Consider the following 144179-nt stretch of genomic DNA (forward strand, 5'->3'; position numbering starts at 1 on the left):
AAATAAACTAGTTTTTGGTGTAGGTATTAGATATATTAAGCTTTTAGTCTATAGTTTCACTCATATAGTAGCAAATACTTATCATTAATCACTTATTTTATTGACCTTTTAATACCACGTAAGTCTCCATCAACTTCATAGCCATCAGGAAATAATCATCCCAAGAAATATACAGTATTAACTTTCCGACCGCGGCTCCGCCCACGTTTTCAAAGAAAAACCTGCATAGTTCTCCCGTGGGATTTCCGGGATAAGACATATCCTATGTGTTAATCCATGTTTCCCTCTATATCTGTGCTAAATTTCATTGTAATCGGTTCAGTAGTATTTGCGTAACAAACATACAAAGTACATACATATACATCCTCAAAAACTTTCGCATTTATAATATTAGTAGGACACATACCACAAATCGAAGTGTAAACATGAAATTCATCATTTCTATACAATTCCATTGTTCGACAGAATATCACATAAATCCTATTATAATCGTTTTATCTGCACGTTAGCAGATTTCGCTGTGAAATATCGACGCTGTGCGTTGAATGTAAAAGACGTCTATTAGCATATCGGGGTGACGTTTGCACCACAATTTTATTGCTTTTAACGTTAATGCGGACGTGGGATTTTATTAAGTGGCGTTTTGTCATTTTCACTCATTAAAAAAGTGAAAAATACCGCCAAAATATCAATAATTATCTAATTTTCTGAAGTTCAATTTCCGTGAAAGGAACACAATTTATTGAAGTGAAACTTCTTTAGATGGTAAGTACTCTTGTACCATACTGGAAATTATACTACTTTAAGAATCTTTGAATATAGCTTAGTAACCCTGAAAAAGATTCTACAATTTTGGTATACTAAATAAATAAATCAAATATTAAATGGCTTTTATATGCTTTGTGTTGTGAAAAGCAACTTGTTTATTCATTGAATATACAGGGTGTCCCCCTATTGGTATACTAAGCGCGAAGGGACTTGTAGTTTTACATACACTGAACACGTAAAAAATACTTAATAAAATACCTACGTCAAAATTTTTTTGCTCAATTTTTCCTGTAAATCCATGTTTTCTTCTCTAGCTTCGCATAGCCAGCATATATCGCTTCGCTAAAGTGAGCATTTCGTCTATGAAAACATAATCTTAAACTATAACGTGCGGATGGCAAAGTTGGGCGGGTTGCTTGTTATGGGTGTAAACATAGAGTTTAAGAATTCATCTATTTGAAAAAAAATGCGACTGGAATTTTATAAGTATTTTTAACAAACTCAGCGTATGCAAAACAATAAACTCCTTTGAGCTTAGTATACCAACAGTGGGACACTCCGTATTCGTTGTGTGCGCGATGACAGCGCCCCTAGTGGCCGCAACTATTCAGGACTTGTCATCTGTAAAATAATTTCAACTGATGTCAACTAGATGATAAGATATTTTTGTGATATTGATTTTCGACTAGTTTTTCAAAGAAATTGAAAAAAATAGTGTAAAAAGTGAGTGTGTATATTACACCTAGCGATTTTCTTCCTGGTGAAAAATAATTTTTTCTCTACACAGCAGCTATCCATTTTTGTCTTTGCTGTAATGTCCACTTCGATGTTGGAAACGAATTAAACTTGCAGGAACTGTTTTTCCCATTGTTTTTACAATTTACGACACAGCATGTACTATGACCCATATTGCTAATTTTTATGTTTTTACTTAAAATTATAAAGGAAGTTATGAAAATAAAGCAATTTGACACATGACAGCCAAGAATTAAGTCACATTTCTGCCACGTCGTGCGCTACGGTCGATTTGCCGTTCCCTACCACCCACTTCGCACATAGCCAATAGCTTGATCGTATAATTTTCTTACTGACTTATTTATAACTGCTTTCTGAATCAATCATTGATTGCTATTTACTTTATTGCCTAATTGTTACAATACAATATAAATTCAAGGGCTCTTGAAAATCATCTTGAATACAAATGCTTTTTGTTTGATCTGTATATCTTATTTAAATTAAAATCAAAATCAATAGAGCTGTATAAAGTTCTAGTTTTACTTCCAATTTTATATGGGGACGTTATGGTAATGTTATCGGGGGTTTGGTACTGAAATTTCGAATCTAGGTCACTTTTTACAGTAGCCATTGTAGTTTTTATCGAAATACGTTTTACGGATCTGGTTTCAATGCTTTTGTATTAGAAGTTTCGTTATTTACATGGGTAATTTTAATAACTGTCCTATTACTTTGGATTATTGGTTCATAATCCGGCAACTCTCTGCTTGAGTATTGTACATATTTAGATATTTACACATCGAATTTCTCAGTTGCAGTGAAAACCATAATTCAAAAAATCTAATCCTACTATTATGGGATGGATGTGTGTTATTCTTTCACGTAAAAACTACTGAACCGATTACAGTGAAATTTAGTATGTAGGTAGCTGATGACACGGAAATTCCAAGGGAACGGGAAATATGCGGGTTTTTCTTTGAAAACGCAGGCGAAGCCCCGATCGGAAATCGTGTGTATTAAATATTATTTTTTTCAAACAGCTTTATTTTTTTTTTACATTTATAAAATACCAACTATGAAGACCATCATTCTGCTTCTCGAAATTCATGATTACTGGCTAATCATATAATACCTCCATTTTAAACCCAGTTGAAGATTCAAATCACCATTACAGTCACATAGTTTTAAACTCACACGGATTGCTATCATTAGTACAACTAATCGCACCCCAGACGTTTGACCCACTTTCCCTTAAAGAGATTTGTTTAGTTAGTGTAAAGTTTAAGTTAATTCGTTTGAGTCAATCTGTTTTAAATAAACACAATTTGTATTATATTTGACTAGCAGTTTTTCCTGATTCATCCTGGTTTGAGTACCTAAATAAATAAACCTACATCTTATTGAACTCTTTCTCTCTCCACTCCTTTCTCTGATTTGTTTTGGAGCAGTTGGATTATCCATCACTATATACTTACATAGTATAAAACAAAGTCGCTTTCTCTGTCCCTATGTCCCTTTGTATGCTTACATCTGTAAAACTACGCAACGGATTTTGATGCGGTTTTTTTAATTGATAGAGTGATTCTAGAGAAAGGTTTTAGTATATAATGTATTAGGTTTTAGAAAAAGCGGGCGAAGCCGCGGGCGGTAAGCTAGTAACCGTAAAAAGTAAGTAAGTATGTTTAACAAATCGATTTTCTTTACTGACAAGCATTTTGTGGCCAACCAGACTGCGAATTTTATTTCTTTTACCACCACTAGGAATCTAACAACCCACTACGTAAGTTTCACCAAGATGACGCTTTTAATTTTTAAGTAGCAAGTTACCAGTTTTCCAGAAATGAATAATTGAACAACAATAAAAATCATAATTATGACGTTCTGTACTACGCCATCGACGACACACGTGCAGTATGACAGGATGGCATACGAAAGATTGAGAAATTAGAAAAAGGACATGACATGGTTCATTAATAATTTTCACCTGCACCTATAAACTGAAAGTAACATAAATTTTAAAACCACCACAAAATAAAAACAAATTTCTTCACTACACTAAAAATAAATCACGATTTAAACCCGCCAAATAACAACATGGCGTCATAAATCGAATATCATAGTTTCAGTTCAGGTGAGTGACATCGCTCATTACTTGAATTATGTACGGGATGAGACACGGGCCACGACAGCCTGATTAAAACATGGGACAGCGAGGGGCGAAGTTTGGAGGCGCTAAAAGATCGAAAAAAGTAATAAATAAAACAAAGCGAAATTCATGGTACTTAGATGGTATTCGCCCACAATGCGTCCTGAAAAAATGGCAAAAATTCGATCAATAATAGGGTTTCGATCTCGCGTCTATCGCGAACTCTTCTATTGTTTAAAAAAATAAGTTTACAAAGCATTTAAATGTTATAAAAAGCTAATTATATCAAGCTTAATTTCTATTGTTTATTACTTTCGATTTAGCATTCATCAAAATATCCTTATTTTTTATTTAAATATATTTTTTGCAGGGAGTTGGTCGCGGAAGAATTCTAATCAATACCCGCGGCCCCATCATTAAAGCGGCTCGACGGAACACAGTGGGGTTTTAGTCGGTAAGAATCCGACATAACCCACGGCTCCTCACCCGGGGGCCGTGGGTATCTTTAGAAGATTTCCCCAGTATAAAAAAGGGAGCAAAACGACGAGCGTGCAATGTTTACTCTGAACCACTGTGAAAGCCGAGTAAGCAAGTAGAGTGTGTTGCAGCAGAAGCCGCGCCAGCAGCGGCTTTAAAAAAAATAGTGTGTGCTGAGCACACGTGTCTGAAGTCTAACGTCTTTGGCAAGATTCAAAGATACCTTACTCCATGACGTGATTGTACTGCCATGACGCTACCTTGAAATTTTACTCTCAAAATGCTTAAAGTATCACTTCAAAAATTGTTTCAAGTAACAGAAGCCTGTCGTGGAATTATTAATAACATACGATAACGTACCTAAGTACGTTATCGTATGTTATTTCTTTTGTTGAAAAATCTAAATTGGCACACCCAATCGATGGGTAGAATGTATTAGCTACATAATATTATAATTAAAACATCTATAATTCGTAACTACATTCTTGCAAATAAATATAATTTGAATTTGAATTTGAATAAATATACACCACATCCAAACATACATCATCCAGGTGATTTTGAACGTGCTCTCACGCGGTCTATATTAATTTATTCTTGGCGCGATCTCTGCACAGTTTGAGTTTAACTTCCATACATTTTGCACAATATCCTCGTTATCTTTGGATTTTGCTTTGTTTAAAATATCTGATTTTTCACACTTTAAATGCAGTGTGAATTTTAAATGATCGATTTTTGTCGAGAAAATGGGTCATAAAAATGTGATGAGTTTTTTCAGCGTAGCAATGCTTTTAGTGCAATAATTATGAAACATAATATTATAATTATGTATTGTAGAGAGAAAATGTTCTTAATAAGTTGTTGTTTAATGAAAAAAATATATTATTACGAACAAAAAATACATACAATATTAAACTTTTATCTTTGTGAATTTCCATTCAATATTATATGTAGCTGTTTGTACAGCTACGATCAGATACACTGTAAATGGTCGTAAAAATTTAATCGAATTTTTATTAAAAGGAACAAGAACAATGAAACATAGCGTGTGTGTGTATATTTTTTTTTTAGAAAATAGTATCTTTCGCAGCATTTCAATGGTTAAAGAAAATGATAAAAAAATCAAACTTTGATTATTAAAATCCTGATTTAACACAAGAAAATTTAATAATTATTTGTTTACCAATTTTTAAAGTCTTTTAATTTTCTGAATACATATTATGTATTTAATTTCTTCACTCCTTCAAAATGTAGCAATATCATAATCAATAATATAATCAATTCTCTAATTCATATTGTAGCAATATCATAAAACAACACAAAAACAGAGGATTAAATAAAACATTATTCAATAGTACTAACAAGCTAGCTAATACCGTACAGAGATCATACAATATTCCTGAACCAAAGAGAATACTAAATGTGATGTATGAAGGGTGTATATTAACTATTCTGACTGTGGAATCACTAATTTTTCGGAGTACTTGTCTTTGAGTGTATGTGACTGACATGGTATAAAGAATACCTAATATTGCACTGGCAAGATAAAAATGCAGGGACACCTAAAATTGCTTTGAGATTTCTAGTAAATTACTACCATGTTTTTGTGTATTATAAATTATGACGAATGGCAGAATCGACAAATGTGTTGTTAAGTGCACAACTCGAAAACGGCTGTACTTGTATACGTAGTATATTATTATTAGTCTGTGGCTGTACCTACATTTTGCACAATATCCTCGTCATCTTTGGATTTTGCTTTGTTTAAAATATCTGATTTTTTCATACTTTTAATATTTAATTCTTTGAAGTACGGATGATTCTTATGGAGAGAAAACATAAAAATGTATCACGGCGAAGCTGTTAATCAATTCTTATCATACTTATTATGATAACTCAAATCATTCAAAGGTGTACTCAAAGGACCTTTCAAAAACTAAATAAAATGCCTCCTAAGCATTAGCATAGATATTAGATATACAAAACCTTTCAAGAATCTAAAATTAACGCAGCTTCCAAACCAGCTTATTTGCATAGTAATTATTTTCTAAATAGAGTACGAACGCTTTTAATTTCTTATATTATAAGACATGCGAGTCAAATTCTTAATTCTAAATTTTAAATATATTTTATGTGCGGCTTACATTCTGAATCAAAAGACTGCTTGCTTAGATAGGAGATTAATAGGTTTTTAAGTTTTAGAGCAGGTTTTTTAGAGATTAATAGCGTTATTAGAAGCTTTATCTATGGTCTGGTCTCAAATTTTGAGTGCCATAATCATCATTTGATATCAGAAGTACTTTTTACTTTGTAGACAATGTTGTCTTGGTACCAAGACAACATTCGATGTTTAACCCTAGAAAGATAATCATATTGAGTAATACGGGAAAGATAGTTATGCGTCAAATTTACGCATGTTTTTTAGAAGGGCGGCCGTACACGGACCGCTTCAAGCAGTTGAGACCGACCGCTTGAAGCCGCGACCGCGCGGTGAACTATAGGCATTCATGCACCGCCGTACACCGACCGCTTCAAGCCGTCAACTGCATGACGAAATTCGACTGTGCCGTTGACGGCTCGCGAGCGGTCGTGAGGCATACACTGACTGCTCGAGCCGTTGACTGCGCTAGAGCCGTCGACGGCTCCCTATACCCCTGAAAATCAATGACTTGACTAGTCAAAGAAATCAACGGCTCGAGCGGTTGGTAGCGACGGCTCGAGCGGTCAACAACCGACGGCTCGAGCAGTTGACGCCGACCGCTCGAGCCGTCCGTGTACGTCGCTCAGCCGTTAACTGCTCGAGCGGTCCGTGTACGGCCGCCCTTAGCTCTAAGTCGCGGTATATTGTTTTTTTTCTAAAAATTGTAAGTTATTATATATTTACAGTTATGTTAGAATAATTAATATTACAAATAATTTATTTTTAATTATTTTTATACATATAAAAAAACGAAAACATTAAACGTCTGCTTTAAATCTACAATTCTTGTAACACGTATTATTTCTAATAAAAACTTATTTTTGGCCACAATTATCAGACTTTTTTATATCTTATATATATGTTGTACATATACTTATATAAAAAATAGTGAGAAACAAGCTTAGCACATATCAACGTATGCTCACGACATAATATAACGATGTTACATTTTTTGCAGGAGGAATTTGCCTTTCGTCATATTTCAGAAGGACAAATCGTATAGTAAATACGTTTTTTTTTACGGAAGGCCTCCTCAGTACTTTCTTACGATGTACCAGATACTTCATTTGGCAACAACTTGGAGATATTATCACGCAAATATCTTATCAAAGCTGGAGATTCTAAACACCCACGCATAAACAAAGAAGACGGTTCCATGCTTCTATATTTCATGTTTTTTTGACTCGGATGTTTTTGTGCTTTGGTGTTAACATTGTGGCTATAAATTTAATATGCAATATCCAAGCAATTTTATTGATTCCATAAAATAAAGCCATTGGCCATCTCATTGTCTTACTACTATTGAACATCAGGGAACACATTCGGTCTAATGCATCTACTTCGCCTTTTGCTTGAATGTAATATATCATCTTTGCTTTGTACCTCATCGGGAAAAGCTTCTTCTGTGTCACTTTGCTCGTCATTTTCAATTTCGTGGTCCTCCTACTTCCCTATCGGTTTCTTCACAGGGACCCTCATCGCTTTGCATAAGAGCGGCTAGTATACAATATTCTTCCAATTTTCTATCCCCAATTGTTTTCTATATTTGCTTCAATATGTATAAAAATAAATTTTTAACATAAGTCACAATATACAGTAAAAATAAGCTAAAAAATATTCAAACTACCATAGAAGTCAAAATCTTAAAAGTCACGGTAAAGATAATCATGCGTAATTTTGACTCACGTAGTCATTATATTTCAAAATTGGTTACTCTAACTTTATTGAGACGTATACCATAGGGTAGCTCTTAGTGACTTATGAAATGTCCTATAAGCACAGTTATGGATTCGCGACATTTAAAAAGATAAAGCTATATTTCGAAAACGCAGGAGTCATTTTGACGCAGACTATCTTTCTAGGGTTAAAGACGGTACACTAAAGGTGCTTTTCCAGCAGAGACAGGTATTGCTGTGGATGCGTATGTTATCCACCAATCAATTATATTCATTAATGCACATTGCACATACCTTAGCACTGGGGCACCGTAGCACAAAGATATGTTTTTTTTTATATGGAAAAATGCGTGCTTTGAATGTGTGCTACGTATGTGTGCAATGGATATGCGTGCTATGGATACGTGCTATGGATGCGTGCTATGGATACGTGATATGGATACGTACTATGGATACGTGCTACGTAGAGTGCCTACTATCGATACATCGCATAGCTCGAGCTACGCATCTTCATAGCACATCTTAAGTACTCGCACCGCTACATAGCTTAGTAAGAGTGGAAACGGTCACATAGTTTCATAACATGGCTATTAGATTTTCGTAGCAGTATGTTTATGTTATCAATCATAAAAATATTGCAGATACATAAAAAAAGGTTGACAATTTCTGTAGATAATTTCGCGATCCTTAAAAGCACTCTTACTAGAATTAAAATGAATAAAAGTATACGATCACTAAAATAATCGACAATCATAGCAGGCTTGCATTGAAACAAATATATGCTTACGACAATGCTTATAATATTATGGCACAATAAATCCCCAAGCTACTAAAACATGCAATTTGTATGTTCGTCTGTTAAATTAATAAGTACCATCAGTTGTTTAATGACGTCATTGAAACTCTAATTTGCGACGCGTCTCCTATTACGATCCCTAATTATAAACAATGTTACAGCGTATGTGTTTTATGATTAAATTAAATTTATGGAAGAATTAGTATAGTGTTATGCAAAATGTTGAATTATAATTTTGAACGCTATTATATCACGATAACGATGCATTTACATCAAAGGAGCGAATGCTCATTCTAACCCCACTGTGTCAAATTATTTTAGTGTAAACACGCGTAGAGCATTCTTTCGTTGTTCTTATTGCATTCGAATACTAAAAGCACTGAATACGAGTATTGGTTTACACTAAAAGATCTCGAAAGAATGTTCTTGCTCTAGCTTTATCCTACGTTCGTTTGATGTAAATACACCGTAAAACTTTAACACATTATAATTAATTATAATTATGACAATCGATTTAATTTTATTTACATTTCGTTAAAAATTATTTGTCTATTTTCTTTTATTAATATTATTAGAGAACCGAACTCTACCTGTGCCTGACTTGTTTTCAAATGATTTCTCCAATAGTAATTTATGACTTTAAATTAGTATTGGAGGAATTACTTCAAGCACTTATTTACTTTCACACACACACACGCACACATACAAAACCCATGAGAGCAATGACTTCAAAACTATAGTTTCATTCTACTCATTTTTACAATTTCCATTATATCTACACATTAAAATTATTATGTTTTTCTAGTACATTCCTCTTTACATTTCTATAAAAAAAGTTAATCCAATTACATATTTCAAACACTCATCTATATTCATACACACACACACACACACACACATGCAAAACCTAACATGGGAGCAATGACATCAAAACTAAAGTTCCATTCTATACATTTTTACAATATTATCCTTTATAGGTACCCATTAAAATCGACGTATTATGTTTTTACAGTACATTCCTCTTTACATTTTTATCTAAAAATGTTTCTAATAGCATACAGTACAATACAGTTCATTATTCTAATGCTTCGTATAGAAATTTCGAAATAGCCAGCTGGCCATACAAATCCAAAAGTTTTATGTTATCTCTGAATTCATGTGCTATCATATTCTTTTGACAATGTATGAAAAGCGCTTTTGCACGACTTTCATATGTTTTTTGTATGAATAGTTCATTTAAATTAAAACCTGTATGCTGAATGAAATATGTATAACAGTGTGTTTTACAGGCGCGAATATTTTACGATTGTACAATTTTAATAGTATTTTGCTTTGGTAGTGAATTAAAATCGATTTTTATATGGAATCAATTATTTTTTTAATGGCGAATGATTGAGAATTATGTCTTAATAGCTTGGATGGAACCTGTCTAAATATATTATAATTAATTAGTTTCTTAGTTAATCCTAACTTCCTAAGTTACTAATATTATAAAGAGAAAAGTAACTCTGTCCGTCTGTCTGTCTTTCACGCCTGAACTACTGAACCGAGATAGCTTCACACCAGAGAAAGGACATAGGATAGATTTAATTCCCGAAATCCCACTTGAACAGCAATTATGTATTTCTTTGTCTACGTGAGCGGAGCCGCGGGCGGAAAGCTAGTTACGAATAGGTTTAACTCATAGCGTATTTATTCTAAATTTCATTAAAAATCGTCGAAATGACTTCAAAAACACAAACTCAAATAATATAAATTCATTAATCAATACTTCATGTTATAATTATTTTGAAATGTTTTTTTTCAAAGGTTTTACTCACATTTAATAATCTATATTAAAATACTGTGCTAATAATATAATATTATAAAGCTGAAGAGTTTGTTTGTTTGAACGCGCTAATCTCGGGAACTACTGGTCCGATTTGAAAAAATTCTTTCGGTGTTAGATAGCTCATTTATCGAGGAAGGTTATAGGGTATATATCATCCCGCTACGACCAACAGGGGTGGAGCCACGGGGGTGAAAACGCGCGGAGCAGCTAGTGTTATAATAGTAATGAACCTTACATGATTCGACTGATATTATTCAGACATTTGATATTATACTTTATTACTTTTCAATGACTAAGCCAAAAAACCTGGGTCGGTGTTATTAATGAAATAAAACCACAGTATGCTTGACTCACCAAATTTAATTTATATTATTTCATAATATCAAAAACATTTCTTAAAAGATAATTTCATGATTTTCATTATCTACTATAATAGGTAGTTACCACAATATTAGGTAGCTAACTCCAAATTCTGTTCATCCGTTTGCATTAGAACATCATTCCTACTCAAGCTAAACATACACGTAAGAATATAATCCTTATCTAAAAAACATATTTACCTCTAAAATATTTTTTTCACACCTAAATCCTTACCTTAATATATTATTAAATTGTTTGTGGTACAGTAACACATAAAATTGCTACATAACTTTAGGTAAATAATCGTTAATCTTCTAGAAGTTAAACCTTATTTGCAACAACCTACAAAACTATCCAGTATCCAATCTAAACCAAATACAGAAGAAACAAATGATCCTGACATCCATTTCATTATAACACTAATAACATCACGCGTTCCCTTTGGGAAATAACTCGTATTTTCACGCGAAAAAATACGAAATCCCCTGATTGCGTTCGTCGTTAGTGAAGGAACTTGCTTGCTTGCGAAACGCGAAAATATTCCGCTTTCTCACCTGAATATATGAATCAAATGTCGTATTGCTGGATTTTTATATACTTTTATAGATTGTCGCTTTGGTGACGATAAAAGCAGAATGTCTTTTAAGGTTTATTGATAAAAATCATTTCTGTTCATCTTAATTTTGAAATAAAGTTACATATTTCTTACAAAATGTTATTTTTAGAGTACTTATAACTGTATTGTTTGTTTGTTTATCTCAGGAAGTAAAAGACCGACTTCAATTAATATTCTTTCACTGTTGGATAGTACCTACGTGATCGATAAGTGGCCAGGCCATCATAATATACTATTATTATAATATGTACCACGGGCGTTTTAATTTAACTGTGAAAGCGTAATATCCCAGTTAAATTAATTGTAGAGCAACATAAAGTTACAATCGCATCATACTTATACTATTAGATTAAAAGTTTGTAGTTATTATGGATGAATTGATGTATGACATACGTGCAGGAATATTAGTCCAGTCTGTGGGGAAATGTAAAAGCCTCTGCTCTACAAAAGGTGGCGTAGAAAATGTTTTGAAACAATATTGTTTAGGTATGAAAGGTTAATAAAAATCCAAGTTTTCGACCTTGACGGACCCAGGCGCTAGCCGCCATCTTGAATTAAAGGTGCTAAAATTAGGTATATTTTAAATAACTTCTCAATTGTTTACTAAATCACAAAAGTGTCTATGAAGGGTTCAAAGAAGACAAATTTACCTATATTTTTTGCATACATGATTATTCTGTAAGTCTTAAAGGTAAAAAGTTACAAGCGACGGAAATAATAATATTTACAGAAATCATATAATTTTAATTTTGTTTAAAAATTGTGCAGCTATCATTTTTTAATTCTTTTTGATGGCCCGGGCTGGTTAATGGTGGCTTCTTCATTATCGTCGCTGAAATTTTCTGTTTCATTGTCTGTATTTTTAGATTCCAACCATGAAATTTCGTCGTCATCACAGTCTTCGTTATCTATCTGAATCTCTACTGCATTTTCACACAGCTGACCACTACAGAATCCACAAACAATAGAGCATTTTAATCCAGCTTTTCTGCAACTAAATGCTTTGCTGCATCCTTTTTTACAGTGGCAAGAAATTACACTTAAAAGCATCTGAGGTGCTGCTTTCTCTGTCGTTGTTATTGGATTGAGCCTATTGGTGACATATCTACAGCCCCACTCTTCTGGATTTTTTTCAATTCCATACCATTTTTGGACTTGGTGGTATATCCTAAACGCATGATACCATGCAGCGTCCTTTGTTGGCGGCTAAGAAGCAAGTTTAAATTTACTTTTTATTGATAACTAAGGATTCCTTATCCATGTCCCCTCTGTACAAAGTTACTAGAAAGCGTGCTCCAGCGTCTTCGATTTCTTCTGGTCTGTGGTCATGACGACGAAATTTCATGGTTGGAAACTAAAAATACAGACAATGAAACAGAAAATTTCAGCGAAGATAATGAAGAAGCCACCATTAACCAGCCCGGGCCATCAAAGAGAATTAAAAAATTATAGCTGTACAATTTTTAAACAAAATTAAAATTATATGATTTCTGTAAATATTATTATTTCCGTCGCTTGTAACTTTTTACCTTTAAGACTTACAGAATAATCATGTATGCAAAAAATGTTAGTAATTTTGTCTTCTTTGAACCCCTCATAGACACTTTTGTGATTTAGTAAACAATTGAGAAGTTATTTAAAATATGCCTAATTTTAGCACCTTTAATAATTCAAGATGGCGGCTAGCGCCTGGGTCCGTCAAGGTCGAAAACTTGGATTTTTATTAACCTTTCATACCTAAACAATATTGTTTCAAAACATTTTCTACGCTACCTTTTGTAGAGCATAAATACCTACAGACTGGATTATATATAGTTATAAGATAATCACCAGAATAACACATGAGCTATAGAAATACATGATTTTACACGCGGTAAGGTATTGTCGCGGGCGAAACCGCGTGCATATCTAGTTTATAATACTATTATGGATAGTCTTAGAGATTGGATTTAAATTTATCGATAATATTAAAGGTCGTTTATATCTGTTTTCCTAATAGATTTTCTTTACGAGGTCATAAAAACAGGGTTTTATTTTTCTCTCTCGATTGTAGCGCTATGTAGCGCTTTGAAGGAATTTAATAGCAATTTTTTTTAAACTCAAGCGTTTATAAGCTCTTTTAATTCATAAGGCAGGAAAAGTAAAATCATTGGGAAGAAAAAATATTTAAATAATTATTTAAATAAGTAATTATTTATTTATTTCAAGGTCGTAATTTATCGTTTATTAATACGTACCTAGTTCATAGTTTTAAATAATGAATTTCATATTTCTGCAAACATTATAATCTCTTAATAAATTAAATAAAACTGGATACCATTTTTTTAATAACTTTATTAAGTCAGCCGCCTCCTTGGTACAGTGGTTGACGCGTGAGCGTAGCACCGAGGGGTCTTGGGTTCGATTCCCGGTGGAGACGAAGAAAAAAAAAATGTCTCGGTCTGGTAGGATACAGAAGGCTGATCACCTACTTGTCCTTAAAGAAAATCGATCAGTGATACAGATGTATAATGCATCTGCCCCTTACCCCATTAAGGGACATGGGACTTCACTTTTTTATTAAGGCACATCTGCATCACGAATTTTATCTTTCCTTTTAATTATTATCTGAACTTTTATACCCTATTCTATCCTACTAATATAAATGCGAAAGTTATTGAGGATGGATGTATGTGTATGTATGTTTGTTACTCTTTCACGCAAATATTTCTGAACCGATTACAATGAAATTTAGCACACATATAGAGGGTTACTTGGATTTACATATAGGATAGAATGGGAACTATCCAGGTTTTTTTTAGAAAACGTGGGCGAAGCCGCGGGCGGAAAGCTTTTTTTTAAATAATTCAAAATTAATACCACATACAGACATCAATATCATTAAAAAGCTTGTTTGCATCGAAAATAAATTCATTTCCTTAAATGAACAATTCATCGGAATTTGGAAACAGGATGAGGCGGCGATGTGTAAAATTGGATGTTCCAGATTGTTGAAATCGATGGCCCAATTTTAACTTTTACGATGTTTTGTGCCGTTTTTTGTTTGTAAATGAAAAGGTTTCAAGAAACTTACTATTTCGCGTAATGGAGTTTTGTATTAAGTTTAAATAGTTGCACAAAATTGGGGTTTGTTTTTGTTTAATATGTTCGACGCTCGTATTGATTTTGTACCCGTCCGATTAGGGCCCTTCTGGCCTCCTCCACTCAAGCGACAGCTCAAGCCGAGGTTCGTGGTCCCCGTCAAGGGGGGACGCCCTTGTGCATGTCGCTACCAGGGTGAACCTTCAGTTCACCCCCGCGTCCGCGTTAAAATGTAGAAGCCCTTCTGGCTAACATTGAGAAACACCACACAAAAAAAAAAAAAAAAAAAAAAAATGATTTTGTAACAAAAGGGTTTAATTGAAATGTAAATAAGATATAATATTTATAATAAAATAACATTAGATATTATATTTCATGGAATTGGTAGGTACCTATTCTAAATAGATATTTTCTAATTTCTAATAGTGTACGTTTCCTCAAATTACTTCACCTTGTTCTGGCTTAGCCCGGTTCAGCCGGGGATAAAAAAAGTCTTATGTGAATCGGTAAAGAGCTTCCGAATAGTAAAATAATTATTTAAAATCAGTCTATCTTAATATATATAAATCTCGTGTCACAATGTTTGTCCTCAATGGACTTCTAAACCACTTAACCGATTATAATAAAATTCGCACACCATGTGCATTGTGCAGTTCGATCCAACTTGAGAGATAGGATAGTTTAAATTTCAAATCGTTTTAGAGAAAGCAGGCGAAGCCGCGGGCGGTAAGCTAGTTAGTTTATAAATTAGTTGTAATAAAAAAGTAAATATTTCCTCTTCTAAAGAGACACGTATAGTCATCGTATAGCCTTAGTTATACAAAATCCTACAAATGTTTCCTCTCCCTTATTAGGGACTTTAAGATAGATGTATTCATCTATCTTAAAGTTGGATTAACACAAATCGTACGTATAAAATAGATCTAATTATAGCCCCCGTATCATGCCTTAAAGCAGTATTATATCCAGTGTGGAAGAGAGACAGAGCTATACAAGGCGTCTAGCGCCATCTCTTTCCCACGCTTCAAATAAAACTGCTATAAGACATGGAAACAGATGCTACCTGAATCCATTTCACATGGGATTAACTACGAACCCAATTTTACGCTCGACTAGTGAAAAGCAAAATCGTAGTTTAAAATAGTTTTATGGGAAAACTTTGTTGGATTATTAAGTTTTATCAAGTTTTCATTCGAGTATGTAAGTTTGGTGATAAATTTATTTGGTGTATCTAAGGGATTGAATGAGATGTAACGATTGAAGCTATTTTTATGTAGATAGGTAGTAGTATTTGATGAGTTTCGTTTTTCTAATATCTAAATATTCATAGTTAAGTATTCATATTAAAGTGTATAAGAACATGTATAATTTAGATTATACTATACTATACAGTTAAGTTAACATTTTATCAATTGTTATGCTTCCGAACTATGTAATGACTGCTTTTGTGTTAAAGAAATTGTGGGGAATTTGAAAATATTAGATACTAATTTAACTTTTAATGTTTAAGTGCTTAGCATACCTATCAGATTTAACCAATCATTTATGTATTGTGTATCTATATATTGTGTATAATTTATGTAACGTATCTATGTACTTTCCATTGATAAATATTATAAAACGAAAATATAGAGATCGATAGAGACTAATGTTAATCTAAAAAAATAAAATAAAATGGCCATTCATAAATTAATACTGATTTAATAATGTTTGCTAAAGATTATATTTGTCAAGAATTTAATTAAAAAGGAGTTTACACACTTTTCTTAAAATATAAAGAAAGGTAAAATAAAACAACACAATAAATTCTAACGTATATTTCGAAATTTCATTTCTATTAAATTAAAAATTACAATTGAATTACAAAACAATGTAAACAAACAATCAGTCTTTTGGAAGATAAATATTATTATACTACATTTGATATGGAAGCGATACATTATGAGAAACTAATTTTATTTAAAACTAGCGGTCCAAGAAATGTAATAAAAAAAGAATTAACGAAATCGGTTCAGTTGTTCTCGAGTTATGCGCTTACCAACACATTTTGCGATTCATTTTTATATTATAGATAAGAGAGATACTTACACAATTTTTTCAAACAAAAAAAGCATTATCAATCGTTATAATATGTATTATTTAAAAAGTACGAGCAAAAAAATTCAGTCAGCAGCTAGAATTATATAAAATCACGAAAAAATTATTAATTTACAAAGTAATTTGATATCGCTTCCATTTCAAAAATATAATATAATAAGTTAAAATTGTAACTACATTAAAATACAGTTTAAAATCTTTGATAAAAACCTTATATTATACAATTATTTGGCATTAAGTATTTTAACATATATAAAAGAGAAAGAATTCGCTAAGGTATGCTTAAACTCAATTTTACAATAGCATTTACTACATACATAAATTATATATAAAAAAAAACAAATAAAAATATATATTCTACTTAATAGTAGAATATATATTTTTATTTGTTTTTTTTTTTTACCAGTTAGTACTTACTTACTTAATAGTAAGTAAGTACTAACTGGTTCAAAAATATAAAAAATATATTTCAAAATTAATAATGACTAGAAATTACTAGAATGAAATAGTATAAATAAAATGCAATATAACTTTGAAAATAACACTTATTTTTGTAAAGTATGCAAAAAATAATGACAAAATAATATATATTATCATATAAAATTTTTAATAGAAATTCACCATATTATATAACTTGCAAAAAACTATTTGTCAAAGAATGTATTTTAACAATAAATTATGTATTTGACTATTTACAATAAAAAAACACAACCCATGGAAATAAAAAGTCTTATTATATTATTTATAAATTAATCTAATTTTTTGATTCCTTCCTTCCTTTCAGCTACCTGTGATGAGGTATTCTGCAGGCTTCTGTAAAGAAAATAAATATTTATAAGACTTATTACTTAACTACGAGAAAATGCATTTTTAAAACTCACTTATTAACAAAAACTTCAAAAAATTTTCTTAAATTAAACACATCAAAGGTGGAGAAAATAAGTCAATTTTATTGGCTACTAGTGGTCCGCCCCGGCTTCGCCCGTGGTACTTTCATGTTTCGCAATAAAAGGTAGCTTATCCTTTCTCGGGTATCAAAATATCTCCATACCAAATTTCGTGCAAATTGGTTCAGTAGTTTAGGCATGATTGAGTAACAGACAGACAGACAGAGTTACTTTCGCATTTATAATATTAGTATGGATATGCAATATTCAAAAGATTATATTTTAAAAATCAATACAAAATAACTTGAATTATAATAAAATAGTAAGGCAATTAAATATAAAAATCCTGCTTAGCTAAGCAGGATTTTTTTTACATTTAATCCATAATGTTAGATTTATTGATTTACAACAATAAAAAGATAATTAAATTTATTCAAAATAAACTTACTTCTCGGCGCACTTTTCAAAGTAGTCGTTCGAGACACGCAATCACTATCTTCGGATTCAGACCTCATCTGAAAACTGGTTTCTGGAAAAAATAAAACAATAATATTAAATCAATGCTTAATAAAATACAACATAACATAGCTACGGATATTTTTTAATTTATTTTGCAACAATAAAATTGTTACAAAATAATGTTTTTTTTTAATTTTTATTTAATAGCTCAAAATATTAAAAACTTTATTAAAATAAATTACATTTATCAAGAGGAAGTTGGCCCAGGCGGTCTTTTTTGTACCTACGTTTAAAAAAATAATGAAACAAACCAAAAATTTTGAAAATTCGTCCAGTAGGTACCTAACAAATAAATAAATACAAAAAGAAAAAAAATTCTCACCACTATCATATCTCGCCTTACTGTTCCCGGGGAGATGTCTCCCGGGAATCTCTTGATTATCCACGTGCCCGAACGTTCGGAAACCGATCGCGAATTGTGCGTATGGACTTATTTCGTATAGTTCTGTAATAATAATAATTAATTAATATAAAATATACTATTAGGTGTATTGTCGTCACACACATCAACAAAGTGTAGAGATATTATGTATTTTACGAATATATTTTAGATATTCGTACAATACAAAATATCCCTAGATTTTGTTGATGTGTGTAAACAGAGTATACAAGTATGAATGCCCAATACCCATATTTATAGACGTGCTAGCTTTGCGCCCGCAGTTAACCTGCGTAGTCACAGAAAAACCCGCATAGTTCCCGTTCCCGTAAAATTTCCGGGATAAAAACTATTATATGTGATAAATCTAGTTATCCTCCATGTGTGTGCCAAATTTCATGAAAATCGGTTCAGCAGTTTTTGCAAGGAGTAAGGAACAAGCAATCATACAAACTTTTGCATTTATATTAAATAGGATTTTAGTGGGATGTTCACCATGTTTATTATCAGCAGTTAGATGTACAGGTGTGCTGTACACTCTAGTGTCGTTGGGCGGAGTGTTAGCAGCGGGCTCTGATTTACACTCGGTGGTCAGAGAATTGCGGTAGGAGGTAAGTCTGTCGTGGCTGGAAAGAGGAAATTGATTAGAATTTGGGTAAAAATTATATTATTAAAAAATATGTATTATATATTATTTTTTGGTGAACATAAAAATTTTGAAGTGAAACATCTTTAGGCGCGTTTAGAGTAAAATTTCAAGTCGCGTCATGGCAATACCGTCACGTCATGGAGTAAGGCGACGATTTTGGTATTTTTGAATCTCGCCAAAGAAGTATCACTTCTGACACGTGTACTTGTTGTTACAAAGTTGTAACAAAGGAATTGAAAAAGTATAAGGTAAGTTAACAGGAGATTTGATTTATAAATATAAAATTAATAATTTAAGTTGTATTGACGAAAAATGTCCTTGTATAATTATTTATGAGGATACGACATTATTAGTTAGCAATAATTATTAATGATTGAACTACTATTAATCCCTTAAGAGATTATCATAATTGGATTATATTCTATTTTCTTAATAAATACATTTTATTTCATACTCACTTATGCCTCTTAATAAATATATACAAACACGTGAACAAACAGATGGTTAGAAGAATCGAACTGCATATAATCACTAGCATATTCAAATCCATGAATTCAGAAGGAGGTCCGATTGATTCTGAAAAAAAGCATTATTTGATATAGAGTTAAAACTAGATGTTGACTTGATCTGTTCTAAAACAAAATAAGAAATAAAATAATATTAGCGGATTTAAAACGGTCAAAATCTTGGGATAAATAATAATATTATCTTGACGGTGACAATAAAAGGTCATTGGTTAATATGATTATAATAAATCGATATTACGCAAATAAAACACCTTATACTGGATTCCATAATGAGAAAATCTCTTGCACAACAATAACAACAGGTCACCATGAAATTTGACTTTGATTGCATTGCAAGCATTAAATTTCGGTATTTAGGTCGTATTTTAGACGGAAAAAAAATATATGGCATGAATATTGCTTTTGTGCTTAGAAGACTGATTGAACGAAATTTTTAAAATCTCGGATTTTAATTATTTTTGATTGAAAATAAAACTATTGAAATAAAAATGTTTATTATTTTTATTAAGTTTTACTATCAAATTAGCTTACAGAAAAGTGGAAAATAACTTAAAAGTGCACACTTTTACTATTCTCTTTCACTTTTCTTTTATGTTCATAGCTACTTTCTCTCAATAAACGCCCATCATGTTTTCATTGTATTGGCCTTGATAGCGTTGTTCAAAATTCATGATGTCCTGATGGAATCGTTCTCCTTGCTCATCGGAACAGGCTCCCATATTGTTTTTAAATTTATCCAAATGAGCATGCAGCATAATATTATGTACTTTTAATGACATCCTGCAGCCCATGGCCTTAAAATTTGTAAGCATATCCTCAACCAACTTTTCGTAGTTTCCAGCTTTATTATTTCCTAAAAATCCAGAAACTGCTGCTTTAAAACTGTTCCAACTTGCTTTTTGAGTACGATTTAGCAACCTTAGAAATTTTTCATCGGCGAAAATCTGTCTTATTTGCGGACCAACAAAAACCCCAGCTTTAACCTTTGCTTCCGATAACTTCGGAAAAAAAATTTAAGTATCACAAAAGCAAACTTTATACCGAAAAAAAAGTATTTTCTTTTCGTTTTTGTGCATAACTAACTGGAAAATAATAGTATAAACTTTAGGACAAAAAACGAAAATTTTTTTGTCGAGTCGTGATAATTCACGTTAAAATCCGTTAAAAACGCACTTCCACTTGTAAAATAGGTACTCTTTTACAATTCCATGAAAGAACATCCAAAAAAAATTACAAAATATTTTTAGTTATTTTTTTCACACCATTTTTTAATTTTAACAAAAAAAAATACTCACCTCCCAATTCAGTAGTAGTAGCATACATATACATCGCCGTGGATACTCCCGCGGAGTTCTCCGCAAGGACTCGAACCTGGTACCAGCGCGCTGGTTGCAGGTCGGAGAGAATTATGTTTTGGCTCACTAGCGGGTAGGTATTCCAGGAATCTAGGTGTGGCTGGAAATATAGAAATAATCAACAAGTTAGCAGAATATGTAAAATATCAAGCATTAATAAAAATAAATAAATAAAAAATAAATGTTTCAGGACATTTTTCACACACGGCATAATCTGATCATACTAAGCTTTTCACTTGTGTTATGGAAAGCAAATGTCTGATAAAGATACATATTATACATAATTATGCTGCTGCTAGTGGTGTAGCCTTTTAAGAAGAAATACTGACTGTCTTACCACAAAAAAACTGGGCTTGTCGTATTTCACATAGACAACTATTAAAGTGACAAATCCCTGGTTTAAAGTTAGACCATAGACTGTGTTTGTGGTAGGACCATTAATCTTCTATATAAAAATAAGTCGGGTTTTCCTTCCTGACGCTATAACTCCAGAACGCACGAACCGATTTCCACGGTTTTTTGGAAGGTCATTCGTTGGAAAGGTCTCGGGCTCCGTGAGGTTTATAGCAAAGAAAAGGTGTCTCTGGTGGCGAAACGGAGTTCGCCCGGTTTGCTAGTTTTTTATACTTTTTCGATACCACAGTTAATTTATAATAAATTCTTACCAATCTATTCTCAGCCCGTTTCCACACTTTACTCCCATACTCTCGATAGTCCACTTCCCACCTCGTGATCTCACACCCATTATCATCCCATCCACTAAGTTGTATGTATATATGTGTCGAATTACTCCAGAACCATTCGGTTGTAGTTGGTGATATCGGTACTGTAAGATTATTATACCATGTAAGTTATTCTAAAAATTTTACAATAAATGTTTTCTACAACAAGTGATAACTGCGTTAAAAACAACCGACTTCAACCTTGCACTTGCAACATTTACAAATACAGACAAAAATGCTCATAAAATAAAAACTACTGGGCCTATCCGAATAAAATTTTTATAGGACCAATTCGACACCATCCCGCATCGAAAAAAAAGGATCACGTAAATTGGTTCAGAAACCTCGGAGTAATCGGTGTACATACATAAAAAAAAAGAAACATACCGGCCGAATTGATAACCCCCTCCTTTTTTTGAAGTCGGTTAAAAAAAAAAACTGGGAAATGGATCAAATAACAATCGATTCCTATCAAAACACATTTTTATTCATTCATTTATTGCTACTACTACTGGTACAATAATATTATATGACTACTTTTGAAGTGAAACTTCTTTATCGGGGTTGTAAAAAAATTTAGTGTAACATTTTTTCGTTACGCGTGACATTTTTCCGTTACGCGCCATCTTTTTCTTATCCCTACCACGCGTGATTCGACGTATTTCTGTGAAGTTGCATATAGTAAATTATTGTTTTTTAAATAAGGTCATAAAGAAGTTTCACTTCTTACGTGTGTACACTAGTACACGCACACATTTTTGTGTTATTTTCTCTGTAATAGATAAATAAAGCCCACCTCCCCCCAAAGTCCTGGCCTCCACGTACGCGGGCTGCGAAGTGCCGACCGCGTTGGTGGCGGTCACGCGCAGCGCGTACTGCGTGCCGCAGCGCAGCCCGCGCAATATCCCACTGTCTGACACTTGCCAAGTGCCACCCGCTTCTTTCCATGTTACGTTGTAACCTGCAAGATATAGTGGTCTAAGATCCGAATATAAGTTGAAATGCAACGGCGTGATAATAGAATGAGACCAATTTTATAATAAATTTAGTGTATTTAGTGTAGTACAATATCCCACTGTCTGACACTTGCCAAGTGCCGCCCGCTTCTTTCCATGTTACGTTATAACCTGCAAGATATAGTGGTCTAAGATCCGAATATAAGTTGAAATGCAACGGCGTGATAATAGAATGAGACCAATTTTATAATAAACTAGCTTTCCGCCTGCGGCTTCGCCCGCGGTTTCAAATAAAAACTCGCATAGTTCCCGTTCCCGTGGGATTTCCGGGATAAAACCTATCCTATGTTACTCGTGGATAATGTAGCTTTCGAATGGTAAAAGAATTTTTAAAATCGGTCCAGTAGTTTATGAGCCTATTCATTACAATCAAACAAACAAACAAACAAAGTTTTCCTCTGTATACTATTAGTGTAGATGTTTGAATAAAATCAAGTCGTTTAAAATGAGTCACGATCGAGAAAAGAGTCAATTACACGCAATAATACAAACATACGAGTGAAGCTAACGAAAGCGTGTAAAAAAGAGAAAAATGTAATATAGCATTAAATTAAAGTTAAAAGTGAGTAAAATTTGAAACGAATTGAAGAAAATCGGTATTATATTAATGAGCTCACCTTGCTTCGCCTGGATAAACATTTTTTGTGATTTTTTCAAATTTTTAACAATTATTTTCCTAATCCACACTGAGACGAAACCAACAAAATGAAAATCGTTAAAATCGGTTCAGTCATTTTAAAGTTATAAATGGCGGAACACAAATTACCTACTTTTACATAAAAAATTTCTATCATTCTAAATTTTGTAAGCAAAAATGCTTTCTTAAATTAAAAATACTTACTTATCTTCTGCGGTTTCCCATTAACTTTCTTCGGGTTGTCCCACTGCAAGTACAAAGCATTCTTATGTGACGTCACACGCACTATGGGCGGGTCTGGTGTTGGCAACACTGTCACTTCGTAAGACACGGAATCAGAGCCGTAGAGGTTTTTGGCTAGGCAAGTGTAATTGCCGCTGAGCGATTGGTCTATATCTGAAAGAGAAGTATGAAGGAGTTATATGTGATGTTTTCTTAGAAACCAATATACATATAATTTAATTTTGTTGTGTATGAGGTGTGTGTGTGCTTGTGTGTATTTTGACTTGTCGCTGTTTTATTTTTATAGTTGTCGAATATCTATCTTTGTTTGTAAGTATAGATATTTGGAAGTGTATGTCACAGTGAATACATGTGTGTGAGTTTGAACGTGTGGAAATGTGAGTTGAAATGTGTTTAAATAGGAATGCTTGCTTGTAGTGTGAAAACTATTAATCAGGAAATTATTATCGTGGTTCCTGGTGAAGTGCGTGTGATGAGTGATATGCATGAGTTCAAATGTGTGAAGGTGTGGAAGTGTGAGTTGGAATATGTGTGAATTTGATTACGTGTGAGTATGCGTATATGTGAATGTAGATGTGTGTAGTGTGTACGAGTGTGTGTGTAAGGTTACTCACTATTAATGAGCAGGCTATCGTCATGGTTCCTGGTGAACCTGGGATGGTGCGTGATGATGTTGTGGTTGTGGTACCACACGGTGCGCGCGGCGGGCGAGCCCACACACGCGCACGCGAGCAGTAGAGACGAACCCACTCCCACTGATATGGACCCGCCGAGTGATGATACTCCAGCTACCACTGGAAGAGATAGTTTGGAAATGATAGGTAAGTATTATCACTACATAGTATAAAACAAAGTCGCTTTCTCTGTCCCTATGTCCCTTTGTATGCTTAAATCTTGAAAACTACGCAATGGAATGGATTGTGATGCGGTTTTTTAATAGATAGAGTGATTCTCGGCAAATGTTTTAGTATGTAATTTATTAGGTTATAGACAAAGCGGACGAAGCCGCGAGCGGAAATCTAGTGATTTATATTATGTGAACTACATTTTATAGTTAAGACTAGCTGTGCCTCGCGGTTTTACCCGCGTGGCTTCTGTTAACCATAGCGGTGATATATAGCCTATAGCCTTCCTCGTTAAATGGGCTATCCAACACCTTCAAATCGGACCAGTAGTTATTGAGATTAGCGCGTTCAAACAAACAAACTCTTCAGCTTTATAAAATTATTAGTATGAGTATTATTATAGATATAAATATACATCTATCTATCGTCCTATCTCCATACACAAATATCAAACCATAAAATAGCTCCTTTCCAAGTAAAAAGAAGGATACAAAACAAACTAACACAACTTTGTATTTTATAATATCATAGTAAAGAAAGATTGGTTTTACAAAGTTAAAATAACTTGAATACTTCAAAAATTATATGATTGGTTAAATGAAATATTCAAAATGATATTGAAATGTACGAAAATGCTATAATAACAAAATAAACCTTACCTTTAGAACTAAGTTCAGCATGCACTCTATCACTAGGCGCCCCTTCCCCCGCGATAGTTATTGCTCGCACGAACACTTCGTATTGTGAGTTTTGCACTAAGTTGTTTATGGTGAAACTGTGTTGTCGTAGTAGATTCCACTCTTGGGCTTCTACTCGGTGAGTTTGTGGGGCTGATGTACTGAAATTATGTTTTAAAAAGAGATTTAGTATATATACTCTATCTTTGTTATATTATGTATTTATGTATTTTCAATGCAATAAAGAATAATAAATAAATAAAGAAAATACTTTAGTGTTAGAGATAGATGTATTTCATATTATATTACTATTATTCTTTACTACCCATCAAAACATTTCTTAGTGACAAATAGTCGTCGAATGCATAGTCGTCAGTCATAATTTGGCTTTCTATATCACAATAAAATAGTTTTTTTGCCTTTAGAGAGCATGATGTAGATCAATATAGAAAATAATATGCTAGAAACTAAAATAATATGCAATTATTTTGCATATATATCCGCTCTGCCTCTACCACAACTGTTGTTGAATTAATGTTGAAAATTAAAACAATTTTTATTTTTCTGAACATGTTATATCTCACTACTACTCGATCGAGTAAAAGAAAACATTATGATGGAACCGAATATCTTAGAAACACACATAAATTATCAAAACTTATTTAGCTATGTTGCACATTTTCTGAATAATAGTAATATTTCACCAATATCAATAATTTTACACTTACACAGAGATCTAAAACCAACTCACCTAGATACAGGTTTCACATATACATTATAATGCGTAATTTCTCCATTGGGATGATCCGGTCGCTTCCAGCTGACAATGATCGATGTTGGTGATGATACCACTACTTTGATTGCTGATGGTGGACCTGGTACTGGAATAGAAGTTATTTTTGGTTTATATTATGTAGTTGAAAAATTATTGAATTTAGTAGATATTATGGACAGAGATTTGAGAATGAAGGCTTAATTTCAAAATATTCATAGACAATTTGTTTTTGGCTTACATTAGTTCCATTCGTTTTTTGATTGAAGATTCGCTACGATAAAATTTTTAGCCAATATCAATCGAGCAGAAGGAAAGACATTTTTATTTGTAAGGCTTATTTGGACCACAACAACTCACATATTTGCGTACAGATTTTGTCAATTGGTAACTACCTATAGAAGACTGGATTATCAGAAGGATATAGTTATAAAATGTTTTTTTATTTAAATATTAATTTTATTTCCTTTAAGAACAAGTTTCAAAACTTTAAGGCTGGTTTCACAGCTTGACCGACCGTCAGTGCGTACCGTCGGTCCTGACGATACGCATCAACAATTGTATGACTATGACACTAATGCGCATGACAATACGCGTGCGTATGGTCGGTCTAGCTATGAACGGTTTTATGAATTTCCATACATATGACAAGCGCGACTGACGTACGCACTGATGGTCGGCCAAGCTCTGCAACCAGCGTAAACGTTGTAACGCATTATATAAAATCTATTAAAAACATCTAGCAAAACTATTTCAAAATTCTACTTACCATCTTGCAAAGTGGTACAAAGTACAGCATACGAGAAAGGCCCCATACCAAAGTTTGAGAACCCAGCCACTTTTACTGTATAATTTGTGTATTTCAACAAATTCTGTAAGTACATCTCTGTGTGTGGTGACGTCACGTTAAGCCAGGGACCATCTGTAATAAGGAGAAGATCGAGTTTTTTAATTCATTAAAAAAAATAATAAAAATAATACGTGACAACGCATTGGATACTTTTTTGAGTGCAGAAGTTCAGCTTTTATCTGTTTAATATTTCTTTTAGCAGCGAAAATACAAAATAAATATAGCTTTAATTTACAAAAATAAAAAATACCTAATACAAAAATTACATTAGTACACTCACACTCACTCACTCACTTACATGCAAACTCACACACACGCTCATTTTTTCAGTCACTTATTAAAATATTTCTTATTTCACAAAATATATTTCGATAACTTATAAAAAATATTAAACACTCACCATCAGTACTATAATGTACTGTATATCCGAGTAGTGATGCGCCCTGGCTAGTGATGGGCTGCCACGCGATGCGTATCGATGTCGATGAAACGCCACGACATTCGACACTAGAAGGAGGGGTTTCTGGTGCTGGAAATAGGCGATGAAAAATTAATTTAATTCCATTTTCTGGACCATCCATCTTATATTAATAAAAATTTTCACATATTTCATATTTTTAAAACATTCAGAACACATTTTTATGAAATTCAATGGAATGGAGTCGGATAGTAGGATTAGTTTCGTAAGAAAGACCATAGATAGGCAGGATCCACTTCTACAACAGTAAGATGGATCCATATTGAAAAGCTAATAAGTATAATTTTATATTGTTTGTTACTGTTACAAATAAAGTGTTCATTCATTCATTCATTCATTCATTGTATATCTACTATATAAAAATAATTCGGGTTTTTCTTCCTGACGCTATAACTCCAGAACGCACGAACCGATTTCCACGGGTTTGCATTCGTTGGAAAGGCCTCGGGCTCCGTGAGGTTTTATTTTATTTTATTTTATTTTAAACACTTTATTGTGCTGCCAACATAACAAAAGTAGGTACAATAGAACTTAAACTAGTACAAACAACACAGAGGGCGGCCTTATTACTAATAAGTAATCTCTTCCAGGCAACCAACAGATTGTGTGAAAAACAATATTACTACAGCGGAGGTAGGTAAAAAAATAAACATAAATAGATGATATTAAAAATACATAAAATACACACTAAAATAAGATATAATATACCATACCAAAAGATATATACAATATATACATAATAATAATTATAATGCTATAAATAAAATAAATATAATAATATATTAATACATCATAAAAATATAAACATAATATACTATAAAATATACTACAATTATACAAAAAAACTATATCGATTCAAACGCAAGATTTAAAAAGTGGTCACGTATGAGGCTCTTAAATTTAGACAGAGTTTGAGCTTGCCTTATGGGTATGGGTAAGGAATTCCATAGGTTAATGGCCGTAATAGTAAAAGAATCACCATAAAAGCGCGTGCGATGGAAAGGTGTGCACAGGACAAGCCTATCCACTGAACGAAGGGAATAGCTTTCACAGTGCAGGAAGTCAAATTTATTTTTAAGGTATGAAGGAGTCTTAGGGTCAAACAGGACACGATAAAGTAACTGCAAGTAATGCACATTCCGGCGAAAGCGGACTGGGAGCCACTTGAGCTTCATGCGGAAGGAAGAGACATGGTCGTATTTGCGAAGACCAAATACAAACCGGATACCATAGTTCTGGAGGCGCTCAAGTTTTTCTATCTGCTCGACTGATAAATCAGGAAAGCAAGCATCAGCGTAGTCAATAATAGGAAGGAGAAGGGACTGTGCTAGCATAACTTTGGTCGATATGGGTAAGAAATTACGAAGACGCCGCAATGAACTGGAAGCAGCATAAAATTTCCGACTCAGTTCCTGAATGTGATGCGACCAAGATAGTGTCTGATCCAGGTAGACACCTAAATTTTTGACGTGCTCGCTATATGGTATGATTTCTCCCCGAATCTGTACAGAAGGCAGTATACCCCAATCAACCTCCGATATTTGGTAGGGACTACCGATAACGATGACCTGACTTTTCGACGGATTGATTTTTAGGCCAAATTGATCACACCATGTTACTATGTTGGTTAGTTCGTTGTTGATGGAATGAACTGCGTTAGGTAGGTTATCAGGGGTTGATTGCGTGTAGATCTGTAAATCGTCGGCAAACATATGGTAGGGAGAAGTTAATTGAGATGTGAGATTGTTAATAAATATGGCAAATAGGAGAGGTGACAAGACGCCACCCTGTGGCACACCGGCGGGTACTGCACACCAAGATGAATGTTTATCATCCATCAGGATACGCTGCCGCCGGTCGCCCAGGTAACTTTGAAACCAGTTAAGAACTGTCGAAGAAAAGTTAAGAAGTCGTAGCAAACTCAGAAGGATGTTGTGATTTACTGTGTTAAAAGCATTGCTAAAATCTAAGAGAGTGAGAACAGTGAGTTGCTTGTTGTCCATACCATAGCGAATGTCATCGGTAACTTTAACCAGGGCTGTCGTCGTACTATGACCGGGACGAAAGCCTGACTGATAAGGACTAAGGATGTTATTAGTGTTAAGGAAACTACTAAGCTGGGAGTGGATAAGACGCTCGAGTACTTTAGAAAGGAATGGTAAGATGGAGATAGGACGAAAATCAGGTAAACTTAAAGGATTCGATTTTTTGGGCATGGGAATGACATGAGCGTCCTTCCAGGAGCTAGGAAAAGAACCGGAGGTGACTGAAAAATTAAGGATATGTGTTATGACGGGAATAATGATATCAAGGATAGGGATGATCATATTACGACTGATATGGTCAGTACCAATGGCATTCGATGATATGGACAGGATTGTCTTCTTAACTTCATCTACAGAACTTTTCTTGAAAATAAACGGGGGAAAATCAGGAGTAGAAATGGTAGAAAGATTTTTAACAGTAGAGGCAAGTTGTACATTATGATTAAGAATAGACGAAGAAGCAAAGTGTGAATTTAAATTATCGATATTAATGTTACAAGAAGAAAAGGTGTGGGAGGCTTTACCAACTCCTAGAGATTTTAAAAATTTCCAAATTTTAACAGGGTCGCCGTTCTCGACCGACTTATGGATATGGCGTCTTTGTGCATCCCTACACAATACGTTGCAACGGTTACGGATATTTTTATATTTGACCTGTACCTCAGCAGTTTTAGCAGTCTTCAATTTAGACTTGGCACGATGTTTTTTATTTAGAAGCGATTTAAGTTCTGGAGAAAGCCAGGGTGCGGGTGTGTGCTTTTTCTTCACAGGTCTTAATGGTGCGTGTTTATCATATAAAGCAAGCATGACATCGTTAAATACGCTCACTTTTAAGTCCATGGTGTCTGCATCATAAACTGCCTGCCAATCACACTCAGAAGCATCCAGTCGAAGTTGATCGTAATCCATACCGGCAAAATTACGCAGCAGGATAGAGGAAGGTTTGAACTTAGGTGGGCGGAGTTTGTAGGATAAGTAGATCAGGTCGTGATAGGAAAAAGCATCAGCAGAACACTGCCCATGCTTGGATACGGAAAGAGGGGAGGAGACAATGATAAGATCAAGAAGGGATGGGCAGCAGCCAGGAGAGAAATGAGTAGGATTAAGTGGGAGTAATTGGAGGTTGTGTGAACAAAGGAGAGAGCATAATTTTTTACTACGGTGGTCATCTTTGAGTAGACATGTATTGAAGTCACCCATAAAAATTATGTGATCATATTCAGGAGTTAGGTCATCGAGGAGATTCTCAAAGGAAGGGAAGTAATTATTGGTCAGGGAAGGGCTATAGAAAACACCAAGGAGAATTTTGGAGTTAGGTAGTAGGACTTCGATGAGGAGATGTTCAGTGGTGTTATTAGGAGGGGGCTGAGAGGAAGATCGAATCAACTTAAACGGGATGTAAGACCGAAGATAAATCGCGACTCCACCACCGCCTTTGCCAATACGATCATTGCGGATAAGGTTAAATCCAGGAAGGGAATAATTGGCTGAAGGAAGGGAAGGCTTTAGCCATGATTCGGAGATCAGGATAGCATGGATATTATTTTCTACGAATGATGCAAGCATGTCAGGAAAGTGGGCCGGAATACTCTGTGCATTAATGTGAGTCACGTTAAAATTTTTATGGGCATCATTAAACAAGGAAGAGAGGACAAGGTCGAGAGGAGAGGAAGCACTATGAAAGCTATTCTCATCGCTGTTTAAAGGATCAGAACTAAAATCGTGATACTCAGAACTTACGTTTGACATTATATATAAAAGTAATAATAAATTACTTATAAATATTAATAATATACAAATAATATATATAAAGTAAAACAAATATACCGATAATGATAATAATAAATGAATAAGTTAGTACTATATACCTAGTACCGTCCGGAATTTAACTATAGAAAATAAAAGTATAGTTTTACACAAAACATCAAAAGCAATTATTACAATTTAAAACTACTTAAAAAATAAAAGATTATACAACACATTTAATTAGGAATTTAAACATGGCAAGTAAATGCTTCATTAATTAGACATTTGACACAGAGACATTTGACATCTATTGACATTTGACATTTACAACTGACAGACCGGTGACAACCGAGAGATTTGTAAACAAAATAATTAAAACTGTAAGAAGGTAGCTGTGGAAGGTAGCTATAATAATTTAAAAGATAGGAGGTAAACTGTAAAAGAGTAGAAAGTTATACAAATTACAAAAGCAAGATGTAATATGACAACGAATAATGAATACGACGATAAATACACTATAATAGCTGCAGAGCGAATTACAAACGAACAAATTTAACAACGTGAACATATCATTCCGAAACTATTTTGCTTTAACATTAAGCCTCCTAGAACGGGCTACCTTATTGTCCTTGGAGGAAATACTGGATCCGGCAGAGGTACCTGGGTTTGGTTTGTCCGGCGCAACCGCAGAGAGAGCTTTAATATCAGCGATACTCTCAACACGATGACGAACGCCCCCGGGTCCGATGACAAATATGTGCCCATTTCTTGTCCAGCACTTAGTTACTCCAAATAGTTCACGAGCAGCCATAAAAACATCATGTTTATTCTTGGTGAGGAATTCAGAGAGAGTGATTCCTGTACCCTTTAGATTTGTTTTCGACGACCAAATGAGCTCCTTGTCGGACAAATCACGAAGTTTGATGAGGATTGGACGTGGTTTATTGTCCTTGGGGTTACCGAGCCTGTGACAGCGACTCACTCCATTAATAGACAAATTAGGCAGCTTCATGTTGGTGGATAATATATTTAAGGTTTGAGAGGTAACATTTTCATCATTATTCTCCGGAACACCATGCAGCAATAGAATCTTCCTTCTACTTCTCATCTCCTGGCTTTCATATAATTTATAAAGACAGTCAATCTGAGTCTGTAGACATTGCAGTGAGGTGATAACAAAGGAGCGGAAAGCCGTAAAGTCAGATGCCAGCCTAGACGGAGGACTTGCCAAGGAAGTGGTAGTGGATGTTTTTTTAAGATCTTCATGAAATTCAATCATTCTTTTATTAAACATTTCGGACATCTGTGCCATAGATTCCTTGATGCCTTGTAAATCCATGTTGTCATTCATTCTTAGGATTATAAAAAGTGAAGTCAAGTGAGGTTATGAGTGACAAAGTGAAAAACAGTGAAGAATTGATGTTGAGTAGGAGTTTTAGTGATATTTCAGTGGGAGAATGATCCGGCAAGTACGTAGGTGATTTAACACATAATTTATTGTAGTTTTAAAAATAAATACCAATTAAATAGCATGGAGCAAATTAATCGCGTGTGTACTTTTTTACGCCTACCGCCCAAAAAAAGCAAAGTGGTTTATAGCAAAGAAAAGGTGTTTCTGGTGACGAAACGGAGTTCGCCCGGTTTGCTAGTGCTTACTATATCAGTCAATGAAAAATGTGATAAATTAGATAAAACTCACCTCCTTCTCTAGTTGTTTGGTATTGGGGCAATGAAAATGGTCCGTTACCGGCTGAATTGAATGCACTTACGGATACAGCATATCTGAAAATGTAATAATTGATACATAATATGAATAAATAAATAAAATGAAATGTCGGTAGATAAGTTATTTATAACATAATACTGAAACTAAAAATGTAACCAAAATTAACTATTTTGCTAAATCAGAAAAGTGCCCAGAAAGTCTTGTTTTTGCATTTAGGAAAAAAGCAGAAAAAGAGAGCGTGTATGCCGGGCACACGTGTCAGAAGTAAAACTTGAAAGATACCAAAATTCTCTTTCTCCATGACGTGACGGTATTGCCATAACGCGACCTTGAAATTTTACTCTCAACGCGCTTAAACTTCACTTCAAAAATTAACTTTTTCTCAAATAACGCGTACTTAAATACAATAAAAATTACCTGGTATTCTTTAGAAGACCACTCAATACTGTTTCCTGTTTTCCATTCCGTGAGGCCACCTTCACCATTTTTGTTTGGGTGTCGTTTGGGCCTGAACAGTAATATTTTTACATAAGTCTTCTAAAATTTTTCAATTAGTCATCATAACTACGTTAGCTAATAAAATATTATAACGATTTTCCTAATTTTTCCGATTAATTTTTTTTTATCTTATCATATTATAATAGACGCAGTAGAATTTTTGTTTTAAAAAATGATCATTTAACTTGATTTTAAATTAATAAAAACAGTTTTCTATGAATAACAATATAAATTATAATATTATTCTACTCAAATACGTGATATCCCAAAGTGGTACTTAATTTAAAAAATCTTAATACTTACTTAAATTAATATTTATAACACTTCAATGTCAACAACAATGTCAAAAATCATCATCATCAAGGTGATGACCTTCATCATAATCATCACCATCATCATCATAAATACCTGAATCCCCAGCAATCCTCGGCACAGCTTTAACATGGTATCCCTGTAGGGCTCCATTATGTGTATCTCTATTAGGAGGTAGCCAGGATACTAATAATTCTCCCGGATTGTCTGTTTGTTGCACTTGTATACTTAGCGGACTTGATGATGGAGCTGAAATGGTTATAAATATAAAAAAGAATGTGTGTACTTAAGTATGTACACTCGTTAGAAGTTATACTTCTTTGGCGTATGGAAAAAAATAGAGTATACAACTTGAACATAGTTATCAATTTTCATACCACCTAGAACTAACTTCATGCTGTTAAATTTAGGTGTCGGTGTGCGCGCGCATTGTAAAAATTCACTCTCATCATTTTTCTCCATCGCGCCAAAAGAAGTATAACTTCAAAAACAATTATTAAAAAATTCAACAAGAAAGACTGAAAATCCTCAAAACCATTACCTTCATGATAATTTCTACATTAAACGTTCTATAGCTCAAAAAGAGTGTGTCGAGCACACGTGTCAGAAGCGAAACTTCTTTGACATGATTCAAAGATACCAAAATCGTCGCCTTAGTCCATGACGTGATAATATTGCAATGACGCGACCTTTAAATTTTACTCTCAACGTGCCTAAAGAAGTTTCACTTCAACAAATAATTATTAAAAATAGAAGAACACAAGGAAGCCTAAAAAGCCTCGAAGCCTTTACCTTCATGATAATTTCTACATTAAACGTACTATAGGTAAGTCAAAATGTATGGACATTAGAAAAAAACATATTCAAACAAAAGTTGTAATAAAGGTATCTTATACAGGCAGATATTAGGGTGCTTTTGCACTAATAATGTGCGAGGCTGTATAGCGAGGAATGTGTTTGTAAATAACCAATCATATAACTTCAAACGCTAAACGCTTCAAACTTCATACTTAATGAAGCGATACTATTTGTTATTTACACATTCCTTGCTACACATCTTCGCACATTATTAGTGCAAAAGCACCCTAATAAATATACCCTGTTCAACTTTTCTACTCACCCTCTTGTAAAGTAGTAAAATGTACAGGTATAGTATAAGGGCTGAGATCCACCATGTTACCCGAAGCGACTCGTACGCGATACTCGCTTGCGGGTTGTAAGTCCCGTAGTTCTACGCTTTGACGAATGTCTGTGTCTTGTCTGTAATTATAAAATTAATTTTAAATCTAAATAAATTATGTGAAAATTAAAAAAAAAATTAAAATATGTATGACCCAAACCATAAAATTTCTCCACATTAAATTGACTTCAACATAACTTGAAAAAGGCAAAATCATTTAATTACTTTACCAATTTACTTGCTAATAGAAGGTTGCATTTTATTAATTATAAATTAATTTCATCAGATCAACTGAAATAGAAATACAACACTAAAAATATTTTGTAAAACATTACTTTTTTAATGGTAATAAATTATTATTGCTTTTCTCCTACCTTAACTATGAACAAAGTCTTTTTTACCAAGATAAAGTTCTATGAGTATTTTTACCTAGCACAATACAGCTATCTCTCTCTCTCATGCTATTAATTTTTTGTTCCAAAGTTTTCACTATTATTATGACAGTTTTTCTAATATTATGATCTTACCTACTAATATTAATACTCTTAGCAGCATCCCATACAGCATATTGATTACTAGTGTACTGTATATTATAATACTGTACATGAGTCACAATTGTATCGCGCCATGACAGTTTCGCGGAGGAACTTGTCACTGAGTCCACTTGGAGGTCTAGAGGGGGGGTGGGGGGCTCTGGAATTGTGTAAAAATATGTTAAAATATGTATTAATATAACTAACTAATATTAAAATTACTACTTTTTACTTAATGCATATTAATGAATAACATTTTTACAATTTTCGTCTGTCAGTCAAGAGACTATTTGATCCGGCTAGGAACTAGTAATAACCACAGGGCAAGTACCAAAAATAATAGACATAAACTACATCTCTAATTAATAATAGTGAAGGTTTTCTTAGAAAGAGGATTCTCTAGATCGGTTAAATAGTGTCCGATTAAACAACAAAAACAAAATTATAAAGTTACTACCGGTCCGCCCCGGCTTCGCCCGTGGTACATATTTCGCAATAAAAGGTAGCCTATGTTATTTTTCCTAATATTTAGACCCTGATCTAAAGATTGTCTGTGCCGAATTTCATCAAAATCGGTTGAGAGGTTTAAGCGGGAAAGCGTAACAGACAGACAGACAGAGTTAATTTCGCATTTATAATATTAGTAGGGATATACAGATTTTTGACGGTTGTTTGTAATTTAATGTTGTTGTACCCAACACCACAGAATACATAATAGTAGCTAAACGCTACAGAACGGACACTCTCCGCCTCCCGCCAAAATTAAACACTTACCTCACCCCGCACGATCAGCCTAAAAATGGTCCGCATTTTTCTGCAAGGACGATACGCAACGAAGATTGACAGTGATTATCGTTTTTCGTAGAAAATGGTTAAATATTGTGCCATTACGGACGTATTTCATCAGAAAAACGCGATTTTTTTTACGCCAGTCACAAAATATGTGCCAACCATAAAGCGTTAACACACACATTTGCAGTCTCTACAGTGTGACTGTCAAAACAATAATTTTGTATGGAGTGTCCGGGGTGTGCCAACACTTTAAAACGCAAAAACGCGGCTTTTGAGGCGTGCCATAGAAATATACATACATTCTAAAAACATAACCCTCCTTCTTTCACAGTCGGGTAAAAAGTGCTTGCTATTATTAATTATTCTACATATTTTGATACTTCCTATTTATTTAATTTTAAATCTTATTTATCATTTAACCATCAGTTATATCATAAAATATTAATTCAATGCAACTTACCAAGAATTTTAACATAAACAGCATAAGTGGCGACTCCGTACGGGTTGCTAGCTCTACACTCGTACTGCCCCCCGTCTCTGCTTTCCACGTAATTAATATTTATCGTGCTTTTTAAACCGTTGTTTGTAGTGCCTTCTGATATTGTTATTCTGAAAATAATTTGAACAATTTCAAGGTTTGATAATACAAAAGTGATAAAGTAAGGAATGAAAATTTAAATATGTATATTGTATAAGTAAGTAACTTTTGAGCTAACGCGAAAGAGCAACTTATGTCTCCGCAACTATTTTGTCTCTCCCATCATTCATCAACTCTTTGGGAAGTTGCGTCGCACTTTCTTACTAGCCCATAGAGTTGATGGGAGAGACTAAATAGTTGCGAAGACAAAAGTTGCTCTTGCGCGCTAGCTCTTAAAATTCGTTTTTTCCAATTATTATTATTAAATGTATGATGTATGATAAATTTCTTAGAGCTCCACGTAAAGTAGTAAATTAAACAGAAAATACTAATCAGGCTGAACAACTTTTGCAACCTCTGATAATAATCCTACATGACGATAATATTATAAGTAATTACTAATTATATATAATTATATTTTATGTTTGGTACGATGAACTTCCTCGAATGGGTCTTGGCAGAATATCAGCGTTATGGTTCGCTTAGAACCATGACAATGTGCTGAGCCAAGACCTTTTCAGGAAACAATCTTTTTATAAATTTTTCTTTAATGTTATTTCAGATTGTAAATGTTTTTTGTTTTATTTTATTGTTTAGTATTTAAAAATTGTACTTACTTAAATGTTTTCCTGAATAAATGTATAAATAAATAAATAAATAAAATAAATAAATAATTAGGCAAAAAACCTTATAGGTAATAGGATCGTCAATTTTAAACGTGCAGCCCAAGTGCAGCCTCCACACCAGCCAGAATTGACTTGAATTTTCAGTATATTTATGACATTTTATTTCAGCGCCATCTACAGATTTATACAGAAACTTATACAGCAACTGAATGCATACGTATAAGAATGGTCTAGAATAGTACCTTTCTTTGTCTAACAAAAAGTTTGTTCAAGTAATGATAGATGGCGTTATCGTATGAAAAGTACTTAATGGTTACTTACAAAATCCAAATATTATGTTTTTGGTAGGTAGAGATGGTTTCGAGCTCTTTGTAAAATTAATTCTATGTTACCTACATTTAATTTTATTTTTTTTTTATTTCAAATCGAATAAATCAAATGAACTTTTGCGGGTACAATCAAGAGCATATCAATAAATTAAAACATTGCAGTCATTGTATTTAAATTATGTAACGTTCATAACACATACCTTGATGAAATAAATTCGATAGGGTTGCCATTTAAAGTCCACTTTATTCTGATAGGGCTGTCGCCCAGAGGTTTGCAGCTAAGTTCGAGAGGCATCCCCACTTTAGTTGTAAGATTTGTTCCCATCGACTCGAAATGTACAGGTTCTGAAAATATATTTTATTAGCTTTACATACATACAACATACCGTTTTGTGTTAAATTAAATCTATACTAATACTAGATTTCCGCCCGCGGCTTCGCCCGCGTTTGCAAAGGAAAACCCGCGTAGTTCCCGTTCCCGTGGGATTTCCTGGATAAAAACTATCCTATGTGTTAATCCAAATTACCCTCTATATGTGTGCTAAATTTCATTGTAATCGGTTCAGTAGTTTTTACGTGAAAGAGTAACAAACATCCATACAAACTTTCGCATTTATAATATTAGTAGGATTATAAAGCTGAAGAGTTTGTTTGTTTGAACGCGCTAATCTCAGGAACTACTGGTCCGATTTGAAAAATTATTTCAGTGTTAGATAGCCCATTCATCGAGGAAGGCCATAGGCTCTATATTATCACGCTAAGACCAACAGGAACGGAGCCACACGGGTGAAACCGCGGAGCGCAGCTAGTATTATGATAATGTTCCTTCGTCTTCAGTATCTTATCCCTTATTGTCAGTGTACAATCATTTACATTAAATTAACTAAATTATTTACTATTAACACTAATCCACAGGTTCCTAGCAAGTGCAACCCCCACGCCATTATCAGCGTGACAAGCGTATAGTCCTTCATCAGCAAGTGACACGACTTCAATGAGCAATGTGCCGTTGGGAGCACTGCTGACCCCACCACCGGCCAGGTCTAATACTGGCCGCCAGATGCCTAATGCAGCTGAAATAATAAGACAAAAAATCATATTAAAAGACACACACACAATGAGAGATTCAAAGCGTAGAGTGAACAGGTACCTTCTAGGGAAGCGCGTACCATCTTAGACCACATCTCAGCTTAACATCAGGCGAGATTGTGGTCAAGCTCTTCCCTATCGTCAATAAAAAAAAAAGATGCTAAAAAACAAAAAAAATGTGTGCGTGTACCTACTAGTGTACACACGTAGGAAGTGAAACTTCTTTATGACTTTATTTTTCAAGAAAATATTTACTATATACAACTTTACAGAAATACGTCGAATCACGCGTGGTAGGGATAAGAAAAAGATGGCGCGTAACGGAAAAATGTCACGCGTAACGAAAAAATGTTACACTAAATTTTTTTCCAACCCCGATATAGAAGTTTCACTTCAAAAACAGCAGATACACAAACTGACACGCGAAATAGAAAATAATGCACACATAAGAATAAAATGCTCGTTGCTCCACCGTAAGATGCCTTATGCTGGTGAAATGAAGGACGTATGTCATGTTAATCTAGACAAAGAACTAAAAATGACCCACGATAGACAAAGAGCTAGTAAGAAAGTGCGCGCACGTAGCGACGCAACTCCCCATAGAGTTGATGGGCGAGACAAAATAGTTGCGGAGACAAAAGTTGCTCTTGCGCTCTCTCTGCTCGTTCAAATTGATGACGTTGATTGAAAAACGCATATTTCAAACAGACACTATACATGTAGATAACAAATACATTGTGTATGATATCTAATTTACATAATCAACTGGGAAAACAAACTTATTTTAAGCAAACACACATAAAATAGAAACATAGGTACCAGAAATCAATGCATAACCATAATCTCTTTACCACAGTAGGATAACTCACCGTCCCGCTTCATCCAATGTATTTGTGGTACTGGGTAGCCATTCGCGTTACAATATACGACACCACGCTGACCCAGTAATAGCGATGTATTCGCAGGCTCTTCTATCCATTTTGGGGCGACTGAAAATTGATAATTTGGGTTAGAGCTAATCATACCGACTCGTACTTGGCCAATGTTTAGATTATAGTCTCACGCTACATCAAACGAGCGAATGCTCATTCTAACCCCACTATGATAGGTAATTTTTTTTTAGTGTAAACTGGCGTAGAGTGGTTCGTTGTTCTTAGTGCGTTCGAATGTTGTGTGTGTAATAATATTATGATAATAAATAATGCCAAATCGCACTTGATGAAAGTTTGGATTATAATCAACTAGCTTACCGCCCGCGGCTTCGCCCGCTTTGTTTTAACCGTACCTAATAAATTATATACTAAAACCTTCCTCTTGAATCACTTTCTATTAAACCACATCAAAATCCGTTGCGTAGTTTTAAAGATTTAAGCATACAAAGGGACGTAGGGACAGAGAAAGCGACTTTGTTTTATACTATGTTGATGAAAAAATGATTTTTTTTTTGAAATAGTGACATTACCTATTAGGCTAGAATTTTAACTTTCTGTTCCATGATTATTTATTACAAAAACATTCCAATTAATACTCATGCAGAGAAAGAGACACAAATGTTTCATGTTAATCCAAAAATAGTTTCAGCTATAAAATTATAATCTTCATTTTCAAATCTATTTGTACCTATTCATTCAATTGTATGTTCTTATATTTGATTTTACGCAAGAACACATTCGGATATTAATTCAATCAGGCCCTGACCACTTTCGCTCTAAGTATTCATATAATCCGTTTTAGGGGATTCATTTTTGACTTAATTTCGTCTAAAATGTTATTCTTATTCAGACAATACTAAAATATAAAAGTAGAAAAAGAGCGCGTATGCCGAGCACACGTGTCAGAAGTGAAACTTCATTGGCAAGATTCTAAGATACCAAAATCGTCGCCTTACTCTATGACGGTATTGCCATGACGCGATCTTACAATTAAAAAAACATTCGATTAAAAACTTCTAAACATGTTACAATCGACAAAATAATCATGATAATTAATGATGAAATTTAAATAAAGTAGGTAACATTCACAAAGGATTAAAATATTACATAGGTATATCTGGAAATGGATTAAAATATCTGCTGTGTGGTTGGTTCTTCGTATTATGCGGTTGCATCATTACAAATTTCGAAGTGAATTCATTCAATAATGTTTAACATAATATTATACCTAGCTAATAGCTCACATGTAGTTACATAATATATTGTGTTTGAATAAACAACAATAAAAGTCATTATTTCTGTATATTTTTATGTAAATTATTTATTTCTAAGTGAATTCATTTCATAAAAAAAGTATGTGCCGAGCACGCGCTCCATGACGTGACGCAATCTTGAAATTTTACTCTCTACACCTAAAGTCACTTCATTTTTTAGTTTTTATATTTCTCTTATTTCTAAAACTTAGGTCCTAAACTATATATAGTAGAGCGAGTAGAGCCATTTTAATAGGCAACATTTGACAGTTCAACAAAATTCAACAACGTAACCTAGTAACGACGACATAGAATAACATGATATTTCGTTTTGTTAGAACTGCACATTTGCTTAACTTTTTTCAATTACGATTACATATTTATAATAATAATGACCGATAGAAGTTATTTTAAGATTTCATTTTACTGATAAACCATCCTAAACATAATAAACAATTTCTGAATTGAAGAACTGACGTCGCTACAATTTTGTGTCAATAAACCTTTTTTCTTTTTAAATACTAGAGACGTTACTCTAAAAATCGAAATCTGACATCTAGAATCGAATGCATTGATTACTTGTGAATAAAAATCATCATAAATTAATAAATTCGATTGACAAATGTTTCAAATCCGTATCGATTAATACACTTTAATCGATGTTTTTAAGCAGGTTACCTCTCTTCGAAGATAAAATTGATAGACGTCAAATGTTGCCTATTAAATTGGCTCGACTATAAAAGTTACTTACCATTTATATACAAATCAGTTGTCTGATTGACTTTTCCAACGTGATTCGTCGCTATACAAGTGTACCGACCACAATGTTCAAGGGACACCCGCTTTATTATCAACACACTGAATAACTCTGAACTCCTCTCTGTTATCTGTAAGGGAATTATTTTATTAGCTACAAGCTTATTATCACTCGGCGACGAGTCCGCGAGCAAAAGCAAGTATAATTTTAATTTTTAGTTATAGAGGATTCAAATTCAAATGAGTAATTTTTAAAGTTCACAAGAAAAATTTAATGTAGGTCCCAGGAGTTCCCGAGATAAAAAGCAAAAAAAATCTTGAACTTAATAATATTAGATTTCTTGGTAATGTATTATTAAACCTGGTGATGTATTTCCAAATACCTAGAATAGAGCTCTGATGAAACGTTTCCAATGTAGGCTATGAATACATTATTTTCGATTATTAATCGAAGTGAAAATTACAGTTTACAGGAAACCTTCAATAAGTTTGAAAAGTGAATAAGAACTGTATTTAAATGGAGATATTAATCTATTATTGAGTTAATTAATTTAGTTTCTCATTTATAATTTTACTAGCGGTCCGTCCCGGCTTCGCCCGTGGTACATATTTCGCAATAAAGGTTGCCTATGTTCTTTCTCAGGGTCTAAAGATTGTCTGTGCCAAATTTCATCCAAATCGGTTGAGAGGTTTAAGCAGGAAAGCGTAACAGAAAGACAGACGCATAGTTACTTTCGCATTTATAATATTATTAGTAGGGATAAAGCTGAAGAGTTTGTTTATTTGTTTCAACGCGCTGATCTCGGTAACTACTGGTCCGATTTGAAAATTATTTCGGTGTTAGATAGCCCATTTATCGAGGAAGGCTATAGAGTATAGGCTATATTGGTTGAACGCGCTAATCTCAGGAACTACGGGTCCAATTTGAAAAAATCTTCCCGTGTTGACAGCCCATTTTTCGAGAAAGACTGCTATATAATATTATAATCACGTTAATAGATAATAATACCAACAGGATTCGAGCAATGCGGGTTAAACCATTGGACAAAGCTAGTATTGTATTTGAAGAAAATTTTAATAAGTCTTGCAGATTTAGTTATTTGTGGCACTATTGATGATCATCTAATTTTTCCCTATACCCTAATATTAACTTCTACTAATAATTATATCAACTAACTAATGCTTACCTTCAAACTTGGTGGTATTTTCATACCATCCTTAAGCCAAGAGAAGAAAATAGGCGGATCTCCGCTTATAATGTTGCAAGTAATTTGGACAATTTGTCCTTCTTTGAGTCCAGAACCAACTCGTAATTCGTCTAACTCAGGCGCTTCTACTACTTGGATTTCGAAGGATCTAAATATAATAAGATTATAAATCAAATGTTCTTAAAACAAACAACACATACTATTACAAATCATGGAAATGTTCTCGAAGTTCTTAAAATATACGTATAGGTGTCTAATTTACGTCAAAGTTAATTAAAAATCAAAATCTGATACAATTTATGAATGCTTCATTGAAAACATACAAAATTATCCTATAATTATCCTTCATCAAGTTAATAAACATCTCAAAGGTAGAAGATATTAAAATTATTCTCCTTTAAAGATTCATAGGAGATTCTTTCTTAAAACTTGTCAGTCACAAATATAGATCAACTATAAATATAACAGTATTTACATTACTTTCTGTATGTTCTTACCTTCTAGCCATTTCTCCAGAAGGACTATAAACTATACAGGTATACATATCTCCATTCTCTTCTTTAATAATACGAGGTATATTCAATACCCCGTCTTCGCTCGTTTCTAATATTTGTCGTTTTCTCCGTCTCTTCTTTACAATATGATCATTATTGTTGTATGTTCGTTTGTATCTGCTATGTTGAGGTAATAATGTGCTAACGATTTTCTTGCCTTTGTATTCCCATTCCAATTTACTGTAATGAGTTATTTATGATTATGACCAGTTTCTTATCAGTTATACTCATCTCTTTTGATGCTAAAAGAATGCTTCTTCAAGACTTACTACTTCTATATAAATCTAACGTGTAAATCTTAGTATAGGATTAGAAAATAGATATCGTACACCAAATTAATAAAACTTATTTATTCTGATCCCTGATAATTATTTAAAAACATCGCATTTCAAATTATAGGTCGCTGAAATGTCAAAGGGTCAGGTATCATTTGGTGGAAACGAGTATTGGCAAAGTCCCTTTTGCTTTGTAGACTTTTTAATGAATATGATCTCCTTTTTTACCGATTTCAAAAGAGGAGTAGGTTCTATTGTAGATAGTGTTTTTTTTGGCTTTTTTACCTCAAAATTTTAACCGGGTGAACCGATTTTAAGAATTGGCCCCATGAAAATTTGTTTTAGTTCTATTTGAAGATGATTTTTAGTTTTTTATTTAAAAATAATTATTTATATGTTAGATCTGCGTTTAACATCATCAACAATTTTTTTTAAACTATCAAGTAATTACGTATTGTAGTCTTATTAACAATATAATAACAATATATTGACATTAATTATTAAATTGTTTAATTAATTATCTTGCAAATACATGTTTCTTCTTATTTTTTCTACATTACATAGAACCTTGCTGTACACTACTGCATTATGCCCACTAATATCAATATTTTCATCTAGATAGACTCGAAATGCAGTTCCCAGATAGACCCAGCAATGGAGCCAAATAGGTCGGACAATAACTATAAATTCACAGGCCAGGTATGTCAGGTACGGCTTGCCAAATGATTTCCTAAACCGTTCACATTTTAGCTAAATTTTGTTTGCTTATTGTGGTGGTTTTAAAATTAAGCCTGTTAATTGGAGTTGGTGAATATAATTACAGGTTATTTTAAGCGTAGTTTTTTGCTTTGTTTCAATCACTATTTTTATTGATTGATTATTTCATGTTTCTTATAAGATCTGATTTTCGAAATTGAGATATAAAATAATCTGTAAGGATTGGTTATACAGTTATCTTAGCAAAAAAAAATTATTTATAAGTAAGAAGTGTCGCCAGAAAACATGTCTTTTGAACCGTTTTATTTTTATGTTAAATATCTTAAAAATCCTTTTAAACCATACTGTGATCCGTGAAGTAATTATAAAAAATAAGACGTTTTACCTGATAGGATATCCATAGTAAGGACATCTTAGTTTTAATCCATCTCCGCTCTGTACTTTTATTGGTGGCAACGTTCTTATATACGGTGGTCCTATAAAATAAAAATATTTCTTAAAACTTAAATGTCAAATTATAACGAATTAAAACAACAGTTAGACTATTTTTTATTTTTTTTTTACTCTAGACTTAGCCAAGTTTTAAATAAAATTCAATTATAGTACAAGTAAATGAAGAAAAAAAGCCAAATATAAACTTTAGAAATTCAGAAAACTGAAGCTTGAATAGAAGATTGGATTAGGTAATAAGTGTGGGAGTGATTAAAACAAAACATTGTTCTTTTACTTATAATTAATAATCCATCTATTCTTTCTTTTGTTTTCAATAACATGATAATGAATAATCGAATCTTTGTATGTCTGCTCGAATTGATCTGAATTGTTAATTTAATCGAATATGGTCGTTGTAGCGATATTTATCTTAAAATAATCATAATTATAATTTTATGTCATGTTTATCTTCAATAAAAATTATATTTTTGGGTACTGGGAAAGTATTGGTTTAGTTTGTAACTAAATTAACTACCTACCTACATTAAGAAATTGTAGTACCTACACTGTTAGAGGTAACCTATAACTTGCTCTAATCTCATGTCTTCAGACACAAAAAAAAAATATTTTCTTTCAACTTGAAAGACGAACAAACACACACATTTATAATAGTTATGATAAATAGTAAATACCATAAACGTCAATCCTCGCTGTATGTCGCAAACTGGAGTCGCTCTCAAAAGCAACACAAGAAAAGAGACCACCATCTTCCACTCTCGATCGCGTTATGTTGAGATGGGATATAACACCCACGCCTGATGGGGACATCATTTGGCCTAGGATGTATCTGGAAGATATTTTGAGACTAGATTTTCTAATGTAACTTATAAAAGAAACAATACAAAAATAATAGTATCTTTACTGCCAAAGCTTGACTGATTTTTAAAGTATGTACCTTAATTTCGTAGGGAAATATTTTCTGGGTTTTATTTTATAGATTGAAGATGAACTAGAAGATCGTTAAAATTGAAAAAAAATAACACAATATTATAAAAATTCCAACGCTATATCGATATAAAAAATACACGCTTATAATCATAAATAATGCTTATAATTAATATAAACTAAGATATAGACTTATTATTATTTATTATTTTTTCCCAATATAAAGAGTCAGTATTTAATCTTAACTGAAATATATTAGCTTTCTGTAACAATAGTTTAATAAATACCTTGAATCTGTATTAGAAGATATAACTACTCCATCTCTCTCCCAAATGAAACGAGGTGGTCTATCCCCTGTTGCGCTGCAGTGTAAACTTATCTAAAATATAAATATGTATTTGAAGTATTAGTTAAAAGTGTTAACAATAGCTTTTATTCATATTATCTTATCTATACAGCTATACTTCTATACTAATATTATAAAGCTGAAGAGTTTGTTTGTTTGTTTGGACGCGCTAATCTCGGAAACTACTGGTCCGATTTAAAAAATTATTTAGGTGTTAGATAGCTCATTTATCGAGGAAGGCTAGGCTATAAATCATCACGCAATGACTAACAGGAGTGGAGCCACGGGAGTGAAACCGCGCGGAGCAGCTAGTTCTATTATACAAAGAGATTCGACTTTTTGTTACATTTATGCGTGCAATAATGAAATAATGCAATAATAAACATAACATAGATGTAATTAATCAGCAGTGTTGCATTTTCATTACACATACATTGAAGTGAAACTTCTTTTGGCGCGTTGAGAGTAAAATTTCATGATCGCGTCATGACAATATCGCCATGTCATGGAGTCAGAGCTAGCGCGCAAGAGCAACTTTTGCCTCCGCAACTATTCTGTCTCTCGCATCACCTCTATGGGCTAGTAAGAAAGTGCGCGCACGTAGCGACGCAACTTCCTATAGAGTTGATGCGAGAGACAAAAGTTGCTCTTGTATGGTTATAGTACCTATCTTTGAAACCAAAGAAGTTTCACTTCTGACACGTGTGCTCAGCACACACTCTTTTTTGTAATTAAGCACCATTCAACCAAGCTTAAACTATAAAATGAACTTACATCTTCTCCCGGTGTTACAATTTTATCTCCAAAGTGCTGAGTAATCATGATGTTTCCAGAACCTAGTTCCCTTTTTATTCTTACACCTGGAAAGATAAATATAAGTTCTGGATATGTACCGTTTAGTTTAACTGTCAGTTAAAATTGTGTATAATATAATGTTCAAATTAGGTATGTGAACAATAAAGTAGAGGAATTTCATATCTAATAAACTTTTTGCACGCGGCTTCGCCCGCTTTGTAGAAAAGTTCACATATTATATACCTCTACTAAAATCTTGAATCACTCCACCTATTGAAACAAAATCCATTGCGAAGTTTTTAATATAAAGCATACATAAGGACGGACAGACAACGACAGCGACTTTGTTTTATGTAATGAATTTCTTATTTAGATTTTTTTATTTTTCACAATGCACATGATAAATAGAATATAAGCTACTTTATCAGCAAGTCGCAATACTAATCTTTAGACTTAGATGTTAATAATTGACCTATTTAAAGAGTCGAATTCAATAAGTTTTCAAATGCTAATTAATTCGAATATTATGATGAAAATTTGAGTTATTAGATCCATTAATATGAGTAATTAGGAATTTAATTAACGAGAAGATATTTAATTGATAGTATATTTTAGAATTTCATATCACGATAGAAATTATACCTATTATGATAATATTAAAGTTTTTTTAGTCTTGCTATTTTAGTAGATACGTTTATAAATGTTCTATTTCTAACTGCAAGCTTGGCTTCACTTAGTTATAGATGCTGAATGTCTACAAATATATTTATATTGCGTTATTTTAACAAATAAGTGGGGAGTTTGTTTGTTTGATTGATTGAACGCGCTAATCTCGGAAACTACTGGTCCGATTTGAAAAAATTTTCGGTGTTATCTAACAGCTAATGGGCTATCTAGCCCATTTATCGAGGAAGGCTATAGGCTATATTATAATATCATCACGCTAAGACCAACAGGAGCGGAGCAATGCGGGTGAAACCGCGGAGCTCAGCTAGTAATTTGTATTATACACACCATTGTTCCATTTTCTAGTATTTCTGGATATTATGCTTTCTTTTCTTCTTGTTTTCTTGTAGATGTGTGATCTGAAATATTTAAATTATTTTAGTAAAAAATAACTATAAAGTTAAAAAAACAGCTTGCGATGAAACATGCATACATGCCTATATCTATTTTGGCTTATAAAAGTTATTACCAAATACCAGATATTCTTAATAATTTAAACCAAATCAAATTATGTAGTTGCTGAATATAACTACAAAAAAAACTATATACTGACTATATTACCTATATCATTATTTGTATGTAATAACTGTTATATTAAAATCTATTGTAGTAGGTACCTATCGTTGTCTATATAAAAAAAAATAAAAAAGGTAACTACCTATCGTTATCGATAAATAAAAATGTTTTAACAAATGCTGATTCTAATTTATAAATCATTTTATTCAACCTTGATATAACATTCCCTTAAAACATCGAATACACGATATTGTTACGAAATGGAAACCTCTAAAAAAGGCAAAACAATGAATGGAACATTTTACAGTTATAGGTTTAAGAAATGTTAAAGTTATTTATTTTTTAGCCATCTTGATGTTTATATGGCTTTAAAATCTATCAAAAACTCAAAGGTGACTGATATAGTGATCTATCAACGCACATCCCAAACCACTGGACGTATCGGGCTGAAATTTGGCATGCAGGTAGATGTTAGGACGTAGGCATCCGCTAAGAAAGGATTTCCCGAAATTCTTGCGGGAACGGGGAAAAACGGGGATGCACGTACAAAGTCGTGGGCGGAAGCTAGTATTCTAATACAATTTACAATTAATACTTTCAAATCCAATCAAATAGTTTTCAATCGAGATGATTTAAGAGACAACGACTAAATTTCTTTTACCATTGAGCCTGTAGGTATTGAAATGATTAACTTCAACAATAACAATCGATTGGTTATAGAAAAATCCAGAAACTGCAAAGTTAAACTGCATTTCCGTCTCGTTAATTACACAGAGCAATACATCAGCAGAGGCAGCGTGAAGTCATAAATTTAAATCGGGCGTACATTATGCGCGACCACGCACCACGGTAATTTCATTAATCTACCCCGATTTATGCATAGTTAAACTAAATGTTTGTTCGTGTAATTACATTGTTTTATTTTAGTTTAGGCTTGGAAGGACGCCAAAGTACCTACTGTTTTGATTGGGTTGTTGTAAAACTGCTGAAATTTTATGAACTGCGCAGTTACTAGATTTGGTAAACAACTTTACTCGGCTCTGTTTCAAACATCAATTTAATTGAATTGGAAATATAAATGGAATAAGTTTTGAGTACTTTAGTTTTTCTGTTTTAGTAGCTATACAAAGCTTGTATTAAAGTTTTTGTTCAGATAATAACACAGATCATAAGGTTGATTTAACTGTCAGGCATATTTAGGCTCAGTTTATGAAAGATTAAATATCCAGAGTTTTAATTAAGGTAAATAGTTGATTAAAATCCCTTCGCTATTTATGTGCGATTATGTTACCATTTTTCATAATATTATACCTACACATTAGCGTTTAATGTTTTAACTAAAAATGTTTAAAAAATTAGAAAATTAAAAGACATAGGTACGATCACAAAAAAATACAACAAAAAAGCTACATAATTGAGTATTTGAATAAAAAAAAATTATTGATTTTTTTATGTATTTTAAAACCTTATTATTAATAATATTGATATTTAATGCAATAAACTCCAAAAAATTTTTTTTTCAATTAATTATAAGCAATTAAAAATTGATGAAATTTAAATTAAATCACGTGACTATAAACGCGCCATGACTGGTCACCATAGATGTGACGTCAAAATGTTTTAGTTGTATACGTTATCAACTGCAATGTGTGAAAACTAACATTATGACGTCACACGCGTCCGGGTGACGCTTCGGGAGTTGTCGGTGTGTTTTCGGTTCGGTCAAAGACTAATTTTTATTTTGAAATAACTTTTGAATTATTGCAAAAAAAAAATTTAAAAAATAGTTTTGTTATAAAACTAATATATAATCTTTCCATTTAGCACAAAAAATTTTTTTATTCAAATACTCAATTCTAACAATCTTATGTATTCAGATATTTTAAATATTAAAAGCCAATACCATTTAGTATATAACCTTGATAAAAAATCTACTGCAACGTAAAATCGTTTCGCATTGCATTATAAATTTAAACTAAAAACAATTACTTACGCCGCCGAATCCAGTCGATGTCCAAACAGGGCTGAAACCAAGGAACTCATGAATTTGTTATCATTCATTAACAGATTTTCACGAAGCCTTTGACAAGGTTTCAATAATAAATGACAACTGTATTAGCCTAGTATGATAATATAGTGTACTAGCGGTCCGCCTGTTGTGTTTACGTATTCTCAGCATAACAACCATCCTCGTACTTCAAGGAAGGAGTAAAGAGAGAATAAACAAAGTCGGATTTTGCGCTTAGCAATACATTTGGCGATTCATTTTTAGTATTTTGATTATCTGTGATACCTGGTATAATATAATCTGTGATGTAGTTATGTTAAGTACCTATAGAATATACTTATCTATGTATGCATTATATTTTTTTTTATGTATTCTGTAGGCCAAAGAATATCGCAGACTTTTTTATACCCTCAATTGATAAATAACTGACAGAAAAACGTTTGCCGGGTCAGCTAGTAACATTATGTATATATAATTATGTATATGTTAGTAGGAAGCTACCTTCCTGTATTAAACTACCGTAGGTATATTAAATAACAATAGGTAGGTAGAACATAATATTATCATAAACTTTGTATTATTATGAAGTCTTTAAGTGGGCTTATGTTTATTAAGTTTCAACTCCATTCGATTCAAGGCGTTATTGATAGATAGGCATAATAATTAATTATTTAAAATTCAGCTGATATTAAAACAAAATATACTGATATTAAATAAAGTTATTTTTAACTCATGTTTATCGTATCAAGGCGAAAGAATCCTACATAACAACATGCTTATAATAAATAAAAAATAGTGTACGATTGAAGTTTACATACAAGAGTTTCATGAATAATAATTATCCTACTAATATTATAAATGCTAAAGTTTGTGAGGATATGTGTGTGTGTTTGTTACTCTTCCACGCAAATACTACTGAACCGATTACAATGAAAATTAGGACACGTATAGATGGTAACTTGGATTAACACATAGGATAGGTTTTATCCCAGAAATCCCACGGGAACGGGAACTATGCGGGTTTTCCTTTGAAAACCCGCATTAACCCGAAGCCGCGGGCGGAAATCTAGTTGATAATAATGATTACTGCACAAGCCTTGATTCAATCATACTTCTTCTGTAGATATTTCCTGAATCAAGATATAAATTTTTGATAGTTATAAAGAGCTCTTAAGGATACCTAACTCAGTAGAGCGTATATTAAAAACTAAAATCCGCCAAACACTCGAGCAAACGAAAAAAACAATACAAAAACTTTTTCAATCAAGCCATTCCAGAATGATTTCCATAAGCAGCAGTTTAAAACTCCGAAGAACGAAATACCGTTTTGGAATTGAAAAATAAAAACGCCCAAATCCAAGTGCACTTAATTAAACTTTATTGTTAGGTGGATAAAGTTGGAATTAGCTTGCCAGCGAGGATTACAGGGTTAGCCAAAGTTGGGGAACTTTGGAGTGCATTGCAGAGTTGGTACTATAGTAAGTCGGTTGGAAATTGCAGTAGAGTTTTTCGTAGTTGCGGTTTCCGTAGAGTACATATGGGTACGCTATGATGGGGAATTTAACTTTATTGTTAACTAGCTTACCGCCCGCGGTTTCGCCCGCTTTGTCTAAAACCTAATAAATTATATATCTACTAAAACCTTCCTCTTGAATCACTCTATCTATTAAAAAACCGTATCAAAATTCGTTGTGTAGTTTTAAAGATTTAAGCGTACAAAGGGATATAGGTACGTACAGAGAAAGCGACTTTGTTTTATACTAGGTAGTGAAGCCATATACCCACATCATATTAGAACTTTGGTCTATATCACTCATATTCCAATGTAGATATTGAGATGAATAGTCGCTTGAAAGCCTCATTTTGTATTAATCAGACTGGCTTATTATTATCTAATGTGTCTGCAGAGTTAATGACTAGATTATCAAATATTAATCAAGATGTCTTCTCATACATATTTTAGAGTGTTCTCTTTACATATTTTTAGGCACATAATGGTATATTATTTTCATAATATGATACAAAATGTTTTTATAATATGTTTTATAACGAAATTTTTTCTTTATGAGGAAATTTTTGTAGGTAATTTTGTTTTAAAACGTGTTTTAATGCCTCAATAAACTCCTATGTAATCATAGGAGCTTATTTGTAAGAATTATAAGTCACTTCAAGTCTTTGACTACATCATTGAAATATTAAATAGCTGTCGTATACCTATTTTCTGAGCCAGCACGAGCAACTTTGTCTCCGCAACTATTTGTGTCTCCCATCAATTTGTATGGGGAGTTGCGTCGCTACGTGCGCGCACTTTCATACTAACCCATGGGTGGGAGAGATAAAATAGTTGCGGAGACAAAATAGTTGCGGAGACAATGTTGCTCGTGCGCGCTGGCTCTAACTCATATTATGCTCATATAACGGTAAAATAAAACTAATTTCCGTCTTCTTTAAAGAAACATAACAAAAAATACACAAACAAATACTTATTTGTAAACTATGTTCGAAAAAAGCTTTTCTTTTCCCAACATTTAGGCTGTATTTGATAAAAAGCAGTAAAACAAAAGAACAATAGATACCATTAATTAACTTGGAAAGAAAACCAATTGTTTCTAGCTGAGCGGTGAACGGAATCTCGCAAATACTTTCTTAAATACGGCTATATATAATGGACAAAAATGTATGGAGTCGCCGTACGTTTTTAAGGCGTTCAAGTCTCCTAGGTTTTCGTTGTTTTTCATGCTTAAATCTTACAATATTACTAGTATTGTATTCTATTATCTCTGATTACAATACAAACAAAAAAGAAACTGATTTAATATTATGTTTGTTGTAGAAATGGATAAACTCAAAAACCACTACTTAAACCAATTTTTTAAATTCCTTAACTATTGGAAAGGTCTATAAATAATTTCTAAGTGACATCTACCTTTTTTACCTTTCAAGCGACACCGGAGCAAGCAAGCTACTAAATAAACAAAACAGTATTTCCAAATGCTAACTATATAAACCAGCGCTAGTTAAAAAGTGCATACATTTAAAAGTACAAGGCCGAAGTTTTAACAAAAATATTAATTAAGCATTGTTCAAACAATGAATTGTTTAAAACAGAACTACGGGAGACGGGGCATTTTAAACAATACAGGTGTTGTATTTTGTCTCGACCTCGTAAAAAAAATTGGTACTAGTTCTTAATGTTTATATGTTACGGATAATGTGGGTAATGTGGACATTTTATATAATGCCCGTGTATAGATTACATGGTAATGGAGCCTATTTATATGTAATTAACACGCTTTTATTAGCTTCTTGCATGTTTGTACATAATAGACTCTTTTTGACTCGTTTTTGATATTTGTACACTTATCAAGGATCGGTGACAATAAATAATATTATGAATTTTAGCCCAATTTTTCCTATCCAGTGACAGGTTTTAAACAATAAGAAATGTAACTTTTATGAAACATAAGAGGAAAAATTTACTTCAAACAATACTAATAAGGAAAATATTAAAAAAATAAATAAGAAAGATAATGTCTTAACTCTAACGAATTGTAAATTACAATATTTTTTGTTCATTGTTTATAAAATGAAGCAAAGGAAAATTGTACTTTGTGATCGAAGTTTGAGATTATTTTTATTATATTTGCTTATAGTAATCAGAGGTTTTATGAAACTGGGTTACTAGGTTACAAGAAAAAGTATGAAAATATATAGTTATCAATGTGGGCTTTGGAAGATATCCTTGCCCCATAAATTATAGAAAAAAGCTATCGCTATCTAGAGACAATTATAGCTTCAGATTTTTGCACAAATTTTTACGCAGTTTTTTTAATACCTATGCAGTAATAAATAAAAATCAAAGTGTTACCAGCTCAGGCGCTCTTTACCGTATTAAAATATTTTTTTAGTTCAATGTCTAAATAAAAAAATGTAGTCTATAATGACATTATAATATACTAGCTGTGCCCCGCGGTTTTACCCGCAGTGCTCCGCTCCTGTTAGTCTTAGTGTATTGATATATGGCCTATAAATATTCCTCGATAAATGGGCTATCTAACACCGAAATAATTTTTCAAACCGGACCAGTAGTTCCTGAGATTAGCGCGATCAAACAAACAAACAAACTCTTAAGCTTTATAATATTAGTCTAGATTCTCTGAATATTAAAATAAAACTATTTCATACCTAAACCATTCTACTAAACTGCGGAATACGCAGTTCCTAGAAAATTCCAATAGCACTAGAACTTCATCCCCTGTAAGTGTCAATTTATGTCACACGTCACGTTCCATGACGCTTTCACTGTAACATATGACGTCTTTTTAATCTATCCTATAGCGTCGTGTTTCTCGGAATTTTGAAACGTGTTAGAAAGATATAATACTAAAGTATTATTTTTAATAATTGTTAGTTTAATTTTATATAAGCAACATAAATTATCATTCGGCTGTAACGTATTTAATCATAGTAGTCCAGGGGCCTTAGACAAAGTAACAATTACAAAACAATAACGAAGTTAGAAATCGCAAAAATGTATGGGATTGACATTAGATAGACCACGTGATCTAACGCGGCGTATGTCAATCCCATACATTTTTGCGATTTCTAACTTCGTTATCGTTTTGTAATTGTTACTTTGTCGAAGACCCCAGGCTCTTCATTTGGCGATACTATATAATTAATTACCTATCGTGTATTATTCAAAGAGGTCAATTTAACAGCGTCATTTAAAAAAGAAGGTAGGTTTTTATTGAAACGGCTGATTTAACTAGTTGTCTGCAACATACCTATATGGTATAAATTACCCCCGTGGTTAAAATTTGTATTTGATGGAATCTCACTTGTGTTCCTCTGCTCGAATCGCGATGAAATGTAGCATAAAAACAGACAATAATTTATGCCAAAAATTCAAATCATTACAATGCCAATTATTGTAGATGTAGTAGTTCTGAGATTTTGTTAAGGTTAAAACTAGTGCACTTTATATGTACCTGTGTCCTGTACTGGGAACAAAATACATATATGGGCTGATGATAATGATATTTGTTCATCATCATCATCATCAGCAGCCAATATACGTTCCCACTGCTGGGATACGGGCCTCCTATGAGGGTACAGGCCACAATCCACCACGATGGCCAAGTGCGTATTGGCGGATGACACATGTCGTCGAACTTTTTAATTCTTTGACATGTCGGTTTCCTCACGATGTTTTCGTGTGATATTTGTTAATAAATTAAAATTAAGGAAAGATGTAACTTGACTTCTAATACAGCTTATATAAAAGAAAAGAAACGATTATGCCCACACGACAAACTTCCCTTGGGGTTTTTTAAAAACCATTTTATCTGGAAACTTTATACTTTTCAAACAAGAAAATGAACTAAGTTTTTGCTTCGTTTAATACAACTTGAAGTTGGTTACGAAATACTTAAGGGTGGTTTTGTGTAAGAAATAAAATGTTGAATTATTCTGATATTTTTGACGTCGTAAATAGAAACTTTGTATAATTTTTCTAACTTTTATTTTTATAAGTTTTGCCCAGTAGGTATTGTAAACATTTTTTCGGCTTTTCACAATATTTAGCAGAAATCATAACATAAATAATTGTAAATTGTGTTTAACAAAATACTATTAATATGCTATTGGGTAGAGAATTCCAATTAGAAACAATTTTTATTCTTTTATTGCATAAAAAGTTAATTAATATATCAGATTTGCCGACCCGACAGGCGACAAACGTTTTTCTTTCGCACACACTGTCAAAATGGTCACTAATTAAAAGCTTATTTTTCTTTTTAAATCATCCTATTTACAAAATATTAGAAACATTAAAAATTATGAACTAAATTCATTCATAGGCATACGTTTTCCTTGAACTATAAATCTGATATTCCATAGTATTTTACCTGTTCCTATGATTCGATATGATTAATGATTATTGATTTCATTTCTAATTTCGATAACAGACAATATTGCCTTTAATAATGCCATTCTTCAATAATACGAACAAATAAAAATACCTCAATCCCACATATTATTGCCGTGTATATAGTTTTGTACTTACCATTATTCCTGTGGCCGGGTAAATCTCGCGTAATCCCGGGCGAGGTTTGTGCGGTATTCCTGGAAAAGATAAGATTATATGGGTTTATCTTTTTGCTTCTTATGGAACTTATAATTGGAATCGTATTGACGTGTAATTGGAAAAGTTTCGATTGATTTGATTCGTATGTTTGATTTGTTTGATGTCTAATCCTTAGGTCTAATCTTTATAAATAAAATTCGCCAAATGTGTTGCTAAGTAAACTTGAAAACGGCTCGACTTTTTAACGTTTTTGTTAAGACACAACACGTTCTTGTAGAGAGAAAATACGTAAAAGGGGCGATAGGGCAGAACAATGTCAGTCGGGGCAGCTAGTGCATAATAAAAAAGAGCGTCTGTGACGAGCAGACGTCTCAGAAGTGAAACTTCTTTGGCAAGATTCAAAGTTACCAAAAACGTCGCCCTACTTCGGTATTTCCATGTAGCGACCTTGAAATTTTACTCTCAACGCGCCTAAAGAAGTTTCACTTCAAAAAGAAGCCCTAATTTGTAAGATTGTAAGATAATATGCTTTCTTATAAGATTACATAATATTGCACGTAAAATTGATATAATCACAAACAAAGTTCAAGTATAATGGGTTCATAATTGATTGTAATCTAATATAACAATTCAAAGGCTTGATTAAATCTAACTCAATTAATGTTTAACTTTGTAATAACTTTGTTCTTGTAGTGTCAGAAAACAGATAATTTCCATTATATATTAATAATGTTGCAAAAGACTATTTATCTACCGCGGCTTTAGCCTTATAAAAGTTATAAACTAAAAATTGTTTAGTTGTATCAGAAAACAGAAATTTTCCACTATACATCTAAGAATATGGTATAAGAAAAAAAAGCGTGTTTGCCGAGCATACGTGTCAAAAGTGAAACTTCTTTAGCAAGATTCAAATTTACCAAAATCGTCGTCTTAGTCCATGACCAATCCGTGACGCAACGGTATTGCCATGACGCGATCTTGAAATTTCACTCTCACCCTTATAGAAGTTTCACTTCAAAAATATTGAAAGGAGTTTTCTGCTTAAGCTTCTGTTTTATGAAATTTCTACACCAAAAATGTGAGAAAATGACGTCATAGAAACGTGGCCGTTACAAATTTTCTTCTTATCTCTACCCTTTATTTAAAACGAGCAGTACATTAATGTACAAAAGGACAGAATCGCTTTGAAGCACTTTAATGTTGGACAGTGAAATAAAAAGCGCTTATCAGCTGTTCCGCTGGAAAGTCGTTGTTTTATTGCCTTTAAAGTTTTATGGACGCGACTGTACCGATTAAGGATGGTGGTGCAATGAGACTTTACCTTCTCTAGTGTAAAAGTTGCGTAAACGAAATAAAAATAAACTAGTTTTGATGTTTAAAAAAAATGTAGAGATATTGCGAGCGATGTTGTTCTACTTAATGGTTATTTATTTAAATATTTTGTTATAATATTCTTTTATTGTATTGTAATAATATTCTATTTTTGCAATAAAGACTGCTTCACAAAATGATTTCTTACATTCTCATTTTACATCATTACAAATTAATTAAATTAAAATTTACATCATTGCAAAATGATTTCTCACACTTATTTACTTAGTTTTTATTACGATGTTTAAATTTAAAATAATTAACGTCAATACTTTTGTTCATTTCTCCTTTTAACTTAAAATTTACATACGGTGTATTATTTTGTCTTTTCATCTCTGGTGAAACAGTCTCAGACGCGATTCACATAAAAAAAACTCAAATTAGTATATAAATAAGGCTCATTGTGCCACTGCCCTGCCAATTTATGAGTTAAAGAGTGTCAAAGTCACTACATAGCTGCTAGCTAGAGGGTTTATTGCGGTCTGGGATATTAAAACCTGAGTTAAATTTGATTGTTGTTCATTAAACGATGCCTAGGCCTGAATGATTACGGCAAATATTTGAGGGTAGAGACAATTCATTTTGTAAATAACATTACCTACTTACAATTTAGTTATATTTGAATTATAGTCAGTAAAGTTAAAAGAAAATAACCATCGCTTTCACTTGATTACCTACTTGTTAGGTACCTACATTAAAACATACAGTTGAAGCTAATATAAGCGTGTTGAAACGGCACTTTTGTTACGTTTTTTTAAATTATAATAGCTGAAAAAATATTGCATAAAAAATTTAATATACTGAATTTTATACATTATAATTAAAAGTTATTTCGATGTCCAACACAATAATATGTATGATAAGACAATATAACCCTGGCGAAATAATTCATCCTATTTACATTATTACCAAAAGCTCTTACATAAAAAATTAACAAACATTTTATTATCAACACAATCTCACATCTCATAAACCTCATATCATTACCACAGATAAATAATGTACTACTAGTCATTACTAAACCATAAACTACAGAACTATACAGAACAATTGCCATAGACTATAGAACAATAGAGCTGGCATTAGAAAATTATGTCAATGGCTTTACAGAAGGAAACATGCTCCAATGCGTTACTCTCTCAAATAGAGTGCAATCGTTTGGAATAGCCATCTCTGTTTCCTCTTTAGTCTATGTTCTATACTTGAAATTGATAAATGCATGTACGTTTTAAAATTGGTTTGTATTATGATTTTAAACGTTATAAAATTGTTTGTATATTTATCTGTGTTAGTTGTTACGTTAATTTGGAAAATTTTCATTCGTATACATTATGTAATAAGCAATTTATTTATTTGTAGAGTGTTCTTTACACGTAGTAGCTCAATGGATATTGTCGTTTAGTTGTTGAAATAATGTATGCAGTTTTATATTGTACTAGCGGTCCGTCCCGGCTTCGCCCGTGGTACATATTCACGTTTTCTCTACATAAGAACCATCCTCGAACTTCAAGGAATATTATAAAAAAAGAATTAACGAAATCGGTTAAGCCGTTCTCAAGTTATGCGCTTACCAACACATTTTGGGATTCATTTTTATATTATAGAATATAGATGTACTTTTTTCACTTGCAGTTAATACTAAATAGTATATTGTTACCTTGTTCTATTTGTTACCTGCTAGGTACTATCAAATATTTTTTTCTACAAAAAAGTATTTTAATTCTACAAATAATTTTAATTATTTTGCAGAAATTGTGAAAGTAATCAAGAAGTATGATAGCTAACATAACATGTTTCATTCATTTGCAGGTTATATACTTAAAAAGTTTACATATCACATCTTTTCTAATATATATAAATCTTGTGTCACAATGTTTGTCCTCAATGGACTCCTAAACCACTTAACCGATTATAATAAAATTCGCAAACCATGTGCAGTTCGATCCAACTTGAGAGATAGGATAGTTTAAATCTCAAATCGTTTTAGAGAAAGCGGGCGAAGCCGCGGGCGGTAAGCTAGTATTTTATATTTTTCTCTTTTTCGTAAACAACCTTGGTTGTGTATAAATTTCGTTAATTTGGCTATTGACTGACTATTATAACTGATGGGCACTTCACAATGGGCAGCGTTAGGCGAGTATAGGCAATCACGATAGTGTAGAGGGCCTAAATGTCTATCATCGGCTGTCATTGTAGATGTTTATTCATAATCGCCGTAATGGTGGCAAAGTGCAAACATCGACGATTTGTTGGGCCAAAGCTGCCCATTGTGAAGAAGACCCATAAGAAGCTAATCTTTATATTATGATGAGCTAAAATGTAGTATAATCTACCTCTGTACCAAATTTCATCCATATCTATAAAGTTATCTTGTATGAAATAGTAACAATCAAACGCCAATCAATCATTTCACTTCTGTCAATAATTAGAAGATCCAAATACATTTGTTTTCGCTATAATCTCTTGCCCAAACTTAGTTTTATATTATCAGTGTTATAAATGTTTGAAAATGGCATTTTATAGAGCTGCAGAATCGCTTACAAAACTTTGTAATAGTGAACGATTTTACGATACGGCTCCTACTTTTATGCTTACACTAGCTGTATCCCACGGTTTCGCGTGAATGAGTTTATAATTTAATCCTAATGTTGCTTTGGGAATATGCAGTTTAAAGACTAACAGCTAATCCTTATTACGTCAGTTATCTGTGAGTGAAAGGCGCGTCGAAATCGGTCAAGCCATAGGTACCTACTAAAGTTTCGTCGGAATAAACAGACATACAAAAATGTAAATTCTGTACTGTGTTAACATTAATAATAGGAAAAAGCGGTTATATTACAAACATATACTCCAATTTGATACTATAAATTTACTCATACACATACATCAACTCATAGGACTATGGACTATGAGTGTTGAGAAATATATTATAGCGTTCTCTATGCAGCAATTTCCTCTGTTTATGTTGGGTAAGTTTAGATTACGGATTGTTATTATATCATTAACTACGCAGTACGTGACCAATTCAAATTTGTTTATCTAAAATGATCTAGAGGTATAAGAGACGTGGTTATAATAGCATTGGATTTTGTATTATTTGATGTAATTCCTCATTCTAACACTTCGACTTCTTTTAACTCGATATTTACCCACTTTAAACGGGCAGTTTTGATAATACATTAATTTCATGAGTTTAATTGTGACTTTTCCAATTTTAATTATTACCAGCCTTTGTTGAGTTCTTAGTACAGTTGTTTATGAGAAAGAATTACAAACATACAAACATACATTTTTAAGCTATTGCATAGCTTCTATCGCGGGCCTTGAGCGCGGGGACCGAATCGAGAAATTCCGTAACAAAAAAACCTCACGCTCCCCACTCCGACGGGCTCGGAGGTGTGGCTTGAAAGCATGCTATGCAATAGCTTTACCGCGGCAGTCCCCGAGTGCCACACGTCTTTTTTTTAAATATTATGTTAAAATAATTACCTATATTGTTTGAAGAGCAGTCTGTGAGTATCCTTATCTTCTTCTCGAATGTTCACTGTGATTGCGAGAACTGTAACAAAGATTATTTTATAAGCTAAAATGACATAAGTAGCATGAATAATTAACAATTCAATTCTAGTTCTGATAATTCTGATAATGACCTAAAAAATTAACCTAAACTGATACCTTTATTAACAATGTATGTATATTTATTATTAAAATAGTAATTGCCTAGATTACATTGACAAAAATAAAATCGACAATACTAATATTATAAAGCTGAAGAATTTGTTTGTTTGAACGCGCTAATCTCAGAAACTTCACTTTCGTTGTTAGATAGCCCATTTATCGAGGAAGGCATTATCATCACGCTAAGACCAACAGGAGCAGAGCAATGCGGGTAAAACCGCGGGGCAGAGCTAGTAATTATTTCTTTTTTATCCCGGGCCAACCTAGACAGAACCGGGGCCTGCAGCTAGTGTTAAATAATTGGGAAATATGGCTTTCCAGCATACCACATTATGATTAATAATTTTACATAATTAAAATAAATAGCATACCAAAATTATATCAGTTCAACCCGTTTTTATTCCTGAAAGCTCGCAAGCGAAATAATGCGGTTAGCGTACATCCATTAATAATTAAATAAAGCAAACAACCGGTTATAATTTATGGCTGAATTATTATCGATATACAGAAATGCAGTTCAACGAACCGATTATTTTGATGTTCCTGTTATATTTCATACTAGCTTTCCGCCCGCGGTTTCGCCCGCGTAGTTACCGTTTCCATGGGATTTCCGGGATAAAACCTATCCTATGTGTTAATCCAAGTTACTCTCTATATGTGTGCTAAATTTCATTGTAATCGGATCAGTAGTCATTGCGTGAAAGAGTAACAAACACACAGACACAGCCTCACAAACTTTCGCATTCATAATATGAGTAGGATTGGTAGAGGAATTGCAAACCTTTTTTTAATAAAATAAATTAATAAATGTCCTTCTTTATAACACAGTTTTATTATCAACTAATCCCGATTACAATTTGGATGTTTGTGCTGTATACGTTATATTTTTAAATAAATCATTTTATTAAAAATATAAAGTCTTGTAGGTAATATATGTTTACCTACAAGACGAGAGAGGATAAGCGCAATATTTTTAAGCCCTCAATTAGCTAATTACAAACAAAATAATTTGGATTCAATACTTGAGGAAGTTGCAATTTATTCGATGGAATTGTCAATAAATCCGAGCGAGTTTTCAATTCGCTTAGCGGAGATAGAGAATTTATTTCCACTCGCAAAAAATCGTGGTAAAGCTGTGGCCACATTGTTGATAACTTTCGTCTAAGAAATATATTTAAATAATAAAAAATAATTAGTCAAAGACATAAGAAACAAACGTGCCATCTATATTGAAATGTAAACTTAACTAGTCTAACTAACACTATAAATGAAAGTATTTCTATTTTTATGTTCGTGTGTCTGTCACTTCTTTACACCTAAACCAGTGAACTGATTTTGGTAAAATTGTATACAAATATAGTTCCTTTGAATAAACGGGTGAAGCTGCGGAAGGATAGGACGGATACGGATATAACAATTATCATGCATAAAATACTTTTATTCTCGTGGGATACGAGACGGAGTATTTAAAAGGTACCGACAACATGTCGTGAAAGTGGGCATCCACAAAGAGTTTTGTTAATACACTAAATATAGAAGATATTGTAGTGCATACAAATACGGTAAATAAATTCAAAACTCAATACTAATTAATCGAGGTTATTGAAGTTTTCTGGGAATCTGTTTTCGAGAATTGCATTGTTTTATTCAGAACGTTCGTTCGCGATCTACAATATTCTCTCGAATGTTCTACAATGTGGACGCACCCTAAGACTCGGTATAAGACGTTTTTATCACTTCAAGGTTTTAAGGTAATATTTTAGAGTACTTTAGTGCGGCTTCAAGAGAAAATTTTTGCTTACTAGGATGGCAAAACTTACAAGCGGAATATGTTCTGAATAGTACCTACTTGAACGTTCCGGTTTGTTATTTCTTATATCTGTGTTAAAATGGGAAAGAATATAACTTACATTATGAGCTAAGTTTTAATTTATCTTCGTTTTATGTTTCATCAAAATCAATACGTTTTTGTCTACTTGAACGACAAACTTAAAAAAACCGTACTTTTCTCAATCTTTCAGTCAGATCAATTTTAGAAGGAAATAATAAATAACTTGCCTGCATATAAACACAAAGAATTAGACAATTTAGTATATCTAAATTTTGATTTTGTCAACAATTACTTTTTAATATACGGCCTACTAACGAACCGTCCTAATTACAATAAAACATTAAACCAAACGAATAAAAACCTTTAGGAAATGCCAATCAAAGTGGAATTGATTGGCATTTATTGGCAATAAAATACCATAATACCTGTACTTCTCACAGATAAAGTAATCAAACCCTATAATAATTAAATATAAGTAAAATAAAATCATTTAAAACACTGCGAAACAAATTTAACATTTATGGGAACTCGTAAAACGGGGCATGAAAATTTAAACGAATCTCCGTATAAATTAGATTTGAGGTCGACTCTATGTCATTTGCGATTTAAACACTTTTCTGGCTTATGAAAATATAATTGATATTGAAATCCTACTAATATTATAGACGCGAAAGTTTGTGATTCAGGATGGATGTTTATTATTCTTTCACGCAAAAACTAATGAACCGATTACAATGAAATTTGGCAAGTAGGTAGCTAAAGAGACACAAGCTACTTTTTATTCGAGAAATCCCATAGGAACTGCAACTATCCAGGTTTTTCTTTGTAAAAGCGGGCAAAGCCGCGGGCGGATATCTAGTGATTACATATTAGTTCGTGGGTATCCTTTGGGAGATAGGTCATATTATGACATCAACTGCTTTAATGTAGAAGAAAAAAGTGCGTTAAGTTTGAATGTGCTTGTATTTTTAAATTTGTCTGTCTGTTAGCTGCGGATGTTATAGCTAACAAATGCATTTAACGGATTACTCAATATAATGATATAATGTTCGTTTAAAAGTAATTTGTATTATATGTATTATTAAATACAGTTACACAAAAAATCAAACAACTATTGATATATTACGCCTTTAGTACACCGACGCGTTCGCGTGCGGCAGCGAATCTCTGCGAAACTACAGCGTAGCGAAATATTCTGCGAAACGTTAGTACACAGCAATGTTTCGCAACTTTTTCGCATTGATATGCCATTGTCATTTTTGACGACTGCAGGTGCAGACATAATTTCAGAATGTCATCTCAGTCAATGTCATTTTTAGCAACTGGTGACACATACATAACAATATATTTTTCTTATCGTTTGGGTGAATGCACCGTTTCAAAGATAGTAACTCAAGTATGCGAACAAATTTGGAAAATACTACAGCCAGAGTACATCCCGGTTCCTTCTACTAAAACATGATTGGAAATAGCTGAAGCATTTCAAACAATATGGGGTTTTCCTAATTGCCTCGGGAGTATTGACGGCAAGCATATTGTTATTAAATGTCCACCTAACAGCGGCTCACTGTTCTATTGCTATAAAAAACGATTTTCTACTGTGTTATTGGCAATAGTTGATCCACATTACAAATTTACTTACATAGATGTAGGATCATAATTATGGTAAAGATTCCGATACTACAATATTTGAGAACGCATCATTTTATCAGCTTTTAAAAAGTGGACGGTATCTGAATTTGCCAGCTCCAAAACCTTTGCCAGGTTTCAAACAGACTACACCACATGTATTCATTGAAGATTTAAATTAGAAACCTTTCTAATGAGACAAGAGACGCAGCAATGAATGATAATGATAAAAAAAAGATTTAATAAATCATTAAGTAGGTAGGGCACGAGTAGTAGTAAAATGTGCGTTTGGCATTTGGCAATAACCAATTTTCGGACACTTTAGGAGCATTCGTACCAATGCATGCCAATAGACATAGGGCAGACTTAGCAGCGCTTAATGTTCGATCACAATTTGTAAATTATTTCAAAGAAAATTAAAAACATAAAATGTATGAAATATAAACAATAAATTTTTTACCATCTATCAGAGTCTGTTCTTGAAGTTTTCTCCATGCTACCTCTTTTTTGTACGTATTTTTATAATCTGCGTGTCCAATTGCGTATAATACGGGATAATCTCGAATAGAATGCAAAAATAATTCAGTATTTTCGGCATCCAATGATATTTTATGTATAGATACGTTATTATAATACTCACAATATAGTATATAAATAAACAAATAGTTGCCATGGCAATTGGCATTTTGGTACGTTGGTGGCGTATGGTGGCGTATCTACCTCTTGTTTCTATATAAATATAAATATATTATTATCTGTACATATAATAAATCTGTAGAAGGGTCAATTCTATACATTGAAAATATTGAAAAAGTAAATAGCAGAGGGTGTTACTGGATCGATACCAAACCCAAATATGTGATTAAAAAAATTTTTGTCTGCTGTCTGTCTGTATCTGAAGACATCACGTGACTAACTAACGGTTCGATTTCGATGAAACTTGGTATAATTATACCTTATTATCCTGGGCGTAAAATAGGATACTTTTTATCCTGGAAAAATACGTAGAAAAACATTTATCTTAATTTTTCAGTTTTATCCATAGACGTTATTCTGTAGAACCGCGAACACACGTTGCTTATTAGTATAGGCTTAGCCGTATTTGGGTCCAATAGATATTTATAATATGTCATTGTCAGAGTTACTCAAAATGGAGAAATAAACCATCCACTCGAAGACCGACATCCGCGCGGACGGAGTCGCGGGCGGAAGCTAGTTTCTATATAATATAGTATATAAATAAACAAATAGTTGCCATGGCAATTTGCATTTTGGCACGTTGGTGGCGTACTTGGTGGCGTATCTAGGTACCTCTTGTCTATATCTATACATATAATAAATCTGTAGAAGGGTCAATTCTATACATTGAAAATATTGAAAAAATAAATAGCAGGGGGTGTTACTGGATCGATACCAAACCCAAATATGTGATAAAAAAAAATTTTGTCTGTCTGTCTGTCTGTCTGTCTGTCTGTCTGTATGTGAAGGCATCACGTGAAAACTAGCGGTTCGATTTCGATGAAACTTGGTATAATTATACCTTATTATCCTGGGCGTAAAATAGGATACTTTTTATCCTGGAAAAATACGTAGAAAAAAATAATCTTAATTTTTCAGTTTTATCCATAGACGTTGTTCCGTAGAACCGCGAACACACGTTGCGTATTATTATAGGCCTAGCCGTATTTGGGAATTGGGTCCAATAGATATTTATAAGATGTTATTGTCAGAGGTATTCAAAATGGATAAATAAACCATCCACGCGAAGACCGACATCCGCGCGGATGGAGTCGCGGGCGGAAGCTAGTATATATTATTTCTATATCACTTCTATATAATATCATTGTCCATGGAAGCGAAAATCTGTCCTCACCGACAGAATGCGAGCGGACGCTATGCGATGCGAAACTTCACTAGCGAAACTTATGCGTCTGTGTAATGGCCATTTCGCAGTTCCTTGCGAAACAATACTGACAAGGACGCAACTATTTCATCTATCTATGTGCTAGAGTGAGACATATCATATGCGAAAACCTTCCATACTACTGACAGATTTTTCGTTTTTTCGCTGCCGCTCGCGAATGCGTCGGTGTACTAAAAAGGCGTAGTACACAGCAATGTTTTCGCAACTGTTTCGCAATGCGTCTGTGTAATGGCCATTTCGCAGTTCCTTGCGAAACTATACTGACAAGGACGCAACTATTTCATCTATCTATGTGCTAGAGTGAGACATATCATATGCGAAATCCTGCCATAGTACTGACAGATTTTTTGATGTTTCGCTGCCGCACGGGAACGCGTCGGTGTACTAAAGGCGTTAAGAAGAGCTGGAACGTCAACACATTTACACATTGCACATGTTAGGCCGGGAGATACTGACACAAAATTTCGGGTCATTTGTAACAGGATAGCGGTCTAGAAGGGTCTTAGTACGCAATGACAAAAAGAAAAATGATGGTCAGAACGCTGGTACCGGCGGACTACATCTTTTTTATGGGCTATCGGTAAATTCTAAAATTTTTGTGTTACAAATCGTTTGACTTTCGCTATTTATACGACGAGTTCGACTAACGCCCACGCGACTAGACCGCCGGTACCAGCGTTCTGACCATCATTTTTCTTTTAGTCATTGCGTAATAAGACCTCTGTAGAACCGCCATTCTGTTACAAATGACCCGAAATTTTGTGTCAGTATCTCCCGGCCTACGTATGTGTCATATTTTGCAATTGTTTATAAATACAGGGTGATGTAATTGGTGTAGTACGAATATCTAAAAATCTATGAAGAATTTTGTGATACAGTAAATGGAAGAATTATAGACTATTTTACAGTATTTAATAAAATCATTTAATTTTTTGTTCATTTTCATTAGAAATGTCAATTTTTCTCACCAAGGTGGAAATTTTGATGATAAGGATCTTGTTAGAAAAATATAAATTTTGACTAAAATAGGCATTTTTTTTTTCAAAAATCAAATTACTAATTAATAATCAGAGTTATCACATTATTAAAAAAAATAAGCCAAACTATACACAATTTTTACTTGATGATCCTCAAAGATCATGGACATAGTGTATTGCGCCTTCCACCATACCATCCAGAACTCAACCCAATAGAGTTACTATGGGGCATAATTAAAGGGAAAGTAGCATCACAAAATGTGAACTTTAACTTGAAAACTGTGGAAGAATTATTTAGAAAGGAAGCAAATGCCATATTAGTCTGGATATGTTTAGTGACGTTTGGAGAAAGACGCGAGAACATGAGGAAAAATATATTCAATTAGAACCAAAAGTAGATAATTACACTGACTCATTTACTGACGGCGAGTTCTTCGAGCGATGAAAGTTTCAGTGAAGTAGAAGATTACGATTAGGTATGATTAAATAGATTCTTCTTCTTCTCTATAGATACTGCTCTCTGAATTGGTGGTAAATGTTAAAACTGTTAAACTGCTAAGACGATTCAAAAGTGCTTCTAGAAGAAGTCTAATTGTATAAATGTTTGAGTTTGAGTTTAAAACCAATAGTGTGAAAATTATACAATAAACATGTAACACATATTTGTTAGCGCGTATTGGTAGGTATTACGTACTTACTACAAATATAATATTTCTTAGATATCTTTACTCGACTAAAGTCAGGACAAGACTGCTCCGCAACTGCAGAAGACGTCCGTTATTTAAATCATTATCAAAACAACCATCCGTGTGTTGGGAGTGAGCGCACGTGTTATTTGTATTGTTTTTATGACCTGAAATTTAATTATTATTTGATAATTGAATGATTATTAATACTTTTATCCAGTTGATTATTATTAGAATAAATAATTAACTTCATCAATTGATTTACTTTTAAAGTATAATTTTACAGGTAAATTATGAGAGCTTTCATAATTATATTTGCATAATATATTTATCTACAACGCACCCATTTTACAATTCAAGTCTAAAATGAAACTAGAGTCGCATTTATTTTTGAACATACTGTAAGTGAAATTGCATAAGTGTGAGTACTGTGAACATGCCAGCTTTCCTTAATTGACCGATACATACAAAATACATAGGTACCATAAAGACGATAAATTATAAAACTAAATATTAAACATGTACAATATGAGAAAACCCAATTAGTGTAATATTTCTTGTTTCATTCAGTATCACTTATATTATGTTAAAAAATAATAAATATTATGTGTACTAAGTATTGACTTGTAAATAAATCTTCGTCTTTTCCACAGCTCGACTGAGAGTCTGTCTTAATGAATGAGAGTTGAATCTCTCAGGATTATACCTCTTAGCACTTAGTGTTTATGTACATATACCTAGGTAGTAAAGATAGAAGCATTGGTGAATAGATAATATATATAGTCGCAATTTGTTGAAATATTTTTGTAACTAGCTTTACGCGCGTGACTTCGCCCGCTTTGTAGCTTAATAAATTATATGCTAAAACGTTTTTAGAGAACCAATTTATCTATTAAAAAAACCTCATCAAATTCCTTTGCGCAGATTCAAAAACAGTGACTTTGTTTTTTATTACGTACTGATAATAATTTAATTAGTATGTTACCTACCTTAGATAGGCAGGTACCTTTTTTTGTCTTGTTTTATGCATGAGTTTTACAATGCAGTTGATATTACATGCTGTTAATAGGAAATATATGTTTGCTTAAATTTTTATCACTTTTCCAAAAAGCGACTCAACCGTTCTTTTAATAGAGGAAGTTACCTTATATTTCACATACTCAAGTTTAAAATTATTTAAGACATACATTTAAAAAATATGTTAACAACAATTACACGTTTATGGACATCATTAATTAGTTGCCATGGTAACGAGTTCTTTCATTAGCATTTAATTCTTTTATTTCTATTTCTAAAAACCCACAACATATTAGTCTTTGTGTAGTTTAACGCAAAAACCTCTTTGAATTTAATTTAAGAATAGATTTCCGCCCGCGGCTTCGCCCGCGTTTTCAAAGGGAAAAACCCGCATAGTTTCCGTTCCCGTAGAATTTCCGGGATAAAACTTAACCTATGTGTTAATCCAAGTTACCCTCTATATGTGTGCTAAATTTCATTGTAATCGGTTCAGTAGTATTTGCGTGAAAGAGTAACAAACACACACGCATCCTCACAAACTTTGCAATTATAATATTAGTAGGATAGGATAGTAGGATAAGATAGTAGGATAGATTATTAGGATTGTGTTAATTGTCGCAAATTCTATTGAAAGAAAAACTTAATTATAAACCCAACAGTACATTTACAAGCAAATAAAAAGTGTAGTGAATGCTTTCTCTTGCTCATTAACTAATTGCGGAATACATTAGCTATTCAACAGATATAAATGGTTTAAAGAATTATTTCAATGCTCTTTTAATATTGTTTTGAACGTTTAACCTATATCTATTATGTGTTTAAATATATATATCATGTTAAAGTTGTATAAAGACTAATTATTGAAATTACGTATTTCATACATAAAGCCAACATTATTATGTATGTTATTTCAGTAAAATTGTTTGTAATACCAAAATTTAAGCTTTTAAATATTTAATGCGTCATTTTATACAGTCGTGTATAAACACTGTATAACAGATAATATAATACTACTAGCTTACCGCCCGCGGCTTCGCCCGCTTAGTCTAAAACCTAATAAATTATATACTAAAACCTTCCTCTTGAATCACTCTATCTATTAAACAAACCGCATCAAAATGCGTTGCGTAGTTGTAAAGATTTAAGCATACAAAGGGACATGGGGACAGAGAAAGCGACTTTGTTTTATACTATGTAGTGATGTAGTGATAGTGATATTATATAACTGTATTGCAATTGCTATCTTTGTCTATATGTGTGTTTATTTAAATCCAGACCAATAATTGTATCAATTTTGAATACTCTTACCAGATTTTATGAGACGAAAGTTTTACTATGCGTATATTATCTTGTATGTAATTGGCAATTCTCAATTGACATTCACCGATAGGTCCAAATTAAGGCAGTAGGACTAACATGGTGCTATAAACATATAGTTCGGGCACATGATACCGAAATATTAGAAAAAAAATGGTTGTCTGTAAAGTTGGTTTACTGACGATAGTTGAACGTGACAACTGCAACGTCTTAAGGCCGATTGTGCTTCTTTGTCGTTCGTTCCGCGCTCTCGCTTGCACTTCAAGCCTTACATGGAACGCCTCAGAGCGAGGTAACTCCGCATGAGTCATGTTTTTTAACCGACTTCAAAAAAAAGGAGGAGGTTATCAATTCGGCCGGTATATTTTTTTTTTTTTTTTTTTTTTTTATGTATGTACACCGATTACTCCGAGGTTTCTGAACCGATTTACGTGATTCTTTTTTTGTTCGATGCGGGATAGTGTCGAATTGGTCCCATAAAAATTTTATTCGGCTAGGCCTAGTAGTTTTTATTTTATGAGCATTTTTGTCTGTACTCGATGACTTAATTTCAATGTAGCAAGTAACTTTGATTCACTTCCCGGTAACCGATTGAGCTGAAATTTTGTATACGAATGTAAATTGGATAGCGATGAAATATTATCATGACATGGAGCTGATCTGATGATGGAATCGGAAGGTGGCCATAGGAACTCAGTAATATATTGACTCAACTTTATCGAGTTTGGGCTCGTTTGATTCGTGTTGAAAAATACACTAAAAAGTATTAAATAAAAATAACTGCGTTAAAAACAACCGACTTCAAAAACGGAAAAGTAAGAAATAAAAAGATTTGATATTATTAATTACTACATATTATTTTTATGTGCTATTTATTAAATAGGTTTGAAGTCGGTGCCAAACACTAAGCACTTAGTATTAAGCCCATGCACCGACATCAAACCTTTTTAGTAAATAGCACATAAAAATAATATGTAGTAATTAATAATATCAAATCTTTTTATTTCTTACTTTTCCGTTTTTGAAGTCGGTTGTTTTTAACGCAGTTATTTCGTGCATGCAACCGGCTCTATCGAATTATAAGACGTTGTCACATCAAAAATTGATTGTCTGTAAAGTCGGTTTACTGACGATAATTGAACGTGACAACGTCCGATTGTGCTTCTGTGTCGCTCGTTCCGCGCTCTCGCTCGCTCTTCAAGCCTTACATGGAACGCCTCAGATGAGTCAGAGCGAGGTAACGCCGCATGAGTCATGTTTTTTCGTGCGTGCAGCCGGCTTTATCGAATTGGTGCGTGTACTAGTGTACACACGTAAGAAGTGAAACTTACTTACTACTACTACTTACTTTATGACCTTATTTTTCAAAAAAATAATTTACTATATGCAACTTTACAGAAATACCTATTCACGCGTGGTAGGGATAAGAAAAACATGGCGCGTTACGGAAAAATGTCACGCGTAACGAAAAAATGTTACACTAATTTTTTTTCCAACCCCGATAAAGAAAATTTTCGAAACGTTTCACTTCAAAAACCGGTGGGATTATGGCCTTGCCTAGTCGAATCAAGGTTCATGGTCCAGTATCTTTAACATGTTTCAAATATTTAAAAATTGCATTGAATGCTATAAAATTTAAAATTATAAACGCAATGCAAAATGCAAGACCGACAGATACTTTCCTCTGTATAATATAAGCGAAGACAGTCGCACACGGTTATGAAGTGACGTCAGTTCATTTTAATATATGTGACTAGAACAAAAGAACACCCTGTACCTATTTCAGAACGAATATTAAGACACAATGTACTATAAAAATACATGCAAAGTTAGCGGTAGTTTTATTTAAAAGTTGCACGTTTGTTTCACTGTTTTTCGAATCCGTGTGCGCGTAGTTTTCAAAGTAGGATTAGCATATTTTTAGGTTTAGGTGGAAAAATGTGAAAAATGTAAGTATAGGATTTCATTTAAATGAGTTAAGTCAAAGGAAGTGTCTCACCGTTTTGCAATGAAAAAATACTGTTAGTTACATCTTTATTAATATTAAAACAAAAGATGTGTATATTATAGATACACATGCTTACAGCTTACAGCAAGAGTGAAGCGGTTACTCGGTCTAATATCAAACGTGAATTTTTGTAGATCAAACAAACAGTATTAAATCCTGTATAAGATTTAATACTTAGTGAAATCATAGGCCGAATATGCTCCTAGCCGGTGCAATTAATGAAACCGTAGAATGTAGGAATTAATAAATTAAGAAAAAAAAACATGTCCTGCAAACCCCACGACCATGGTCACCGCACACTCACTGAAGCTGAATACAACTTGTTACCGGGTGCCACGAAAATTGAAATTTTCAGTGTTGAATTTCAACCGCGTCTGAATGAAGCCTCATTAAACGCGATGGCTGCGCAAATTGCGATTTATTGTCGGCGAAACTGTCGAGCCGCTGGAAGTTTTATTTATGAATGAATTACCGCTAAATTATGGTCACCCGCCTTTAGGTTTTGTGTTCCAAGCTTGCTTGTTGCGTTGTATAGAATGAATAGCTATCTTTGGTAGTTGTGTTTATTTCTTTTATTCAAAAGTGGAAAGACACATTGTATATGGGTATAATTTGGTAATTATGGAGGACAAAAGAGTACTGAATTGTATACAGAATATATTAATTAAGCATTTCTATTATGAATAATATGTAGTATTTGATGAATAGATGTGCATTAAATGTAGGAATAGCTTATTATAAAATATTTTATTATGATAACATTTTAAATTATAAGAAATACAATCATTAATCACAAGTGATATAAGGTTTAAAGACATTTATTCCCATTAAGACATAAAGTCACTTACATGAGAAACTTAAATTTTAAACATAGGTATTTATAAAAAAATATCATTCGTTAGATAAAAATTTAGAGTAAGTTACATACTATAAACATAAGTTTAGGTTAGGTACTCATAGAGATATATATATACTCATATTATAAATCAATAGTTTGTTTGTTTGAACGCGCTTATCTCAGGAACTTAAGTTCCGATTTGAAAAATTCTTTCGGTGTTATATAGCCCATTTATTGAGGAAGGTTATAGGCTATGTAATATTATCATGACCCTTAGACCAACAGGAGCGTAGCCACGCAGGTGAAACCACGGAGCGCAGTTGTATCAGATAAAAATTGCAGTAAATCTCGATGAATATTATGCTCGTAGCATATCTACAGAGATATATGCTACGATTCGTAGCACATTCTACGAAACACAATAACATAATCTAAATTTGCTTCTCTATCAATAAAATCCATTTATGTTATTATTATTTAACATCTTATTTTATCCCATCCATAACTTGCATATTTTCATTTCTATTGTCTTTTCTAATTTTGTTCAATGCACACATATACCTATTTTGATACTAGTGGTCCGCCCCGGCTTCGCCCGTGGTACATATTTCGCAATAAAAGGTAGCCTATATCCTTTCTCGGGTATCAAAATATCTCCATACCAAATTTCATGCAAATTTGTTCAGTAGGCGTGATTGAGTAACAGACAGCAGACAGAGTTACTTTCGCATTTATAATATTAGTATGGAAGTATGGATTCCATATTACATACTATTTAAATAGCGACCTATAACCATAACCAAGAAGTAGTAAAATGCAAAAAAAGTATAAACAGTTACACCAACGAACGTTTCACTAATTGCTTTCTAATGAAGCTGAGTTTTTGGAGTGCAAACGAAATTACATTAGTAATTAGAGCTGTGCCGTTCCACGATACGTTTCGGCTTAATGGTCCAAATGTAGACCGCATTTGACGTAATATTATGTTGGTGTATTGTGCTAGTTTTTATCACTACATAGTACAAAACTAAGTCGCTTTCTCCGTCCCTATGCGTATGCTTAAATCTTTAAAACTACGCAACGGATTTTGATGCGGTTTTTTTAATAGATAGTCACTCTATCTATTCATTCAAGAGGAAGGGTTTATTATATAATTTATTAGGTTTTAGACAAAGCGGGCGAAGCTGCGGGCGGTAAGCTAGTTTATGTATAATGAATTAATCTCGTTTTTTTCTTTACGCTTCAAAACAAGTTTGACTAGATTAGCCTGCGAACGAATCCGTGTGCAAAAACAAGTATTTTATAGCCTACGTGCTACATCATATCATTGCCAAGTGACATCAAAATCGGTTCAGTAGTTTTCGGGAATTAATGTACGCATTCACACAAATTTAGTCAAGTCAAATAAGATTTTCTTACGATGTCGGTTAAAATATTATAAAACGATTTTAATGTTTAATATTCCTTCTTAAATTTAATTAAATGAAATTTAAACCGATCCCATTATAACGCTTGTGGAATTTAATTAGAGTGAAAAAGAAGTAAATTTGATAATTGAAACGTAACTGAATATTGTACAGTGTCTATGAATTACAAGGATTGCGAAATTTGGACATTCTCGAATTTACATTATATTAATTCATTGAGTTAATCACAAGAATGATTACTAACCCAAAACTACATACATCAATTATATTTGAAATAAATAAGAACGATATTTCCATGTTCTTAAAGTTTTCAGATAAGATAAATATGTGTATAATATAATATTTTATTCAAAAGACCATTCGATATTTTAAGAATGAACCATAGGATAATATTATAGAAAGAAATATCATCAATAATCACAATAATCATATTATAGAAAGAAAGAAGATTGCCAATAGCTAGAGGCTTATCTTTAATTTAAATCAATCATACTAAACAATTTTCTTAATAGCTATGCAATGATTTTACAACTAAACAGACCACATAACGTGTATTACGTAACATACACTACATAAACCACATACCGCATCCAAAATATAGCGCATCCACACCGTCTCAAATTGCAAGGAAGAGCGAAACAGTAATTTTGCTTACAGCGTTGTATCCGGTTAATTTTAACTACAACGCCGGCAATAATTTGTAAATTCAACCGCGAAACATGAACGTTTGTATTATATTACTTTATTGTGTGTTTGTGTTGAAATACTAGCTTTGTAGTGTGATTTTGTACGCCATATTAGGATTATCTATACTTAATATTATAAAGCTGAAGAGTTTGTTTGTTTGAACGCGCTAATCTCAGAAACTACTGGTTCGATTTGAAACATTCTTTCGGTGTCAGATAGCCTTTGATGAGCATTGCGGGCCACACCTAGTTATATTATGAACGTGAAAGTATGTGAAAATGGATGTTAGTAATTACTCTTCCACGTAATACTGCACTGTACGGATTTTGATGATACTTGGCAGTGATGTAGCTTAAATGTAGTAGAATATCATAAAGGCCACTCGCTTTCGCCCATGTCTTCGTCTATTGTAACACAGCTAGTTATATATTTCAGCTGTTTTCAATAGAAATACTCGCTTTCGCCCATGTCTTCGTCTATTGTAACACAGCTAGTTATATATTTCAGCTGTTTTCAATTGAGTTATCAAGTCTCAATTACTATTTAGAGTCGTATAAATATAACGTGTTAAATATAATAGAAAGCAACCTACTAAAGTTGAGTTACTCAAACTCAAACTCAAACATTTATTTATTCAATTAGACTTCTTTTAGAAGCACTTTTGAAACGTCATTACATATTTTAACATTTACCACCGATTCGGAAAGCAGTATCTACGGAGAAGAATCGGCAAGAAACTCCATAGTTGCTCTTTTAAAAATCATGTCAGTTTTACAATTTAATTTTACAAAATACATTATATGTGTTATATGTACATTATAATCATAATATGCCAAAGAACTGTCCTGTGGTTTTTACGCGACAACCCTCCATAGGTTTTTATCGTCCATATATTCCTTAATACTGTAATAGGCTCTCTGAATAAGTACATTTTTTATATAAGTTTTAAATTTAGAACTACTGAACTCTTTAATATTATGAGGAATTCTGTTGTAAAAGCGTATACCTTGACCCATAAATGAATTTTTAACTTTAGCTAGCCGGAAAAATGGAATTTCAATTTTATTTCTGTTTCTTGTGTCATAACAATGTCTATCTCCTACTTTTGTGTGTAAATAAGCGTTATTGTGTACATATAAAATATTATTAAATATATACTGCGACGGTACAGTAAGGATACCAGTATTCTTAAAGAGATCTCTTAGTGAGTCTCGAGCACGCAAATTATATATAGAGCGTATGGCTCTTTTCTGTAGTATAAATATAGTTTCTATATCTGCACCCCTGCCCCATAGTAGAATTCCATAGGACATAATGCTATGAAAGTAGCTAAAGTAAACCAATCTAGCCGTCTCTTCATCGGTGAGATGCCTTATTCTTCTCACTGCATATGCAGCTGAGCTGAGCTTAGCAGCTGTGGTGGTAATATGGGCCCCCCATTGTAGCTTCTCATCTAGTGTCAAACCAAGAAAAACAGTAGATTCCACAGGGTATAATACCTCCCCGTTTAAAATAATATTCCTTTTCACCTTTTTTACATTTGGGAGGATAAATTCTACACAATTTGTTTTTTTTGCATTTAGTAGTAAATTATTAGCATTAAACCACTTACTTACTCTTACTTACTCTTCTATGATTCGACATCAATTACTTCCCAATTACATTTAAACTCCTTTACCATACCAGTATCATCAACGATATAAACATAGTTTGTAACTCAAACTCAAACTCAAACATTCATTTATTCAATTAGACTACTATTTAGTAGCACTTTCGAATCGTCATTACATAAGTATTTTTAACATTTACCAACAACCGCCATAGTATCATAATATACCATAGCTATGATAAAACACATCTCTGAGGTAGCTATAATATCCTACGTCTAACAAACTACGCGACCCAAAAACCTTTTGAACATCCCTCCAAGACGATGTAAAGAAAACATTTTTTTCAACACTTCCGCTTATAAGATAAGTATGTATAGTGTGATGGCATTCCTTTGGAGTGTATATTATACAAGCTATAAAACACCGTTCCTTGATATTTTTATATAAATTTTTCAGTTGAAGTTTGTAGCTATTGGATTAAAAATTGTACATTTAAAACAAAATACAGTGTAAAGAAGTTATTAATTTAATGGGTGATCATTGCTTTTTGTTTCGGATTATTATAATTAATCGAGTCATGTAAAATCTGATATTAAAAAAATACAATCTTCTTTCATTAAGGGCCGATTTTTTTAACCCTTGGTTAAAACTTATTCGTTGAATAGCGTATTAAACTACCATTTCAAAAATGTATTCTAATTACCTGTATTGGACAGCGTACAGGTGAAATTTTAATATTATCGTGTAATATGTAAAATTTATTCTTTACTGAAAAATTGCCTCTAAAAACCCTCATCTTAGGTTAATCAAAAACATCAAAACTCTATGTAAAGGGAATAAAATTGATAAGCGAAACTGGAAACATAACGTGGGGATATAATCATTTTCTTAAACAAATAGCTGCAGAGTTATCTAAAGAAAAGTACATTAGAACAAAAAGGTGGTACGAAATGAGCCGAAACGAACGGACGAATGGATTGGGGCTCGTTCACTGTGATTACATTTGTAAGAAATAATACTTATTTCAGATACTATTGCTATTCGGTTATAACTTTAACGTTATATTTTTGACGTGACAACGTCTTATAATTCGATAAAGCCGGCTGCACGCACGAAAAAACATGACTCATGCGGCGTTACCTCGCTCTGACTCATCTGAGGCGTTCCATGTAAGGCTTGAAGTGCGAGCGAGAGCGCGGAACGAGCGACAAAGAAGCACAATCGGACGTTGTCACGTTCAACTATCGTCAGTAAACCGACTTTACAGACAACCAATTTTTTCGAATGAACGACTTTTCGATCGTTGTAACTTGTAATCACTGTCACAGAAAAGAAGTTTTTACAACATAAAATTCACTCAATTGAATTCTATTTTAATCATAAAATAGATGGTGACTAAACGATTTGTAGGTACATATTATATCTGCATGAATAAACTTAGCAAACATCGTCTTCCTCACACTAAATTTAAGCATTTATACAAGAACCACGCACCATCTAAATAATATATTAATAAATATATAATTCACAAGCACTTATAACTACGCCTTACGAAACGATGTTGCGGTTTCCCGCGTTTCATTAATGAAGAGTTTCCATTAGAAAAGGGAGCTGAGATTTTCTTTTACTTTTGGTTGTTTGGCACTGACCTTACTGATATATTAAATACAAGACGCTTGGTTTGGCTTTGCCCGGGCTAGTATTGATTTATTTAATATATAATTATTAATTAAATATATAATATATCCAACATAATTTAGGAAAAATTAGCTTTCTACTGGTGAAAGAAATTAAAATATTGGATTAATTAGTTTTTCACTTAATCAATTAAAAATATACAAACGCATACGTTTCGTATTTCTTACTTTTAACCTCAGCATAAATTCCAAAAACTATGACATTAATAAAACATTTTCTTTTATTTATACACATTTCTTTATTATTTTAACTTACGAATAATAGAATCATATTGTGTTGTCCCTCAAGTGAAAGGTATATACGATTCTAAAACAATGACACAAGAATGACACTATAAAATCACTATCTTGTGTGTGTTAAGAAATAATCTATACTAATAATATTATAAAGCTGGAGAGTTTATTTGTTTGTTTGTTTGAACGCGCTAATCTCAAGAACTACTGGTCCGATTTGAAAAATTCTTTAGGTGTTGGATAGCCCATTTATCGAAGAAGTCTATAGGTTATAATATATCATCACGCTAAGACCAACAGGAGCGGAGCTCTGCGGGTAAAACCACGGGGAACAGCTAGTTAAGAATAAAGTTTCTTATTTTACGAACATTCATAAAGAGATTTCTTTTTTAACACACATGTCTTGGTAGAATTATAAAGAAATAATAAGTTTCAGTAAGTCAATAGCTTCTGGGAGGAACGGATATTGAAAATTCTCTTCCAGTTGAAAGACACATTATTCCCAAGTGACAGGTTATATTTTTTAGATATTTTCTCTGGATAACTCGAGCTAAAAATCATTTATAAAAAAGCAAGACTCTTTTACATTTTATTGTAGTGAAACTTCTTTAGGGGCGTTGAGAACTTGAGAGTAAAATTTCAAGATCGCGTCATGGCAATACCGTCACGTCATGGAGTAAGGCGACGATTTTGGTATCTTAGAATCTTGACAAAGAAGTTCACTTTTGACACGTGTGCTCGGCACACACGCTGTTTTTTTATTGAATTAAGTTTATTTTTTCTTTTATAAGAGCAGAGGTGTGATTCGAAATAATTTCTATTCATTTTTAGTTTTATAGCATTCAAATTACTTAGAAATTTTTCAAAGAACAGAAAAAGCTGCGAATACGAATCTTTACTATTTCTACTATTATTTAAAAATATTGTATGATACTTTCTTTTATTTAACTACATCTTGAAGTCAGGGCTATGTAGTTTAGTTTCTTGTTTTAGTAATAGCACAACCCTAGCCCATAAATACATTTTCGCGGTTAGTTTGTTCCGGCTATGATTAAATTCCTCTTTATATTACATGCTTTGTTAGATCAAATACAGCGTACCTAGAAACAAGATATATGAAATAATTAGGTAATTAGCTTTTATTACGTACTATGCGTATATTTTAGTTGTATTTTAGCTCCTAGGCAATAATTTATAATACTAGGAAATATTATGTAATGCTGATTTTGATGTATTAAAAACCAGTCGTAAATTTTATTATTAAATGTTAAACCAGGTTTCAGTTTTTTGTCAAACATTTACCTGATTGAATGATTTATGTAACAAATGGCAGATATATTTCACACCCTGTTCTCTGATTACAGAAGTCATCATTTACAATAATCCATACTAATATTATAAATGCGAAAGTAACTCTGTATGTCTGTCTGTTACTCAATCACGCCTAAACTACTGAACCAATTTGCATGAAATTTGGTATAGAGATATTTTGATGCCCGAGAAAGGACGTCGGCTACCTTTTATTGCGAAATATGTACCATGGGCGAGGCGGACCACTAGTCAATTTATAACTGACTAGTTTTCTGCCCGCGGCTTCGCCCGCATTTTCAAAGAAAAAACCAGCATAGTTCCCGTTCCTGTGGGTTTACCGAGATGAAAAGTAGCCTATGTCTTATTCTGGATCTTCAGCTACCTACATAGCAAATTTTAGTGTAATCGGTTCAGTAGTACTTGCGTGAAAGAGTAACAAACATCCATCCACACAATCTTTCGCATTTATATTATTAGTAGGATGTCAATACGAAAAATACTGAAAATCCTTCTAGAACGGAACGGACCATAAAACTCTTCAATCTGCCGAGCTACCAACGAATTTACATTTCTCATTTTCTCATTAAACGCTTTATTACGCTTGAGTGTAATTTGGCATTATTTAAACGCTCAAGATCTGGATAATAGACCATTTTATTGTTGAGACCACTTAAGTGGGAATTTTCTTGAGTTAAGGTTTTGTGGAATTCCTGAATATTAAATCCAGTAGGTACATAATAATATGTAGTATGGTAATTTAGGAAATTTTTGATTTCCACTGTAGATATTGGTAGTGACAAAATGTGAAGTTCCGTGTAGTGGGGTAAGGGGCAGATGCATTATGCATACCTACTTCTGTTTCACTGATCCATTTCCTTTAGGGACAAGTAGGTGATCACTGATCAGCCTTCTGTGTCCTGCCAGACCGAGACATTTTTTTTTCTTCGTCATTAATCGAATCGAATCCAGGACCCCTCGGTTCTACGCTCCGCGTCAACTACCAAGGAGGCGGTCAAAGGCGGTAGTGATAAATATCATGTAAATTTGAATGAAATAGTGGTTCAGAATCGGGTCTAAAGAAGTCGTTTTCATACAAACATTGCAATCAGGTGAAACTAACAAAAGTGTGCTAAAACGAGACATCAACTAGTGATAAATATTGCATATTATTTCGATGCTATCCAGTTAAATTAGCCGTTTCGTAAACAGCCTAGGCTCTTTATTAAACGGTGAAATTTAAATAACTATTCTCATACGATACGCCGCTATACAAGACTAGCTGTGCCGCGCGGTTTCACCCGCATTGTTCCGCCCCTGATTTTAGCGTGATGATATATAGCCTATGCCTTCCTCAATAAAGGGGCTATCTAACATCGAAATAATTTTTCAAATCGGACCAGTAGTTCCTGATATAAGCGCATTTAAACAAACAAACTTTTCAGCTTTATAATATTAGTTTAGATATTAGATATATCTTAAAGTAACTCATGTGGTTATTTAAAAATATTTCGGAGCGGGTCACTAGTATATACAAAATGGAATAAATAAAATAATTTCATACTAAACAGTTCGACACAGTTGTGTCCGAGCAAATGAGTTTTCGATAATGAAATATCAATACTACATTATCATTAGCAAAACCTCTATATCGAATGGTTGATTGTTTTATATCGAAAATTGTGTATTGTATAATTATAATTTGTTATTGTTATCAAAGCTGTTTTATGTTTATTTGCACAATGTGATAGAATTAATGTTTAAAATTATTTAATTAAAACATAATTTACAAACAAAGGCATCACAAGTTGTTTTAAAAACTGACTGATATCTGAATTAATAATTTATTATCAATCCATATTCTAAACTTGTATTATCTAGCAGAAGAGTTTGTTTGTTTGCTTGAACGCGCTTATCTCTGGAACCACGGGTCCGATTTGAAGAATTATTTCACTGTTAGATAGTCAATTTATCAAAGAAGGCGTATCATCACACTGAGACCAATAGAAGAGGTGCAATGCAGGTAAAACCGTGTGGCACAGCTAGTAAATAATAACTAAGTTATCATAGTCCCGTAGGTAATTATAGTTTCAAAATAAACTACACGATATTAATTTTTGATTCACAATAAGAAACAACTCTATTCTACGTTAATTATCAACCTACAAAAATTGTACACAGTAAGGTATAGATCCTACTAATATTATAAATGCGAAAGCTTGTGAGGATATGGATGTGTGTTTGTTACTGTTTCACACAAATACTACTGAACTAATATATATGTAGTTATCATAATTATCATTGTATAAAATGAAATTAAGCACACATATAGAGGGTAGCTTGGATTAACACATAGGATAGATTTTATCCCGGAAATCCCACGGGAACGGAAACTATGCGGGTTTTTGAAAACGCGGGCGAAGCCGCGGCCGGAAAGCTAGTACAGTACAAAGATGACTGTTTTAGACTGTATTTATACTTTTTTTTTTATTTTTTTAATTTCTTCATTAATTCTGATGATCATAGAGTTTTCGTACTTATAAATGAATGGACAAAACCGTGTCACCGCTTCGTCAAATCCAAGTCAAATCACTTAAAAATTGGGTTAGCGACTCGGGTCAGGAACAATACAGTAATTTAATATATTTAACTTTATTGCGTTTTAATTACCGCAAAATGAATGTTTCTTTGAAATTTAAACTCTATTGCGTCGAGATTGGATTCATTTTACCGTGTTTGAATAATTTATGAACGGTGACCGCGTTTGATAAATTACTTTGGTACTTGTACCGTGTAGGTAAATTGCAGTGTGTAAGGTTTGTACAAATTTCCAGTTTATAATGATTACACTTTTATATTTTTTTATTCGTGTATAGTATAGGTAAGTAACGAGTATAAAAGTGGTTTAAAAATGTACTACTGAAACCTTAGAAACAATGTTGAAGCTTTTTTAAATATGCACTATATTTAAAATTAAATTAAATACAAATTGAGTTTGAGCCCTAAAACTTCTTAGTAAACTTGAGTTGACAGAAGTAGGAAAACTATAGTTGTCTTAATAATAGGTATATTTTCACTAAACTTTAAAAATCAGGTTATATTAAAAAGCTACATAGGTACCTAAATGTCACAGAGCAAATTAAATATTACAACTTCCTAAATAGTCATTTAAACGTACTATTAGGTACAATATTATATTATAGGTAATAATATTTAAAACCCGTTAACTGGTAAATACTTCTTACGTAATAAATCAAAAATGTTCACTGCAAAAATATTTCGTGCGCAGCTTTCGCAAACCGCACGATGCACTAGTTTTGAATTTTCTTAATTTCTGCATACATTTTGTACATTTATTTAATAAAGGTATGTAAGTGAAGCGTGATATTTATGATTCTTGAGGCCTTCCGAAATATGAACCACGATTAATCATTTAGTTTTTAAAAGTAATGTGTAAAACGAAGGTAGTAGTAGGTACAGTTTAAAAAACTATATAAAATTAGTATGTCTGTAGGTTTTCGATATGAGCTGTTTCTGAAATGGATGGGTTATTATGATATTAAATTAAGGTTTTCAAAAATTAAATATTTACTACTAATAAAAAAAAAATATTAAAAGTAGACAAAGCTTTATCTAGTAAAGACATTAATTAATTACAATTTTAATTAAAAATTCAACTTAATAACATTAAAAGATAATTTAACAAATATGACACGCAATAACCCGACCAAATTGAAATTACAATCCGGACAAATAATGTTGTTAATTACACGCATTCTAATTGACGTCATCAAACAAAGAACTATGGAACAATGTATTTCCGAAGCCAAAATTTTAATTACTTTCACAAATGGGACATTAATTATGCAGCTATAGCCACAGACTCGGCTCCCAAATTAATGCCATTTTCAATTTTAACTTGCGTCTAACTAGAGATGATTTGGTAATAATTAAGCAGGCTTCGCGTGATTGTGAAAATCGTGTTTTATTTCCTTGTTAATAATTTTATTTGCTTCTTATTGTAGATAAGGATTCGTATTTCGCTTCTGAATGCTTATTAATTTAAATTAAACTTGATTAAAACGTAACAAAGGAAAATAGTACAAGGATTCGATGACGAAATAAAAAGTTGTTTGGTAAATGACTGCTGATAATGCTGTCAATTGTTTTACGTATACTGTAGACATTTATCATCTCTTTTAAGACATGCTATGTTAATAAAGTTCATAAGCTGTATAAGATGATATTTTACATTATATTCGAGATATACATTTTTATTTTTCACTTGATTGTAACTAAAGATTAATAATTATTTAATCAAATTGAACTCTCGTAAAAACGATAAAAATGTAATTAAATATAATTTTCTACCTATAAAGTTCATATCGCCATCATTCTGAAATTTGTAAAGAATTTAATTAACGTTAAGACTATAGCAAATTTCATATTAGAAACATTCCCTTTATTAAATTTCGCCTTAACATTACGTTGCCATAGCAACGCACACCCTTACAGTCAAAGGTCTATTTTCAATCTGACAAATAATATTACTCTATAATAATAATAATTAATATTCTTTCGTTATATAAAAATTAACCCGCGTTTTCCTTGGTCACGTGATCACGCGTGAACGGCTGGTCTGATTTCGATCATTCTTTTTTTAGTGATCTTAATTCAAAATAATTGGCGATTAATTTTTATATCTATACTAATATTATCAAGCTGAAGACTTTGTTTGTTTGAACGCGCTAATCTTAGGAACTTACTGGTCCGATTTGAGAAATTTCAATTTTTCAGTGCTAGATAGCCTATTTATCGAGGAAGGCTAATATCATCGCGCTCAGACCAACAGGAGCGGAGCTAGTTATAGATATGTAAAAAACATCAAGTTGGGCAAGTCGAACAATCTTTTAAAACTGTTGTACAATACGAACGAATAAAAACCAAGAATTGAAAATCCCTATCTTTGAACAATTACACAAATGGTAACCAAAAAACCCTAGGTACGTATTCGGAAATATTTCCTGTCACGCTGTATCCGCAGTTAAACGCAGATGCCTTGTATTGTTTAAGCCCTACAGTGTCACAGAGGCATTATGTAGTCCGAGAGCCGGTTGGGGAAAGTGGGAGTTCATGTTATACGTATTTTTATACTAATAAGAGAAGAAGAGTTTGTTTGTTTGCATGCATGCATGCATTATCAGCAACTACTGTAATATTAAGAATAATCGCCGTTGGATATTTACGTGATACGCTATTTTAGGCCATGTATGTTCCACGGGCCAAAGTGAACCGCTAGGTTATTTCTATATCAAAATAATGTATGTGCTAAGATAACATTAGTTTATAATTGATGAAGAGCAGTATATCTCAGTGAATTGGACTTCAATAAATCAAGGAAAACAAATTTCGAGAATAAAGTAACTTGCAGGATTGACATAGATTTTTATATTTATTTTTATTCAATTCTACACCAATTGGTAAAGGAAAACAGCGTGAGAAAATTTCGAGGAATAATTTTGAAAGAGATGCATTAATAATTCTAGCGTCTATGAATGTAAATTAATTGAAAAAGAAACATTTTTTAGTTTTTTAATAACAAGAAATAATTTTTGAATCAAACAAGCTGTTGAATCGGCAAAAGTAATAAATGCACAGATTCTTATGAGTGTAAAAGAAGAGAATATACCTTATATTAAAATTAAAGTACTTGAAAACGCTATTTACTAGTTAAATATGAGCCAGTCTAGAACTTTCCGTATCCATTTCAATAATCGATATTACTCAATCTGGAGTAAGCCTTAGAACTGTACTAAATTTCATAGATATAGAAATGCTAGAGTTCCCAAAATATATTCCTTTAAGTGGTCCCGGTCAATTAAAAATATATTTTCATTATTCCAATATCAATTCGCTATCAGCTTGTCAGATAAAATTGGTATTAACTTTTTGACATTGAAGCGCGTCACACACGGTGAAGATACTATAATATTTTATGTTAAGATTCTCTAATATAAAACGTTATAGTATCTTAAGGTATTCGGTATCAGCGTTCTGACCATCATTTTTCTTTTTGTCATTGCGTACTAAGACCCCTGTAGAACCGCCATCCTGTTACAAATGACCCGAAATTTTGTGGGATGTGTATTAGAGAATCTTAACATAAAATATTATAGTATCTTCACCGTGTGTGACGCGCTTAAGCGTAATTTAATAAATACTACTGTAAAAATATGGATGTCTTTCACCTTTATTTCAAATAATTTGTGACTTAGTATTTTCTAGGGTTTGATTTTACGCGAGTATTATACATTTAGAAATTAAAGACTTTTTAACGGATTTTAAACGCGATTTAATCATTATATTATTTTCCCGACGTTTCGAACACTTTACAGCGAGCGTGGTCACGGGGAGACTGAGATGTTACTATGTTGTTATGTTGTAACCGACTGAAGGAGCACATTGCGGATATCAAGCATCGGCGTCACAAGAAGTCTGCGGTATGTGAACACACACTGGACAACAACCACTTCATAAGATTTGACCAACCACAAATCCTTGCCAGAGAAAATAAATTTTTTCCAAGACTTGTGCGCGAGGCTATTGAAATTAAAAAACATCCAAATTTCAATAGAGAAGATGGTTTGAAACTCTCTAACACCTGGGATCCTGTTATTAAGAATTTAAAATCCCATGTCAAACATACCAAAAGACTAGAAGACACGATCAGCCAATACTGCCAACATCCGGAAAAATACTCCACATACCAACTACGGAGGAATAGGTGGAGGTAGTTTACAAATAACAATTTGTGAATGACCGTCAAGACGTACAACATCTCAGTCTCCCCGTGACCACGCTCGCTGTAAAGTGTTCGAAACGTCGGGAAAATAATATAATGATTAAATCGCGTTTAAAATCCGTTAAAAAGTCTTTAATTTCTAAATGTATAATACTCGCGTAAAATCAAACCCTAGAAAATACTATGTAGACCAGTACGGACTGGAAAATGCTAACAAAATTCGCCGTTTAGAAGAACTGAAGACAAAGCGCTCGAGGTTTTTGACATCCCTGAATTTCATGAAGCAATGTCGAGAACATAATATCATCCCAGTTTGTTGTCGAATAGCACCAAAAAAGGACATAGCTGGAAGCGCAAGTATTCTAAACAAGGCAAGTCAAAAATTGTTATCTAAAGTAATTGCTGGACACCGATCTGATATTGAAAGGCTCAACATTGAGATCCAAAATGTAGCAAGTAACTTAAAGAATTTCATGTTAGATACAGATTGGCAGCTGTGCTTGAACATCTTAGATAATCGTGCACATAGTAAATTCAAATCATGCACGGATAAACAAAAGCAAAAATTTGAAAAATTACTGGCCAAGAAGAATAACTCAATGTCATCTGAGTATCCAAACGTCACTGAATGTCAACCTCAAGTGACAGCAGTTGTCAATCTGTCAAAACAAACTCTTGATAACAAAACTATTGAGGTACTGAATAGAGGTTTAAACTTTGCTCCTGCGCCGCAAAAAATACCTTGCGAAGAAATAATAAGTCATGTGGAGGAAACTTTATTCAAAAACAACATTCTTAAAGAAGACGCAGAGGCGATTCGGCAAGACATATCTTGTGTACTACGCACTTGCAAACCGCCGAAACCTAACATCTCTCGCTCTGAGTCTATCGCTTTAAAACACCTGCGAAAGAATGAAGATATAATAGTACTCCGAGCTGACAAAGGAAACGCAACGGTTATAATGGATACGTCAGATTACAACAACAAAATGTCGGAAATACTGTCGGACGAAAACACCTACAAAAAAGTCGACAAGGACCCAACAAACAAGGTAATGAAACAAACAACTGACCTTATAAATAAACACAAAACGACATTAAATCTTGACACTAAGTATCTTATTCCATCTTGCGTGAAACCCCCTAAGATGTATGGCTTACCTAAAATACACAAAACTAATACTCCATTAAGACCTATTGTGAGTCAAATTGATACACCCACTCAAAAACTATCACAACACATGTCTAGGGTGCTCGCTCCCCTCAGAGGTAACACCAGTGCTTATGTTAAGGACTCATACCATTTTGTTGAGATATTAAAAGACCTAAATATCGAAAACAATGAAACCATGGTTAGCTTTGATGTGCAGTCTCTTTTTACTAATCTCCCAGTGACTGATTGCATCAATATTGTTAAGAAAAGGTTAGATGAACACAATATGCCATTAGAATATGCAGAGATCTTAGAACATTGCCTAACATCTGGCTATTTATTGTGGAATGGTGAATTTTACATGCAGGTTGATGGGGTGGCCATGGGCTCTCCAGTATCACCCGTTGTCGCTGATATTTTTATGGAAGACTTCGAGGAGAGAGCCTTGGCCACAGCACCATTCAAACCGAGACTGTATAAACGCTATGTAGATGACACCTTCACAATACTCCCTACTGAACATATACCTGCATTCTTAGAACATCTTAACTCCATACATAAAAACATCCAATTTACTATGGAGTTAGAAACTAACAACCGTCTAGCCTTTCTTGACATTTTAATAATGAGGGGACGGGATGGCATGCTCAACCATACAGTGTATAGGAAAGCCACTCATACTGATAGGTACCTCAATGGTGAATCTCACCACCACCCTTGCCAACTAGCTTCTGTCGGTAAATCTTTGTTTCAGAGAGCCCGCCACCTCTGTGATGCTGCCCACCTCAGCGGGGAACTGCAGCATGTCAAGCGGGTACTACGTAACAACAAGCTGCAGGCGCCTCCACAGCATCACAGGAGTCGAACGAAGCCACACACAGTTGAAAGACAACCGGCCTACCTACCATATGTGAAGGGAGTTACTGACAGAATTGGAAGAATCCTAAGACGAGCTTCAATTAAAACTATATATAAGCCGCACAAGAAGATAAACCAATTCTTGAGACCAATTAAAAGTAATATTCCTCTACAAGAAGCAGGCGTGTACAAGTTAGACTGTGATTGTGGTCTCTCATACATCGGCCAAACAAAAAGAAGCATTGCTAACCGACTGAAGGAGCACATTGCGGATATCAAGCATCGGCGTCACAAGAAGTCTGCGGTATGTGAACACACACTGGACAACAACCACTTCATAAGATTTGACCAACCACAAATCCTTGCCAGAGAAAATAAATTTTTTCCAAGACTTGTGCGCGAGGCTATTGAAATTAAAAAACATCCAAATTTCAATAGAGAAGATGGTTTGAAACTCTCTAACACCTGGGATCCTGTTATTAAGAATTTAAAATCCCATGTCAAACATACCAAAAGACTAGAAGACACGATCAGCCAATACTGCCAACATCCGGAAAAATACTCCACATACCAACTACGGAGGAATAGGTGGAGGTAGTTTACAAATAACAATTTGTGAATGACCGTCAAGACGTACAACATCTCAGTCTCCCCGTGACCACGCTCGCTGTAAAGTGTTCGAAACGTCGGGAAAATAATATAATGATTAAATCGCGTTTAAAATCCGTTAAAAAGTCTTTAATTTCTAAATTTGTGACTTTTCAAGTTTTCGTTGAATGCAATGTTATTGTTACAAAATTCGAGAATTGTGTATTATGTTCAACAGAAGATTATTTCTTTGTAAGCACTTGAGCGCAATCTTTCAAGAAAATTGATCAATGAACCGAATATCACACGTATCTGTCCCATACCCACAATGGGACACGAAAGTTTGTATAAATATATATTTAAAACTTATCTCGTATTAATTTAACGGTTTTTGTGTTATATAAATTTTCTTGCTTTCTTTCTTACCTATCCCTACCATTGGATAATGGTAAATGTTTTTCTAAGCTATAACTATTCAAAAGTGCTTTTCGAAGAAATGTAATTGAATAAATAATTCCCAACCGATTCCTTTTCATATAAAATTATGTCAAAACAACTGCAGTTTTACTCTGATAAAAGATAAATGATATAATGTAGAGTGAAGTCTCTAAATCTACAAGACCTAACATAACAAACTTTACACCTTAGTAAAATATGTAAATTGGCTGTTTCATTTTACCAGATAAAACGCAGTAACCAAACAGCTTTAACGCATTGTAAGTACGCATTCTATCTCACAAAACTATGAGAACTGAGATGTTTGAAATTATAATTTTTCACAATTTCACCAGCTGTCTCTCTGACTACGTCACATTCATGGCCCGGACATGCCGCTCTGACGTGACGTCAAATTGCCCGTCACAAACACATCTGACGTGCCCTCGCATACAATGCACTGAATTTCAAATTGTTTAACATATTGTGCGTATGTCATTGCCTTGGAAATGTACGTTTTGTAGTAATCGATTGTAAAGAGGTGTTTTGGTTGAGTTTGGTTATCTATACTTTATATTATACACACATACAGCTGCAGAGTTTGTTTGAACGTGCTAATCTCAGGAACTAGGTCCGTTTTTAAAAAATATTATGTTGTTAGATAGCCCATTTATCGAGGAAGGTAGGCTATATATCATCACGCGAAGACCAACAGGAGCGGAGCCACACGGGTAAAACCGTGAGGTACAGCTAGTGTATTCTATATCTATGAAAATAAAGGAGATATAATAACATACCGTTCTGCTTTCTAAACTATTTCTGAGATAATATAAGTCGAGAAGAATTTAACCCATGGTAATAACTAAAACGAGTATAATAAGAATAAAGCTTATCATCTACTTGCACAATTAATATCGATTATCGGGATATAAATTTATTTTCTTCACTCAGGTATATTGTAAAAATTCAACTAGGATTTTTTTTTAATTCGATCCAGTAGTTCCCGAGATTAGCAACAAACAAGCAACATATTTCAACTTTATATTATAAATTTATAAGTATATCTATTCACTCCGAAACATTTTGAAATCATCTCAATTAACCCATCCATCAAACAGCTAAAACTAAGTTTCGCATGCGCTTACAGCCGCTGCATATTTCAGTAGTTTCGGCTAGACGTGCACGGCCGAATTTATCAAAGCGCTTACTTTGCTTTGCGTTCACTTGAATACATACGAGAATATTGAAGCATCTTTACCGATAGTTTGGGAGTTTTATAAGTAAGTTTCTAGTGTAATTTAGACTGAATCTTAAGTTATTTTGTACTAGCTTTCTGCCGGCGGAACCGCCCGCGGTTTCAAAGAAAAACTCGCATAGTTCCCGGTTCCCGTGGAATTTCCGGGATAAAACCTATCCTATAATACTCGTGGATAATGTAGCTTTCGAATGGTGAAAGAATTTTTAAAATCGGTCGAGTAGTTTATGAGCCTATTCATTACAATCAAGCAAACAAACAAAGTTTTTCTCTTTATAATATTATTAGTGTAGATATTATTAGATTACATCTTTATTTCCATATACATGATGACAGTAAAATGAAAAAAGAAACAACTTTATCGAACAAAAAATATATCTTTACACAACGAATATTATGAGAACGTGTTATCACGTTTTAAAGCAAATAAACGAATTCTTATTATCATAAAAAATAATAGTAATCTTTTATGCAATTGGCAGCCTTATCGCTTATAAGCGATTGCTTCCATTCAACACAGAAAGGTAAACAGACGATTATGTTCATCTAACCATGAAATATGCCAAAATGTTAATTACTTCTCTCTTCCTTACTTCTGTGGTCAAATATTCAATTTATATGCAAAGCTAGAAAATCGATCTCGTAAAAATAATAATCGATTTCATTAAATTGAATTGAAATCTTAAATGGTGTATAAATTGATTGTCTGATACTTTCTCATTTACGTAAAAACGGTCTTGCCATTTTTGATCAAAATTTGCACACTACGCAAATAGTTTGTTAGTAGATTAATATACAACATACATATTAAAACAGTTCGAAACCGAATAATAAATAAACATATATTAGCTTTATCTTGATCATATACATAGCGGTTCCTTTATACCAGTATAATTCGATAAAAAAAATTGCAAGAGAATAGTATAGTAACAAATAGGGTAATAAAGATAGTCATTTGAAATATGCGATCGAATGAAACCCAGCATCGCATTGTTACTAGCTACGTAAGTGCTACGTCGTAGAAGCGTACTACATCGTAGAAGCATTCTACGCCGTAGAAGCGTGCTACGTGAGCGGGTTTTCCCAATACGATCAAGTAGACGATGCGTGAATATCGACGTACACAGGAGCCGGTGACTCGAAACTAAAAACCTCAACGAGTAAGTAGATATGGTACAGTCGGCAACGAAATCATTTGAAAATTTTTTGTGGTAGAATAAATAATTATTAAAACTTTAAGCACAAAATGCTATTTTTCACTGGTCCAAAATAAAAGATGCTATTATAGTAAAGAATTTAAAACAAATACTCTTTGTCCATTTTTATATAATAAATGATTGAAGATAAATCAATCAACTAACAAAATGAAAATTTCCACGACACCTAATTTATAAGAATAAAACACAGTTTGCATTAATTTAAACAAACTTCGCAAGAACGCTAAAAATTTATGTTTAAAATTGTCAATATACAAGTAAAATTCAAATAAATTACACCTTAATATCTAAAACTTTTACGATCGAAGATTTAAAGACTTAACTTTCTGAAACTTAGTTACTTTTTAATTAACGGAGTTTCGTACAACTAATGCTTGCTTTTTAATTCTTCTAATGCAAAGTTAGTTAGGGAGTTCTTTTGTTTTTTTTTTAGTATTACGTGCAATAAAATTAGTTTTTAAGTGAAGTCTCATGTCCCTTTGTGGGGTATAGAGATGATGATGTAACAATGTACGATATATCTCCATCATTTAGTGATCGTAATTGAGATATAAAGAAAACCTTATGTGCTTTTGTAGAATGTCTTTTCAACCTTGGCACTTGTTTCGAAAAGTTTTGTAGCGTCGACGCTATAAGTCTTATTATAATCTGCTATGAGAATCAATACATATTATTTGATATGATTGTATACCTATTTGAAAAAATATATAAAACTAGATTTCCGCCCGCGTTTGCAAAGGAAAATCCGCATAGTTCTTGTTCCCGTGGGATTTCCGGGATAAAAACTATCCTATGTGTTAATCCAAGTTACCCTCTCTATATGTGTGCTAAATTTCATTGTAATCAGTTCAGTAGTTTTTACGTGAAAGAGTAACAAACATCCATACATCCATACAAACTTTCGCATTTATAATATTAGTAGGATAATATGACACTATAAATGAACTCTATCAAGGAGGCCTCCCAGTTAAAAATATAGTAAGTATTTTATATTAAAAATGTATCTTTGTAAATAGAGTTTATTTAATTTTGAAGTTCATTAGTAACTTTACAAGACAAAGGCGTCGGGATGAAATATTAATGAAGCAGGTTCGCTAATTGATTTGACAGAGTTTGAATTTTTAATTAACTTTGGATAATGGCAAATTTCTAAAGAAATTATCCTGGACAAAGGCTTACTTTTTTGAGAGTGGCTGAGTTTCGAGCTAACAGAACATGGAAAGTAAATTAAAGAATAATTAAGAATCTATACGCATTATAAAGTTCCCAATTGTCAAATTTTATCATTATGAATCTAGACACAGTTAGAAGCACACATAACTACTATTCCTTTTTATTTTCAAACACATTCTAATCACAATCGTCAAAGCCATTAAGCACTTACCAATCAACTACAACACACACATGCATAACCCTTTTAACTATTACACATACACACACTTTTCTAACCCAGGTCTTATACATGCACATTCTTACATACACACAAACATTTAAAACCAATGTCTTATTGCACATTACCTTACACACACAAACAACCTGTGTGATGCCTTGTTTTGTGCACACACTCACGCACACAAAACGCAGTCATTGAGATATTAATAGCCGAATGAAAAAGCATTGAAACAAAAACGCGGGAGCGATAGACAGGGTGGCCACGAATTACCGTCGACAAAGGATTCCGCCGCTAGCTATTTGCCCCATTACCCCGATAGTACTGAGTTCATTTTGTAAATGGTAGGGTGGCTACACGATGCGTGAATTAGGGACTGTCTTTAATACATAATGTGTGTTCTAAAAAACTTATATAAAGCTGCAAACTAGCTATAGCTAGTCTGCAGCTTAATATAAATTTTATATCTATTTAATATCAATTCACATTAAAAAATATATATTTAATTGTAATTTTGTATGTATTTTGTAATTTATTATCTTTTTTTTTTGTTTTTTGTTGATTGAATGTATTAATGTGTACCTTTATTATTGATAATTTTATTTGTACTTTCAAAAATTTTTGCACGCCATTTACAATGGCAGTATATGTGATATAAATATTGTATATTAACACCTTTGTATGACCATATACGTGCAAATAAACAGATTTGATTTGATTTGATTTGATTTGATTGTGAATTGATATTTTACCAAACCGGGTGTAATGTTCATATGGAAAATCCAACAGTGACTTTTTCAGTTCAACTTCCAAATCATGTTACATTCAATACAAGATACAATAATTAACTGTAAAAAATTAAAATCTTTCAAATTACAAAAAGCAATAAGTACTTTTTTTAATGAGCGCTTTTGAGTTCAATTCACTTCTTATATTATGTTTACATTTTACTATATATTTAATGTTTGTTTATTTTATCGCTAGATTTATATTAATCAAACAATAATAAACAAATAATATTCATGACTAAACATTAAAACTAACCACACTATAATAGACCCTACAACACACATTACATTATTTCCATACAATATTAAATCCTAAAATTCCTTCAACGATGGACATACACCAACCCTCATTGGATGACAGTCACCCTTTATCAGCCGCGTTTCTCGTGAAATTACGAATGTTATATAATGTTTAAATTTCGCTTTTGATATTAGTATGCGAATTTAGTTTCTATTGCTGTGTGATTATAGATTGGTATTGCGTGAAATTGGAATGAAAAATAGATATTATAATTATATAGGTATTAGTATCATAATTATTATGTAAGTGAGAAAGTTTGGTATGTACTGATCTATGGACGCTTTCACGTAAAAATCGAATCTGCTTTATGACCTAATCTATGACCAACGGAATGTATATAAAAATACTATAAAAATCGCAAGTAGTTTCAAAGCCAAAAAATACAATAGTATTGGGAACCTCCTCTTCCTTGAAAGTCAGCAAGAAATTAAGTAAAAATCATTGTACAGAGATCTTGGCTATACCATCATTTACTGGTAAGGTAGTACCTATGCAGTAACATATTATTGCCACAATATTAAATAAAGAATAACCTAGGTACATAATATTATATAGAAAAATTAAACATATCTTTTAAATCTTTATTACGCAAACCGCTAAAGCTCTATCTCAATAAAGTAATTACTTAAAGCGAAGGTTAGCAAGAGTTTTCATACGAAAATACAAGATTTTACTCAAGACGGCTATAAAATATGCAAGTTACTAAGTGTTCTCGAAACAAATATTTTGCACATTTCTCTTTTAGATGTAGTTTTGAAATATATTTCCCTATATTTGCATGACTTTTCTTTTTGTATGTCAGTTTTGTACTTATTTTTATTTTACAGTTTTTATATTGTACGACAATAAGAATATAACATGGAAATAGGTTTTAAACTCATAAGAAGTGATTTAAGCATTATAACACGAGGTGTATTTTAAACTAGCTGCGCCCCGCGGTTTTACCCACAGTGCTCCGCTCCTGTTGATCTTTGAAAATGACTTTAAATTAAGGATATTTTCCTGTGCAGATAAGATGCGCACTAATAAACGCAACCACTGCGGCCAGTCAGACAGCCCGGACTATAACCTAAATAGCAAGAGGAACCGCATATCAAAGAACCAACTATACTAAAATTCTCTCTTGTCAACGTTGATACCTCCTATACGATAAGATTAGCGCGTTCAAGCAAACAAACAGTAGGTATAGATAAAATAGGTAGATAAGGTAGATAAATTGAATGCTAAAGGAACATAAAACAATATTTCTTCTTATAAAGTTAAATATTTATTAAACTTTATAAGAAGAAATAAATCGTGAAAATAAAAGTGTTAAACAGGTCTATGTAGACCTGTTTAACACTGATTTATTTCATGTTACACATAATAATATCTATTCCAGCAAGGCAAGGTGAACAATATATTTGAATCGAGAATTGTATCGTATTGTAAAATATTATCTTTAACTTAAGCAAATGTATTTGTTTTTAACCAACAATCTTTGTATAAAAAATACAGTCAAATAAAACCAAATATTCAAACAGTATATAATTGTGAAAATGCAAGTCACAATTCTTGAATTCTACGTAAGACCAAATCACTTTTGTCTTTTATAAAATACGGCTGGAAGTTTGTGAAAAGTTGTCAAGGAAGTCCCGTATTCTGAGCACGTTTCTGCTAGTTTATATCGCTTTCAGAGTATCGCAATTATTTATTTTGAAGTTACGTATATTTGATACTGTGATGTTATATATCTTGGAAATTAATTAAGTTTGGATATCTAGATAACTATAGCTATAAATAAAATTAAAGTGTCCATTAGACAATATCAAAATTTAAAGTATTAATTTCATTTAATTTTAATTTCCGTCTGTATAATATCTTTCAGTTTCTGTGGCGTATAATATATGGAACAGCTGAGAAAAATTTAACGTAACCTTCTATTAATCGTCTGAAATGTTTTAGAGCAAAATACAGGCAACAATTATAAAATATATATTTATAATAAAATGAATCGCTAAATTCTTTAATTATTTTTTTATATTATTCATTGAAGCACGAGGATGGTTCGTATGGAAAGAATACATAAACATATATGATACTAGCTTCCGCCCGCGACTACGTCCGCGCGGATGTCGGTCTTCGCGTGGATGGTTTATTTCTCCATTTTAAGTAACTCTGACAATTACATCTTATAAATATCTATTGGACCCAAATACGGCTTGGCCTATAATAATACGCAACGTGTGTTCGCGGTTCTACAGAACAACGTCTATGGATAAAACTGAAAAATTAAGATTAATTTTTTTCTACGTATTTTTCCAGGATAAAAAGTATCCTATTTTACGCCCAGGATAATAAGGTATAATTATACCAAGTTTCACCGAAATCGAACCGTTAGTTTTCACGTGATGCCTGAACATACAGACAGACAGACAGACATACAAAAATTTTTTATTCACATATTTGGGTTTGGTATCGATCCAGTAACACCCCCTGCTATTTATTTTTCAATATTTTCAATGTACAGAATTGACCCTTCTACAGATTTATTATATGTATAGATACCAGAAGCCGGGAAGGACCGCTAGTTGATGACATAGATATAATTTTAACGTTAATTGCAGAGGCTTTGTTGAATTCAGCAAACATTCCCTAGATCATTATTTACTCGCACAAAACAAATGATATTGTTTAAATAATATGTTAATTTCTAATTAGATATGCATAACAGCTTAGCCAATAATTTGGCTGGCAGCCATGCATTGATTAAACAAGATAAGCTGGACACAGTAATTTGACTATACCAATATAGCTGAGTTATTGGGGTCAGTTTGGTTTAATTATTATGTAACGTTTGTTTATAACTATCGACTCTTGTTATATGAATAGTCAAGGATTAAGTTTGGTTCATGACGCTACTAGCGTTTAGCTACTATTATGTATTCTGTGACGCTACATAAAACACGTACTAAACACATAAGTGAAGTCCCGTGTCCCCGTAGTGGTGTAAGGGGCAGATGCATTATGCATACATCTGTTTCACTGATCTATTTTCTTTAGGGACAAGTAGGTGATCAGCCTTCTGTATCCTACCAGACCGATTTTTTTTCTTCGTCTCCACCGGGAATCGAACCCAGGACCACTCGGTTCTACGCTCACGCGTCAACCACTGTACCAAGGAGGCGGTCAAAACACATATGTACATACATCTAAACTTTTGCATTAATTATATTGACAAGGCTAGTAATAAAAATGATTGTAAGTTTGTTTAACAAAACCTATTTGAAAATCATTTTTACAAGTAGAAAGCTTGCGAGTGCAGATATCATCAATAAGTAGATTAGTACATAGTACATATATAAATATAATTTTTCAATCCAAATTTATGCCTATTTGCTGAAATTCCTCATTGAGACAAGGTCTTTAACTTTATCATCTAATATATAAAAATCAATGCCACTTTTCGTTGTAATTCCATAACTCGAGAACGGCTGAACCGATTTCGATAATTCTTTTTTTATTATATTCCTTGAAGTACGAGGATGGTTCTTATGTAGAGAAAACGTTAATATGTACCACGGGCGAAGCCGGGGCGGACCGCTAGTATTCTTATAAATCTTGAAAAAACTTATACATTCCATCTATGACTTTTCACAAGATGCAGTCAATACAAAATTATTTTTTCAATTCTCATATTTCCTGATATTGCTCGTTCAGACCTCATGTTTTCTATTGGTGTAAATTTTACCTATACAAATTCAAATTCAAACTCAAAATCATACATTTATAGACTTCTTCTAGAAGCACTTTTGAATCGTCATTTCATATTTTTAACATTTATTTTTCGGAAATCTTACCTATACATTTAATAACAACTACAAGACGTGGTTAAACTAAAAAGGTTAAAGTTATACGTATTCAGTATTCCGGTCATTAGTGCATACTTGCTCCAGGATCCTCATACATATTTATCAGCTGCGTAGTGTCTTGTAAACGTGGTGCTATTTGCATGTTTTAAAAAACAATTTTTTGCACTTTTAGACGCTGTAAATCGAGGATATACGGGAGTTTTCTGGTATTTTTATATTATACTGATATCTGTGCTATAATATAAAACTTTATATTTACATTCTTATCAAACCTTAGTTTATTAGTTTATCTGTAAGTACCTACAATCCACATACGTGAAAAACAACGCGAAAGTGACAAAATTGTATGTCGAACATAGTTCTAAAGTCGGTAGATATCTTAACTTATGATAAAAAAATCGAGACGAAACAAAAACATTAATTTTCCGAGTAAGCACCTAACAAAAATACCAAAATTCCATTGTTCATTATTACCTAATAATTACAAAGAACATTTTCAGAATGCCTTCAATTTAGGTATTTTGAAATTGTTCACGATCTCATAAATCATAACAATAAACAACAGTACAATGAAACTACGAAGAAAGATTATCCGCAAATTGTTCCTCGTATTCAATTATGAAACAATAGACTGGATAACTTGAGAAATCACTGGATTGATTGAATATTCCATACCGCTACTGCAAGTTGAATAACGCAATTACTTTTCCATCGGTCCGTTTAAAATTTAGACGCTTAAATCGTTTAAATGGATGGTTTTTGAATAAAAATGTTTTGGTCTAGCCGTTAGGCTATTTTTAAACAATAAAATGATGTCCCGTGGCCCCTTGTGTGGTAAGGGGTAGATGCATTAAGTATACATCTGTTTCACCCTTAGGTGTGAAAATATCCCATGTCCTGTTGTGACATGACATTGTCCTGAACCCAATATATTTCAATACAGTCAGGTAATCGATGCTAAGAAGAAGTTATTCCTGGACAAGGACAATTTTGATTAAAATTACGTATCAGAGAGAGAAATTCGCATTTCTTCAGAAATAAATACATTCATAATTCTTCTTAGTGTTATTTCTGTCTCTAAATTTGTGTTAAATAATATATTCAACCAGAGTTTCTCAATGAATCTTAATACTCAGCAATTTCGACCGAAATTACGCCGTTTTATTTCTGTGTAAGCGTTGGTTTCTAATAAATGTTAATAGATTCTTAAATACAGTTAACCTTATACTTTGGTAATTGTATTTAATTCGTAAGACAATTGTTAGCTTTTAGAATAAATTGTTGAGTAATTAAGTGTTCCCTCAGCAATAAATACGTCTTTAATTGGTTGCAATTTAGTACTTATTTAAGCTATTAATCCGAGCATTTTCTATACAGGGTTACTTGTAAAACACCAGCAACCTCGCAGGACAAGATAGCTAACATCATAAGTAACAACATTTGTTCTACGACTTTTGGCATAACGCCATAAATTATTTTTAAATGATTTTTTAAACTTTTATTGTACTCTCCTAACATTTGTAAGTCTATGCTCTATTCAGTATCGGATGGACGACGCGACACACCCTTCCCCGTCTCGTTCGCTTCTTGTTTACGTAATTTTTGGGAGGCGTAGAGTTTATAATATTCAAACGGAAAATTAAATGAATATTTATTTTTGTATGAAAATAAAATCTAACAAATTATCAAAAGTCGTAGAACAATTAATGTTGTTGCTTATGATGTTAGCTATCTTGTCCTGCGAGGTTGCTGGTGTTTTACAAGTAACCCTGTATATAATATAAATAATAATTTATTAACCTGTTTTAAGATTATATACATTATACACATAAAACAAAACAAATAACACATAACTACTTTTTAAAAGTAAACATGATGATAGAATCCCATTCTTAGTATTACGATATTTTTTGATCGACACCTCACAAAGTTTGTTGAAAAATAATAAAGAATTCAGACAAGAAATTTCGCGATTTGCAATTGGTTTATACCTGAGGAGAGGAAAGAATTGATGTGGATTACTGGATATCACATGTCATAGACATTAAAATATGTTACAAAATGTAACAGACATTCATAACGTAAAAAAAAATCGATTCTTTTAACACCTCATATACGTCATTAATACTGTTTTAATATTACTGAACACATATTTTTCTTCACTTATAAGGAATAAAGTCAATAAATGTAATGAAAAATTCGATCCCTAAAAAGTAGGTAATTATAGTATCTGGGCGTAATATTAAATTGAATTGCTTCAGTTCTTATAATATCAGCTTATGTTTCCAATATTAATAAGTCTACATTCTCCTCTAATAAGAGTTCCTATTAGAGCAAGAACCCAGGGCCGCCAGATCTCACCTATTTTCTGACGGATGAAATGTAGACGATTGGGTAGTGTTTGTATGTGTAACTTACGCCTACCCGCTAGCTTGGTCAATGGGCCAATGTCCAGGTGATCAAAATTCATAAAATCAGTACCTACTTCACATATTAATATTTGTGTGATGAACATAGATATTTGCTCTGTGTCTGGGTGTTGATTATCTATATAAGTATTTATTTAAAATTATATTATATGTATGTTTATCAGCCTTCCATAACACAAGTGAAAGCTTATGAGTATGGGATCAAATCATGTGAAAATTGTCTTGATATATTAATTTACTTGTATTTTCTCATGGCTGATTTCCACATGTTTTAGAATAAACATATTATCATGAAGATAAACTATTTTATGTAGTGAATAAATCCATAACTCGTATCACGGCACTATTTTTAAAGAGTTAGAAAAAAAACGGTATAGAAAATTTCGCACAGATACGTTAAAACCTGTTATACTAAAAGTTACTTAAACAATACATAGGGGCTCAAAGTACCCTCAAATATTGAAACGTAAAACTCTAGAGCAGACCCTCATTATGCATGTTCACTTGCACTCTACTCTACGTGTCTTATCAGCATCTTAAATAACTTGAAAATAATTGACGACATGCCGGGTTTCTACGATGTTCCTGTTTTTTTGTATGGAATAAATGTATTGGTTTTCCGATTTTACCGTTGTGTGTGAAATTGCTGTTTTTGTATTTTGCTTTTGACTATTGATTATAAGCCATACTAATGTTATAACATTTATATGTTATAATTTGTATATATTTATCTATTACGATTTTATAGTAGGTATCTACTAATGAAAATTAAAATTAAAAAATATCTAAGGTCAAACATAGTTTTTTTTTTTTTCAATAACCTATTCCTATATTAAAACGGTAATTCGTTGTTTTATTCAATTTACTTTACTGTATTTAATTATAGGTTATGATGTATTTTTTCGTGATGTTATCGGCTGGTCATGTCGCGGGGCACAACTAGTTTCACTATAATTCTCAATTCATATTAAATAGTCTAACTATATTCGAAGTTATTAGCTTTCTCACATAAATTACTGATAAACTGATTTAATGTGATGTTCAAAGTTTAATGAAACAGTTATAAATTGTTTCAATGATTTTGTTTAAATTTAAGAAATACATACCTACTAACTTACATTTAGAGAGATATAATAATATTGCCGAATAATCTTACGAACGAAAATACGAATAATCTTTCATCCGGCGAAAATATTTTTAATTTAAAACCAATACTTCCAAAGAATAAAATCATTTATTTGAAACACGTGTGTGAAATCAATGAAATAATCCCTACTTAATATTATAAATGTGAAAGTAACTCATGTCTGTCTGTCTGTTTCGCTTTACCGCTTAAACCTCAGCCGATTTTGATGAAATTTGGCACATACAATCTTTAGACCCTGAGAAAGAACATGGGCTATATATATAGGCATTTTATTGCGAAATATGTACCACGGGTGAAGCCGGGGCGGACCATGTTGTATAATTGACCAAGTAATTAATTTTAATAAGTCATTGCAATATCTAAATATATCTACTAGCTTTCCACCCGCAGCTTCGCCCGCGCAATCAAAGAAAAACCCGCATAGCTCTCGCTCCTGTGGGATTTCCGGGATAAAACCTATCTTATTTCCCGGGGTAAAAAGTAGCCTATGTCCTTTCTCGGGTATCAAAATATCTCTATACCAAATTTCATGCAAATTGGTTCAGTAGTTAAGGCGTGATTGAGTAACAGACAGACAGACAGAGTTATTTTTGCATTTATAATATTAAGTATGGATTTAGATGTACGTGATCAGACTAAAATTAATTAAAGACGTACTTAACTTGACTACTAATTGCCTTATACGGTTTAAATTCACGAAATAAAAGCCTTAATTTTGCTCCATTCAATTTACTTCATTAGTTCTGAGCTAATTTATTCAACCACTAATATTGTTCTGCCAGCGCCTCATTAATTTTGGCCTTTTTTAATTCGTATTTATCTAACTGGGATAAAAAAGTATGTTATATATTTCTTGCCCATTAGTATGCGCTTTTACGGTATTTATATTAAGGATAGCATTAAATATCATTAATACGAACGAATTAATACGAAATTTTCATTGTATACAAGCTTACCGCCCGCTGCGTCACCCGCTTTGTAAATTGTATATTAAAACCTTCATCTTGAATCACTCTTTATAATATAAAAAAAACACCATGAAAATCTGTAGAGTAGTTTTAAAGTTTTAAGCATACAAAGAAAGGGACTTGGGGACAGATTTATACGATGTAGATGTTAAATCTTCATTATAAAAACATACAATTTTTATTACTTAACGAAATCCTATCATCTGTTTGTTCGTCTGTCTGTTTGTAATAAACTCAAAAACTAGGATTTTCATTTTCTTTGCAATAATAATTGTCAGCATATAAGTAGTAGCCGAAAGTTCTACTACATAATTTATCAAATTTTTAACAACGCGAGCGAAGCCACCTACAACAACTAGCATACAAGTGTTAATAAACCAAAAAACCTTACAAGATTCGAAACTTACAAAATAAAATTTCCACGATTCTTGCTTGAGAGGCAGCATGAGCACAATGAGGGCCTAACGAACCTCCTAACTAACCCATTCAGAGCGTATGTGCAAAACCAGCCTAAATATACCTTTTATGTTCAAATGTTTCGTATTTTATTATGGCTATTCGTATGGATAATTCGTTTCAATGAAGAAGTGCTTGTTATAGCTTATTATGTTACAAATGCGTAGTAATTAGTTGTCTTTATTCAAGATAACTTTTATTTTTGTGAATAAAATTGTCTGCGATTCGAAAAAAATATGTCGTTAAAAAAATTTATGAATAGAGTTTTATGTGGTTTGAACAAATATGTCACTGCTTTATAAACGATGTTAACACAAATATCTTTTGAATTTATTCTTTTAAAATCATCTCTTTTTATATCTTTGTTTGTTTAGATTAACCTATAGAAGACTGATCTAATTGTAATAGAACTTTGACTTGATGATAGAAAAAGTTCGTAAAGCAACAATTTTTAATACTAATTAAATGCTAAGTCGCCAGTATAATCTAGCCTCGTTAATCCAACACGTATAAAGGTTACTTTTAAAATCTTGGTTCCATAACAACTTTATTTAAAAGATTTTCCACCTTCGTTCTGAAATTAGGTCGCACGTACGCTGTGAACTTTCCAAAGTGTCGTTTAGTAATAATCACATGTTTGTCAATTAGGTATTTCTTTAAAGTAATCCATACTAATATTATAAATGCGAAAGTAACTCTGCCTGTCTGTCTGTTACTCAATCACGCCTTAACTACTGAACCAATTTGCATGAAATTTGGTATAGAGATATTTTGATACCCGAGAAAGGACATAGACTACTTTTTACCCCGGGACATAGGATAGGTTTTATCCCAGCAATCCCACGGGAAGGGGAACTATGCGGGTTTTTCTTTGACTGCGCGGACGAAGCCGCAGGTGGAAAGCTAGTTTAAAAATATATTTATCTACGCCAAGAACTACGGGCAACGGATGGTTATGGTGTCACACTGTCAAATATGGCTTCGTTTTAACTTCCAATTTCTTTAAACAATTTGTCATATTATCCAAGAATTTTATCTGTATATAGAACTTTATCTGTATTATTACCCTACTATAAAATGAAAATTAACGAGGATAATATAATCTAAAAGAAAAATATTTTTTTGCCATTATCACAGATTACAGAAATTTAGCGACTTTTCAAACCAATTCAGCAAGTGAACACAACCGAGTGAGTTTTGTCATTGGTTTTATGATGCATTTGCATGATTGTTCATGGTCTATTTTACAAGCTTTTCTTGGCACTCTAAATTGATGTGTAAAATCATCTGCTAATGAGCCTTTATAAATAAATAAATCTGGTTATTTCTCACTTTCTTTGCTTAAAACATTTAAAATAAATAAAGCTGTTTCTTCCACAAAAGCAGTGAACAACTTGCGCAGATAGCTCGCTAATACGTTTAGGCGTGAATCATAATGCAATATAGACGCGATCAAAGACTCATATCTCAGTAATTGAGTTTGTAACTCACAGCGTCCACTCTAGTGAGTTTAAATATATACTAATATTATAAAGCTGAAGAGTTTGTTTGTTTGAACGCGATAATCTCGGGAACTACTGGTCCGATCTGAAAAATTAATTCGGTGTTAGATAGCCCATTTATCGAGGAAGGTTATAGGCTATATATCATCACGCTACGACCAACAGGAGTGGAGCCACAGGGGTGACACCGCGCGGAACAGCTAGTTTTTTATATGAATTTCTAGGTATAGTAAATGCAGTGTAAATAAGCAATTGTGACTTCACTGTCAAAGGAAAATATATAAAAAAGACTAATGATTTTTTTAGAAATAGATAATAACTTATCAATAGACCTTATTTAAAATGTGTAGAATATTTACTGGAAACTTAGAAACTTTTAATAGGCTGAACTAATTTTAATACAACTTTCACTGGATGATAGAGGAGTTTCTAAAGCAACATAACTTTTATATACTACTAATTTAATGTGACAGAAGTCGCCAAAATAATCTTTTAGTATGTTATCTTTAAAAGGCTAAACTAATGGTAATTAAACTTTAACTCGATGATAGTTTGTAAAGCATCAATTTTTAAATGGTTAAAAATTTGAAGTATCGTTTTTGCATTGTATAATGAATAATATTATCTTACTTCTAATGATATTCTTAATAATCCTACTAATATTATAAATGCGAAAGTTTGTATGGATGTATGGATGTATGGATGTTTATTACTCTTTCACGTAAAAACTACTGAACCGATTACAATGAAATTTAGCACACATATAGAAGGTAACTTGGATTAACACATAGGATAGTTTTTATCCCGGAAATCCCACGGGAACGGGAACTATACGGGTTTTCCTTTGCAAACGTGAGCGAAGCCGCGGGCGGAAATCTAGTTTGTCTATAATAACCTTCTCTAGCTGAACATACACAAATATTTATTTAAATACTGCGTTATAGACTATAGTATAATAAGAGCTTGTAGAGGCCGTGTAGAGTTAGACGCTTGTCTCTACATTTTATCTGACTAGCGGTCCGCCCCAGCTTAGCCTGTGGTACATATTTCGCAATAAAAGGTAGCCTATGTTCTTTCTCAAGGTCTAAAGATTGTCTGTGCCAAATTTCATCAAAATCGGTTGAGAGGTTTATGCGTGAAAACCATTCATACATAATTAGAAACTTTTCCTCTTTATTATATTAGTATAGATAACTTTTTACTACAAGAGAGTCTTGGCAACATGAAAATATTTTACTGGGATACATACCTAATATATGTACAGAGACAAAAACACAACCGACCTTAGTCTTGTAAACATTTTATTTCTTATATCGTCTATTCATCAATAATATCTCAGAAAAGCCATTTCTCATCGCAACAAGTTCATAATTCTCTAACTTACATTATTAGGAACTTTATAAGTGAATTTCCATTTAGCTTCGAGCGAGCGCTGGATCAAATTCAGAGCTAAACCGGTTTCATGTAAGTTGCATCTATTCGAATTGAATGGTGCCTAATTATAATATTAATTTTTCTGGTTGTAAATTAGAGGATTCCATTTTTTACGTGTTTGTAAGAGATAAACTCAAAAAAATTATTTACCAGTAAAAGCTACGTTAATCTGAAATGTCACAGATTTCTTTTGCTGTAAAATTCACTTATTTATTTATTTATTTATTTATGACACTTCATTGTACATGTAAGAGAAACTTACAATACCTTATGTAAAAACTAGACATCAGGGTGTAACTGCATTATTCTACCTGCATGTGATACATTCTAGAATACACAAGAGAGACCACCTACAAATTAATATATGGATTAATTAATTAACATATTATATAATCAAGCTGCAATAATACCGCAGGAGTATTGGCAGCTGTCAAATGTTAATAAAGGATATTGAGGTCATGTTATAACTAGCTTTGCACCCCGACTTTACATGCGGTACACTGTCGATTATAGGTACTAACACTACAGTCTGAAGATCATCACATTATTAAATCAATAGTTTTCGATTCTATACACGACTAACAATCATTTTTGTATTTTTATAAGTCGAATTAAATTGTCGTCGAGAATTTTTTAAAGTATTCTTTAAAAAATTCGATCAGCTGGTGCGTTTTGAACCCGCGACTATTGCCATCGGGGCGACGCTTACCCTCTATTTTAAAAATTTCTTATTTCTATAGCCCGAGTAGAATTCATTTTTCCAATATTTAACTTTGCAAATTAAACATCAACATTAACTAGGTCTAAAATTACAAAACTATAAAGGACTAGATTTCCGCCCGCGGCTTCGCCCGCGCAGTCAAAGAAAAACCCACATAGTTCCCGTTCCCGTGGGATTTCCGGGATTGCGTCATTTTCCCGGGATAAAAAGTAGCCTATGTCCTTTCTCGGGTATCAAAATATCTCCACACCAAATTTCATGAAAATTGGTTCAGTAGTTTAGGCGTGATGGAGTAACAGACAGAGTTATTTTCGCATTTATAATATTAGTATGGATTACAATGTGAGAAAAACTAACATCATTCACGTTAAACAACTCCACATTTCATTCTCAGTTGAGTGAGTTGACTACATAAAACTGCACACCTCAATAAAGTTTCAGAACGAAACAACATTAAAAACTCGCTATATTGTAATGAAAAACTCGCGAACGCGTGTTTATTTTTTACTGCAGAAAGGATAAGTTGAGATGAGAATATTATGTGGCGGGTTCCGTACAAAGATATTTATTTTGTTGTAGGACTGTTAAATGATGATAGTATTTACTTATCTCGGTGGTAAATGTAAAAAAAATATGTAATGACGATTCAAAAGTGCTTTTGAAGAGGTCTAATTGAATAAATAAATGTTTGAATTTGAGTTTATGATCGTTAATCTGGACCATGCAAGTTGTTAAATGCCGAAACGTTGCAAATCTCAACAAATGAAGACTTGTGGAGACCACTACAGGATTTTAAATGATATACTACTCTCACTTAGCTAGTTTGTTAGCTACTGGTCTGATTCAGTCAGAAATTTTCGACGATGATGTACTAATTTTTTTACTACTTCAAATTAATATTATTGAAAAATAAACGTAAATATCTACTTTAAAAATATCCTTTTTAAACAAAAATGTTGATACTAGCTTAAATAATATCATTATCACATCTTTTGTTTCTAAAGAATACGTTTGTTCAATTAAAAAAATACTATTTACATTCGTCTTTACTTGAGCTTCTATAATATAAAAAACTACGTAACAAGGAACCCTAAAACGCGTTCATTTCCCTTTCAAGTATCTAGAATGAACAAAAGCGGTATCCACAAAACATGTTCACATAATCGAGCGGTTATTCATTCATTCACATTATTCACTGGTTCAGTTACTGTGCTTTGTTTGAAGTAATGACCTATGGTTTACGGTTAATGATTGTAATGATGTATTGTGTAGATTTGTCCTGTGATAACTCTATCTAAAATGTATGATACCTTGTTTATCTGTATGTTTATTAATGTATAATATCACTATCACTACATAGTATAAAACAAAGTCGCTTTCTCGGTTCCTATGTATGTTTAAATCTTTAAAACTACGCAATAGATTTTGAAACGGTTTCTTTTAGTAGATAAAGTGATTCAAGAGGAAGGTTTTAGTAGGTAGGTATATATTTATTCACGCATTTTCATCAATCTTATTTATTTTTATCTGAACAACTAGCAAGTAACCGAAAAAAAAAACATAGGTTTTTTTGACCCATAATTTTATCCACGATTCTAAAACGAATCTTTAAAAGCAAGACGTTTCCATAAAATATTTTATTAACATCTCAAGAATCCTTAGCAAGGATTTCTTTCAAACTATTATACGTAATATAGTAATGGAATATAAAAATAAACAGCAATGAAATAGCTGGGAATGAAAGGAAAACCAACAAAACACCGCCTTGCGACTGCTTGGAAAAATAAATCCTTAGAGATATCTGAGAAATTTTAATTAATACGCTACGGTGGATATTCCCATAATACTCTCGCGACACGGTTTGTGGGGATTTCTAAGACGCTTTTGCATATAATATTCATATAAATTTCTATAGACGATTCCTTAGTTTCAAACTTCCAAGTATTTTTAATACCCGGACTTTTTCCTTAACCTAGATGTCGATATTATACAAATGTACTAGTTGTGTCCTGCGGTTTTACCCGTATTTCTCCGTTCATAATGTTCTTAGCATGATGATATTGTATAGATTATATATAGCCTTCCTCGATTAATGGACTATCTATCAGTGAAAACATTTTTCAAATCGGACTCGCGGTTCTTGAGGTTAGCGCGTTCAAACAAACAAACATACTCTTCGTATAGATATTTTATAAGGGTTTTATTTTCCAGGTTACTTGTACAGTTCAGCGAAATGTACGTTTCAGTTATAAGTTTTAAGGGAATAATGATACATTTTTGGTAGAAACTAGAACTAGCGAAGTTAGAAAATATACCGTCACATTTTTTGTATTTTACGATTTTTATACAGGTCAAAAACAAATTTTAATGTGAAAGTGTGTTTTTTTTTTATTCGTTTGTTCCTCTCTCTTTCACATTGCAACGGAGCGATATAATAGTATGATTTTTATTCCTGGAGATAATTAGAAGCCTAGAGAGAAATATTGAAATGAAATGAAATTGAATAAAATGAAATACGCTTTGACAAAGCGAGCAAACCGCAGGGAACAGCTAGTAATATAATAAATCAGATTGTAATTCCGATAAATGTGTGTAATTCATGCAATTAATTTTTGTTCAATATATTTCAATTTTCACTACGATTGCAATTTAATACAAACCAATTCAAAGAATTTCTATAAAACATATTTTAAAACTATCTGCTAAAAATAAAAAAGTTCTACGAAATTCCCGTTTTAACGCTTTAAAGTCGAGCTTATTATTTTTCAGCTACGCAATTCATAAAGGTACGTAAAAAAAGCGAAAGGTGTGTTTCTATGTTTTCAGGAAACATAAATTAATATTACTATACTAGCTTTCCACCCGCGGCTTCGCCTGCTTTGTCTAAAACCTAATAAATTATATACTAAAACCTTCCTCTTGAATGACTCTATCTATTAAAAAAAACCGCATCAAAATCCGTTGCGTAGTTTTAAAGATTAAGGCATACAAAGGGACATAGGGACAGAGGAAGCGACTTTGTTTTATACTATGTAGAGATGATTGAAGATTGAATACAAATGATATTATAAGGACACAAAAATAAATTAAACTATACAATAAAATACACATAATATTTTTACAAGTGATTGAATAAATTTACAAAAAATATTAAACTTTATTCAAAAATACACTGATCTTATTTCCTCATCGATTTATAATTAATTTTATATAATTACTAGCTTCCGCCCACGACTTTGTACGTGCATCCCCGTTTTTCCCCGTTCCCGCAAGTATTTCGGGAAATCCTTTCTTAGGGGACGCCTACGTTATGACATCTACCTGCATGCCAAGTTTCAGCCCGATACGTCCAGTGGTTTGGGCTGTGCGTTGATAGATCACTATATCAGTCACCTTTGAGTTTTATATATATAGATTTTGGTATGTATAAGCTTTGTGTAGGTATATGTTCAACTCATAAAACCTGTGACCTCAAAAAAATAAGTTTATTTTCTAGTATTCCGGTATAACTACATAGTATAAAACAAAGTCGCTTTCTCTGTCCCTATGTATGCTTAAATCTTTAAAACTACGCAACGGATTTTGATGCGGTTTTTGTTTTAATAGATAGAGTGATTCAAGAGGAAGGTTTTGAATGTTTTAGACTAAGCGGGAAAAGCCGCGGGCGGAAAGCTTATTTGATTATAAATTGCAAATTACGTACAGATTTAATCAGAAAAACTGCTCTTTTCTTTCGAAAACTATGTATATTTTTTCATTATTTTATTTATGTACATATAAAATAAAATGTTTCTAAACTTACCAGCGTATAGAATGGTCGAGAAAATTGCAAGCCAGCGGAGCCTCATCTTAGATTCTATGATCTGGAATGAGATTACATTATTTAATACAGCTAAAACGTTGAATTAAATTTTCACTAGAGTAAATATTTATAGAGATTAAGAACACAGATGAATATTTTTTATACCTAGAATTTTTTTTTAAACGAAATAAATGAACGGCAGAAAATGACTACATTTTTATTTGAAAATTTATCTACTCGTATATTGACACAACTTTCGACTCTAAACGTAATAGTGGTATAGAAAAGACAAAGAAAATGTTAAACTTTGGTTATATTCATAGAAATTCAACTCGCATAATAGGGAGATACTGACAAAAAATATTTGGTCATTTGTACCAGTATGGAGTTGCCTCATGGGCCTAGTACGTAATGACAAGAAGAAAAATGACCAGAATCTCTCGACCTATAAGTACTCACAAACAGTTTACCAATTTAATTCTTATTTAAATATTTACAAGTATTTCACCAAAACCTTTCCCAAAAAATTTTATCAATAAAAAGCGATAATGGATAAAAATAGGCAAATGTAAAGAAATTCAAAAATTGTGAACAATTCTGCCGGTCTGAGGTCAATACCCTGTAATCGCCCACTTTCTTAGTAAGAGTCACCATGCTTTTAAACTTTGCAGAAGTAATTGAATTTCAAATTTAAATGTTTTAATGTTAATAAATTTAATCATGACTCGAGTGGTCAGGTGTCAGGTCAGGTCATGGTATGTATGCGTTCGTATTCCGCCTCTTCTCTCTTTCTATTAAAAAAAAATATGTAGGTAAGTATGATATTTCAAATAATTTAATCAAAATTATCAATGCTAACTCACAGTTTAACCCGAATTGAACAAGACATGCACCACAACAACTCGGTTTGAAAATAAATAAATAATATAAAACGCATCTCACTGGGGAATAAAACTACTGCAGACTTCTAGAATTTTAAGAATTGGTTACATACTTTATGAATTTATTCATTACAGAAACAAAAAGCTTAACGTAGGTTATTACAACTATTAGAATGGGTTTTTGAAATACATTGAAATTATTAAAAGGGTATCATTTAAGCTATCACCAATTTAATTAGTTTTGTGTTTCTTAAATAATAGGGTTTGTCCTCAAAATAGTAGATCTGTCACCAAAATGTAGTCACCAAACAATGCAAAATCAGTTCCACAATAAATCACCTAAAATCCTGAGATATAAGGTCTAGTACCAAATAAATGTTTTTGTATGTATTATAATAGGTGTGTCCTAAAAAGTATTTAAGCAAACTAATTTAAAGAGATCACCAATAAATCATATAATGTTACTTAAAGTTAAAATAATCAATATTTATTGTTAAAAAACAATAATCACTGAATAATCAGCGCTGGTTTGGATTTCGAAGGGCGCCCCCTTTTTCTTTTCTGGCCGATAAGCACATTTTTTGCTTCTGGTGGGGGGTTAGCCAGCTTTAAGCGTATGGCTAATCCGATAATATGTTTGCACATGTCAATTTTTAAAGCGCGTCAATTTGTCTCCACCCATTTGATCATTTTTTCATTAAAATTATAAATTGATGTATTAAATTGATAACGAATACTATTAATTTATTATCTGAACGAAATAAAATGTTACTACTGTATTGGTGACAAAATATCAAATAAAAAGGAGTCACAGTCAGGGATCAATAATCGATTTATTTGGTGACAGATCTACCATTCTGAGCACAGAGCTATTAATTAATTAACAAAACTGTTATTATAAGAACGAAGTTTATATTCATGCAATGCAATATAATTTTGTTGGTTATCGATCTCTTATTTTACACATAATAATATATTAACATTAATTTGATAATTCATACCTGGGAACAATTTTTGTTTATCTGAGAACGAAAATATTTCGTGGTGATAGATCTATTTATTAGGTGATACAACTTGATGACAAATATAAATTTTGGTGATAGAAAATATAGTTCCCTTATTAAAATAAATAAGTAATTAAAATTACTAATATAACACTAGATCATATTATTTAGTTTAGGTTTCTGCTTAAATATTTAACACATCGTTTAAAAATTTAAAATGTTATTCATTAAGTACCGCATGATGAAAATTAACTCTTGTAGAGGCCAAGACTATGACTGGCTCGCTGAACAAAGGCAGTTAAAGAAAAATATTTTGATGTTAAAATTTCAATTTGTAGAATTAAACTTTCATAATATATAATAGAACATAGTTAATTTTAGCGTACAAATGCCTATGACATACGACGTGACGATTAAAATATTTTCACTTTAGTTTCGTCTTGTATTAAAACTTATAAACAGTACATATCTAACTTCAACAGCATATTTCTAATCTACATTCCTTCAAAAAGAAACAAAGTCCCACTTTTCCCACAAACATAGTCACCCTACTGTCAGCCAAAGACATTACAGCGCGTTATCAGTCGGAAAACTCTTGTAAATTTATTCATGAGCCGCTGATCGTATTCGGATACAGCCAGCGGTTTTATTATCGTGTTTACAGCCTGATCTGTTTATTTTAAGGGTGACCACACGTTTTATACTTTTGGGATCGCTTTTTAAAGTCAAATCGGATACGTGTTTAGTACCTTTTTTAAGTTGGAATAGGCAATTTTTGTATACTTTTATGGATGCTTAATTTGCCTGATTTTTTTTACTGTAACATGTGTTATGTTATTTTGTTGAGCAGCAATTTAGTTTCTACTATTTCATAAAGATAAAAATTAAACAGAAGTGAATGCATGTGCCCCATAAGTTAAAAAACGTTAAAATCAGTACGTTACTTATACCGAGAACCCGCCGCATTTTTTTAAACATCGTTACAATATTGGTCATTAGTCCTTTCAATAAATTGGTCATTTATAGTCTTTTAATAGGTACAGAAGAGTGAATCCGGTTAGAACATTATGAGTGTAAAACCATGTCACAAGAATCGTTTCTATTTTTTATGTTATTTTGTTTTAGTTCTACCCTCAAACATTTAAAATTCAAACGCTTTTATCATTCATAACGGCAAATTGATTACAGCAGCTAAAAAATTGAATTTAAAAATTAAAGCCAGTGTCGGCGGATGACATATTTAGGTCACAATCGAAACATGTTGTTCGCTTTTACGTGAGAAATTCCGGACATATTGGAATTTAATTGTGACGATTGTATGACAATTATCTTGTGGGTCAAGTGTAGGTTTGGCTCGAGCGTTGAAAATGTTTAAAACTGATCTTCAAAATCGGTACATTTCCCCTGATTTTTTGAATGTTTTGTAGTGGAAAGTTAAATATAAGAAATTGATTGACCAGTGATTATTAAAAATACATGTTATTTTAACTACTATATAAGTATTTGCCTGTGTTTCATTGATATTATTAGGTATATTTTAAAGATTTTTTTCAAATTGGACCCATAGTTTCCTGAGATCACTCTTCAGCTTTATAATATTAGTAAAAGCTAAAACACATTTAAAATTTAATTTACTTTACCACATTAAAATTATATTTACTACAACATAAGAGTTCACTACAAGAAGCGATTAATATATTACGTAAACAAACACACACAATTTAACATTCCATTTAACCTTGATTCGAATACTCTAGAAGATTACAAAGTTTTGTTTTCCACACAATAAATTAATATCGACAATGTATCGTATTGAGTATTTACGGTAATGGAAAACTCATTTTTATTTCAAAGTTTATCGAGATGTGTACGAAATTTCCAAGAATGATATTGAAATTTATTAATACAAGTAATGCCCGTGGCGTTTCTTGTCGAATTTATGTTTATGTTATATTCAGCTAGTAAACTGTGCCCCGCGGTTTTACCTGCATTGCTCTCTAATTGGCCTAAGCGTGATGACATAATATAGCCTTCCTTGATAAGAATGTGCTATCTAACCTGAAAAGATTTTTCAAATCGGACCCGTAGCTCCCGATATTAGGGCGTTCTACCAAACAAGCAAACAAACAAACAAACTATTCTCTCTCTCTAGCTTTATCATAATAGTATAGATTTAAAATTTCTACATTATTATTATGTACAGTTCAGTCAAGGCTAATTTTATTTTCAAGATAAAAAGTGTGTCCATTTTCTATTTTTCTTCGTCAGTAGGTACGAATTCATTTAAATTATTTTCAACGTGTAGGTGTGAAAACGTAAACAGAGCTTTTGTTTCTTATTCAAAGGTTGCTCATTAGCTTCGTTAACTTCGTTTCTTTTTACTATCTAATTTTATTAGCCGACTGTGAAAGAGAGTTATCTTTTTTAACCGACTTCAAAAAAAGGAGGAGGTTATCAATTCGGCCGGTATTTTTTTTTTGATGTATTGATCGATTTTGTGGTATTGTATTCATAAGAAATTCAGAATATAATTGTGGTAATTATCGTCACATAGGCTACTTAAGTTATCAGTCGGGTCTTTTGTTTTTATTTCATTTCATATAATTCTATTATTTTACAAAATTTTGCAAAAACACGGTTTTTATTAATCAACAAGGATAAATAACTGCTGATTGCCTAATATCAAGCTAATTTCTTCATCCATTAATAGAACAATACACGACAAAAATACAAAAACATAATTTCTCAACAACGCTAAATTCTAAATCGACCTCCCTACTATATTAACTTCGCAAAGCAGTTCTATAATGAAAACGCAATTTGCTAGTCCTGTAATAATTAATGCGTTGCGGGAATGGCCTGTATTCTTACTAATTAGCTATCTTGTTACATTAACGCGGTCGGACATCTAATTATAATGAGGGTTTGATTTATCGCAAATTTGGACTTTATATTCTATTGATTAGAGCGCAATTTGGATTGTAGCTAGTTCCAAGAAAGATAAAGAGGTAAGGGACTAATTCTTAAGAGTTTTTAAAACTACCTACATTGGAATATAAAGCTTACTAGATATCGCCGTCCCCGGAGAATAAAATGATAACTGCAAAAACACAACTGTTCAGGAGAAATAAAAAACCGATAATTGACAATAACTTGCCAAGCTATAGACGTAGAGAGATAAAAAAATTTTTAACCTTTTATTTTGTATCAAAATATATTAAATAACTTGAGAACTGAAGATAATAAAAATTTAAAAAGTTAGTAGCATTTTAATGACATGTAAATTTACTAATACACACTTAATATCATTTTATTCTCGTTCATATTGGACATATGCATTAATGGATAATATCCAATGAACTTTTATTCTGAGGGTTTTTAATAAGACAGTATAAGAGTTATTGTTCGTGTTCGTGTTCGTATTCGGGTTCGTTTTTGAATTTGAATTTGAGTTTGAGTTTGATGTTCGTGTTTGATGTTCGTGTTCGTGTTCGTGTTTGGTAATCGTGTTTGATGTTCGTGTTTAGTTCGCGCTGGTGACATTCAGACTTGTTTTAAGTATTCAAATTATTTGTTTCTTTGTCCAGTTGTCAGACAAGTGACAATATTATTTCCCGCCCGGTTGTAACAACCCGTGCAGACAAATGGCATTAGATTGTATTATTATCTGCCCAGTTGTAAGACTAAGTCACAGAAGGCCCGTACAGACAAGTGGCATTCGATTGTATTATTATCTGCCCGGTTGTAAGACTAAGTCACAGAAGACCCGTACAGACAAGTGGCATTCGATTGTATTATTATCTGCCCAGTTGTCAGACTAAGTCCCAGAAGACCCGTACAGACAAGTGGCATTCGATTGTATTATTATCTGCCCAGTTGTCAGACTAAGTCACAGAAGACCCGTACAGACAAGTGGCATTCGATTTGTATATCTGCCCAGTTGTCAGACTAAGTTACAGAAGACCCGTACAGACAAGTGGCATTCGATTTGTATTATTATCTGCCCAGTTGTCAGACTAAGTCACAGAAGACCCGTACAGACAAGTGGCAGTCGATTATCATAATTAGATTCCATTACCGCTAACACGGTCATCTAACGGGCGGGCACGGGCTTTGGTACTATTCATAGGACACAATAGCAGTCTAGCAATTGCTTTTACTTTTCGCTTCATAGCAATCATTATCTTGTATTATTGTGATTTGATGATATTTGTACATAGGATTCGATAGCTTATCGAGTTCTGCCAGCTGCGAACAGCGGCTTTATCTCATCTGGCTGTATCTCATCTCTCAAGTGATAACCATAAGTCCTGGAACATAATTAAAAGTTAAAACACAAGTTATAACGTCCTCGTACGTTCATTTGAAATGAGTACGGTAATTTATCTCGTGGTTTCAAAACAATGTATTAACACAAACATAACCGCTCGGCCAAACTGACCTTAGAGAACACCAGTGACATTCACATGATGAACTCAAATTCAAATATTGATTTATTTAACTGGACTTCACTTAGAAGCGCTTTTCAATCGTCAAAATACAGAAAAATAATAATTTACCACCACAAATACACTGGGCGCCATCGAAGACACCACATTGGATTGAAATTCCCTGGGATCAAAAACTTATTATTTGCGACATAAGCACGTCGTTCGCTTACCACAATTAAAGGCTCAAATATCCTGGACAACCGCCCGGATTGCACATCACGTTATATTATTGAAACTACATTACCGTTACAATATTCCACACCACAAAAATTTACTTCACACCAGGGCCGGACCGTGAACTTGTGGGGCCCTGGGCTGAAACTACCCAGGGGCCTTTTTTTTTTGGAAATGTTTATATTTTCTTAATACTTACTTTCGCAATTTTGTTATTTTAACATATTCAAATTTGATTTTAAATCGTTTTATTAATTCAGGAGTGTATCGCGGACAAACAAAGTACCTAACACGTAATTTTTTTATACATATTTAGATAATAAAAAAATAATAAAATAATGTTATTCATCCATACTAATATTATAAATGCGAAAGTATTTTATGTCTTATTTCTTATTTCTTATTTCTTAACTCTGTCTGTCTGTCTGTTACTCAATCACGCCTAAACTACAGAACCAATTTGCATGAAATTTGGTATAGAGATATTTTGATACCCGAGAAAGGACAAAGGCTACCTTTTATTGCAAAATATGTACCACGGGCGAAGCCGGGGCAGACCACTAGTTTATTATAAATTAGTAAAAGAATCTGACAGTTATGTTATTTAAATAATAATTTAGAAATTAACCTTTCTCCATTTTTGTGCTGCAAATTCTTTTATTGGTCATCACATTGCAAGTCTTTTGTTAGATCACAATGTAAGTAAATATGTAAATAGTAGTAAAACGTAAATAGTTATATATTGACACCCTAAAAGTTGTCTCAAAACCTACATATGGTAGGGTCTAAGCAACTATTAATTAATTTCAAGGTCAAATGAAAATTCAAAATGAAAATTCCCGGAAAATGTCTGGAAAATATCCGGAAAATGCCTGGGAAATATCCGGAAAATACCTGGGAAATGCCCGGAAAATGCCCGGAAAATCCTCGGAAAATGCCAGGGAAAAGCCTGGAAAATATCCGGAAAATGCCTGGGAAATATCCGGAAAATTCCTGGAAAATGCCCGGAAAATTCCTGGGAAATATCCGGGAAATGCCTGGGAATTTCCCGAAAAATGCCTGGAAAATCCTCGGAAAATGCCAGGGAAAAGCCTGGAAAATATCCGGAAAATGCCTGGGAAATGCCCGGAAAATTCCCGGAAAATATCTGTAAAATGCGTGAAAATGTCTAAGCAACTATTTAATTTCAAGGTCAAATGAAAATTCAAAATGAAAATTCCCGGAAAATGTCTGGAAAATATCCGGAAAATGCCTGGGAAATATCCGGAAAATGCCTGGGAAATGCCCGGAAAATTCCCGGAAAATATCTGTAAAATGCGTGAAAATGTCCGGGAAAAGTGTGGAAAACGCCTGGAAAATCCTCGGAAAATGCCTGGAAAATCCTCGGAAAATGCCAGGGAAATGCCCGGAAAATTCCCGGAAAATGCCTGGAAAATATCCGGAAAATGCCTGGGAAATATCCGGAAAATGCCTGGGAAATGCCCGGAAAATATCCGGAAATTGCGTGAACATGTCCGGGAAAAGTGTGGAAAACGCCTGGAAAATCCTCGGAAAATGCCAGGGAAAAGCCTGGAAAATATCCGGAAAATGCCTGGGAAAAGCCTGGAAAATATCCGGAAAATGCCTGGGAAATATCCGGAAAATGCCTGGGAAATGCCCGGAAAATTCCCGGAATACAGGGGAGGTGTACTTATTACTTTACAGGTATTTTCCGAGGATTGTCCGGATATTTTCCGGGAATTTTCCGGGCATTTCCCAGGCATTTTCCGGATATTTCCCAGGCATTTTCCGGATATTTTCCAGACATTTTCCGGGAATTTCCCAGACATTTTCCGGATATTTTCCAGCCTTTCCCTGACATTTTCCGAGGATATTCCAGGCATTTTCCGAGGATTTTCCAGGCGTTTTCTACACTTTTCCCGGACATTTTCACGCATTTCCCAGGCATTTTCCGGATATTTTCCGGGCATTTTCCGGGCATTTCCCAGGCATTTTCCGGGAAATTCCCAGGCATTTTCCGGATATTTCCAAGGCATTTTCCGGATATTTTCCAGGCATTTCCCAAGCATTTTCCGGATATTTCCCAGGCTTTTTCCGGATATATTCCAGGCATTTTCCGGGAATTTTCCGGGCATTTCCCAGGCATTTCCCAGGCATTTTCCGGATATTTTCCAGGCTTTTCCCTGGCATTTTCGGAGGATTTTCCAGGCATTTTCCGAGGATTTTCCAGGCGTTTTCCACACTTTTCCCGGACATTTTCACGCATTTTCCGGATATTTTCCGGGCATTTCCCAGGCATTTCCGGGAAATTCCCAGGCATTTTCCGGATATTTCCCAGGCATTTTCCGGATATTTCCCAGGCATTTTCCAGATATTTTCCAGAAATTTTCCGGGAATTTTCATTTTCCGGGAAATACCTGTAAAGTAATAAGTACACCTCCCCTGTATTCCGGGGATTTCCAGGCATTTAAAACGCTTTTTCCGGACATTTCACGCATTGTCCGGATATTTTCCGGGAATTTTCCAGGCTTTTCCCTGGCATTTTCCGAGGATTTTTCCAGGCATTTTCCGAGGATTTTCCAGGCGTTTTCCACACTTTTCCCGGACATTTTCACGCATTTTCCGGATATATTCCGGGATTTTTCCGGGCATTTCCCAGGCATTTTCCGGATATTTCCCAGGCATTTTTCGGATATTTTCCAGGCTTTTCCCTGGCATTTTCCGAGGATTTTCCAGGCGTTTTCCACACTTTTCCCGGACATTTTCACGCATTTTCCGGATATTTTCCGGGAATTTTCCGGGCATTTCCCAGGCATTTCCCGGGAAATTCCCAGGCATTTTCCGGGGTTTTTCCAGGTACGTTCCACTTTTTCCCCGGACTTTTTCACGCAGGCATTTTCCGGGGACATCCGGAAAATGCCTGGCAATGCCTGGATAATTCCCGGAAAATGCCTGTAAAAGTCCCGGAAAATGCGTGAAAATGTCTGGAAAAAGCGTGGAAAATGCCACTTCAAATTTGCGAAGTAATTAAAGCAGAAAACCAAAAAAAGATAAAGAAAGCTAAAATCTTTCATATTAAATGTATATGGGATATTCATATTTCATACTTAATGTATGGGAGGGTTTAAAGATAATTTTTTTGATATTTCTCGATTTATTTTTAAAAATTTATTACGGCCATTTTACTCATAAGGTTAAGTACTTTCGATATTAGTTTAAAGTTTTTTGTTATCTGTAATACTTACGGAAAAATCGCCTGTGCACACTTAACGATTACACCCTGTATAAGTATTTACAGACTTACAGCTGGGTATCTCGAATTCCGAGATTCTTACCTAATTTAACCTTACATGACTTGGCCATAACTCGTTCGGGCTCGTACATAAGAGTTAAAACGCATTCAATAACGCATTTCGTTAAAAAATGACAAATGTTTATGAGTATATAAATTTTTAATAGTACGTTGATAGTTATAAAAAAATTATTTCGGTGTTAGATAGCCCATTTCCAAATCCCTACTGCGAGCTACTTTGGCATAATCGAAGGACAGGTCGTAGTAGTGCTGTGTACTTGGGTTGGAGTATACAGTAGAGATGGCGGCGGAAGAGCCCAATACTGGGCCAACGGCGGCGCTCACATCTTGATATAGATGACAACCTTGGTGTCAGGTGGCAACCGGCCGTAAAATTCAAGCCAATCATTTTCTCCTCGAATCATGAAAAGTAAAAAATCAAGAAAGGGCACTTCTGCTAGGGCGTTCCCCCGAAGCGACGATAGAGTGAGTTTATGTGATATGGATGCGAATAAAGAAGAATATACTAGGGGGTCCCCCGGAAGCGACAAGCAAGTAGAATTAAAAACAGACAATAAACCGACAACCCAATGTAAAATAAGATTGGCTACATGGAATCTAGGTTCCCTTACTGGAAGATGTCAAGAACTGGCTAAGGTTTTGCAAAGAAGAGATATAAATGCATGCTGTATACAAGAGACGAAATGGAAAGGCTCCAAGTCCAGAGATATTGGGTTAGGTTACCAACTGATTTATCATGGCATTAAGAACTCCCAGAATGGTGTGGGTATAGTCCTAGACTGCAATCTAAAGCAACGAATAATAAAAGTGGATAGAAAAAGCGACCGTCTAATTGCTGTAAAACTCGCCATGGACAATCAAACACCTCTAAATATAATTTCTGCATATGCACCCCAATCCGGATGTACAGAATTAGAAAAATCTCTCTTCTGGGAAGATTTCGATGATCTCATGAGCTTAATACCAGATCATGAATCAAAGTACATAGGCGGAGATCTAAATGGGCACATTGGTGAAAAGGCCGTAGATTATCGAGATGTTCATGGTGGCTATGGTTATGGCTCTGTAAACAGAGAAGGAACATCTATTCTGGATTTCTGCTCTAGGCATGGTTTAGCTATTGTTAACACTTGGTTTAAAAAGAAAGATGAACATCTAATAACTTATAAAAGCTCTGGAAATAACACCCAAATTGATTACATTCTCTGTCAAAAGTCTTCTCTAAAAAGCTTTAAAGATTGCAACGTAATCCCGGGAGAGGCACTGACTTCACAACATCGACTCCTGGTATCTAAATTTATATTGCCCAAAAATATTAAGATCAATTATGATAGAACACCTAGAATCAAATGGGGCCAACTATACTCTGATAAGGGTAAACAGCTCATTACATCTATTATTAAATACTTAGAAAACGATCTGGCTTTAAATTACAACAATAGTACAAACGCAATGTGGGCAAATTTCGAAAAGTTTTGCAAGGAAGAAGCCTCAAAGCATTTGGGAATATCGAAAGGTGGAATTAGTACCAATAAAGATCCTACGTGGTGGAATGACAATGTCAAGGAGGCAATAAGAGATAAAAGAGAACTTTTTAAGCTTTGGCAACTGACAAAACTGGAAGAAGACCACAGAGAATACAAAAAAGCTAAAAAATCTGCGAAGCAGGCTGTTGCTCAGTCAAGGACAAACGCTAATGAGGTACTCTATCAAAGATTGGAAGACGTAAAAACTGATGTCGAGGTTTTCAAAATAGCAAAACAACGACACAAGGCGACGTTAGACATTAAAGTAAATAAATACATCCAGAACGAAGAGGGACAGTTGTTAACATCTAACGAAGACATCAGTAATAGATGGAAGCAATACTTTGAAAACCTTTTAAACGAAGAATTCCCTAGTGAACCCTTACCGGAAATCATCCCAACTGTCGGACCTATTCACGAAGTAACGCTAGAGGAAGTCAAGCAGGTTGTTATAAAAATGAAAAACCACAAAGCCGTTGGCCCAGACGAGATACCTGCAGACCTCTGGAAAAAAATTGGACCCCTAGGCTATGAATGGCTAGCACGCCTTTTTAACACCATATTGTATACGCATACTATCCCTGAATCATGGCGACAAAGTTTCCTGGTAACTATCTACAAAAATAAAGGTGACATCAGAGTATGCAATAATTATAGGGCCATTAAACTCACCTCACATACTTTAAAAATATGGGAAAGAATTTTAAATTACCGTCTTTTAGCATTAATTAATATATCCGAAAATCAATTTGGTTTCACTGCAGCAAAATCAACAAATGACCCTATTCAAACTGTTCGAATTCTCATGGAAAAATATCGATCTAACCGCTATTATATCATCAGGCTAAGACCAACAGGATCTGAGCCACGTGAGTGAAATCGCGGGGCGCAGCTAGTTATTATTATGTATAACTACCTATATAAAATAACCAAATAGTTTCAATAAATGAGATTTATTTTCTATAAGACGAAAATCAACATGCAAACATCCTTTTAGGTACATGTTAGCAAAAGTTATTGAAGTAGGTAGTTATGCGATTTTCATCAATTTTTTTTTCGAAAACCGACTACAGATTTTTTTTAATTATCGCCCATTGTTTTTATCGGGGTATGGGGGCCCTTTTAACCTCGGGGCCCTGGGCTGTAGCCCATAAAGCCCATGGGTAGATCCGGCCCTGCTTCACACAACGCACAAGAAAACACACTTTGTGCGAGTTCCTTCATCCTTGTGTGTCCTTGTTTACTTGAAGTCAATTCAATTCAATTTTTTCGAAGGTTGAAGTCCACAGTGGTATACTGTCATGATGGTGACAGTGACAGTTACACACTGTCACATAGTATGATGGAAGAATTTGTGCCAGCCTGTCAGGATTCCGAGTAAGGGCTGGTTCATCTTCTACTTCTGATGTTAAAGCGTGGTTGTATTACGTAATTAAATACTGATATAATATTTCTTAGACATCTTTACTCGACCAAAGTCAAGACAAGAATGACTTGCAACTGCAGACGACCGTTATTTATAGTACGATCAAAACAACTATTCGAGTGGTGTGACAGCGTGAGTCAGCGCAGGTGTTATTTGTGTTGTTTTGATCGTTATTTTGAATACGACATGAAATATTATTATTACTCGATAATTAAATGATTGTTAACACTTTTATCCAATTGGTTATTGTTAAAATAATTAATGAAGTTAATCAATTGATTTACTTTTAAAATATAATTTTAGCTTTAAATTAAACGCGCTAACATACATATTAATCTCTTTTAGCACAAAACATATAATTTGACTAAATTATGCATGAAGAAAATTCATTTAACCGCTCTATATAGATATCATCTTCGGACTCTCCGAGAATATGACAGTTGCCGAACAGTGACGAAGATTTCTATGCGCATTAATACTTTTGGATTACTGTATCTTGTTACATAGACCACGTTTTCGCTTTTTCTAAAGATAAAGTTAACACGGACAACTTAAACAGCTCCGCGAAATCTAACAAACATTTTCCGCTAAAAATTCTCCCATCCCGTATTAAATAACAATTCCCCGCTCATAAATATGAAGAAAACATCTTTATCAAGTACAAAAGTTTATAAAGACAAAAACTTATAGCCGTTCACACGTATAAAGCACTTAGGGCAGCCAATTTAACGAGACCCGTGGTTTATTCTTCACAAAGGGGAGTTAGTATGATTACTGGGCTATCAGGGGTCAGAATATACTGGTCTACGGAATGCCCAAGGGAAATTATTGGTGCTAAGAGCGTATGCAACATGATTTATTGGCGCTTGTTTTAATATTGTGTCTTTATAGAATAAACCGATGGTATTCTTCGATAAATTTCGCTAATATTTTGTGTAGAAAATGTGCATGATATTGTACGCTTATGCTAATTCGATATTGCAACATTTGTGATTAAATATATTGACTTTACTTGCCATCGTTAACATGATCGGCATTCTTCTGATGATGATGATGATTGCATTCCCAGTCTAGGGGAAATAGGCACGGTATGAAGGGTTATCTTCTACCTACGTAATTTACCTACTCAATCTTATTACGCTTCTTAAATCATCGCAAATTCATGGGTATATCAATTACATAGCTGTAATTATTATTGGCATAACTAAAGAGTTAGCTACTATGTTATTAATGGGCACATTAATAGAAAATTCAAAATCGTATGGTGTCAACAAAACATCATCATATCCTATATCCTACAAACTCAAACTCAAACTCAAACATTTATTTATTCAATTAGACTACTATTTAGTAGCACTTTCGAATCGTCATTACATAAGTATTTTTAACATTTACCACCGATTCGGAAAGCAGTATCTATGGAGAAGAATCGGCAAGAAACTCCATAGTTGCTCTTTTAAAATCATGTCAATATTACATAATATGTAACTTAGGTATATCTAACTTATACATAATATATCATAATATGCCAAAGAACTGTCCTGTGGTTTTTACGCGACAACCCTCCATGGGTCTTTATCGTCCATATATTCCTGAATACTGTAGTACGCTCTCTGAACTAGTACATTTTTTATATAAGTTTTAAATTTACATAATTTTACACCAACTGAAGAATATCACACTTTACAAGATACGCTAAGCTACCAGTGCAACAAAAATATGAAAAAGAATATACATAGTACACAATAAGAATAAAAGCGGAATCTTTCAAAAATGTCCATGTACCCTTGTCACTTATTTGGACAGATATAAATATTACCTAAAGTTCACTTCTGTTCCGATAGCGTGTTATAAATGAGGTTTCCTAAAAAGTTTATTTCCATTCTTTATTTTTATTGGATACTAGCACACTGCTCTGACTTTGAAAGGGGAAAAATTATAGGTTTTAACATGAACTGTCATCTTGCATTTCCTGAAAAGTTTGTTTGTTTGAACGCGCTAATCTCAGAAACTACTGGTCTGATTTGAAAAATTATTTCGGTGTTAGATAGCCCATTTATCGAGGAAGGCTATAGGCTATATAATATCATCACACTCAGGGTAAAACCGCGGAGCTCAGCTAGTACCATATACTTCTGAGTTTACTTATTCAATAATCAAGCATCTGTGCCCGTAGTTAAGAGAAAAGGTGGTTTAGTGTACCTATAATGGCGGCCACATAGGTTTCGCTTCACCACAAATGTCAAAATTAAAGTATAAAATTCGTTTAAAAAATAAAAATACAACCGCTATGTGAAACGAACGTTTACAATACAGTTTCAAATATCATATTTTTTAAGCTATCGGTGCACGTTCTGTGATCAAATATTTGAACCGTATTTTTTAAAACTTATACAAAAGCAGACGAGTGTTGACCAGATTTTCAGTAGTAAAAGAATGAATTTCAATATTATATAAAGTGTTTGAATATTAAATTTTTTGAAAATGTTGAAATCAGAACTTAGATTTTAAATGTCCGATACGAAAGTAGTGACTCTTGGTATAAAACGAATTAACAGAATTTATTGATTTATTTAATTAATTAGAAAGAAATTATATTTTGTAAAATTAACACTTGGTCATTCTTTAAAACTAGTGAAAGTAAACTTATGCCCTTACCTTCAGTATAATAAACATAACGATTTACCAAAAATACCGGCGACTTATGGGCATAATAGTTGATTTTTACAATCTTGGAACTGTATTTATCAAATAAAATTATGGGAGTACTTGTCACTTGTCACTTGCCACCGAGATTGTTCCAATATTGCCAAAACTATTGTCTACAGTTATAACATAATATATAATTATTATCTTTAAATTTTTACTGCTTTACCAATCCTTCCTACTACCTATTAATTAATATTATAAATGCGAAAGTTTGTAAGAATGTGTGTGCGTTTGTTACTCTTTCACGCAAATACTACTGCACCGATTCCAATGAAATTTAGCACACATATAGAGGGTAACTTGGATTAACACACAGGATAGGTTTTATCCCTCAAATCCCACGGGAACGGGAACTATGCGAGTTTTTCTTTGAAAACGCAGGCGAAGCTGGGAAAAGCTAATACTTATCACTTGTCACTTGCCACCGAGATATTGCCAAAACTATTGTCTAAACTTATAACATAATATATCGATATCTTTAAATTTTCACTACTTTACCAATTCTTAAATTTATTTAACACAATAATATACGATCAGATAAAATTTACACCGTTATTGAATAAATTGCATAACCGCAATACATTTATGAGAAACGCATTCAGGGAAATGTTTCATATAAATCATTTTCCTTGCCGTGGCTTCTGTTCGTTGGTATTGTAATGAATTCAATTGTACACTGTTGTTCCTCTTTAAAGCATATTGTGGTAAAGGAATTATTGGAAAGTGAATATTGTTGTGCATTGGTTACGGTCTAAATTAGTTTGAAGTGGCTAGTGCCAAAGGTAGGGTAGGTAGGTAATATTAGTATCTCTTTATACTACAATGTTCGGACTTACAAAGGTGGAAAAAAAGTAAAAAATATTATAGAAGTTGACGGCGGCTCTAAGAAAGTTAACGAAAAACGCAAAAATGGTTTCAAATAATATCTCCCTTTTATTTTTGTTTTAGTGACCCACTCCTAGTAATAAACAATGCTAAATTTTTATGAAAGTGGACGCGGTGTATTAGATTCAATTATTATTATTATCTAAAATTCTAAACGAACGTCATACAAAATTCAGATGCAAGCCCATACATAGAGATAAGCAACACAATGTTATTTATTCGTCATATCTTTTCAAGTCATCTCTTTTATTTTAACCACAAATTCCACATACTAAGCTAAATAATTCCTCCCTTCAAATGTCCATAGTAATTAATTATCATGATTAAAAGCTACAGTACATCAGAATTATTGTAATTCAATTCGTATAGGAGAAATGCGTCACCATTAAGCCTAACTGACACTTGTCATAGTGAAATGGGTATCAAATTATAAATGGACGAGCGCTGTGAGTAGAATATTATAAATAATTTAATATAGTTTTGGTAGTCAATATTTGATTATGCATTTAGTTTAAAACGAGTAGGTAATATAGGTAGGCACCCTTTCACGTAAAAACTACTGAACCGATTACAATGAAATTTAGCACACATATAGAGGGTAACTTGGATTAACACATAGGATAGTTTTTATCCCGGAAATCCCACGGGAACGGGAACTATGCGGGTTTGCGGAAATCTAGTCAGAAATAAATTAGCAAGGACTTGGGCGTAGTCTTCGTAAAAAAGTTCACGTATAATTTTTCAACTCGTTTAAGAAACAATGAATTTATTATTACTATACACGATATAACTTACACACTAAAGCATGCATGGTCACACATAATAAACTTTCTTACCAATTTTAAAAGCGATCATAGTCGAGATAAATTGTCACAACAAGCAAACTTAGGATCTCAATTTGCTTGTGACAATCATATTTAAATATCAGATAAAAAAGCTAATAAATCGCGGTTTAAATCCATTTAAACTCCGCCCGCTTTCCTTTCCCTCATTATAAAGTAAAATCATCGAGAAAGATCAATACAAAACATAGGTACCGTCTTCTTCATGCCTTGACGGTAATCCGAAAAGTTCTTTTGTAAAACTACCTCCAGTTTTATTATTTAATGTAGAATTAACTAAACAGTACTAATATCTCAAATATGGTTCTCTATCAAGACAGTATTAGCCTATTAGGTGTGTTGTGTATATTTAATAACTTATATAGTTGTATACATAATAATTATATGTATAATAATTTACAGTACAATAATTACATAATTACATAATACATAATACCTAGTTACATAATAATTATGTAGGTACCTAGTTATGTCGCAGGCAAATTTTATAATTTCGCCGTTTACAAAAGCTCGACATTTTGTAATAATATGTCGAGAATTCGTAATCAGAAATTTTTCGTTTCGATAGGGGGTGGGTTAGGTTAGGTTCGTGTTTTTAAAACTACACAGAAATAGGAGCTCCGCGAAGTGGGGCTCCGTCGGCTCACGACTGTCTTTTTGTAGAATTTTGAAAAAAGTAAATCCTCAGCATTTTACAAAATGGCGAGCATTAATTATTGTAAACGGCGAAACGACATGTATATTGTATTTATGTCATAGTTCATAGCGAAAGCGCATATTCAGGTTGATTGTTGCATGTCAAACTCAATTATATTATTATTTACACAAGCAATCTAACATTGCAATAGTACAGCCTGTTCTCTTCATTCTATAATATTATCTAAAACAATACCTATACATATTCTTGTACTTTGAAATCTATAATACACTAGATTTCCGCCCGCGGCTTCGCCCGCGTTTGCAAAGGAAAACCCGAATTGTTCCCGTTCCCGTGGGATTTCCGGGATAAAAACTATCCTATGTGTTACCCAAGTTACCCTCTATGTGTGCTAAATTTCATTGTAATCGGTTCAGTAGTTTTTACGTGAAAGAGTAACAAACATCCATACATCCATACAAACTATCGCATTTATAATACCTGTAGGGACACACATGTACAATTCGCTGATCGAGCTTTTTGTATATGTGTGCGTCCACATTGTTTCCCCGACGCTTTTTAGATTTATTAGAATTTAAAGTCAGTAGTGCATAACGGCTAGCATAAATAACACTTATATATTGTGAAGAGCAATAAATTCATTGAAGGAAAGGTTTTATTATTTTGGGCAACCTTGGGGGAAAGGCACTACTCAACATTGGTGACCCCGACAAAGAACAACAAGAAATTATAACAATAAAATTATTTTGAAGACAATATATTGGAAGAATTTAAATTTTAACATGGCGATGCCTACATCTAACCGTTTCGGCAACCTTTCGGCGGAATTGGCGAAAATCAACGAGCGTCTTTCAAACATCGAGCGCTCACGATCACGAGCGGTACACCGGCGACCCAGAACACCGTCACGCAATTTTCGAGAGTCTTCAAGGTCATCTTCGAAGCGACGTCGTCCCGGCGCACCTGACTGGTTGTGCAGCTACCACTTCAGGTTCCGGCAGCGCGCTCACAAGTGCATCCCACCGTGTGCCTGGAAGAGAAGCCCCAGCCCCAGCGCAGCAGCCGCCCAGCCGGAAAACTAGCGAGGCAGGTGCAGACTACGGCGGAGGTCTGTACCATCACGCCGTGCAGCCGTCTCATGGTAACAGATTTAAATACTAACTTAAAATTTTTAGTAGATACCGGTGCCAATGTCTCCGTTTTACCCGTACCTAGAAATCCATTTAAATACAATAAATTATGTCGATCCGATCTTAAGTTATACGCTGCTAACGGTACAGAAATTGCAACTTATGGCGTTAAATCTATTGTTTTAAATCTTAATTTAAGAAGACCGTACCGTTGGGATTTTATTTTAGCAGATGTCAAACAGCCAATATTGGGAGCTGATTTTTTAACACATCATAAATTATTAGTTGATTTGTATCGAAAAAAGTTAATAGATCAAGTTACCGATTTACATGTATTAGCCTCCTTAGTTTCGTGTACGCAACAATCGCTAAATTCTGTGTGCAAAAGTCATCCGTATTACGATTTATTAAGTATGTTTCCTGACATTACAAAGCCGATGTCGTTTAAAGAAACTACATCGCATAACGTTTTACATTATATAGAGACGAGCGGTCCTCCTATTCATGCCCGAGCTAGACCGTTACCCCCGGATAGATACAAAAAGGTGAAGGAAGAGTTCAGGGTTATGCAAGAATTAGGTATCTGTAGGCCTTCTAAAAGTGCTTGGGCTAGTCCGCTTCATGTTGTAGTTAAAAAGAATGGCGAGTTAAGGCCGTGCGGAGACTATCGACAGCTCAACGCAATTACAAAACCCGACAGATATCCAGTTCCGCGATTACACGACTTTACTTTTATATTGGCTAATAAAAAAATATATTCAAAAGTAGACATAAATAGAGCCTATCACTGCATAAAAGTTGCCCATGCGATATAGAAAAAACTGCTATATTACCCCTTTTGGACTTTTCGAATTTCCCCGTATGAGTTTTGGCCTAAGGAACGCCGCACAAACGTTTCAACGTTTTATGAACAATACCGTTTTACAAGGTCTCGATTTTTTATTTTGTTACTTAGATGACGTCATAATTGCCAGCGAAAATGAGACTTTACATCAAGAACATTTGAAGTTAGTATTCGAACGTTTCAATACATACGGCATATCTATAAACTTAAGCAAGTGTAGCTTCGGACAGTCGCGTATAGAATTCTTAGGTCACGAAGTAAGTGTAGATGGAATTAAACCACTCAAAGACAAGGTCGAGGCCATAGTTAATTTTCCTAAACCCGTTACAGTATCGGATTTAAGACGATTTTTAGGAATGATCAATTTTTATAGACCACATTTACCTCATTTAGCGTCACATCAATGCGAACTCAATAAATATTTAGTAAATTCTAAGAAAAATGATAAATCGAAAATTATTTGGAACAATGTTAGTAATAATGCATTTGTGCAATGTAAGATAGGACTACAAAATGCCGTCACATTGTCACATCCCCTTTTAGATGTTCCCTTAGCCTTGATGACCGACGCTTCCAATACCTGTATGGGTGCGGTATTGCAACAGCGAGTAAAAGGTAAGTGGATACCCCTAGGATATTTTTCCAAAAAATTTTCGCCTACCGAGCAAAAGTATTCTACTTATGATAGGGAATTACTAGCGATTTTTCAAGCTATAAAATATTTTAGGAAATTGTTTGAAGGCCGTCCTTTAACAATATATACAGATCATAAGCCATTATGTCATGCATTTTCTAAAATAGGTAATGACAGTAAAGAAACGCCTAGAAGGACGCGACAATTACTTTTTATAAGTGAATTTACGGTCGACATACAGCATATTAGCGGTAAAGATAATATTGTAGCCGATACTTTATCGCGCGTAGAAACAATTGTTTGCCCGACTGTACTCGACTTCAACGAACTTGCTGACTCGCAAGCGAAAGACGAGTACTTGATTAATATGACACGTAGTGGGCATAGCGATAATAATGTAAAGTTTAAGAAAATGTATTTACCGACTTGTAAAAAAGGAGTATATTGCGAAGTTTCAAATAATATTATTAGACCTTATTTAACAGAATATTTTAGAAAAATTGCTTTCGATAGTGTTCACAATTTAAGTCATCCCGGTATACGTACGACTCGTAAGATGGTCACTAAACAATTTTTTTGGCCTAGTATGAATAAAGATATAGGGAAATGGACCAAAGCGTGTGTATCATGCCAAAGGTCGAAGATTTCGCGTCACGTTGTTTCGGATATAGGGAAATTCCCGGAAGTTTCGCGATTCGAGCATATCCATGTGGATTTAGTTGGTCCATTGCCGACATCTCCACAGGGATTTAGATATTTATTAACAATTATAGATAGATGTACGCGTTGGCCTGAAGCATTTCCCGTTAAAGAAATTACTGCAGACGTCGTTGCTAAGCATATTTATGAAGGATGGATAGTTAGGTATGGTTGTCCCGTCCGTATAACTAGCGATCAAGGACGTCAGTTTGAGTCGAATCTATTTTTAAAGTTAATGTCATTTTTGGGCATTAATAAAATTCGTACTACACCTTACCACCCACAAAGTAATGGCGCGGTGGAAAGGTGGCATAGATCGTTGAAGGCAGCCCTTATGGCGAGACTGCTTAGTAGTAAAAAAACGTGGTTAGACGAATTACCCACTGTTATGTTAGGGTTGAGAGCAGCAATACGAACTGATAGTAATGTTAGTGCCGCAGAATTGGCCTTCGGTAAAACTTTACGTTTGCCTGGCGAGTTCTACGATAATTCTACAAATGACTGTGATGTAAACGATCCTTATAGTTTGGTAGAGAAAATCCGTGAAACTATATCTCAGTATCGTCCGACGAGAGATAAGACGAACGCAAAGAAAATATTCGTTTATTCCGATTTACAAAGTTGTAGTCACGTTTTTGTTAGAGATGACGCAGTACACAGGTCTCTAAAACCGCCTTATGATGGTCCTTATCAAGTGTTAGAACGTAGTTCTAAAGTTTTTAAAATACAATTTCCGGATAGAGTCGCACGCGTTTCCATTGACAGGTTAAAGCCAGCCTTTATATTAAAAGATGATGTTACAGTTGAGAACAATATTGTTCCACATAATACATCTTTATCGAAGTCGGTTAAGCATGCGCCACCCATAAGCGTAACTAGGAGCGGTCGCGTAATCCGACGACCCGTGCGATTTGCGATATAGTACTTTCACACAGTATTTAGCTATTGTCTTTAATTCGAAGTATTATCTGTATTGTATGTAATTCAATTTATTATACTTGTGTGTTATATACATTTTTGTTAGAATGTAAGTTCATATTTTTTTACATGTAGCTTTTGCGTCTTATACAAATTTTTATATTAATTGTTCACTATACAACGTTTTGAAGTAAAAGTTTTTATTGTTTCATATTATTGTTTAATCATTTCATTTTATGTTTTACATAAACATGATTAACATTATATTGTGCATATTTTACATTTTTGTGTAACTATTGCGAAAGAATAAAGTAATACGATAGTTTTGTTTTTACGCATTGAAGATGCTTATTTAGTATTTCCTGTTTTTGTAATAATTAGTACTTATTTACTTAGTGAGTTATATCGGATTACATAGGTAATAATATCGTCACTCATTTAGCATTTAGTATTAATTGTAAAATATGGATAAATTCGTGTAGTGAAGTGTAATCCGATCAATTTTAATTAGGCTAAGCCGTTTAGATGTAAGATCTTATTTTTATTGTTGTGACATTATGAAATATTACGAATTAATATGTATTCAGTATTGCATTGTTATCTCATTTGTATTTTACGGCAATTTCTGTGTTTGTCTTTGTATTTTTTGGAGTGTATAATTATTTTTTTTTTTTTTTGAAAAAGGGGGGGAATAATGTAGGGACACACATGTACAATTCGCTGATCGAGCTTTTTGTATATGTGTGCGTCCACATTGTTTCCCCGACGCTTTTTAGATTTATTAGAATTTAAAGTCAGTAGTGCATAACGGCTAGCATAAATAACACTTATATATTGTGAAGAGCAATAAATTCATTGAAGGAAAGGTTTTATTATTTTGGGCAACCTTGGGGGAAAGGCACTACTCAACAATACCTATTAGTAGGATAGTTAGCAATTGGTATTATAAATGCGAAAGTATGTGAGGTTAGATGTATGTTTGTTACTTTTTCACGAAAAAAACGAATGTACGTATTTTGATTAAACTTAAGTAAAAGGAATAACTAAAGTTATATAACTAGATCGGAATAACAAATAAGATATAAAAAGTAGGTACATGATTTTGCACGCGGGTTCGTCTGCGGGTGAAACCGCGCGGCACAACTAGTTATATTATAAATTTAAACACTTCATGAGCAAACTCAGGAATTTCTCAGATTCTAATTGAAAAATTATATTATAAATTATTTTTGTCTACCATTGTCTACAACTACAGAGTTCCGTGAAAATCGTTCACAAAACTATATTTACGCAACTCTTGAATAAAGGTACTTTCACCTCTCATGTACTTAACTATAAAATATTATACCTAACTACGTATCTATTTTTATTCATTTTAAAATTATGTTTTATATAGTTAGGAATATTTAGTAGATAGGTATACATTTATCATATAAATTTATTTATTTTAGAAATAAAATTATCACAAATTATGTGGGCGCTTTTAATAATGTCGTAATCAAAATTAATATCTCATTTTTGTTTTGTTTAAAAAAACAGTAGAGAAAAGATTTAATTTTTCGTTTGATTAATTAACTAATACTAGGTATGTATTAACCTATCCGATTTTGGAAATTTTTTCTCATCTACATTATTCCCAGCCAAGTGACGAGCTACGTATATTTTTTATACCAAATTTTATTTTAGTTGTCATAATAATATTATAAACTTTTAATAAACAAAATAAATACAAACCAACCTCAACTGCCAGCACTAAACACGCACAAATATCCCAAAATCCATCATGCTATCACCAATGAAATGCAGATAAAACAAATCACGTTCGTGCACTTTTCCCGCCTACGTTTCAAGCAATGGACACAACCACCCCTTACAACGGTCGGCGTGTTACTGACGAAAGCGGGAATCGGGAATCGGGATTCGGGATTCGTCAATTCGAATTTCAAAACTGAAATCGCGGAGTCGACATTTTACAACATTTTAGAATGAATTTGTTCGAATGTTGAATGAGCTTTGATGTAGATTATAAACGTAGCATCACGCCACAGATAAGTAAATAGGTACTTACGCGCTTTGTTACAGACTAGGTACATCTTAGCAGATTAATATTCAAACTCATATTAATACAATGTGCATTTCATATTAATAAATTGATAATGTGATAGTAACCCTTATATATGTGTCTTTGTGTTGGATTTTCAGGCCTGAATATATTAAAAACAAGTTTTCGATTAATTTTATTACTCGTATCGATGAAATAGAAGAATGTTATGTAGACTTTTAGGAATTGTAGAGTTAGAACTAAATAGGAGAATTTATTTAAAACTCTTAAGATATAGATGAAAGAGAGATATTATAATATCCTTGGGTTTTGATCATTCAAATTAATTATTTCAAACACAGACGGCACTCACAAAGAGATATTATATAACATTAAAACGATTAATAGCCACCTTTCGCGCCTCCAACCACGGTAACCCACTAGGTTATTAAATATAAGCATTTCCCATCATTAAAACCCTCAAAAGGCCGCAGAACTTCCAATTCGTAATTCATGAAATCATTAAGAACTCCCCGACAAACTTTAATCGACTTGCCTTGTACTGCGCGACAAAGTTATGGCGTTATAGCAAACTTTATGTCAAGCGAACGTCAACCTTAATAAGATTGAGCAAAGTTTAGTTTCGTACGAACTTAATTTGGTATTAATTTGTTTTTTGGTTACGTCTGAGACAGAATTCAGCGTCTAATGATTTGTAAAATGTTCGCATGTTAAATTGTGATGACGTCATACTTTAACCGACTTATAAATGGAAGTTCTTAGCAGTCAGCGGTAATTACTCGTGCATCAAATTTGAACTATTTATCGTAGGAAAAAGAATTTTCTTATAATTTTAAATGGAATACATAAACTACCAACTACGCAAGTATCGAAATAATATTATTAGGTATCTATAGAATTTAGTAATTATTAACAAACCCACTTTTGCCTATTTTAGAAAAATTTACATCCTACTACCTACCTATATGTTATTAGTTATTACATATGTTATTATGATAAAATCAACCGCTTTTCAACATAGTATAAAACTGAATAACCCAGAATTCAGCAAATAAACATATATTTATATACGGCAAATATGAGAAAATTTCTCTTTGCCATCGCTAATGCAAAGCTACGCATATGTTCATAATTCAGCTTATGAATAAATATGGCAGACGTTTTAAAATGGATTTTAAAAGCAATCTAGGGGAAGCACTCAGGTCTCGTAATCAGAAACGATCTAAATATTTGATTTACAACTAAATGAGATTCTTGTTATGAACGTCTGCGGTGTTTAATGAAAACCCGGCAAGATCATGTTTGGCTAATGATATCATGCCAGCTGTATTCGCGCCACTTTTGAATTTCGAATGACAATGCGAAAATAAAAAGTAAACACGGATTTTCGCTCGCTTTTTCAAATTTGGAAGGTTTTTTTTTCTGTTATGTGCATAGAGATAAATATGTAGTACGTAGTACATAATATTATCTCTATGGTTATGTGTTGTTTTATTTTTATGAATAAAAAAGTAGTCAGTTATAAATTAATAACTAACAAAGAATAAAGGAATCGTCTTGTTATGTTTTCATTTAAGGAAATGTGATGTAAGGACATCACTTTGTAATACGACTTGAGTAAGGAAAACTTTACTCATTACACGCTAAGATTAAATTAAAACTGACATTATACATTTGGATTAGACTGATTTCATTCAATTTTAATTACAGTTACTAAAATATGTTATAAACCGTCTCTATTTTCAATGGAAATATTACTAGTATATAGTACTAGGTATATTATCTGTGGTAATAGTAAAACAGTTTTCATTCAAACATTTATATTATGAATAAAGCACGGACTTGCTTCTCAAACTGGTATATCAAATAGCATCGATAGATCTGGCAAACGAAAATATTTAGCTTTCACAAACAAATATGAGCGAGCATACGCTTGAGTTTTACGTTTGAGTTGAGTACTGAAATATAAATGTTATAGGTATAGGCTAGATTTGAGAAAATATATCTATCCTATCGTACTTAATATTATAAATGTGAAAGTTTGTGAGGATGGATGTATGTGTACAATATGTGGGTGTGTGTGTTTGTTAGTCTTTCACGCCAATAGGTACTACAGAACCGTATACAATGAAATTTAGCATTTAGTTTTATCCCGGAAATCCCACACGAACGGGAACTATGCGGGTTTTTCTTTAAAAACCTGGGCGAAGCCGCGGACGGAAAGTAGTCTATAAAAGATAATAAAGTTTGTGCATATGAATAACTGAAACCTAAACAATACGCCTTATATTTAAACTACGGTACACAGAATTCGATTTAACTTTGCAGCGACTTAATAAAATTCGCAAATAACAAATCTAACTTATCCTTGTCTACAGAGTTTTGGAGCAGATTTCATAAAATTGACTAATGTTTAATTTGGGTTCTAAAAGATGAGATTATTCTAAGAAATGCAATTTGATAGAAAAACAAAAACTAGATAAATATAAGTGAAAAACAGAAATTATAATTAAAAGACCGTGTCGCATTCGTACAGATCGTCCTTGGTGTTCAGACGTTGTTTGTACAACGATTTACCAACTACCCTCACTTTGTTAATAGTCGGTGACTTACTGTGATTTGTTTTGTGTAGATTCCCAGTACATTCTTATTACATTCAAACTAATATTTCACCCAGCCCTCTGTAAATTTCTAAAAATATAATAATCATCAAAATTCGTCCACCCAGTCAAAAAATACGAGGTTAAAAACCCAAAAAAATGTAGACTCAAATTGTGAGCCTCAAACTTTTTAAAGTCGACTGAATAGTAACTTAGAAATACTTTCAGATATCAAAAAATACAATGATACATTTTGCATAATGAATAATGATGATGAAATATTATAAAGATCATTAGTTTGTTTGTTTGAACGCTCTAATCTTGGAAACTACTGGTCCGATTTGAAAAATTATTTCGGTGTTAGATAGCCATGCATTCATCGAGGAAGGCCAATCATCACCAATAGGAGCCGAGCGACGCGGGTGAAACCGCGCGGCTCAGCTAGTAAACTGTACAATTACTTCAAAAGCGTTGATATATATTCCAAGTAATAATTATTATAAGAGACTAAACTGTAAACTGTAACTACTTGAGTTCGACTCGGAAGTATCCATCGATTTGAGTGACTTTTTATAAAGTTTAACGGGAAAACTTTTGAGTTGTTCGAACTGTTTGCAAAAAGGTTACTCGTAAAAGGTTTTAGTTTTCTATTGCGTATCGTTTATTGCTGTATCATGTAGTATTTCATCTATACTTAATATTATAAAGCTGAAGAGTTTGTTTGTTTGTTTGTTTGAACGCGCTTATCTCGGGAACTACTGGTCCGATTTGAAAAATTCTTTCGGTGTTAGATAGCTCATTTATCGAGGAAGGCTTATAGGCTATAATATCATCACGCTACGACCAACATGAGTAGAGCCACGAGGGTGAAACCGCGCGGAGCAGCTAGTTGTAGATATTTAGGGAGAAGTTAAAATAAGTTACGTATTTGTTTTTATGTAAAAATATAATTCAATGAATACGAAAGTATAAGTCATTGTGGAAAGAGATGAAGTGAAACGTAAAACATCTAAACTATACTAATATTATAAAGCTGAAAAGTTTGTTTGTTTGCTCGAAAGCGCTAATCTAAAGCACTGCTGTACCGATTTGCATTTTTTTTCAGTGTTGTGTAATTTATCGAGGAACGCATTATCATCACGCTTATACCAGTCAACTAGTCAATCCCAAATCATATATTTACTATGACAAATTAGAAAATCTTATTCAATCATACTGTAAAGTGTATGTAAAACCGCCTTGTTAGCTATTATATCGTTGGTATAAACCCTAAATTAGGTACAATGTAGATGTATTCTCAAAGACTAAAGGCAGTGAGGAGTAGGTGCAGTACATTTAGCGCTTTATGCTTACATTTCATACAATGACGCAAGTCTAATTTGTAAGCTAGTACCCCTTATAGTTAATAGTAGTACATAATATTAACTCAATGCCCTTATAATATAATACTAGCTTTCCACCCGCGGCTTCGCCCGCTTAGTCTAAAACTTAACAAATAATATACTTACTTAAACTATCATCGAGAACACTCTATCTATTAAAAAAAATCCCATAGGGATATAAGAACAGAAAAAAAATGTTGTGTGGTTTTATGAAACCACGGTAAAAGTGAAACTTTTTTCACACTATAGACATTTAACTAAAAATTATCGTATTTGTACGATAATTATCGTACGAATCGTGCGTCACGCGACATGCGCTACACAGACCAAAAGTTTGAGACTAAATAGTAATAAAAGTTTCACTTTAAAACTATTTAGGTAAATATGTCGCAAGTTTAATGTGTATGATAGTACCCCTTATATAATAGTAATACGATATTCAAACCCACAAGAATTTCCCATAAAATAAAATTTTGAACATGAATAAAATTCTGAAATTAAGTTTAACTGAATGGATTGAACTTTCTCTTTTAAAACGATAACCAATAATCTCGACATTCTAGATTCTGGAAAGTTCCAATCGCAAGGAAGTTTGCATTAAAATTGAGCAGATCACCAGTTACCAAAACAAATCTGAACTATTACCAGATTCGAACTGTTTGCGAATTCACGATTCCAAAGGGAGTTTGAGTCCAAAATTCTGGAACGTTCCAGAATTATATCGATATTCCGATTAAATTGTAAGTGACAGGTTGATGCTTCGACTGGAGTGAATGCTATTGCCTATTACCTATATTTTTGCATAGGAAAAGAGTTTAGAGTGGGCTTGATGTAATGCGTTACGTATTTGTGATATTATGAACATTTTAAAACAATAAGCAATGCTATTTTATTATTTTAATGCATGGGTTTCTGGATGGTGTTTAAAAAGTAGCATATGTACTTAATCAGACTATAATCTATATCTTTGTCAAAATATAATACGTCCTAAAATCTGTTTAACCCATGAGCCCCGAGCGGCCCGATCGGTCCACGACACAATAGATTTTCTATTGTGTCTGTGAATCCGGGGCCTGCCCCCCTAGCCAAGTGGCTTTCTGTTAGCGTAGCGTTCAATAGAATAGACTACGAATGTATGAGATTGACGTAAGCTGTAGATAAGTTTATCTACAGCTTACGTCAATCTCATGGCTTTCTGTTAGCGTAGCGTTCAATAGAAAAGACTACGAATGTATGAGATTGACGTAAGCTGTAGATAAACTTATCTACAGCTTACGTCAATCTCATACATTCGTAGTCTATTCTATTGAACGCTACGCTAACAGAAAGCCACTTGGCTAGGGGGGCTGAGTTATTAAAGGTTTTAACGTTAAGACACATTTAATGAAGAATAGATAACAAAAGGTTTTCTGCTCATGCTGTAGGCGAATGCAAGGTAACAATCAGATTGAAGATATTATTGTAACTTGAACAAAATATCAAATATTTAAAACTCGAAATTTTAAATCATAATACAACAGATTTTTAAATATATTAGTCTTGACTAACGACGAATAACATTATAATAATTGTTGACAATTTTTTAATCCGCCTACTTTTAATTATAAACGTTATTGCCAGTTAAAATAAACAACGTGTTAACTTACAATTTTAAAAATTACCCAGAGATCCAACCTTTACAAACAGTCAGCGTTCTGTTATATATATTTCATCCAATTTGTAAACGACAGTTTTAAAGTATAGCAATAAATATCAGCGTTATCTAAGGAAATTGTAGATGACGTGAGATTAATTCTGTACCGTTTTACGTTCACAAGAAGTTTGATAAAAATACGTTTTGCGGTCGATTTTGGAAACTCGTCTTTTTAATTACAACTAGCTGAGCCCCGCGGTTTCACCCGCGTGGCTCAGCTCCTGTTGGTCTTAGCGTGATGATATATAGCCTATAGCCTTCCTCGATAAATTAACTATCTAACACCGAAAGAATTTTTCAAATCAGACCAGTAGTTCCCGAGATTAGCGCGTTCAAACAAACAAACAAATTCTTCAGCTTTATAATATTAGTATATTAGCCTGTGACATTTTCCGCGTCAAAAATAAAATGTATTCTATATTTGCTACACATTATATTGTTTTCATAAGACCATGAAGCAAATAATTGTGAAAATCCTTGCAAATTTTCATACAATTTTACAAATAGGTAAGTAGGTACATCATTTACAACGTAATTCGTAAACTATTTATTATCTAGTGAGTAACGACTAATATTTAATTGAGTGTAATGGTGATGGTTGTAATTTCACTTATTTCGATGATATTTTAATTATTTTGAAATAAAAATTGCGTCTGGCACCTATTTAACAACGAAAAAAACGTCTTGCAATAAAAAATGTATGTCTAATGGATCTATCTAAAGGCAAAATATTAAAAATTACGCGTTAAAAAATGACTTTAAATTAAGGATATTTTCCTGTGCAGATAAGATGCGCACTATTAAACGCAACCACTGCGGCCAGCCAAACAGCCCGGACTGTAACCGAAATAGCAAGAGGAACAGTATATCAAAGAACCAACTATACTAAAATGCTCACTTGTCAACGTTGCTACCTCCTATACTAATACGATTGGTACAGCAACAAAAAAAAACCTATCCCAAAAAAAGCAAAGCAAATAACGAAGTCTGCTTCGAAATTTTCAACTCTCTCTTTTAAAGGAAAATAAAAAAATAAGTTTTATCATATATTTATTGTGTGTTATCGGACATGGTACATGTGACGGGGGTCTAACTAACCCTTTTCACATTTTTATCTTGCAATTCCATTCAAATCCACAATTTATTTAAAGGTCATTGAACGAACTTATAAGCTTATAAGTTTACTACTATAATATAAAGGTTTTTTTTTTAATTTTATAATAATATTTAGGTACAAGATAAAAATGAGTAGGACGGTAAATAAAGCAACGAATCAATATTGCAATCATTTTATTACATAACTAGTCTTCTGCCAGCGTCTTCGCCCGCTTTCCCGCCCACGATCTGAAACCTAATAAATTATATACCTACCTAATTATAAACCTTCCTCTAGAATCACTCTATCTATTAAAAAACTGCATCAAAATCCATTGCCTAGATTTAAAGATATGCAGACCGACAGATATGTCGAGGGAAGTGAAAAATTAAATTAAAAATTAAAATTTATTTATTTCTCTCATCACAAATGCACAACATATATACATTGTTAATCTATATAATATCTTAACACTAACATTTGTGAGAGACTGGTGCCCGCGATAAGTATAAAATACTTGAGTTACGGGTCACCAGGCCCCCAAGCATTAACAATCACATCTATAAGATAAACAATGAACATGAAATGAGAAAGAATTAGTCGTAACTAAAGTTAAATGAAAAATTAAAATCGAAAAATGACCAATGGACATATTATAAATTATTATAGATGAGGTGAAAGGTTAAAGTGAATTGATATACTTTGTGTATAATGTGTGTGTGTGTGTGTGTGTGTGAGTGCATATGTGCGCGCGTGTATGTGTCTGTGTGTGTGTGAGTGAGTGATAGGTAGTATACTTTACTTTACTTTTCTTTACTTTACTTTCCTTTACTATGTAGTGCGGTAAATGTATAATGCACATCCTACAATAATAATTGTATTGTTTATTAAAAATATATTTTGTCGTCCAGAATTCAAATATCTAGGTTGTTAAGTATCATACTGATAAACCATCATCCAAATTACAAATACAGCATCGTCAGGGGATTATTCAAATTCTAATTTCACATTAAATTCCGCGAACGAGAGCAATGTCTATTTATCGAAAATTACAATTCACCGCGGAAATAATACCTCCGGTGTGTTTGTAATGGAAGCAGTTACACAGGGCCTTTGAACCTGTGGGGCCCTAAAACCTGGCGGGCCCTAGAGCATGTAAAGCCTAAAGCCTGGAGGGCTTAATGATCTAGCAGGAAATATAAATTGTTCATATCGACTTCGCTAGTTAGTCTTTTTGATTTGAAACATCAATATGCGCTCGTAAAACTGATTTCTGCAGTGGTGACGTATCGTCACACTAAATAGTGATATTTATACATAGTCTATAGAGCTATCTGTTCTTTTCTGCCGATGTTTCACATCTGCCAGGCGTCCCGTGACAGCTCACATGTTTTTTGCCTTAATTTGTAATTTACCCCAGGGCCTCCAGGGCCCCAGGTTACTAGGCTACGCCTCTGATTGGAAGCGGAATTTG

The 144179-nt window shown here is 33.1% G+C and overlaps 2 protein-coding genes and 1 long non-coding RNA gene across 3 annotated transcripts; 1 reads left to right on the forward strand and 2 right to left on the reverse strand.

Moving 5' to 3' along the window:
* Positions 1 to 17415: 17415 nt before the first annotated feature.
* On the reverse strand, positions 17416 to 47354 carry LOC123703011 (Down syndrome cell adhesion molecule-like protein Dscam2). The gene is made up of 32 exons (XM_045650880.1): positions 47309 to 47354; positions 47045 to 47130; positions 46212 to 46303; positions 45672 to 45826; positions 44933 to 45023; positions 43499 to 43735; positions 42981 to 43149; positions 41789 to 41924; positions 39722 to 39841; positions 38660 to 38836; positions 37964 to 38108; positions 36632 to 36780; positions 35374 to 35539; positions 34787 to 34926; positions 33763 to 33915; positions 33274 to 33364; positions 32830 to 32912; positions 27262 to 27390; positions 26781 to 26933; positions 25991 to 26120; positions 25222 to 25400; positions 24332 to 24511; positions 23679 to 23870; positions 22898 to 22948; positions 22618 to 22782; positions 21765 to 21925; positions 21040 to 21199; positions 19676 to 19793; positions 19064 to 19194; positions 18512 to 18634; positions 18119 to 18199; positions 17416 to 17596 (listed from the first exon to the last, which is right to left on the reverse strand). Exons 1-32 carry the CDS (start codon positions 47352 to 47354, stop codon positions 17568 to 17570), a joined length of 4218 nt encoding a protein of 1405 aa, XP_045506836.1. The 3' UTR covers positions 17416 to 17567.
* Positions 47355 to 56408: 9054 nt separating this feature from the next.
* On the reverse strand, positions 56409 to 111802 carry LOC123703087. The gene is made up of 3 exons (XR_006752950.1): positions 111740 to 111802; positions 61264 to 61333; positions 56409 to 56441 (listed from the first exon to the last, which is right to left on the reverse strand). It is a non-coding gene; the product is annotated as an uncharacterized LOC123703087 (long non-coding RNA).
* Positions 111803 to 122081: 10279 nt separating this feature from the next.
* On the forward strand, positions 122082 to 124681 carry LOC123703012. The gene is made up of 2 exons (XM_045650881.1): positions 122082 to 123572; positions 124586 to 124681. The coding sequence occupies exons 1-2, from the start codon at positions 122082 to 122084 to the stop codon at positions 124679 to 124681; spliced, it is 1587 nt and encodes a 528-aa protein (XP_045506837.1).
* Positions 124682 to 144179: the final 19498 nt, after the last annotated feature.

Source organism: Colias croceus, chromosome 25 (assembly GCF_905220415.1).
Source record: "Colias croceus chromosome 25, ilColCroc2.1".
In the NCBI taxonomy this organism is placed as follows: domain Eukaryota; kingdom Metazoa; phylum Arthropoda; class Insecta; order Lepidoptera; family Pieridae; genus Colias; species Colias croceus.

Coding starts and splice junctions, on each gene's coding strand:
- LOC123703011 (XM_045650880.1), bottom strand. CDS start 47,354: ATGGATTTTGTTTCAATAGGTGGAGTGATTCAAGATTTTAGTAGAG. Junction 22,783..22,897: donor CACTTGGCAAGTGTCAGACA/GTGGGATATTGT, acceptor TATATCTTGCAG/GTTACAACGTAACATGGAAA. Junction 21,926..22,617: donor GGCCAGGACTTTGGGGGGAG/GTGGGCTTTATT, acceptor ATAATCTTACAG/TACCGATATCACCAACTACA.
- LOC123703012 (XM_045650881.1), top strand. CDS start 122,082: ATGGATGCGAATAAAGAAGAATATACTAGGGGGTCCCCCGGAAGCGAC. Junction 123,573..124,585: donor CGCTAGAGGAAGTCAAGCAG/GTTGTTATAAAA, acceptor AATATTTCTTAG/ACATCTTTACTCGACCAAAG.